The sequence below is a fragment of the Pipistrellus kuhlii genome, unplaced genomic scaffold, assembly GCF_014108245.1.
Source record: "Pipistrellus kuhlii isolate mPipKuh1 unplaced genomic scaffold, mPipKuh1.p scaffold_m20_p_7, whole genome shotgun sequence".
NCBI classification, from domain to species: Eukaryota; Metazoa; Chordata; class Mammalia; order Chiroptera; family Vespertilionidae; genus Pipistrellus; species Pipistrellus kuhlii.
This window is the reverse complement of record NW_023425573.1, coordinates 77897101-78041279: the sequence shown is the minus strand read 5'-3', so window position 1 is coordinate 78041279 and position 144179 is coordinate 77897101.

The following is a 144179-nucleotide window of genomic DNA, read 5'->3' as shown; positions in this document are numbered from 1 at the left end:
GAGAGAGAGAGAAACCTCCATGTGAAAGTGAAACACTGATTGGCTGTCTCCTGCACACACCCTACTGGGGATTGAGCCTGAAACCCAGGAATGTACCCTGGCCAGGATTTGAACTAGCTGCCTTTTGGTACATGAGATGACACCCAACAGACTGAGCCATGTTGGGCAGGGCTTTTTTTTTTGAATAGGAGAATCAAAAGGGCTCACTCATGCAGCTGCTTCTTTGTTAATGTAATATTGTATACTGGGTTCAAGTCCAGCTTGTGCATGAAGGATATATGTGAGTGCAAAAGGGCCTGAAGTTGTATGGAAATGTCCTGCAACAAATGTTCCCCCAGTCACAAGATTAGTTTTCTCTTGTGAAGTTTCCTCTAAAATAATTATTTCCTCATTTGTTTAGCATCTGATTTACTTAGTTCTAAATACATTTCACCCTCTAAAAAAGAACATATGGACATCACTGATTTCAAGAAAATGTCATTCTTTCAGGTGAATTTGGGAAGATTTGATTAGCAAAAACATATATTGCCCCATAATATTCCCTAGTTAGACAGAAACAGGTTCTGATTTAAAATTAAACATTGGTTGACCAGATATTTCTACCAATTTTACAAAAGCTTTACTATGAGGGAAGAGGCACTAAGTTGGATATGTTTACTATGAGGGAAGAGGCACTTAATTGGATATGTTTAAAAACAAAGTAGCTCCAGTATCTACAAAATCCTTAATATCATTCCTTTTATGCTAATTTTAATTACTCCTAAACTAGGAGGAAGGAGAAAGTTAAATGATCTATTATAATTCTTGGAGTAATCTTATGCTTGCCTCTATGTTTTGTTTTGTTTTTCTCTTTTTAAAGGCTATTGTGATTTTCTGTCATCTGTCTTAGGAGACGAGGCTTTCTATTATATAATAAAAGCAGACTCCTCTACAGCAGTTTCCCAGACAACCTTGTTTGGTAATCCTGGTGTTTTGCTCCCAGAAATATTAATTGGAGTAGGTCAGAATAGCCAAGATCACATCTTCTAATAGTTAAATTACATTTCTTTGTGAATAGGGTACCAGAGAAAGTTAGGAAATCTTTAGGTAGATTCCTTAATTATGTTCTAGTCTAAGAAAAATATGCAATTGCTGGTTCTCCTCTAGCTGAGACTGCCTATTCCCTGAATGGAGCTCCTAGAATTCCTGGAATACCATTGTCTGAATTTCTGAATTTCTATCCTCATTTTCCCTTAGGTCATTAGGAGGTGCTAGTGGAGGAGACAGAGAGGAGATTTGAGGAGAAGGAACAGGAAGGGGAGGGCAAGTCCAGACAAGGAAGCTTAGAGAGCAAAGGGCATGGTGGAGGAGATGTAGAAGGGAAAGAAATGGGTGTTGTCATGTAAATTTATTTTTAAAATATATTTTATTGATTTTTTTTTTTTTACAGAGAGGAAGGGAGAGGAATAGATAGCTAGAAACATCGATGAGAGAGAGAAACATCGACCAGCTGCCTCCTGCAAACCCCCTACCAGGGATGTGCTGGTAACAAAGATACCTGCCCTTGACTGGAATAGAACCTGGGACCCTCCAGTCCACAGGCTGATGCTCTATATACTGAGCCAAATCAGTTTTGGCATAAAATTTCTTATTAACTTATGGAGAAGAGAACTTATCAGTGCTTTTCCAAGAAGCTTCCAATTTCCAATCAAGATATGCTTCCCATTCATTCTGTTTAATTTTAGAACCAGTATTTTCTAGTTATGCATGTAAAATATGTAATTTAGGTGGCAGAAGAGTTCAAATTTGGTGATCTTAAGTTGATATATCTTCAATTAAATTTCCCCATTTCTTTAAGTACTTGCAAGTAAAGCTTCCTATGAATTGTATATCTGTATGAGTATTAATGTTGGCTTGAGGCTGGGAGTTTTTTTGTTTATTGTTTTTTTTTTCACCTTGGAGGCATGATTTTCCATATTAATTGTCATTTTATCTTGGAATTTGCAGTGTCTGAACACAATTTCTTAGGATACTGTGTAGTGGGTTAAGTGTGGCTTCTTATGGGTTAAATTCTAAAAGGCTGTCACCTCCAGTGTTATTTTAACCCTCTTACGTGTCTCAGTATTTCTGTCCAATTGTTTGCAGGCATCCTCAAACTTTTTAAAGTGGGGGCCAGATCACGGAGCCTCAGAGAGCTGGAGGGCCGGACTATATGAACTACTAATTCCTACTGTAACACCTCAGCTGCGCTCACTGCCCAAAAAACCTGGTGAGCCGGATCAGACTCCTCTGCGGGCCGCATGTGGCTCGCAGGCCATAGTTTGAAGACCCCTGGTACAGCTTTGAGTACTCTGAGCACTAGGTAACCAACCTTGAAGTGCATGTCCTAGAATGAGTCAACTATTTCGTTATAGTTAAGCTGGAATTTCCTATGGAGCTCAGCACAACATCCGGAATACCTTCTGATACCTCCACTAGTATTTTTAGTTGCCTGAGATTTGAGCTAGAGAAAGAGATAGAGACGTGCCCCTTATCTTTGTGGCAAAACAAGTTTAGGCTCTCATTTTTCCAGAAAAAGGTTTTGTTCAGACTCTCCAATTGAAAAGCCAAAGTAAAAAACCAGCCACCCATTTTTTCCTCCCTATCCTGCTTTAGCCTATGTTATCTCAGCCCTTAACATTATCTCTACCCCAAGGACTGGAAAAAATATACACAAAAACTTAAATAAATCCAGGGCCTCTTACCTTAAAGTGGGGCAGGTCCAGAATTCCAAGGGAAATTCACTGAGGTTAACCCAGGGGTGGGCAACCTTCGGCTCCGGAGCCGGAGCCGCATGCGGCTCTTTTGAACCTTTGCTGTGGCTCCCAGCAGGGCTGACAGCAGGGGGCAGGCGGGGAGCTGTATCACTCACCTCTAATACTAATTTTTGTTGTTGGTTAAGCATGGGAGACAGGTCCTTTTGTAAGATGTACACTGTAGGAAATTTGTGGCTATTATATAAAAGTTTTTTTAAATAAATTAATTAATTAAATTATTATTTACATTTTTAAATTTAATTTACTTAATTTAATTTACAGAATATTGGGGGGCCTGATGAATTATTTTTATGGCATGCATGGCTCACTAATTAATTTACAAAATATTGGGGGCCTGATGAATTGTTTTTTTTTTAAAAAGGTGACTTGTTGAGGCGGGCGCAGGGGCGGGGTGGGGAGGGAGCAGCCGCGCTCACTGGCGCTCTCTTTCGGTTTGCTCCGGAGGCGCGGACCCCCCTATGCTAAGGCGCTTCTCCTCCTCCACGCGCCCCAGTCCTGGTCCCGGCCCTGCGCAGGCTTGGGGATGCCCGCCAACATGCTCAGCATCCACAACATCCTGGCTGCGCAGCTGCGCTGCAAGGATACGGTGCTGCCGGTGGCTCCGGACCCCGCTGCCCCTGTCGTCTTCCCGGAGCTGCAAGGGGACTTGCTCTACAGCACCATCAGCAGTGCAGCCTCCTCCCCGACTACAGCCAAACAAGGGGTGAGGATATCTGAAAGGCTGTCCTGGACTATTTAAGTGCTGAAAAAATAAACACCAACCACCTGGTCTCAGTGGCTACTGATGGGGCACCGAGCATGAGAGGAGCACAGAAGGGCTTTGTGGCTCTACTGCAGAAGGCTCTGGGTAGAACGCTGCTCTCATTTCATTGCATCCTGCACCAAGAGGCATTGTGTGCTCAAACATTTCCCCCGGAATGCACAAAAGTGATGGATGTGGTCATTCAGATTGTTAATAAGATAATGGCAGAGGGTTTAAACCACTGCCAGTTCCATTTGCTATTGGATGAGGTGGAAAGCATATATTCTGACCTCCTGCTCCACAACAAGGTTCGGTGGCTGTCCAGAGGTGAGGTGCTAAAACGCTTTGTCGCATCTTTGGAAGAAGTAAAAACTTTTCTGGCCAGCAAAGAGTTCACCTTTCCTGAGCTAGAACAACCAGAGTGGCTGGAAAAATTACATTTTATGGTAGACATGACAGCACATCTAAGCACACTAAATACAACCCTTCAGGGGAAAGGAGGCACAGCCCTGCACATGCTGGAGGAGGTTTTGGCATTCGAGGGCAAGTTGACAGTGTTTGTCAAAGATTTACAGAGAGGTACACTGTCTCACTTTCCCTCTTAGAGAGAGTTCAAACAAAGTCATGATATGATAAATTTGTAATATTTGAAGTCTGCAATCACCACAATGCAAAGTTCGTTTGGGAAACGATTCTGTGAGTTCAGAGAGGAAAAAACCACGTTATCCTTCCCTGTCACTCCCCTGGCGAATGATCCATTCCTATTGAATATGACTGCATTTGCAGGTGTAAGTCAACCTGATCTTGAGATGGAACTGGCCGATATAGCCGACAAAGATATATGGGTGTCCAAGTTCAAATGCTTGGCCGCTACTCTTGAGGATGTTGCCTGTCAGAAGGCCATTCTGGCTCAGAATCATAAATGGAGTGATATTGAAAACCTTCCCAAACAGGACAAACTTGTATTTGAAACATGGAATGCCATCCCCAACACTTATATAAACATGAAAAAGTATGCATTTGGAGTCCTGTCGATCTTCGGCTCCACATATGTATGTGAGCAGGTCTTTTCCAACATGAACTATATTAAAAACAAACATCGATCACGCCTCACAGATGACAACTTGCAAGCCTGTGTGAAAATGAAGGTAACGTCTTACAGCCCTGATGTGCAGACACTGTGCACTGAGGTTTAGGAGCAAAAATCCCATTAACCAGATAAATTAAATATTTTAATTAGCTATTAATTTGCAAAAATATATTTTACATTGTTAAGTGGAAAAGTCCTTTTTTTCTTCAGATTGACAGCTAACTGCACGATCCGGTATATAGCATTAAGGTAAGAAACAATATATGCAGTGTTATATTTGTTTTAAATGTCGCAATGGTTTTGCAGCTCCCAGGTTTTTTTTTTCCTTCGAAAACGGGTCCAAGTGGCTCTTTATGTCTTAAAGGTTGCCGACCCCTGGGTTAACCTGTTGCAAAATGAGGAGCCTGAGGGCACAATGAGCCTTGTGGTTTCTAGCACAGTCTGCAAAGGTGGTCTTGCGGGGAGGCGGGGGGGGGGGGTGTCTTTGAAATCCTGCCAACTACACCAAGTAAATGTAAGAAATGCCCACACTTATAAGAATTTTTTTTAAAAATATATATATTATATATTTTTTACAGAGAGAGGGACAGAGATTTAGAAACATCGATGAGAAAGAATCATTGATCAGCTGCCTCTTGCAGCTGGGGATGTGCCCGCAACTAAGGTACATGCACTTGACTGGAATCAAACCTGGGACCTCTCAGTCCGCAGGCCGATGCTCTCTATTCACTGAGCCAAACCAGTTTTTGCTATAAGAATTTTTATGAGTTTATTTGAACCATACTGACAATTACCAGGAAGCTGAACATCAATGGGTTGAGAAAATGCTCCAAAAAACGGCAGTTTTGCACTTTATTTTATACATAAGAATCAAAGGGAAAGACAAGTAAGTTAGATGACATTCATTGGTGATAGACGAGGGAGGTGAGAGAAAGCAAGGTGGGGAGTGTCTGGGATTGGGTAAAAAGTAAAGCAAATAGATGCATACTTATTTTACCTATGTGGGAACTGGACCCTTAGCAGGTAACGATTAACATGACAATAACAAGAGAGACTCTGTGGTCTGCTGCTCTGGTGGAAATTGTGACCTGAGGGGTCTGCGGTACAATGTTACCCTGACATTCCAAAGGTGTGTTATTATAGATGCAAAAAGAACAATAGACAGGCTCAGTTAAGGGAAAGATTTACTTTTGCCAAGAAAGATTCCAGCCTAGGACATGACTACCCACAATGACACACTTTTAGCTAAAAAGTTTTAATTTAATCTGAGGTGGCTCAGAGGATTGGGATGTCGTCCTGTACACCAAAAAGGTGTGGGTTCCATTCCTGGTCAGGGCATACTAGAGGTAATCAATTAATGCTTCTCTCTTTCAATCTCTGTCTCTCTCTCCCCCTCTCTCTTTCTCTCTCTCTCTCAAAAAGAAAAAAGAAAAAAAAAGAAAAGAAAAAAGAAAAAAAAGAAAAAAATGCAACATATCTTCAAATGAAGATTCATTTTTAAAAGTATTAATTTTATATCATACTATATGGTTACTTTTTTAAAAAAAATATATTTTATTGATTTTTTACAGAGAGGAAGAGAGAAGGATAGAGAGTTAGAAACATCAATGAGAGAGAAACATTGATCAGCTGCCTGTTGCACACCCCCTCCTGGGGATGTGCCAGCAACCAAGGCACATGCCCTTGACTGGAATGGAACCTGGGACCTTTCAGTCCACAGGCTGACACTTTATCCACTGAGCCAAAATGGTTTTGGCCTATGTGGTTACTTTTGGTCTCTGGGTTTATAAGGCCCACCATGCAGGCCTTCCCTGAGCTTGTCAGGTTTAGTATGCGGCTGGCTGCTTTTTCATCCACAAGAACAAGAGACAGAACTAACCTAAGGAAATAATTACCTTTGCTAAAGGAAGCGGTAGGGTTGGGATGTGACTTATTCACTGATCAGACAATCCTATGTCATTAGTTTTGGTCACTGAGCTTGTCAGAAATATCATGTGACACCCCTGAGCTTGTCAGAACTTACTACATAGCTCCTATTTTGTTTACGAAAGTAACTATATCTAGACAGAAACTATTTAGGGTATTTTAAAATACTAGAGAGATTTAGCCAGTCAAATATAATCAGAATAAATGGTGATGAATTTGTATATGACTTGTTAGCATAGGTAACTAGATATTAGTAAGGGAGCAAAGAGAATCAGACATTGTTGACCTGATGGGCTGGAGGGCTGAATTGGACACTGAGCTGCTTTGCTTCTCCAAGAAGCTCCAGAGGATCACAGCACTGCCCCCTCCCTGCCCTGCTCTGGTACTGGAATGTCAAGGGGTAGCAGGGGAAGGTAAGCACATGCACAACAGAAGTAGAAAGGACACAGGGTGTCCAGCCAGAGTGGATTAGTGGTTGAATGTCAGCCTAGAACCAGGAGGTCATGGTTCGGTTCCTTTCCCAGTTAGGGCATATGCCTGAGTTATGGGCTCAATCCTCAATGTGGATCTTATAAGACGCAGCCAATCAATAATTCTCTCTTATCATTGATGTTTCTATCTCTCTGTCCCTTCCTCTCTGAAATCAATAAAAATATATTTTAAAAAGAAAAGGAAACAAAAAAGAGGTGACACAGGGTGAGATATTTGACCTAGAGGCCTGTCAGTCTAACCTGGAAAAGGGATCAAGCTAGAGGGTGAATTCATCAAAGCCTGAAAAAGCTTGGGAAATTGATTGGTTATTATTATTATTATTATTATTATTATTATTTTTAATCTCTTGGTCTTTCCCAAGCCCCAGATAAAACAAAGAAGTGCTCTCTCTCTTGCTTGGTGACTTGTGACTTTGTGGGTTCTCTCTCTATAGCCATGTGGACTAAACAGTCATGTGGCCAATGTTTGTGTGGATTCCAAATGCAGGCTCTAGGCAGGAGCCTGGTACAGCACAGCCAGGAATCACATATGGGTGTTAACATACAAACATTTAAACCTATAGAGAATTTTTGTGAGTTTTGTGAGTTTTTTTGTTTGTTTGTTTGTTTGTTTGTTTGTTTTTAACCAAACTGTGGACAAATGCTGGGAAGCAGAACTTCAACAAATTGATGTAATGCTCTGGAGAATGATAGGTTACATCTATATTTATACATTGCAATCAGAGGAAAGGGACTTAGGTGGGTTACATGAAATCCATTGGTGATAGATTAAAGAGGCTGGAGAAAGCAAAGTGAGGAAAGCCCTGGGATTAGATAAAAGGTAAAATGATAGACACATACTTAAGTGGGTGCAGGAACAATTAACACAATAACAAAGAAGGAATCTGTGGTCTCTGTCCTGGTGCCCAGCACATTAGATTGTGCCCCAAGGGGTCCAGAAAAAGGAAAGTTAAAATTTACTCAGACATTTCAAGGTGTTATAATAATATCAATATATAGAAATGTTTTAAATGTTTAAAAAATATATAGAAATGTTTAAAATGTTAAAAAGGTTTGAAAATGATTGAGTTAACTTTCTTGAAACTTAAAGTGAGATATTAAGGACACATTCCCCACTGCCCTGAAGCATGTGTGCCCCAGAGATAAGGATTTGAACTTTGGTTACTGACTCAGAGTGACTGGACAAGATAACCATTTGTGTGAGTGATGCACTCCCCCTAGATAACCACGTGTAGCCCCTCACCCTGTTGGAGATAAGCATGTGTGCACTGACGTCATTCATTGATAGCCACCTGAACTGCTGTGGGTACGAACAGGCTTTAAAAATAGGCCCTGGCCACGGGGCTCGCCTGTCGAGAGAGCCACAAAGGCATGTCCTTTTGTCAGTCCCGCAAGCGACTGCGCTCCATGCCAGAGGACAGAAGAGCAGCTATTACCGCCTGATCGAGACTCCACCGAGCTCTCCGGTGAGGAACACTGGCCCCCTGCATCCAGACCAGCCCAGCGGCTGGACCCCAGAGGACAGCACCGCTGGGATCCCCATTAAGCCTGTGCCTTCAGCATCAGGAACTTGTGTAAGAGAATGCTGTGTTATCTGCAACTGCCTATGTTCATGTGGTGTAATTCTTCCAGCAGTTAATTGAATTATTTTGCATATGCTTAAAACTGAAATAAAGCTTCTGCTCTTTTCAGTCCTAGGCCTGCCCTTGGTCCTGCTTACGTAGAGTAGCCTCTTCGCAAGTAACTACTTGAATGTCCCAACACCTGCCCGGTTATGTTTATTGAAAGGAACGCCTTAGATAAACACCCCAGGGATTTACTTGGCAAACAAGGGTATGTTATTTAGACGCAAAAAGACAGATAGGCTCAGTTAAAATAAAGGTTGATCTTGTTAGTGAAAGTACTGGCATAGGATGTAACTACCCACTATAGCTATTCTTAGTTTAAGTTTAATTTCAAAGCAAGACTGCCATGCAGGCCTCCCCTGAGCTCGTCAGGTTAGCATGCGGCCCTTTTCATCCGCTTGGGACACAAGCTAAGCCAGCTGGATGTTGAAAGGCTGGACCAGATAACCTTGAATATAGCACAGAATCTCTGGACATTGGCCCTATTTCTGGCCTTGATTTTTCATGGTGGGACAGACAGAGATGGAAATCCAGGTGCCATTTATTTTTACCCAAATTAATCTTATCACCAGGCCTCATCCTCCTGTGTGGGTCCCAAAAAATGCTGCTTCTTGTGACACTGCAAGAATCCCACTTCCACTGGCAACAGGACTTTTAAATCTATTTGAGCTTTTTCTTTAAGCTGTGGAGAATACTCTCTAATAGCCTCATGGCCCATTCCCATCTCCTTTGCTTCCTGATAGAAGTCTTCAAAGTGGAGCTGCCATGCTAACGTGCAGGAGTTCAAAAAGAACTGCTGGAGGCCTTCACCTTGGCGCTCGGGTGCCACACAGACTCTTAGTGATCAGAGCTCAGAGAAAAAGCCTCCTTGTTCACTTACCACTTAGGGTTTCCGTGCCTGCAGACTATAGGCATCTGATGAAACACTCAGACCTAAGGACTAGCAATCAGAACCCCAAGTAACTGGGGAAAGTGTTTTCTAATCAAGAGTTTTTGTTCAGAATTCCAGTTGTTGATTTTTTTTTTTTGGGGGGGGAGGTTAATGGGTTGCAGAGATCCTAAAAAAATCTTTTAAAAAATCCCATCCAAAACATAACCCTTAATAGGAAGAAATAGCTGTTTGTGAGAATTAAATGAACTGAGTAAATTTAGAGATGCTAAATACTGCATTTCCCATGTTACAATTCATATCACCCACCAGCATGAGTGATAGCCTTCTTGGTGCCTTGGATTAAGACAAAACACATGCAAGGAAGTTTAAATTATTTGAATTTTTTAAGCTTTAGATAGCAGAATGAATACATATGATTATCACCTTTCACAAGGTGTAGCCTGATCAAGAGATAGTGTTTTTCTGGGTCTTTAGAAGAGAGAGGAAGAGATAAAAGGGAGAATAAAGATGCCCTTGTCCAATCAGAAACAGAGCAGTGATACAGAAAATTTGAAATGCAGAGTGAGGGCCCAAAAGTAGTTAAAGAATCTTAGGATAAAAAATAAAAAAAAAGAGAGAATTAAGACAATTGACAGATGTTTAAGAAAGGAGCCTAATCTGAATTGCATACTTCAACTCAATTAAAAAAAGGACTAATTGAGACAATATGGAAGAATGGGAATAACAATAGCTATGTATTATAAACATAAAAGGTTTTTTAAAACATATGGATGCTCAGAATTCTTATGAAGTCAACTAAATCAGAATCTCTGTAGGTGGGGGAGTAGGCAATTGCATTTTAAAAAATGTTTTTATTGATAACTGTAGTAATGTCAAGGTTGAGAATCATAACCATGAAAAATTCATGAAATTCAGATCTTAAAGAAGCTTACAAAGCACAGTGAAAATAATGAAGTACCTGGAACCATGAAGTTGTGGGAGAAAGTGAGATACTTATATTTAGTATTTAATTAGTGGGACAGTTTAGTGTTACTGAAATGAGGTACACACCATTTTATGACAGTGATACAGAATTTTTGGACTGGAACTCTGACTTTTGTCTGCTGGAATCAGAATTGAAGAATAAATTCACGGACAGAAAGTGGTATAGCAAAGGTGATGATTTATTGCAGAACAAGTGCAGACTTCCACATGGGGAGAGGAAAAGGTCCAACAGAACTGACTCCCATGTGTGGAGGGAGAAATGGTCCCACTCAGTTCCTTTTCCCTGTGGCTTATAAAGGCTGCAGATCCTGGTGCCTTGATGTCCCCTCTGATTGGTCACTATGCCCCTAGACTAGTTACTATAGAAACTCCTAGGCTCAAAGGTTGAACCTCACAAGGGACATGTGAGGTACTCCCCTCAACCTTTCCTTATTGTTTTCCTATTTCCCACTGGGCTTTCTTCTTCTTCTTCTGAATGAATGAATGAATGAAGAGCTTTCTTCCCTTTATTTTTCAAATGTAGACCTTCTGCTGTTCCCAGCTCCCTCATCCCATGGAAATGCACCTGTTGCAGGTTTCTAGCTCCCTCATTCTGTGGAAATACACCTTCTGATGCTCTGAAGCCCTGTGCTTCTCCCATGGTCCCCCCAATTTCCAAAATTTCTAATATTTTCTAAACTTGTCCTATCTTACCCCCCAAATTCCTGTTTCAAAAGGGAGAGGAAGTGCCATTTCAAAATATTCTTTGAAGTTAGGCTATGACCCAGAATGAGGTGTACATAAAATTAATATATTCAAAGTCACTGGGATGCAGAACAACTATGTAATCATTTTACTATCGTTTCCTAGAAGTGGTAACTCAGTCTGGCTCTTACAGAAGAATTTTGTAAAGGTAAGAGGAGGTGTTTCAGAGAGTATAGTTGAAAAGATACTTGCCATCATACCAGGTTACTTCTGTATGGGGGCACCTCCATTTTGAGGCATCAAGCACACTAGGACAACCATAAGGATGTGAGGAATGAGGGGCAAACTAATAGAAATAGGACCACAGTTGTTTAATGACAATTCTCCTTACTATCTATAAAAGGTTTTCTTACAGACCCTGGGAAACTGGAGAATGTGCTGCAAGAAGAAAAACAGAGCTATAAAAAGCTAAGAGATGCCTTGGAGCCCAGACAAGCCCATTGCTAAGAAAATAAAATGCATTTGAAGAATAAGACAAAGAAAAGGATACACTGTGGTTTGGTGGAGGCACCTGGACCCTAACTGACTCCAGAAGCTTGCTTTAGGAATACTGACCATTCTCTGGTCCCGGGAACTGGAGCACCCTCCAGCCCTCATTCTGCCTCCTTTCTTCTTGCATGCATCTGTTCCCTGATCTCTGAACAATCAGCCAGCTAGTAGGAGGTGTTAGAACAGAATGTACAGGATGACCTGTTGCTCTCTCCATTATTGGAATCAAAGCTGATATACGATTCAACTTGGTCTATGCTTAATTTGGCTCAAGTAGTGACAGGTGGCCATACCCATTCAGTGTCCAGTTTCAGATGTTTGGAAACATTTGTTGATGACTTAACATTCTGTGTCATACTCTGTTACCTTAGGTAAATCATTTAATCTCTCAATGCCTTGATGATTTGGTAACAAAATAAAATGCCTACTCTTTCTGATGGCCTGAAGGCAATAGTTCCTACTACAAATAGTATGCTAAAATAATGAGAGAAGTTCTGATTTAGGCATAAACAGCCTCATTGTCAGCAAAAAAGGTGGGGAAATATGCACAAAATAATGACTGGTTTTCAAAGATTCGCTCCAGTCTCCATATCAGCAAAGGTGCTGAGAAATTGTAACTGAACTTTATTTTTTAATATGACCTCTTTTCTGTCCTGTCCTTTTGATTCAGATTGGCCTCATTCAGCACCCTGACTAACCTGCCTCATTTTCTCTCTCAAGGACCATTTTCTTAAGCATTAAGCCCTCAGGACGAACTGGGGATAACATCTGGGCTTCAGTTGTATTGAGCTGCAGGCCCAGAAAAGCTGGGAAACCAGATGATGGGTTGATATTCACTGATTAATAACCCTCTACCCTAGCAACAACCAGTCAGAAAAGACAGTGACCCAACTCCCTTAATCACCGTGACTAATGATTTTTCCCCAGAAATACTTAGCCCCTGGAAGACATTGGAGAGCCAAGTCTTTGAGCATTTCTCACCTTTCTGGGCATGGGCCACTTTCTAAAAACAAATCTTTATTTTCTTTGTCCCAATCTTCTGCTTCTGTCTTATTGGACTTAGATTCATGCAGGCAAACTGATCCTGTTAGTCCTCCAACAAAATTTCACACTCTTCCTTGGATCCCATTTGATGCCTACCAGTCTATGTCCAGCACCCTTAATGATATGAGAAACCTGGATTCCAGACTTTCTTAAGATGAATTTGAGAACTAGTCCTGCTGTTAGATATCAATAAAGGAAGGAAGCACAGGGAATCAGATATTACATAATAAACTAGAGAGATGAGTTGAATAATAAACCTGCTTCACAAAGAAGTTGCAGCATTCATAGGCTCCTCAGAGGATTGTTGTATCCTCCACCCTTGGAACATAATCATGGAAGTGGAAAAAATCCTTATTATTATCCATGATTACAAAGGAAAAACTGGAAACTCCTCTGATGGATATATACACAGTAGAAGCCAAAATAGTGCAGGAAGAAGGTCCTTCCACTTTGAGGGATAGGCAGTAGGAACTAAGATGGTGACCTTAACATCTGTCTGTCCAGCTTGGGAAAAGATCAGATAAGGGACACAGAACCCTGGAAGATCTAAGAAATTGATTGGTTATGGGGAGGGCCTAAAACAAGCCAACAAAGAATTAGGAAACTGATTGGTTAGTTTGTAAGAGCTCCTAGTCCTTCCCATGCCTGAGATACAGTAAACCCTCCATTTTGGAGACCTGGATTTCATGGGCTTTGAATTTAATGGACAAAATTTCTGGTCCATATGTTATGTCAAAATTAGCATCCTGTTGATAAAAAAGTTGTGGAACATTTACACCATGTCATATTTAAAAAAAAGGATCTCTAACCCTTTGAGTCAGCATGGAGGGACCTGGAAAGTATTATGTTAAGCAAAATAAGCCAGTCAGAGAAAGACAAGTATCAGATGACCAAGATGAACTGATGAACAAAATAGATGCAGAGACATAGAAGCCCCCCAGCTACCTCCCATTGCCAGCTCTGCCCCTTCCCAGGAGCCCCGTGGCTCAGGCCCTTCCCAGGTTGCTCCGGACCCTCACAAGGCCTACCTCAGAGTGATTTGGGTGCTGAGAAAGTTTTTGGAATACAGGCCACTGAGCACCTATTTATGCAAATTAACCCCCATCTTTGTTGGGTTAATTTGCATACTCATTCTGAATGGCTGTGAGTGTAGTGGAGGTACAGTCAATTTACATGTTTGCCTATTATTAGGTACTAGGGGCCCAGTGCACAAAATTTGTGCATTGGGGGTGGGAGATCCTTCAATCCAACCTGACCCCTCTCACATACTGGGAGCTCTCAGGAGATGCCCTACTGGTGGAGTAGGCCTAAGCTGCAATCTGGCCTCTCTTTGTGGGAGGCAACTGGGCTGATCAGGGTAAGGCACGAGGCCCATAACCCTGCTGCTGCAGCCACTGCCAGTCACCACAGCCACCAAGGTGTTTTCATCAACAGGGACTGCAGTCCCTTCACCAAGAAAAAATGACAACTTTCTTTAGGCATTTTCAAGATGTGTCTTTCATAAGATATGCATTTCTTTCTTTCTTTCTTTTCGGTTTTTTTTTTGTTTTTTTTTTTTATCCTTACCTGAGGATATGTTTCTATTTACTTTTAGAGAATGTGGAAGAGAAAGGGAAAGACAGAGAGAAACATCATAGTGAGAGGTACACTGATTAGTTGCCTCCTGCATGAGATCTGACCTGGGCCCTGGCCAGCGAGGAGCCTGCAACCTAAGTACATGCTCTTGATCAGAATAGAACCCAGACCCTGCTGTCAGCAGACTGAGACATTATCCACTGAATCAAACTGCTAGGGCAGGATATGACATTTCTTAGTCCTACAGCAGCGAACCTTTGTTTTTTTCTTCCAGAAGTGTGGTGGAAAAACCCTAAATCACCTTTTTGGATTCTTTTTACCCATGTTACTAAGAATATTACCAGTAGCATATGTAGGGGTGTCAAACTCAATCAGAGAAGGGGCCAAAATCTAAAATCCAGCCTAAATCGCGGGCCGAATGGTTTACTGAACAGTCATAAACTGTCATTGTGATGGAAATGCAGCGGAGTGCAGTGATGACAGCGCGGTGCGGGCCACATTGCAAGGCCTGGCGGGACGGATTTGGCCCTCGGGCCTTGTGTTTGACACATGTGGTATAGGAAGCTTAGCCAACGATTGGTCAGAAAAAGGTATTTCCTCTATAGTTCACACCAATCATGGGCTGGGCCCTGCCTAGTTTTAAAGCAGCTCCACCCCTGCCCAGGAGTGCCCAGGCCTAAAGCCTCTAGGGCAGGAGCTGATCCCCAGCTCCCTGTGATCTACTGCAGGGGGTCCACTCTTGCTCAGGCCAAAACCAGACCCCCAGTACCCTGCGACCCATTGCAGGGTGTCCGCTCCTATGGCCTGGAGAGGACCAGAGCCCCAGTTCCCTGTGATAGATCACTGGGGTTCCGCTCCTGCACCAGGCCTTACCTCACAGTGACCTGGGTGCCAGGATGTTCCTGGGACACAGGTGCTGGGCGCCTATGTATGCAAATTAACCACCATCTTTTTGGGATTGAATTGCATAGTCACTCTGATTGGCTCTGGGCGTAGCAAAGGTACGGTCGGTTTACATGCTTGTCTATTATTAGGTAAGATAATGATCCATCCATGCCTCAGGACCTATTTTATTAATCAGTTTATTGTGTTCATTAGATTCCATCTGTAAGTGGGATCATGTGATATTAATCCTTTTTTAGACTGGATTATTTTGCTTAGCATAGTAATTTCCAGGTTCATCCTTGCTGTCACAGAGTAAGAGATCCTTCTTTTTTTATTTTTATAGGTGCATAGTATTCGATTGTTCAAATGTACCCAATCTTTTTTCCATTCATCTATTAATGGACACTCAGCCTGTTTTCAGATCTTAACTATTATCAATAAGGTTGCTATGAACATAGAGATGCATATATTATTTCTGATTGTTGTGGGATTCTTAAGATATATTCCCAGAGGAGGGATCACTGGGCTAGGTCACTAGTCATAAGAGAAATATGGATTAAAACCACAATGAGGTATCACCTCACACTTGCCAGAGAAGAGAAGTCTTCATAACTTTGGGCTATAAAACCCAGTGGGGATTGTTAATCAGTGATAGAGAGGCTGCTGGAGACCCAAGCAGTTTTTCTTAAAGGGCTGGTACACAGGCTTATTCAGACTCCTTTTGAGCTCCAGCACTAGGGCAGCAGCTTGGGGCATGCAGGGATATACAGGGAAGAACTAAATGGTCTGGCATCAGGACAATGAGTCGGGAATAGCTTTTTCCCAGACAAAAATGCTGACAAAGGTCATTGTTCCTAGGCTGAGACCTACCCCATTGCAGAGCTGCCTTGCAGGCACCATATCTGAGTTTCCATCAGCTTGGCTCACACCATTCATTCTGCCCTGATGATCCACTGAGATCCCACCCCATCCAATTTGCAATCCCCACCCAAGCTGTTTGCAGTGGCTTTTCCATTTGAATGGCCTGTCCTGGCTCAGGCTTCAGACTTTCTTAAAATCTCTCTCAAAACAAACAAACAAACAAACAAAAAACAAACAAAAAACAACAACAACAACAAAACCGGCATCTGGCATCAGCATGACCTATTCCTCTCAAAAATAGACCTGCCTTGTTTCACAGCTTGGCCTCTTCTGGGCACTTCACTTCCAAGCCTAAAAAAAGTAGCAGCCATCTGCAGATCATTCAGTAGCTCTTGAAAAGTGGCCCAGGCTGGCACAGGTAGTGGCTTTGCACCTTCAAAGGGTCCCTAGACTCAGTGCACCTGATAGACAGCTTCAGACTATGCCAACTCCATATATACATGAGCAGCACACTCAAGGGGCACACTCAATGAGCACAAAAATCCCACTGAAGCAAGTCTTGCTCCATAGTCACAGTTGGTTCTCACAGCCAATTGGCCTGGAGATCAATTCCTCCCAGTGATGCCAACAGCAATCATGGATCAACTAAAAAAAGACTGTCTACACAGCCCACACAGGAGATCATCTAGAGTAACCACCTCAGTTATCTGGAAAGGCTGAGCCACTTATTATATAAGGCCATTCTACCAATTCCAGGAGACATAGCAGTTCTACCTAACATATAGAAACAAACACAGGGTAACAGCTAAAATGTGGAGACAAAGAAATATGTCGCAGATGAAAGAATAGGAGAAATCTCTAGAAAAAGACCTAAATGAAATGGAAGCAAGCAAACTACTAGTAACAGAACTCAAAACACTGTTTATAAGAATGCTCAAGGATTTTAATGAGAGCTTCAAGGAATTTAGTGAGAATTTCAAGGATCTTAGTGAGAATTTCAAGGAAAATATTGAAAACATCAAAGGCATGAAAAAGGACCAGTCAGAAAAAAGGATACACTAACTGGAAAGAAGAATAATTTACATGGAATCATCAGTAGAGTAAAGGATGCTCAGAATCAAATAAGTGCTTTGGAATATGAAGAAGCAAAAAACACCCAAACAAAAGAGCAAAAAAAGAATCCAAAATATGAATATAGTGAAAGAGCTTCTGAGACAACCTCAAGTATATCAACATTCACATCATGGGACTGTCAGAAGGAGAAGAGAGAGAACAATATACTATGAAACTATTTGAAATAATAATGACAGAAAACTTCCTTTATTTGGTGAAAGAAAAATAAGTGCAAAGATTCCTAAACAAGAGGTATCTAAAGAGGCCCATGTGAAGACACATCATAGTTAAAATTCCAAGAGTTAAAGACAGAGAGAATCTAAAAAGTAGCATGAGAAAAGCAGTTAGTTACCTACAAGGGAGTAACTGCCAACTGATTTCTGGCCAGAAGGGACTCTCAAATAATATTCAAAGTGGTGAATAGCAAGGACATACCACCAAGATTACTCTACCCAGCAAAGCTATCATTTAGAATTGAAGGTCAGATAAAGAGCTTTATAGACATAAAAAGCTAAAGGAGTTCATCACCGTCAAACCAGTATTACATGAAATGTCAAAAGGTATTCTTTAATAATAATAATAATAAGAAGAAGAAGAAGAAGAAGAAGAAGAAATAAAAAATATAAACAATTAAATGACAATTAATACATATCTATCAACTATTGAATCTAAAATTCAAAATAAATGTACAGGGAATCTAATGAACAAAATAAACTAATGAATAAAATAGAGCCAGAGGCATGGAAACATGGAACAGACTGACCAATCTCAGAGGGAAGGCAGGGAGGAGAAAAGATTAATCAAAGAGCGTATACACTTATGCATTATTCATGGACACAAACAAAGGTGAAGGCCTGTAGCAGAGTGAGTTCCAGATGGATGGGGGTAATGGGGGAAAAAAGGAAGACATCTGTAATACGTTCAACGATCAAGATTTTAAAAAATATGGGCCTGTAACAATTTCATCTATAACATGGAGATAATTTTAATAATACTCAATTCATAGGGTTTGGGGAGATTAATTGGTTAAACCTTAAAATAATTCCTGAAACATCATAACCTGAATAAAATTATGTTGAATTTGTATGAAATATCCTATTATATATAATAAGAGGCTAATATGTAAATTGTTCTTATGGGCAGAAGTTCAACCAACCAGGAGTTAGACATGCTGACCACAGCTGGCTGTATGGAACATGGCGGGTGTCAGTGACACAACACTGGTAGTGAGCAGCAGTGGAGGCATTGAGGGCCCTGATGGGCCCTGAGGAGAGTGGGATCTCGGTGGAATGGTGAGCAGGCATGCTGGCCAAGAAGGGTGTGAAGGAAGGCCCCTGTCAGCAGCAAGGGTAAGGGAGGCTCCAGCCAGCGGCCATGACAAGCAGCTGGGGGAAGGGAGTCCAGTGGTCGGCAGGTACTAGGGGACCTTACCCACACACAAATTTCTTGCACTTGGCCTCTAGTATATTATATAATTATATCAGGAACTATATTTGAGCACTACATATAAAATCTTATACTAAGTAAATTTATATACCAATCTCATCCATGGCTTACCTATGATGTAGATGCCATGACTGTGTCCATCATACAGTCAGTAACTGATCATGCTCGAAAAGGGTCCTAGCAATGTCTGGCTCTTAACCATTGACCTTCTAATTCCAGGTTGCTTCTACAATACATCTAGTTTTCTAATAATAAGGGAGTATGCATGTATGTTTGTTTCTGTTTTTATGTGTGATTGTGTGCTCCTCTTTGTATATGCCTGTGTTTTTTGTGTATAAAAGTCTATGTTCCTCTATAAATATTATAAAATTGCTTCCCAGTATTCTCTACCCAAAAAATAATTTTCAACACCAGCTCTACACTCTTGCCAAACAATGTATAGGTTATAATGAGGAAATTATATTTGTCATTTCAGAATTGACTGTGCAGAATGATAATGAAAATACCTGTGGAATAAAATTCAATTAAGCCTCAGTAACATAATTTTCAAATAAAAATAAACTCATGAGTAAAATAATTTAGTCAACTATGGATAGCGTTCCTTCAAAGGGAAATGTGAAGGGCTTCGGTGTTAGCATTCCAGGCCTTTTATGGCAATTTACGCAAACAGAGCAGTTCTCACAAGCTTTGAACACAGCACATTACTATAAAAATGTAAGAGCACTTTGAGCTTTTAGGTTACCCAAGGGAAATTACCAATTTGCTCATATACACTTTGTAAATGGACAAGAAAAGGGCAAAAATGTTGTGTATAATCTTACTTGCTGTCTCTCTGTTTGTCACACACACATACACACAAGTGCACACACAGTATTTTGGCTTTAACCATATCCCACAACTACCCATTTATCATGTTATTTCATTTTTCTCTCCCTGATTTCTTTTAGTTATCTGTCTTTTCTTAAGCCTTTCTCTTCTGAACAGTTCAAACCTGGTCCCTGCAGCAATGTGAGGTGGCAAACTATGTGCAGTGAGTTGGCTTAGATGCAGAGATGAGATGAGGTGAGATCTCCTCAGCCTGGAAGTGCCTGGGCAGGGACAGAGCGATGGGCTTCTGCCCCTTTCACCCCGTGTGCCAGACAAATATTATCACTCTGTAAAGAAGCCTGATGTGAACAATTCGGTGAAGGCTCATATATCCCATACTGACCTTCAAATGTCGCTGCTCCACACTCCTAACATTTATTGTAGTTTAACAATACTGACTGAATACCACATTTCATAATTTGACCATATATTTCAAATATTTATATGACCTTGTATTACAGTGAGGCAGCTCGTTAAAATAGAACCATGGTTAAATCAGCTAAGCTTGAGTTCAGGGAAGCAAATGTTAGCAGACTAAAGAGGTTCATTGCCAGCACACATCAAAGCTCAATAAGACACAAACAGGAGATTGCAGCCAAGAGTAAGGGTTGGTTTTTAGAAAGTGTCCCAAACCCAGACATAGGAGAGCTAATGCTCAGAGATCTGGCTCCCCAATGGTTTCCAGGGGACACATATTATTGGGGGAAAATAATTAATCATGGTCATTAAGAGAATTAGGGTTCTGGTCATGGTCCTGGTCTCTACTGATTGGTCGGCACAAGGGTAGTCCATCTCCTCCTGATGCCATCACTTCATCTGGTTTCCCAGCTTTTCTGGGCCTTCAGCTGAAACACACTGAGGCCTAATCAGCATCTTTAGTTTGACCAGAAACTCTTACTTTGGGGTCAACAGACCTGAATCTTTGTTCCTAAGATTATTTAATGCTGATCAGAACCTCACTACCCTGAAGGCTTAATGAGTAAGAGTATAGATGTGCAAGGGAGGAGGAGGCAGAGGAGTCTGGGTGCTGGAAGAGGCCAGTTTGATCCAAAAAGAAATAAAGGAGCAAAGGTCATATTAAAGAAATACATTTCTACTCAGTTACAATTTCTGAGTCCCTTCGTTCCTGGTTGACCCCATTGATGTGAGTTCAGGTATTGAGATTCTTGAATATTTACATACCTGCTTTTTTTTTTTTTTTACACACCTGCTTTTTTTGTTTTGAATTTTATTGCTCTTTTATATTTTCTATATTTATACTTTTTATTTTTCTGCTTTGAGTTTTTGAGCTAACTTTTTACAAAGAAAAAGGTGTGGTTATGATTAATTTTCTGATTTCTTGTATACATAATTATTGTTTAATTATTTTTTCTGTTAATATTAATATTGCTGAGTATAATATTCTAATTCACGCAATAATTTCCATATGAACTTTTAATATTATTATTGAATCATATGTTTACAATAACATCTTTTTAAATAAGTTTTTATAGCTTTTCTTTATCTTCAATTTTTTAAAAATATTTTTATTGATTTTTTACAGAGAGGAAGAGAGAGGGAGAGAGTTAGAAACATTGATGAGAGATCTGGCTCCCCAATGGTTTCCAGGGGACACATATTATTGGGGGGAAATAATTAATCATGGTCATTAAGAGAATTAGGGTTCTGGTCATGGTCCCGGTCTCTACTGATTGGTTAGCACAAGGGTATTGATCAGCTGCCTCCTGCATACACACACTCCCCCTCCCTGCACTGGGGATGTGCCCGCAACCAAGGTACATGCCCTTGACTGGAACCGAGCCTGGGACCTTTCAGTCTGCAGGCCGACGCTCTATCCACTGAGCCAAACTGGTTTTGGCTATCTTCAATTTTTAACAGTGATGTATCTGGATATATCTTTGCCCTTTTCTGCCATGTTTTGGAATAATCTAGAAATTGCTTACTTTTCAACGTTTTATTTTTCTGGTTTGTTTCTTGGATTACATTCCAAAATGTTAAATTGTCTAATTGATTCTGGTGCATAGGTGTGTGTATGGTGGAATATTCTATTTACTCTCTGAGGGTAGGCATTATCCTTATTTTGAAGTGCCTTTATTTGGCCTACTTACACATTTTTCTTACAGCCTAGTCCTTCCACTATTTTTTTTCTTTTGTCTTGTTTTATATTCTCTCAGCTGTTGGCTATTCTGGGTATTTTTGCTTGCCTTTTGTGTTGTTTTGTGTCTTCATTATAGGAACAGGTTTTAATTATAAAAGACTGCCCCTGGCAGTGGTAAAATGTGGGAGGTAAGGCATTTACATCTACTGAAGGTGGGAGTGCCAGAGGCTTGCCCTGCAATGCCCACTCTCCCCCGGGAGATTTACCTGATTCTGGGGAGGGACAGGACACCCCTGCTTGCCCATGTTAGCACTCTGGCTCTATACCTCCTCTGACTATGACCCAGACTGCGAGGAACAGAGGCCTCTTTCATAAGAGTCTTATTTTTCTTTCACTTCCAAAGCTTTTTATGATTCTGAAATGCCTCAACATTTACGTTTGCTAATGGCATGCCTTGTTGTCTTTCAGAAAAAATATACATCTTATTTTTATGTGTTGAAGAATGTTTTAACCAAAAAATTATAAACGTATGTTTTTTATCTATATTTTTCATTCAATTATATATTTTTTCTTTAGGTCTTTTGTGTGCTTATTAGTGCTTCCAGTATTCCCCCTCAGCAGTAGCTTCAAATGACAGTCACTCTAAAATTTGTGTTAATTCTTCAAGTCATTTCTTTTTTGAAGCTTCCATTCCCATACATGAAATGGGGATAATATAAGAACCTTCAGAGATTGGAATTTCTCATTAAAAGTTCCATGTATAATATCTAGTGATTCCTATAGCCGACACTCCATAGATGTCACTTTCTTATTGACTTCCCACTATTTTGTTAGCATGCACTACTCACTACAGAGAAGCTTGTAACCCTTCAAGGTTAGGATCATTGTACACATTTTTTGTAAACCCTATAGCATCTAATACAGGACATATTCTTAAGAAGAGGTAGTAGATAAAATGCTTGATTTTAAATACCAGACAAGATATTTCTGACTGCTTTATATAATTATGAATTTATTAGAGGCCTGGTGCATGAATTTGTGCATGGGTGTGGTCCCTTGGCCTGGCAGGTGATCAGGACAATTGGGGCCAATAAGGGCCAGCTGGCTGGGATAGGTGGGGTGGGAGGCACAGGAGGTTGGCAAACCACTGAGGTTGGCTTTGGGAGCACAATGAGCCCCAAGGGGCAGATCCTGTTTAGTGTCTTCCTGCTGGTGGCCAGTGCATTATAATAGTGACTGGTTGACCAATTGACTGGTTGTTTGGGGGACCAGTCATAATGGTTGCCTTAAGCATATACACACACATACACATAGACTAGAGGCATGGTGCACAAAATTTGTGTATTTGGCCTGTCCTGCACCCTCTCAGAATCCTAGAGCACTCGAAGCAGCCTGTGTCCTCTCACAGTGACACTGGCTGGTTAGCTTGGGCTTCCCTCTTTGGTGTGATCGATCATGGAGCTCCCACCCCCTCCACTGACAACTCTACTAAGTAGTGACCTGAGCCCCCTCTCTGGGGTGATCATGGGGTGATGGCAGGGCCCCCAACCAATAACAATGCACCCACCTTGGCTGGCCTAATGCCAGAGCAGGTCATAGCTTGGTTGTCTGGATGGTAGTCTGCTGTTAAGTCATTGGGTTGATTTGCATATTATGCTTTCATTATTATAGATTAGTTATGAAGAAGGAAGCCTAGAGTTAACACAAGCTTCAGGATCCATTCAAAACTTATGTTTTTCTACTTCTCTGTTCTGCATTTTACATTGTTGACTATTTATAGAACACTATAGGCCTGATGCACAAAATTCAGCAAGAGTAGGCATTCCTTCACCTTGCTGCCAGCACCAGCTTCCCTCACATCCCAGGCTTTGTCCAGAAGGTTATTCAGCTGTCCAGTCTAATTAGCATATTACACTTTTATTATTATTATGGATTATTTTCTTTGCCCCTAACTTATATTAAGAATGCTGCATATTCCTTTGTTGAAATCCTTTTAGAAGTAAAAGCCTATGTTCATTTAATCTTCGCTTAGTGCAAGAAAAATGTTTCCTCAAATCTGTAGCAACCTTGCCTTGTATTGCATCTGTTAGCCTTTAGTCATATGCTTATTCCTGAAACAAGTGCTGCCAATAGAATTACCTTGCAACTAATGGACTCTTCTTTGAGCTGTTTCCCAAATGGCACTGTTGCTACTTCCTGTGGTTTATTCATAATGCCCACTGCACTCTTAATGATGTTTCGTTATTACTGCTTGGATTACTTTTCTTCCATGTAATTTGAATTCCCTTTTTCTGTTTCATTCTTTGATGTACAACATACATTTAAAATAGTAGTTAATTAAACTTCAGAATGTTGAGGGAGTTTTTAGATATTTGCTAACCTGAAATACTTAAAAGCCCATAAATATAGGTGAAAATATTTTGATTAAAATTTTAAAAGTTGTGTAATTTTAAAGATCTCTTTTTATTATATACTAGATGCCTGGTGCATGAAAATTCATGCACTGGATGGGGCATTACTTCAGCTGGCCTGCCCCCTCTCACAGTTCAGGAGTCCTCAGGGGCAAAAGGTAACCCAGAGATTAGGGAAAGGTGATGCCTACGTCACACCTCTGCTGCTGCCATTGCTAATAGTGCAAGCCTTGCCCAGATCTGGTTACCTGAGCCTCAGGCAGCCCTGGGTGGCTGGACAGCTGCCATCTGAGGCTTGCCTGTGTCTTGGGCCCACCCTCGGTGGTTGGTAAGCCACCACCTGGGGCTTGTCTGGCTTTAGACCAGCCCTCGGCAGCTGGGGGGCTGAGGGAGCTGGGGGACTCCAGATGCAAGAGCACAGAGTGGCCAGACCTGCCTGGGGATGAGCCAGGCCATGCCACAAACTGCTGCCCCAGCAGGGCTGAGGGGACTGAGTGCTGCCATCCTGTGGCTGTGAGTGCAGCCATCTTTGAGTACATGACAGTCAATTAGCATATTCCCTCCTTATTGGCTGTGAGCACCATCATCTTTGTGAGGGCATGATGTTCAATTAGTATATTCCCTCTTTATTACATATGATCACCACTTGAAATGTTCAGCAGATGTATACTCTTCCAATAGGACAAAGTCAATAATACAGTATCTAGTTATAGACAATAAATTCTATTTTTAATTAATTTTTTCTTCAACTACAGTTTACATTCAATACTATTCTGTATTATGTGATTAAATAATTATATACTTTATAAAGTGCTGCCCCCTCATATTTTCAATACCCAACTGGCACCATACATACTTGTTACGGTATTATTGTTATTATTATTATTTTTTTAAGGGGAAGAAAAGAAGACCTAGTTTGGTCATATTTTTTAAAAATATATTTTATTAATTTTTTTTTACAGAGAGGAAGGGAGAGGGATAGAGAGCTAGAGACATTGATGACAGAGCGGCCAGTTGCTTCCTGCACATTACCTCCTACTGGGGATGTGCCCACAATCAATGTACATACCCTTGACCAAAATTGAACTTGGGACCTTTCAATTCGCAGACCAACGCTCTATCCATTGAGCCAAACCGGTTTTGGCTTGTTACAGTATTATTAAATATATTTTCTATGTTGTACTTTACTAGGTCATGAATTCTTAACTCTCCACTTCCTACAAAAATGTTAAAATTAAATACAACAACACCATATTGCTGTTAAATGCCTGAATATTTTTGAGAGAAGAAAACTGAGTTTCATCATAGTCCTGTAAGCACAGAAATATGTCTTGAGTTATCTGAAGTGAAGAAATATTAAGATCTTTTGGTATATGGTGATTAATCTAACATATCCATCAATTTATTGGGTTCTAAAAAATATATCTCAGTAAATAATATAACATGAGGTTCCCATATTTATCAAATCCTCAGACTTATATATTCTTAGTATTTCTTTCAAGAAGTAAAACTTTTCAATATTTTCTGTGTTATTTTTCAATAAAAATGTTGTTTGTTTTTATGGTTTTGTTTTGTTTTTAATTATACAACTTTAACTCATTCAAAACCTATCTCAGAGAGAAATGGTATAAGGAATTATTGGAAACTTCCTAAAAAAATAGATATAACTGAATATGTATTCCTCTTTACTGTGTCACTTTTTAAAACTTAGTACATTACAATATACATGTATTGAGTTTCTTTCTACTTTGAAGCCCTTAGATGATTCATTTCCCAGAATAGTCCAGTACTGTTCTGGGCACTGAAAATTTTAAATGAATAAAATGCTACGTCTTCCCTAGAGGATCTTGTAAACTACAGATGGAGAAAACATTTACAGAAACATGTATTATCAAAATAAAAATAACATCCTAGTACAATAGCAAAATGGTTGAGTATAGGATGTACACCCAGGTGTGGAATTGCTTGGATATAATATGAATATATCTTCACCCTCATTGATCTCAGAAAATTTAACATTACTTCATGGCCAGAAATATGAACAGAAATAAAAACTATTAAGTTCAGAAATTTCAAATAGACTTTCAATTCAAAATATTAGAAAATACTGTGAGAAACCTAAATATAACAGAAATGTAATTATACAGATAAAATAAATGATAGAAGAGAAAATTAATAAAATCATATAACAGAATTAAGTAGAATTTTTATATATCAATTTGCTGTTAGTTATCCTGGGCCCATTTATATTCCAAAAAATTGTTCCAAAGACATCCCTTCTCCCATGTCTACATGGCTAAGATCACTAACTTTTGAACCAAAGAGTCCGCTCTAAAAACTTAGGTTACTGCTTCATCTCTAGAATAGACGTTTTTCAAGTACTAAAGTCCTGTTATATAGTGAGGATGGAATTAGTTAATATAGACTGAGCACTTAGTGTTATTTGGCATGGGCTGACATAGAACGAGAACTAGCAAAGACAGAGCTGGCAGTGTGGTGTTAGTCTTTTGAGCATATTTTCTGGTTCAGATTTTCTGAGCTCAAATCATACCTTTGTGAGAAAAATACACATATATCTCTAAACCTCAATTTTCTTACCTACAAAACTGAGCTACATAATGACACCTATGATTAAAACCTAAATCAGACAACCCATAATTTCTTAAGAATAGTGAATGATACACAGTAAATGCTCAATATATTTTAGTTAATGTTGTTGTTGTAGTAACTGTTCTTTGGCGCTTCCAGCTCCCAATAACAGTTTCTCCCTGCTGCAGAAATAGCTGATTCTTCCAGATATAAGCTCAGATATTTTCCTGCTACTCAGAGTGAATGCACTGTTAGTGCTGTGCAAGCAGGGATTTGGGGTAAATACTTTTTTTTAAATGTCAAAAATGAAAATTGTATAATTCTTTTAAAATTGTTTTATTTTACTATATTTATGAGTTCTTAGTCCAGAGGCTTTGCCATGTTTGCCATGCTAACATCAAACTTACTAATACCCTGGTTAAATCCCTATAGCCATGACTAAAAAAATTACTCATCATTTTAATATCTGGTTCAGTCCTGTAATATTTTATGTAAAATTTCATTTTTATTAATTTTTAGTCTTTCTTTTCCCCGGTATTTCAATTCAATAAGGCAATAATTTCATCTTTTTGTTAATCAATAATTATTATTATCTTGAGGATTTTAGATTTATAGAGTAATTGCTAAGATAGTAGCGATAATTTATATATACTCAGACCCAGTTTCTATTTCTAAGTTTTACATAATACATTTTTGAAATTAACAAACCAGTGTTGATACATTATAACTACCTAAAGTTCATGCTGTTCAAATTTTCTGCTTTTATGGCTGCCAACCAAGGTGCATACCCTTGACTGGGAATCAAATCTGCAACACCCTCAGTCTGAGGGCCAACACTGTAACCATTGACCTAAGCTGCCCAGGGCCACACTGCCTTAATTATTACAGTATTGGTAAATTTGGAACTCATCTTGAGCCCATGAAAGTTTTTTCACTTCTGCTACAGTAATTTCTAGAATCTGTGTTTGATTCTTTTTTTTGGATATAAAATTAGATTTAATTACATTACACATTAACCATTATATGTTATCTACTTTTTCCCACTAGAGCTCTTAACATATAAATTATAGTAATTTTATAGTATTTCCTGTATGATAATTCCAACATTTTGTCATATTTGATTCTGATTCTAATATATGTTTTTTCCCTTCATATTCTGCTTTGGCATGTCCTATAACTTTATTGAAAGTTGACCATCTTCTATAGGGCAATAATAAAAGAGTAAAGATAGAAAGACTGGGATTTTAAGTTCATTGGATAGGAATTGGGCTGTTTTTAATGCTCTATAGCACTAGGTTACACAGACTTCAAACTTCTCAAGTGTTCTTTTTTTTTTACTTTCTTGTCGTCTTTGATTATCCTAAGAACTACTTCTTAAATAGAATCTGTGATGTAAAACAATCTTAGCTGAATCAATTCCTTTTATTGAAATTCTGTTGGGTGGTCAGATATATGCAGGGGACATGTTTCTTAACTCGCTGTTAAATCTCAGTGTTACAGGCCTGTTCTCTGGGCTGTGCCATTGACAAATGTTTCTCCCGTGACATGGGGCTGCAGTGAGATGCATGACTTTTCCCATTTGGGACACTCCTCTGGTAAAGTATTTTCCTCTGGAGCATAGGCAAGTTATGGGAAACATTCCAGGTGCGTGTCAAAGGGATTAATCTTTTCCTTTTCTAGCTTAGGCCACGGTGGCATCATTCCAGTGGCTTCACTGTGATTAGTTGGTGGATTCATGAAGTTAAATCCATGGCATTGCAGCCTCTTTAAGGCTGCAACCCCAGGAATTTCTCATTTTTAAATTAGTCTCTACTCAACCTCCAGCAACTGGTCAAAATTACTATTTCAGTGTTCCTGGTACATTAGAGCTCCAGTAGCTTCTGTCCCAAAAAAGAGATCTCACATTGACTCTCTGGACTCACTTGTCTCTAGAATTTGGGGAGGCAGACTTTTCTTTGAGTAAAGGTTTCTGATGAGTCCAAAAAGTCATAGATTTTTAGTTTTTACCTTTTTTGGTTGTGATGATGAAGGAGATGACTTACATTTTCTTACCATGGCAAGACTAAACTGAAAAGTTCTCAGTAATGTTTTACTTTAAAAAAAAAAAAACTGGCTGAAAAATATAGCCTTAATAAAAACTATTATAAACATACATTTGGGGAAGTACAACAAAGAAAGAAGACACACTTTAATGAAATAAGTATGAAATAGTTTAATTACTACAGAAGTGATGTATATAAGACTATTACTGACAACTTTGCAAAATTTGAAAATTTACATAAACGAATGACTTTTAAGTATAAATACACCTTTCACTACTAGGTTAAGTAAAGACAGAAACATGATGGCTCAAAAAAATATAACAGATACTAAGCTATCTTTCTACCCACATAAAGAAGATATATTGTTGATGGTTTTGTAAGTGATGATTGACAAGCATCAAGGACTAGATAATTTTCATGTAATATAAATTCTTCTAAACATGATGAAACTCTTTTCCCACATTTCAACTTTGAAATGCAAATTAGACAAGAATGCCATATCTATGAACATAAACATGTATATATTCGCTCGCAGTTTACCCATGTCACATACTATAAGCTCACTTATAAACATTAGTTCTGAAAAATCTTGTTCAATCCTTTAAAAATCATATCAATACTGGATTGGAAATTCTAACCTAATAAAGAAAAAACTCAAGTATATGAATATTATAAAAGAAGGTGATATTGTCATTATATTATACTAGAGCCCTGGTGCATGAATCCATGCACCAGTGTGGTCCCTCAGCCTGGCCTGCAGGGATCAGTGGACCTCCACCGCTGCAGCCTCACCTCACCTGCCAGCTCATCGGGCTCCAGCAATCCCACATAGCACAAAGTAGTGCATGAAGGGTAGGTGGCCAGGGAGGAACCCAAGCTGGGCTGGGTGCCACTCCCGCTCATCCTGGCCCTGCTGCGCCTGCCTCCACCACTCAGGCTCACAGGGGGAGTGTACATGGGAGAGTCTTGAGCTGCCAAAGCTGCACTGGCTAGGAGTGAGCCTGGCATCTGGCACTGGTCTAACAGCTGAGTGGCGCTGATGCTATGGGAGCACACTGATCACCAGAGGGCAGCCCTTGCATTGGGTCTACCCCCTGGTGGTTACTGTGCATCACAGCTACTGGCCAGTTGTCTGGTCACTTAGTCTTTTTTATATATAGACTAGTGGCTCAGTGCACGAAATGCATGCATGGAGAGGGTGTTCCTTCAGCTCAGCTTGCAACCTCCCCAATCTGGGACTCTTAGGGGGATGTCCAAATGTCAGTTTATTGGACCTAAACTGGTAGTCAGACATCCCTCTTGCAATCTGGGACCACTGGCTCCTAAACACTCAACTGTCTGCCTGCCTAATTGCCTCTAACTACCTCTGCTTGCCTGCCTGATTACTCTAACTGCCCTTCCCTGCTGGCCTGTTTGCCCGTAAACCTCTGCCAGCCTGATCTAACCCCTAACTGCTCTCCCCTGCCTGATCTCGCCCTTAACTTCCTCTACTTTGGCCCCCACCACCATGGCTTTGTCCAAAAAAAAGTTGGACATCCGGAAGATGTCCAGTCATCTGGTCTAATTAGCATATTACCCTTTTAGTAGTATAGATAGATTATATAGGATGGGTTTGCTTAAAAGGGGGGAGCCTTTTTCAGCAGAAGGAGATGCTCTTGGCAGACAAAAATACACAATCGCTATATCTAGACTGATATCCAGCCATATGCATTATACTGCCAAACTGGTCATTAAAAAATTGAACCGCTTTCTTACATCTTACACCTGTGGTCAGCAAACTGCGGTTTGTGAGCCACATCAGCTCTTTGGCCCCTTGAGTATGGTTCTTCCACAAAATACCATGGCCTGGGTGAGTCTATTTTGAAGAAGTGGCATCAGAAGTTTAAATTTAAAAAATTTGGCTTTCAAAAGAAATTTCAATTGTTGTGTTGTTGATATTTGGCTCTGTTGACTAATGAGTTTGCTGACCACTGCTTTATACCAAACATCTGTTGCCCTTAAAACCCCTCCTCAGCCCCCACCTTTGGTTTTGCCTTCCCAGTTCACTCAAATTAGGTTCTGATTGCCCAATTTCTATGGGAGTCAGAATCTCTGGGCCTATCTCTGGGCATGATCAGAGAGAAAGAGAGGCACGGCTGCTGGTGAAGCGTGGAGAGAAGGAGAGAGGCATGGGCTGATCCACAGCTGCCACGGAGGCTGTGGATCAGACCCTGCCTCTCTGTCCAGGCCTCTCCTCTCTTTGGTCCCAATCCACAGCTCCTTCAGCAGTCAGTGCTGGCTCACTGTGCCCACAGCAGTGGCAGTCAGTGCTAGGTTGCCATGGCAGCCCAGCACTGACTATAGGATTTACTCCCAGTGTTCAGTTGAGCCTTCAGTCATTATGGACCCTGGTTTTTATATATTATGATTATCATAAAACTACCAAAAGTAAGTTAATAGGTTGACCATATAATTAGGATATGCATCGAGGTATTTTACTCTAGATAAGAATTACCAGAGAAAAAATAATTATTTTTTATGTTAACAGAAATTATTAGAAAATATAGCTGCAAAGAAATTCTATTTTAAATCACAATCAAATTATAAAAAATACCTACTTGTAACAACAACTATTAAAGATCTACATGATACAAGCAATTAATCAAAAATCATAAAGCTGCCAAATCTTCAGTTGAAAGACTTATTTACATAATAGTGTTAAAAAATGAATTTTGATGACAAATACACAGAATGCATACAGTAAAGTTTACAGAAAATTTACCACTTCCTCTTCTCCCAATCAATATACATCAAATGAAAATTCAAATGTGGTTTTGCATGCAACTTTTCAAGCTGACCCTAAATATCACAGGGAAAAGAAAACATGAAGTTCCAACTATAACAATTTTGAAGATGGCTCATGTGGTAGAATTTGCAGGACCAGAGAAAGACTCATTATATGTCAATAGAAATTAAAGACATGTGATCTTGTCATAACAAACAAAAATATATATAATAAATATACTATCTCAAATATTTTTGGGAAAGACATTCTTTTTAATAAAAGTGTGGGACCATCATTACATATAATTGTTAAAATATAATTATTAGCCTATTTATAAAAATAAAATGTTAGTGGTGAATATTTATGTAAAATCTCATTCCATCCTAATCCTAAAAGCAAGTATTTAAAATAAATTGGAAGAATATACTTACATTTTTTGGAATTAAATGGTATTTTTGAGCCAAAATAGAATAAAGAACAATTGGTTTAAATGACTACATTAAATGACTGAAAAATTATATAGAAAAGACAATGAAGAAAAGAGGAAAACTTAATAATGAGAATATATATGTGACAAAGAATTAATATACTGGGTATATAAACGATTCTTTAAAAAACAAATCTATTAAAAATACTATGAAGCATTTATATATCACAGTAATGTAAAATGTTCATGTACATAAAATATAAATTGAAATAATGGAACCACATGAATATATATCATTTAATTTTCTATAATTTGGTTAACATAAAATTTTATTGGTACATTTGAATAATATACCTTGGATTTTAATTTTCCTCCTAATAGTTTTTATTGTATTTTTGAAATGTTATACAACTTGAAACTTTTATAATAAGCGAGAATGCATTACCTTCAGATTATCATGCCAAACAAAATATGTCAGACAAAAAAGGCCAAGAAGCATATAAGTTCATTCAAATGATATAAAACTGAAAATAACAAATGAGCAAATAAGAAAAGCAAACAAAAAACCCTCATAGACACAAACAAATTATGTTGATTCCCAGGGGGAAGAGAGGTATGGGGATAGTAAAGGGTTAAACTGGATCAAATATATGGTGATGGAAGAAGATTTGACTTTGAGCACAATGCATTACACACATGATGGATTATGAAACTATGCTATTGAAGCCTTTATAATTTCATTGGCCAATATCATCCAAATAAATGTAATTAAAATGAATAAACAAATATTAAAATAATCTCTGGCAATTGCAGTAAAAATAGCAATAAAGAGAAAACTATGGCATATGAAAACCTTCATATAAATTCTGATTTTGTTATCATTTAGCTGTATATTCTTGGGAAATGAAACGCATTCTGAAGTTTCTCATTTTTAAAATGGAGATAGTAATATCTACCTCATCAGTCTACTCTTCAAATTAATATGATATAATGCAGTTAACATACTAATTATTTAAAAATATAATTTCATTCTCTTCTAAATAAAATAGATACAAAATTTTGACTAACATTATGAGCTTAGGTCTAGGCTGTAAAGCTTTATTCAGCATTAACTTCCCTTTAATTTTTATTATTTTCCAGTGAGAATTCTTGAGTGTTCACAAACTAATCAAAGGTTAGAGACCTGTTAATCTTTTTAACTGTCTTTCATCTTCTTTCTTATAGAAGAGAAAACAAATTTGAAAAAGATCTATCAGCTTTTCATTTTCCACAGCTGTCTCTTCTCAAGATATTCAGGCTGGGTATTTATTGTTATTGTTGTTGGTTGTTTCACTGTTAGTTCATAATTTTTCACTACAGTTAGGTTATCTTCTTCCTGAAGAGAAAAGACACACAATTCCATACTTCTATGTGAAAAGAAAAGTACAAAGAAGAGATTAAATATTCCATTGTTCCACTCACCAAATTGACAATATTTGACCAAGTTGTATAGATATTTCTCAGAAAGAAAATGTTGATGCATATATTCATAGAAATATTTGCACATAAGTACACATATGTGTGTGCATATATATGAATACATTTATATTGTCCTTATTTGTCTTAATATTGTCTTATTTGGCAATATTAAATATACACTGATACTTAATATACTTGATAGTTTTTTATTGACAAAATTGTGAATCCAGAACACACAATCAATAAACTTACTGCAGTTGTTTGCAAATTATTCCATGAAGTTGATGTTAGTAATCAGAAGCCTTGGATAGTGACAGCTAGCAAGACGTGGAATCTAGAGGCAGACATTCTCACTCTCCAGCTTCTGCTCTTAACTACAGTGTTATACTCCCACTAATACATGACAAATTAGAAGCATTTTCAACGGGAATCAGTGAATAAGCCTTTAGTTCCACATTTATTGTTTATTAAGGAAGTTTTCCTATATTAAGGATATATTTTTAATAAATAACATGCCCACAATCATGTCATTAGCTTTATTTTTTCTTCTCCGTTTTTAGTTATAGACAATCAATTACTGGGCATTTTTGTGTTGAGTGATCTAGATTGATGATTTTTAAAAATTCATTTTCCAGGATAACTGTCTGTGTTTTGCTAAATACTGAGAGTGTTAAGATTGACTTGATAAGCTACTCGACTTTCATAGATCACATGTCAGATAAGTATCCAGGCTAACTCATCTAAAACTATATATGTGTAAACGTCAGGGTGCTTATCATTTAGTTCTTGAAATACTTTCTAAAAGTTTCACACTAACTTGATATTTTAACAAAATTAAATCTATAAAATCTACATTTATTTGCATTGTGCTCCTCTGCTTAAATGTTCTTCTTCCTCAGTATTCCAAATACATATAGTAATTAATAAAAATTGATAAACCTATGAATTTGTAAAAATGTGTAACTTAATTTTTTGTTCTTAAATCTTTCATCATATATATTAAAAGAACAGAATCACTTCTTTAAGTGAACACAGTGAGTTATCAAGTTCAGAAAATTTTAGATTAATATCTTATATTTATCTAATCTAACTTTACATTATCTGCCTTATTTATGTTTAAAGAGTTTAAAAATTGACAAATAACTAAAAATCAAGAAAATGATGAAGGAACAAGGAAGAGTATTAAACAAGAGATAGAAATTATGAAAAAGAACAGTAGAAATATTTTGAAATAGTAATTTACACAGTAAATTACATAAAAATTGCACCAGATACTTTTTGTTGTTGTTGTCAATATTCACTGGAGGATGTTTTTTACTTTGACTTTTAGAGAAATTGGAAGGGAGGGAGGGAGGAAAGGAGGAACATAAGTACCAAGATCCTGAACAAAAAACTAGTAAACCCATTGATGCAGCATATTGAAAGGATTATACATCTGGACCAACTGGGATTTATTACTCAAATTAAAGGGTGATTTGACAGAAAAAAAACCCCACATATATCACATTAATAAAATAAAGGAAAATAATGTATATTATTCTATATATCAAATGTGTTACATATATTTGTATACAATAATCCTATATAAATAAAAAGGGAATATGCTAATTAACGGTCATGCCTTCATAAAATGGTAGTGCACACAACCACAAGAGGGTGATCCCAGTCCCCTCAGCCCTGCTGGAGGCCTTGGGTCCTCCTATAACCCCACTGACTGCAGCTCAGGTAAGCAGGGCTGGCTGAGGCACAGCCAAGTCTCAGATGATGGCTGCTCAGCCACCCAGGGCCAGCCCAAGGTGCAGGCAAGCCTGGGTTGGCAGCTGCTTAGCCGCCCAGGGCCAGCCCGAGGATCAGGTAACCAGGGTCAGCCGGAGGATCTGCACTGCCTGCTGTGCAGCAGCAGAGGTGTGATGGGGGCGTCGCCTTCCCCTGATCACCGGGTCATCTCCCACCCCTGAGTGCTCCCAGACTGTGAGAGGGGGCAGACTGGGTTGAAGGATACCCCCTCCAGTACATGAATTTTCATGCACCGAGCCTCTAGTATAATTATATATAATAAAGAGGTAATACACAAAGTAGCCATCACACCCTCACACAAGATGGCCACCACCATGTGGTCAAAAGATGTCCACCACAAGATGGCCAACAGGGGAGGACAGTTGTGGGTGATCAGGCCAGCAAGGGAGGGAAGTTAGGGGCAACAAAGCCTGCAGGGGAGGGAAGTTGTGGCGACCAGGCCTGTAGGGAAGGGCAGTTAGGGGCAACCAGGCTGGCAGGGAAGGGCAGTTGGGGATAATAAGGACTGTAGGGGAAGGCATTTAGATGCTATCAGACCAGTAGGGGAGGGCAGTTAGGGGTGACTGGGCCAGCAGTTGGGGACAATTGGGCTGGCAGGGGAGTGGTTAGGGGCTGATCAGGCTGGCAGGCAGAACAATTAGCGGGTGATCAGGCATGCAGGTAGGCGAGCGGTTGGGAGCCACCAGTCCCAGATTGTGAGAGGGATATCCAAAAATAATTATAGAAATAAATAATATGAAATGGAATATAATTTTTATGAAATATGTGATTTCTAAACAAACTTGGAAAATATTATTTAAAAATATATACATAGGCATATGTGTGTTTAGATATTGATGTATTAATGAGAGTGTGAAGAGATGGCCACATTAATGCATTATGTTTTTAATATTACAGATTTTCAAATAAATTTGGCAATATATACTAAGGAATTTTAAAACTGTTACTTTCTTTGATTAGTGTTTGGAAAACTTATGCAATAATTGAACATATGGGGGCTTGTAATGTCCTTTATGTTAGTAATCAACATTTTTTTGATTTGGCTTCTCTCAGGCCAAATCTGACCCACTGCCTTTTAAAAATAATGTTTTATGGGAAGACATAAATATGTTTATGTGTTGTCAATAGAAATTTTTGTGCCACAACTGCAGAGTTAAAGATTATAAGAGAGACCATATGGCCAACAAAACCTAAAATTTTTAACATTTGGTCCTTGACCAAAAAGGTTTGCAGAACCCCTTTTTATTATTTTACACTACAATTTAAAACAAATATTTTAGAGCATTTTTAGGTTTACTCCAAAACTGAAGGAGAGGTACAGAGATTCAGATCCTATTTAAAATAATTACTTATTACAGAAAAAAATGGGAATAAATTATATATATATATATATATATATATATATATATATATATGTATATATACATACACACACACACACACACATACACACACACAATGCTACCAGTTTGGTAAATTATAGTTTTAAAATATTGAATGTTATTATAAAATTTAGTTTTAATAGAGATTTTATTATATTTATTACTTACTGCTTTAGTGCTATCTGTGTTGCTTTTTGCTGTCCTGTTTCTTCTATGTATTAAAGTCATTAAATTATTAAGTGTCTGCTCAAAAGCAGTCTCAGGAGTAGATTCTGGGATTCCAAAGATGAAAGGGCAGATTTAAATAATTCAGGAACAGGGAAGTCAGGGAAATCCAGAAGTTAATTCATAGTGGCAGTGGCTGAGAGGAAAGCACAGACATTTTGAAAATTATTCTATTGTCATAAATTTCAGTAGTTGTCAATTTTCAAAGTGTATTGACTCATGATTTTGATAGGTCCTAAATAATATTTGCTTTTGAACAGGACTAATTTTGACCTTTTCTCTTCAACCTACTGCTCTGATACTAGTCAGTTTTTATGAAAAAACCGACGCCACAACTTCTCTTCTTATTCTGCTTGTCTACTGCAGCTTCCAACAGCTATCTGCCCGGGGCGGGGAGAGAAAAGAAATGAAAACAACTCAGGGTGAAAGAGGTCCAAACTAGGGTTTGAAGGGAATCATATTTTGTGTTCTAGATCCTTCATGGTTAGAATTGGGGGTTGGGGGAGAGAGCTCAAACAAGCTTCATTTACTTTATTAAATTAGGTAATTAACCTTGATGGTTGGTGGCAGAAACAGAACAGGTAGTGTCAGTGTTGGGGAGGTCCATCTCAGTGAGTAAACTCATTTTGTCTTTACCTTCTGCATCTGTATGCACACGCAAATGTAGGCAGGAAATACAATGGGGGAAAGATGGGGGGAGGGGACTCAAGAGTAAAGATTTTTTAAAAGCAATTTTAAGCCCTGTGAAATATACCATTTGTTAAGTTATAAACTGCAGACATTATATTTATATGATTCGAACAATATTGTGTAGGCCCAAGAAAGCGTGTCCATGTCCCCAATTGGGGTGGGGTCTCTGCTGGGGCTTGGGGCTGGCCAGGGCGAGGGGCCATGGATGGTTTGCAGGCCCACCACACCCCCTATCGTTCTGGTCTCTGGTCATTCTGCCATTTTGGTCACTGGGCTTTATTATATAAGATTTGTCTAAATACGTATCTATTGGTCCACTAAGTCCTTGCTTCTTCTCACTGTGCTGTAAGTTCCATAGAGCAAAGCATTGACAATGCTGTTTCCCTGTTTCTCCTGGTCCTGGAATACTTCCTGGCATGTAATAAACTCCCAGTGTTAATTTGCTCATGGAGAGAAGACCTTAGGTTATCTACAACAACTTTCTTTTTTTATATAGATAAAGAAAAATATATCCTGAACTATTGAGCCCTGCTTGCAGTTTTCCCAATCATCTCTATAGATGGTTTCCAGTTTTCTAATTCAACTTTTTCTTTTGAAGTGCTATTCAGCAGCTTTACCTGGTGACCCTCTACTGAATGCATTGTGGTGTTACTTTGAATCAGCACGTCTTCACGTTTACTTGCATTTGTAGGAAAGCCACAGGGTTTACCATCTTGCCCTCTCCTTCATACCATATGCCATTGTTTTTCTTTTAGCTAACTTACATATTTTTTCTGCTGGATATAAGTCCTCTTAATGCAGTGCCTGCTATAAAGGCTTTTCTTTCATTATGGTGCTCACATTGCAACCAGAATCACACTTCTATAACATATCAATAAACATATCACCACAGGACCTATTTTTTAGAATATGCAATCTATAGTTTCTTTATTTAAAGACTAGAGGCCTGGTGCATGGATTTGTGCACCCTTGGGGTCCCTCAAACTGGCCTGTGGGGATAGGACTGAAACAGTCTCTCGGACATCCCTGAGGGGTCCTGGATTAACAGAGGGTAGTTCATCACAGCTCTGCAGCTCCTGTATTGAGCATCAGCCCACACTCCTCCTAGTGGTTAGTGCATGTCATAACTACCAGTCAGATGATTGCTTAGGCTTTAATATATAGATAATTAAAGCCAAGCTTCTCTGTGGCATGTAAAGTTATCCTCAAAAGTTCCCCAACCTAAAGTTCTAGTTTATTTCCTGTCTCATTCCTTCACATGGTGTGCCCAGTGCTTGATTCACAGTCCTCATTGCCAACCAAGTCACTGTCCAGTCCCCTGAGCACTCTGAACCCTCCTGTTCTATTGGATGAATCATTTCTTGAGACATACCCAGTTAAATAAGCTCTGATAAAGTTGATAAAATTTTATTTTTAAAATACTCTAATTGTCATTTTAAATATATTTTATTGATTTCTGAGAGGAAGAGAGAGATAGAAACATCAATAATGAGAGAGAACCATTGATCAGCTGCTGCCTGCACGCCCCACACTGGGGATCAAGCGCACAACCCAGGCATGTGCTCTTGACTTGAATCAAACCTGGAACTCTTCAGTCTGCAGCCTATGTTCTATACACCAAGCCAAATGAGCTAGTGCTGAGAAAATTTTCTTAATTTCTCATTTTTACTATCAATTTCTTATCTTTTATTACTTCAGTACTCTTTTGAAAAATAAATATCTTCTTATACCAGCTAGAAGCAGCTCATTTTTATAAATGGCTCTAAGTGAAAACATCTTCCTGACACATAGAATCATGGTATATAGTAATAGTAACATATACATTTTTTAATCTCTTGGGTATTTTATTATAAATTTCCCAGACTCCCTGTGTTCTAGTCTTCCAGGCCATGGTACCTCAATAATTCTTGATTTCTAACCACTCACTGGTTATGACCATTCCTTCCTTTGAAAACCTGTGTGAACCACACCAGCGTCCCCAGATAGTCAAAGCCAATGGGAGCACAGAGGCCTTATTGTCCATACATCAGAGTAGCCAAAGCTTCTCTGAGCATGTGCCTAATCAGAATGCCCAAGGCCATGATAACATACACAGCTGCAAGGCCACAGAGATCTCACTGTATGCATGCTGTGCCCTTCTGTAACCCAAATGGTTGATGTTACTGTTGGAAACTAGCCTTCTTTGTCTCTGAAGTAGTATATAGGTTACCAACATGGAGTCTGCTAAGGAGAGCAGATGGGGAGAGCTAGTATGATGAAGCAGAGGCAGTAGGCACAGATAATGTAGCTCCTATGCTTGCAGGAGAAAGGAAAGCTCAGACAGAGCTGAGAGATGACACTGCTACAATGTAAGGCTAAGAGCTCATAAAGGGATCGGATATAGCTACCACATTAACCAGCCAGTGGGCTGGGCAGGGGAGACAGAAGAAGCTGCTGAGCCCTACAGCTTAGGTATTTCTACAATGTGAGGTGGTAAGCTAGGGGGCAGCTTGTGGCTCCTCATATAATTGCTATGGGTACAGAGACTAACACAGTATTGCATTGTGGGAAAGATATTTATCAGCTGGTGTCTGGCTCCTGCCTATAAGGACTTTGCTGTCAAGAATTGTCTTGTCTGACAGCTATATGGTCACTGGCTTCTGCAATAAAGACTCATTCTCATATCCCACAACCTCTCATGGCTTCTCCACTGAGAAGTGTCCTAGGAGGTCCAGCCCCAGGCAGGGGGGCTCGGACCCGACACTTATAATTAGTAATAGAGGATAAATGTGGAACTTGGACTAAGTTTCCAACAGTTAGTACAGTGGGCAGGGTCCGAGAAGGAGTCAGCCTTGGTGGAGTCAGGAAGAATTGAGAACACGTGGACTCAGAACAACACAGAGCAGCAGTGCTGAGCTGTGCTCCTGTGTGCACTGACAAACCCAAAGCATCTGATTACCTCTTTTATGAATTTCCTCATGTTGCCTTACCTAACATCTCCCCCTCAATCTGTGATGACTTGTGAAGGTTTTGAATAACAGGGTCAGGCAATGGTGATGTTCCCGTAGCTTTGGGCTTAGCCATTAAAAACCCACTGGTTCAATCCTGAACTCCTTTGATCTCCATCTACCAAGTAAAAAGATGTTTGCTATGCTGGGAACAGCATGGAGAAGCAGGGCGGATTCCAGCCATCCAGCCCTAACAACCTAGGTACCTGGTCGGCAAACTCATTAGTCAACAGAGTCAAATATCAACAGTACAACAATGGAAATTTCTTTTGAGAGCCACATTTTTAAACTTAAACTTTTTCTAATGCCACTTCTTCAAAATAGACTCACCCAGGCCATGGCATTTTGTGGAAGAGCCACACTCAGGGTCCAAAGATCCACATGTGGCTTGCGAGCCACAGTTTGCCAACCACGGACCTAGGCCATGAGCCTGAGAGAAGTCTACCATGCTCCAAGAAGACCTAGCTGCCAGCTGCCAGCCACATAGTCTACCGAGTAGATGCCAAAAAAGAACCACCTCTTACACTCCTGAGCCCTACCAATATTGCTGACACATAGAATCATGACATATAAAAATATTAATAATTTTTAAAATCTCTCAGTTATTAGGTATTTTTTATACATTTCTAAGAACAATCGCATTTTATAGTAAACTAGGGGCCTGGTGCATGAAATTTGTGCACTGGGGAGGGGTCATCAGCCTCCTCTCACATACTGGAAGCCCTCAGGGGATGTCCTATGGATGGCTTAAGCCCACTTACCATTGGAAGCAGACCTAAGCAGCAGTATGGCCTCCCTTTGCTTAGGCAACCGGGCTAATCGGGGGAAGGCGACAACCCCATCACCCCACTGCTGCAGCCACTGCCAGCCACTGCAGCCACCAAGGTGTTTTCATCAACACGGACTCCATTCCCTTCATCATGAAAAAATGACCACTTTCTTTAAGCATTTTAAAGATGTGTCTTTCATAGGATATGACATTTCTTTCTTTTTTTTTTTTATCCTCATCTGAGGATATGTTTCCATTAATATTTTCCCCTCCCCTCCTATCACAAGCTCAGCCCCTCCGAAGCTTAAAGCCTCCACCCCAGGCTTTAGGCTTGGGAAGGGGACCCCTCACCTGCCACTTCTTATCATAGGCTCAGGCCCTTCCAAAGCCTAAAGCCTTTGCCCCAGGTTTAGGCTTGGGAAGGGATCCCCTCCCCCCTGCCCAGAACCTCTGGCTCAGGCTTTAGGCTTGGGAAGTGGTTCCCCCACCTACACCTCTGATCGTGGGCTCAGCCCCTTCAAGCCTAAAGCTTCTGCCTGATGGCCAGCTGAGAGTGACCTGGGTGCCAAGAAGGTTCCCCAGACCCAGGTATGTATGCAAATTAACTGCCATATCCTCTTTGATTGGCTGTGGGCATAGCACAGGTACAGTCAATTTACATTTTTGTCTATTATTAGGTAAAATAAAGTAGAAGTTAAAGCTTTGAGCAATTTTTTAAAACTATCCAAGTAGCTATTGCCAATTAAACTTACATTCTTCTCTCTGTCTCCAAACTCTGAGTACTCTCCATACTTTTTTGCAATTGCCTTGTCTGTTGGCCATATGGCCACTGGCTTCTGTTATAAAGACTCATTCTTATATCCCACAACCTGTCATGGCTTCTCCATCTAAGGCCAGGCATCCTAGGCATCCCAGCTCCACAGTAAGTATTTGTTTAAATTTATATAAATTATAAAAAATAGTGGAAATAAAAGAGCATTCTAGCCAAAACTTTTAGGCATAAACATAGATGCCAGGCTGAGAAAATGTAAATACAAGATGTCCAGTTAAATTTAAATTTCAGAAAAACAAAAATAAACTTAGTATAGGTGTGTCTAATGAAGTATTTGGTACTTTCTTATACTAAAAAATGATTATTTTTTTTGATTTAGACTTAAGTGTGTATCCAGAATTTTACCTTGCAAACCTAAACACAGAGAAAATGCTCAGTGTGACATTGGAAAAAAAGATTTTGAACACTGAAATTCAGTTACCTAATCTCTAAAATGAGGAAAAATTATTTTCCACATAGGAGAAGGAAAGAGATAGAGTAAGTGAAATAGCACTTGGAAGAATTCTCAACTTTATGACTGTCTTACCTTATGCTCAGGAAATTAAATAGTCTCACACTGATTCTCTGTCTTAACCTCTTTTATTCACATTAGAGTCTCAAAAATCTGCTTTATCCTCTTTTTCCCCCCCATTCCATGATTATCTATTCAGAAACAAATAATTATATGTATTAAGAGCTTTCCAAAAGCCTGTACTGTGTTTTCTAAAATTATATTCAATTATTCATATGTATAAATAGATATAGGCAGGGGTCCTCAAACTTTTTAAAGTGGTGGCCAGATCACGGTCCCTCAGAGAGCTGGAGGGCCGGATTATATGAACTACTAATTCCTACTGTAACACCTCGGCTGCGCTCACTGCCCAAAAAAACTGGCGGGCCAGATCAGACTCCTCTGCGGGCTGCATGTGGCCCGCGGGCCGTAGTTTGAAGACCCCTGATAGAGGATGCCCGAAAATGTGTACAAACATTTTGAGTAATTTTAAAGGCAGTGTTTATTAAAATAGATTTAATTTTCAAAATTGAGCTATCAGTTGTTAACTTTGTATACTTTTTGGGGGGATACTCTGTGTATATACCCAGGGTAAGGCAAAACTTGGTTTACAGTTGTTCGCATAAAAATAATATTGTACAATAATTAATTAATAGCAATATAAGAATAAGCTCTTTTTACAACTATAAAAATAATTTGCCTCATCCTTTTCATATGTATGTATATACATATATGCATGTAAATGTATATATGTATATATATGTATATATATTATATAATATATGCACTTAATTTCACATAATATTATTTGATCTGAATCTTTTAAACTATTACTTGGCATTATCAATATTGTGATATGCGAAAACAGAGGCTTATTGAAGCTAAGCTGCCTGATAAGATAAAAGTAGTAAACACATTTTGAGGGAAAAAAAATGAAAAAAAGATGATATTCTGAAACCTCTGCTAAACTCAACTAGATAACAAATGTCCATTTCACATTGCTGCATTTTATGTGGAAAAAAAATCACTTTTTTTTTCTATAGAATTCCTTTGAGTACACAACTTTAAAATTTTTGTTACAAAACAAAGTATTTTCCAATAGCATTCTATTCTCTGAGACATAATAGGTTAAAAGTCACAAGTTCATAATGTCACCTCAAAGAATTTGTCTCATATGCCTACAACAGGATGAAACATTTAGTGCTATTTTTCAATAAGAAAACCAACCTTTTGAACCAAATACGTTTCTTGGCCACATAGACTTTTGGTCAATACAAATATTTTTAGGGCATAAGTCAGGTCCTTCTTTGCTCACCCAGATTGACAGCTCTTCATCACGGGATTTAGGAGGCCCATCTACCAGCATTTAATAAACAACCAATGAGAGATATATGGCACAATTCAATAATACATGAAATCAGAGCTGTAGACTTGACAGTGCCTGGAAATATTGTCTAGCTCAGGCCCTTATTCTATAGATAATAAAATTGAAGCCCATAGAAGTTAAATAAACCAAGGTCACACAGTTTATTAGTGTCAAAGCAAATCAACTTAATGAGTACTTATTGATAATTGCTACATAATTAATTCAATGTTGGTAAAGGGTCTCGGTAGTGTGGTTTCTTCATATCTTTTTTTTAAGAAGCTTATAATCTATTCAAACCATACTTGCAGTAAAGTGTTATATAAAATGATCATGTTAGCATTTGATTATAAGCCAGAGGGATAGTTTCACATATTATCTATTTACTAGTGCTTTCAAATTCATAACTCCAGGGCACCTTTATTAGTTTCTGACCCATAAATCCTACTCTGAATTTGACATTTCCACTTTAATGTGTCATGGGTATTTCAAACGAAGTATGCTCAACATTCAACTCTTAATCCCACCTTTATATTTAGACTTTCCACTACAAACACACTTATGAGTTTTCTTTGCCTTCTTTTCCCAGAGCACTTAGATAGAAAGCATAATAAGTTTGATTTAACTAAGGTAGCATTTTCAACCCGGGGTATATGCTGATTTAAAAAAAAATTATTGAAATATGTTTTTCCTCCCAGGCCCAGGGAAGGAGGAGAAGCAGAGAAGAAAGAGCAAAGGGCGCCAAAGGAAGGGTAGAGGAATCCCACTCTATCAGGTGCTAGTGGTTTGCCTTCTTTTTCTAGACATTTTTAATTGTCTTTGCTCAGTTTAGTATTATTCTCATTCCAATGTCTCCTTCTTAGGCACTGTAAGAAACAAAACAGAACTCTCATTAGAAAAAAAGCAGCAGCACCACCAAAAACCTTTAAAACATGGTACTGCACTGAGTTGCCAGTGTGCTTGCATTTGGTATAGAGGAAGATCATGGCCTTCATTTGCCCAATGACGAAAAAATAACAAAACAAAAAACAAAAACAAAAAAAGAATGAAGAAGAAAATAAAATAGAAAATAAAATAAAAGAAAAATGGGCCCCCTGACTTTTTTTCTAACAAATTAATTATCTTGTTTGAAAACTCTGAGTGTGGAATTCAGGTGCTCAGCCTGGTGTAGTTTCAAAGCCAAATACGTATGTTTATTGAATTTTATATTTGATTTCTTCTTTACATAGGGCTTGCATTCAATTCACCCTCATAATGTCCCCTGTGAGAGAGGAAGAAAGTATCATCCCCTTAGATGGAGTAAATAATCCCAAATTACCCAGCCAGTAAGAGTAAGCTGCAGTCAGGAATCAATCCGCTTGTTTATCTCAAGGCTACTGTTGACAATGGCCTCCCTAAAATGGTAGAAATGTTGTTTCTAGGGTTATGAATAAATAGATACCAACTTCAGGTGAGTTCATGACCTTTTCTGCAAACTCTAAATTGGTAAAAAGTGTAAAGCTAGATGCAAGAGGAAAGGTTATTAAGGCAAGGTACTTAATCAAATAGGCAGAAAAACAAAAAAGAGAGAGAGATCTTGCAAACAGAAGCCATGAGCTTTATGAGAGAGCGTATATCTGGAGAAATGATTGTTTTGAAGAATTCTTAAAGTAAAAGGCTGCCCATTTTACTTGGGAAATTTTTTGCACCAGTAGAATCTGATATTGAAGCCATTCCTCTTGGTATTAAAACATCAGGAACAGTCAAAAGCACATGTGTCAAACCCAAGGCCCGGGCCAAATCCATCCCGCCAGGCCTTGCAATGTGGCCCGCACCGCGCTGTCATCACTGCACTCCGCTGCGTTTCCATCACAATGACAGTTTATGACTGTTCAGTAAACCATTCGGCCCGCGATTTAGGCTGGATTTTAGATTTTGGCCCCTTCTCTGATTGAGTTCGACACCCCTAGTCTAAAGGAACTGTTATCTAGTGCAATAAAATTTCATTTAATCAACATAAGGACATAAACATATATTAGTTGACAAAGTTACTTCTTGTGGCCACCTATGAACTAATCGAAAAGACATTTTAGGAATTATACAATCTTATACTCAAGAGATAACTCACATGCCATGTGAACTAGGATACTGCATAGGGATCCCAAATGTAAGATTTGTCACCAGAAACTTTGAGTCTAAGCTAAAACACTTTGACACTGGTATACTCAATAACTAAAAAAGAGGCCCTTTCTATTATAAATAATTGAATTTCCAGGATACTTTTCTGAATTAAATTATATTTATTATTCATTATCTTTTTCCATTGCTTCAAGTTTTTTCTTCTAAGGCAACAGATATATTAAAAAGTTTTAAAATTGTTTTAGTATCCTGAAACTTTTATAAATATATAACTGGTTTTTGGAAGTCTCCTGGCCTTAGCTTGAAAAATACTAAGTAAAGGGGATTAAGGCAAGTCAGGACTGTGCAATTAAAAAACAAGTCATAGAAGACTCTGGCACTATGCTGGTTGAAGGTATGGGTTTTGGTCCTCTTGCTCTGCCCACACAGACTTTGAAAAACTCTGCTGCCCCTTGATCCAGTCTCCTCATGATGCTGAGCCAAAGGGGTTATTCTGCTGGTGGGGGTAATGATCCCAATTATTGATGAAAAATTGGTTTTGTGCTCCATATAAAAGAAGGGAGGGCTATGAATATTGCTACTACATTCTACAGGGAAAGTGAAAAGAAATATATTGTAATTCAATAAACACAGGCCCTCTAAGGACTCAGAGCAATTAAAATTAAAAGTTAGAAGAGATCTTGTAGGTAAATAATTCCATAGAGTTGTGTACGGATTGGAGACAAGAACAACATGAAATGAATATTGGAAAAATAATAATAAATACAACTACATTCTTGTTGTCGTATAGATAATATTATGTTCAACTACACACACACACACACACACACACACACACACACACACACAAATAGAGCATCATAAGCAAGACCCAGAAAAAATAATAGACAACAGAAATAAACCCAGTGCATTCCAGATATTAGAAATATTGAATTAAGCAACATTTTATTTCTTAAAAAAAAATAAGACAACAGGTCCCAAATGCGTTTACTTTATGCTAATCTCCACATCCCAAAACAGAGATCCAATTACTGTTTTGCTTTCCAGAAATGGAATCTTAACCAGCCAATCAAGAATCACCTGGTCAGCAATAGTTAGGTAATCTGTCTTCAGACACCTAAAAGAAAGTTACCTTGCAATAACCAACCAGCTTTTGCTGCCTAGAATAAAGTCCTTATTTCCACCCCCCTTTACTCCTTCATTTGTATAACTCCTTAATCTTTTTTAACTCTGATAGATTAGAGGATGCCCTGTTTACATTAGATTTTGCAAAAATAAACTCTAATAAATTTGGAAACAGGATTAATCCTTACCTGAGGATTTTTTTCCATTCATTTGTAGAGAGATATATAGGGAGAAACATAGATGTGAGAGAGACATGTTGATTGGTTGCCTTCCACATGAGCCCCAACCAGGGCCGGGAATGAGCCTGCAACTGAAGTATGTGCCTTTGACTAAAACTGAATCCAGGACACTTCAGTCCATGGGCCGACGTTCTAACCACTGAGCCATTGGCTGGGATTCTAATACTTTTCATATGCCTTTATTTGTCTTTAAAACTCCATTTAATATGCTAAAGTCAAGCTTCAAAGTTTTGGGAAGAAATGGACATTAAAAATTTGACATCAAGTTTTAAAATATAAGTAAACATATAGTTTATGCTTTTAACATTTTTCAGTTTTTGTTTCTTTAAATACTTTTATTTTTATTGATTTAGAGAGAGAGGGGAAGTGAAAAAGAAAGTGATGCATCGATTTGTTGTTCCATTTATTTATGTGTTTATTGGTTGATTCTTGTATGTACCTTGACTGTGGATTGAACCCAACTTTGGCATATGGGATGATTCTCTAGACAACTGAGCTACCTGGCTGGCCAGGGCTTTCTTATGCTTTTCATCTCAGTTATAATGTATAAGAGTAGAAAAGGCAAACTGAAGTGAAAATTATGGCCTGAAAGATTAGAAGATAGTTTCTAGAATGAGGCAGACAATCATAATAATTTAGAAAAATATAGAGATAAGCTGCATAAAAAATATGGTGTTAAGGCATAACAAAGATATAATTCATAACTAAGAGGGGGGAGGGAAGAGATGGAAAAGGGAATATTTTAAGATAAAAAATAGCTGAGAAATTTAAAGAGCTTATAATAACATTAATTGACAAACTTAAGAAGCCCAGATAATATCAAGGAGATTAAAAAAATGCCTAAACATCAAAGACAAAAACTGCAGCATTTTCAACTTTAATGAAAATGAGAGATTCACACTATTTCTCATGGGTGGTAATGGAAGTCATGGCAGGGAAATTATGCCACTTACGGGGGGGTGCAAAATCTTCCAAAATCACAGCTATGTCACAAATAAAGTTAAAAATCCTTTAAAAACGCAGCAAAATAAAGACCTCACCAAGCAACTGAAACAGAGAGTTTGATGCCTGCGGAATAACACAAAGAGAAGTTCTTAGAATAATGAATCCAGGAGGAAGGGCAGAGTGTAAGAGGGAATGAAAATGAAACAGGTGTGTGGGTTATAGTGAAGTTAACTTTGACTGGATAAAACAATAATATACTATTGGGTTTTAAAAAATCAGTGAAATAGAATTAAAATATAATATAAAAAATAAGTAAAATAAACTATTAGAGTAATCTAAGATCTTGTATTTTTTGTAAGGATAGATATTTCGAATACATCAACTAAAGTACTTGAAAAGTAAATTACATTCACAGTGATATAGGGGGAAATATATAATAGGATACACCCAAAAATAATAAGACAGAAGTAAGAGAGGTTAAGAAAAGAAAACTTCAAACATATCAGTAATTTAAAAAATTGCAAAACACACACACACACACACAAACTTTCTACTGAAAAAGATAAATCTTAGAAAATTGGATGAAAATCAAATCCTAATAAAAAAGACTAGTAAACAATATAATATTGTAAAAAATAAAATTATGAAAATAGACAAAACCATGAAGTTTACCTATATAATATGAGACAAAATTGACTTTCAGGAAAATAAAAAGCAATACTAAAAGTGGTGATCACTTTATAATGGTAGCTGCCTCTACTCACCAGGATGTAAAGTTTAAATATGGACATATCTTATTTCATGACCTCAAAAATATCAAGCAATAATTAAATGATACTCAATGACAGATATATTCACAATGACAATGGCAAATATTATCATATTTTTCTTGTTCATTAGTAAGTCAAGTGGAACATACTTTCAATAAGAATAGAGAAATAATTGAATTAAAAAATATGAACAAATATATGAAAATTAGAGCTTAAAAACTGAATTAAAATTATGTCAGCTTCTTTGGTAATAATGCATGAATGATGAAAATAATAACATAGGTTTAAAGATTAAGTTTACATTATGTTTAGACATTATGATATTATAAGCTAACTGTGAAGTAATCACTATTATATTAAAATTGAAAAATATTTAATGTTTAATGAATTTACTGATTAATAATTAAAAATGCATATCAAAAGTTTAGCTAATGGTATATTTAGAGGAAAACATATGACCTTAAGTGAGTGTGTTAGAAACAATAAGATCAATACAAACACTAATAAAACATTTTTATCTTACTGAATTACAAAAATCAGCTAAATGCCCATGAAGGAGGATATTATAAAGATAACAGCAAATATGTTATTTATGGGGAATCTATAATAAAAAGTTAATACCTCATCAGATTAACATAGCTGATAGATTTATAACCTGATTTATAAAATTAGAAATGGGGGTCAGAGAAAGAGAAACAGAGATAGTGAGGGGAAAGGGAAATGGAAAGAGAGAAAGAAAATAAACATGTAATAGTAAACATGTAATATCAAGTATAAAAATTCCAATACCATGTTAGTTTCTACAGAATTAAATAAACATAGGAGGATATTAGATAGATAGATAGATAGATAGATAGATAGATAGATATAGATATAGATATAGATATAGATATAGATATAGATATAGATGATATAGATATATAAAAGCCTAAGCAACCAGACAATCAAACAACCAGTCAACTGGTTGCTATGATGTGCACTGACCACCCGGGGGCAGAAGCTCAATGCAGGAGCTGCCTACTGGTGGCCAGTGTGCTCCCACAGCCAACTTCCCCAGGCCAGCCAACCTCCAGTGGTCCCTAACCCTGGCCAGCTGGCCCTGATTCTCCCCGATTGGCCCCAGTTGCCCACCAGGCCGAGAGACACTACCCACGCATGAATTCATGCACCAGTATCTAGTAAACCATTTGTAAATATTTATGAAATAATACATTGTTAAAACAATATCATTTACCGAAATTGACACAGAAAGACAAATAGTGAATGGTAACAATAATTAAAGTTATTGATTTTATAATGAAAATCTCCCAATAAGTATTTTTCAGGCATAGATAACTTTACTAGTGAAATCATCAATCTGTCTAGTGATAAATTGCTCTAATCTTAAATTAATTATTGTTAGGAATAAAAAGTAAAATATATTCTTCAAGTGGTCTTATGAGGCTAAAAACTCATACTAAATAGGCCAAAGTCTGCATATAAAAAAGAAAAACATAAGCCAATCACATTTTTTAAAATATATTTTAAAATTCTATGCAAAATATTAGGAAACTATATACATTAATATACAACAAAAGGCTAAAATAATCTCCACATAGTGATTTTATATCAATAATTCAAAATTTGATAAAAATCTAGTAGATGAATTTTTTTTTTCTTTATTAACATACTAGGGGCCCGGTGCATAAAATTTGTGTATGGGAGCATGGAGTGGGTGGTTTTTCCCTCTCCTGGGTTGCAGGCTGGCTGATCTCCATTCTTCTTTTGGGAGTTCATTTGTGCCAGGCTGGTCCCCATTCTTCTCTCTCCAGTGTTGAGTGTCTCAGCCTTTATGACATGACAGCATGAGGGTGTGATGACCATTTGCATATTAGCTGTTAATTATATAAGATTTCTAGAAATAAATCTCAAAGGATACATTTTATATGGATCTTTCTTAACAATTTAACTTATGGATTTAAAACAATCCCAGTAAAAATTACAGTATAATTATAGACTATATTCCTATCCCCTGAACACATGATGAATATAAATGTACTAGACAAATAAAAGTTGTGATTCTTCAGTATTGCAGAAAACTAATCTCTTTCTGATTTAATGTATCAATAGTATTATTGTTTATGAGGAAGGGATATGTATCTTGTCAGTAGTTTATTTAATTTTTTTTTTAATCTGTACTATGTGCCATTTGCTGAGCACTGTGCTTTAAATTTTTCATCTATTATGGGTGTGATTTAGAATAAAATTATTTAATTTATCTGAATTTCTGTCATCATTTTAAAAATTGGCTTGCTTGCATGCTTGTGAGTAAATGCCGATAAAAGATGTTTACCACATAATGAATTGACTCAAATGGCATGGTTTTGAGAATGATAGCAAGTACAAATTATGCACGTTCTAGTATAACAGGCACAATTAGTGCTCCTAATAAGCAAAGATGATGATAGAGTGCTTGACATTAGAGGAAGTATCTGATCCCCTACCTCACCCACTAATGTGACTTAGGCAGCAACAGAGACAGTGACCCCTGGTTCTGCCTTTAATTGTGTGCAATGTGTGAAACCACTGGATTTATCTCTTGGATGATTCTTTTATGCAAAAAGCATTTAATGGGCCTCTCAAAGGCAGTCTGTTCAAACCATCAATGAACTAATATGAATGTATACATAAAAAGATCACTAAGGAAAACCTTGCAGAGGTGGAGCACAAAATGAGGAGCTTGTATTATGAGCAAGGCAGGAAGAAAAGTAAGAAAGCTGAAGGGTTAAGAGAGTGTGTCAACATAATATGTCACATAAATGCTAGTTCTGGCCTTGGTATTGCAGGTTCAGATATGGTATTTGAGGATTTGTATTATGTAATTAATGAAGTTAACACTGGTTAAACACTTACTCTCTAAGTTACAGTGCGTAGTGCTTACTATACATTATTTATTAATATTTAAATCCTCAAAATGGCACTGGCTGTTCATATTTTCCAAGTGTAGGAAGATCTGAGCTATCCATGATCACAAGGTTCAGTAACTAATAGATCTTGGATTTCAAGATCGTTGTGTTGCAAGGATGTGTTCAGGTGTCTGCCTGACAAGCAGGTAACACCTGGCATGAAAGGGAAGACACTTGGTCAGGGTTGGGAGTTTCTCTGTAGCCACGGCTACTGCTTTGCCAAGTGGTGCTAGTCAGAATGTCATACCACGCGGTTCAGCTGGATAATGGACCATTGGCTGCAGCACTCTTTTGCACAGGGCTGTTAAGAAGGCTAATTAGATAGCAGTCATAAAACGACTTTACCTCCTTGGAGAAGATGTTTTAATAAATCCCAGGACTTATTATTCAGATACTTTTGTAACTCAATAGAGATTAATTTTAAAGAAATACTCAGGCAAGCATTCTCAACTAAATGGACAATAAGAAGATAATGTTTGCTTACCTCTTACTAGAGGCTCAGTGCACAAAATTTGTACACTGGTAGGAAGGGATCTCTCAGCCTGGCCTGCACCCTCTTGTAGTCCAGGACCCCTTAAGGTAGGGGTGTCGAACTCAATCAAAGAAGGGGCCAAAATCTAAAATCCAGCCTAAATCGCGGACCAAATGGTTTACTGAACAGTCATAAATTGACAATGTTAACCAGAAATGTGAATTTAAAATGAGTGGAACAATCTTTTCCTTAACAGTGCTGTTAACCAACTCACATGCTATCAAGGATTTGGCCCGCAGGCCTTGTGTTTGACACATGTGCCTTAAGGGATGTATCAGTGTGCCAAGTATCAGGAGGCCACAGAAGAGCCCAAATTGGGGCCAGGTGCCACTCATGCTAATCCCGGCCCACTGTGCCTGCTGCTCTGGGGTCAGGAGAAGCTCCTGCTGAGGCGGCTGCACTCACCAGCCATGAGCCCAACTTTTGGCTGAGCAGCACTCCCCCTGTGGGAGTGCACTGACAACCAGGGGACGACTCCTATGTTAAGCATCTGCCTCCTGGTGCTCAGTGTACATCATAGCAACTGGTTGTTCCTGTCATTCTGCTGTAATGGTCACTTAGGCTTTTATTATATAGGCTAGAGGCCCAGTGCACAAATCTGTGCCCCAGTAGGATCCCTTGGCCTGGCCTGCAGGATTGGACCAAAATGGGCTCTCCAACATCCCCCACGTGGTTCCAAACTATGAGAGGGTGCAGGCCAGCCTGAGAGACCTCATCAGTGCATGATTGGGGCCAGGGAAGGATGCAGGAGGTTAGCCAGATGGGGACGGATGATAGGGCTACATTAATATACAACAATATGTTGCAGCCAGACCTGAGCAGCAAGATAACCTACCAGTTGGAGCATCTGCCCCTTGGTGGTCAGTTATCATCATAGTGACTGGACAAGTGGTCGATTATCTGCCCCCTGCTAGTCAGTGTATGTCATAGAGAGCAGTTAAGTGGCCTTATCATATCATTAGCATATTGTGCTTTGATTGGTTGACCAGCCAACAGGTCAAATAGTCACTTAACAAGTTAGGTTTTTATTATATAATGATGATTCCTATATCAACTCCTATCTTAATTTTCTAACAACACAGGAAAGACACAATATAGGCTCACTTGTGAATATTAAACTTACTTGCTTGATTTCTTACACCTGTTTGAATAGTAAGACTTCTTGAAAAATAAACTGCTAAATTACCAGATGTCCCACAAGGTCAGCAGCTTCTACCTACAGGGGAATAATTCTTAAAGGGAAAATGCTTTCTGCCATCTTTCAGCATCTTCTTCTACTGTAAAAATCTTGCCCATCTCTAAATTCTTATCCATCAAAATATTTTATGTCTACCCTAGACACCTCTGTGTTTTCTTTATTTTGAACTCAGGCACAGTGGGTGAGTTCCTTTAGATACTCTAGTTAGAGAAATTTCTGCACAATTATAGAAAATTGAGCTAAAAGACAATTAAAATAATTTTTGTTCATCTTTTTTTGTGTAGAGACATAGTCTGCCATCATGCTGTCCCTATTCACCATCCTACCTAATAAAATGTCAATATGCAAATTGACTGTACCTCCACTACACCCACAAGCCAAGCCCACCAGCCAATCAAGAGCCTATATGAAAATAAACCCAACCGAGATGGCTGCGGCCAGGGAGAGCAGGGGGGAGGCTACAAAGTTTAAATTGTAGAAGATAAATAAATCCCAGATACCAGGGCCTCTGCTTGGGTTGCCAGGGGGCATGGCTGGCCTGCAAACCACCACAGGCCTCTCACCCAGGCAGCCCCATGCCCCAAGAGAACCCCAACCCTGATCTAGGACACCCTTCAGGGCAAACCAGCTGGCCCCTACCCATTCACCAGACCTGTATCCCATCTAATAAAAGAGTAATATGCAGATTGACCATCACATCAACACACAAGATGGCTGCCCCATGTGATCAAAGATCCTGCCCCCATGTGGACATAAGATGTCACCACAAGATGGCCAGGAGGGGAGGGCTGTTGGAAGGGATAAGACCTGCAATGGAGGGTAGTTGGGGGTGATCAAGCCTTCAGGGGAGGGAAGTTAGGGATGACCGAGATGGCAGAAAAGGGAAGTTGGTGATGACCAGGGCTACAGAGAAGGGCAGTTGGGGGAGGGAGAGACCAGGCCTGCAGGAGAGGGCAGTTAGGGGCAAACAGGTTGTCAGGGGAACAGTTAGGTATCAATCAGGCTGGCAGGGCAGTGCTTCGGGGGTGATCAGGCTGGCAGGCAGAAGCAGTTAGGGATAATCAGGAAGGCAGACAGGTGAGCAGTTGAGAGCCAGCAGTTCTGGATTGTGAGAGGGATGTCCAACTGTGCATTTAGGGCTGATCCCAGTGAGATGAAGCCTAAATGGGCAGTTGGATATCCCTCAAGGGGTCCCAGATTGGAGAGGGTGCAGGCATGCACAAATTTCATACACTGGGCCTCTAGTCCTATCTAATAAAAGCCCAGCAACCATTACAGCATAAGGAACAGAACAACCAATACCCAGAACACCAGCTGGTAGCTATAATGATCACTGACCCAGACCTTACTGTCAGCACCCTGACAGCCCCAAATCTCATTCACCCACAACCCAAATCCTGACAGCAGGGAAGAGGGAGCCCCATTCATCACAGTATCCATCTTGGTCAACCTGCTGTTGACACCCTGACAACCCATATGCCCATTAACCCACACCCCAAACCCTGACAGCAAGGAGCAAGGGGCTAAATACCCACAGCCCAGACCCTCACAGCAAGGAGGTGGAGCCCCATTCCTCACATAATTGGCCTTTGTGCCTAATGACCCATATTTGTGCCTCAATCATAACTGTCATATAAATTTTGAAGTCTGCACATCAATTAAAAGTGTCGAATATTTATTTAAATAAGTCTACAAAAGTGACAATTGTGCAAATATTCAAATTTCTCAAAAAAATATTATTAATCATGAGGAAGTAAAGGGCTTCATTGACTTCAAGCATGTGAGTGCTCCTGAGGCTGTTTAGAGACTTTTTGCAATGTGAATGCATGGCCAATCTCATGCATTCACAACATTAGCTATTCATTTGCCAATTGATCAGAAGTTTTGGGTGTGTGTGTGTGTGTGTGTGTGTGTGTGTGTGTGTGTGTGTTTTTGTTTGTTTGTTTGTTTTTGGTTTTTTGGTTGAAGGCTCCTCACCAGCCTAGGGCCTGGTCCTGGCTCATGCAGGAGGCAACCAGTGGATGTGTTTCTCTCACATCAGTGTTTCTCTCTTCTACTTCCCCTAAAAGTTAATGAGAAAATATCCTTCGGTGAGGATTAACAAAACAAAACAAAATATAGCTAAATGCAGTATTGCCTTACAGAATTTCCGTCAAGTATGAAAGACCTAGGAACATGCTCAAAATTAACTTTGTCATGGATCGCTGTTGTAATAAAAACAAGAAAGAATAAATATGAGAAGAATACTTAACAGTTAAGGGAACAACAATTGTCTTGCAATTAGTTGTTTATAAGTGTGTGTTTTTCCCCAGAGAAAATTTAATTTATTATGCATGAAATTAAGGATCCCTGCAGTTCAGAGCTTGCAGACTTAAAATTTTGTGAATGGCTGGACTTTAATTTACCTTTTTTACCCCTAGTGTTAACATTTAATTTAACTTTTGAATAGGCAATACATACATATGGTTCATAATTAAAAATTATAAGATGGCATTACTTAGTGAAAAAAATTCTCTCCCACATCCATATCTCTAGGCCTCATTTTCCTTCCCCACAAATTAGGGGGAAAAGTTTCTTGTATATATTTCCAGAGATATTGTAAGATATATAAGATAATTTAATATTTGTAAGTATATCATAAAGAATGCTTTAAGATATATTTTAAAATACCTAACAATGCACACTCCACTTTTTATTTTTTACTCACTGCTCTTTGCTGCTTTGTTTGCTGAACAGCATATGTTGGAACTGTTTTCTTGTCAGTTTCAAAGGGAAAACCTTTTACCTTGTGCTGATGTACTTCACTTTCTTGGCCTGAATGCACTATTTTGGAATTTAGGGGTCATTTGACAGCCCCTTAGCCCTTCTGGCTTTATGGCAACTTGATATACTCAGATCTATTTACAGTCACCCTTTAGTGACATGGGCTTTCACACTTTTCATCAGCACTCCACAAGCTTCCATGAACCTGTGATATCATTTGCCCAGTTCACCTGCCAGAGACCAACATTGCTGTCTTTGGAAAAAACACATGGGAATTTTTTCCTTTTTCTTTCTCCCTAACTTTATTTTCCTCCCTTCCTTCCTTCTTCCTTCCTTCCTTCCTTCCTTCTTTCCTTCCTTCCTTCCTTCTTTCCTTCCTTCCCTCCTTCCTTCCTTCTTTCCTTCCTTTCTTCCTTCTGGCTGCCTCAGCCCATCACAGCCCAGGCTGCCTCATGAGTCCATGACGCTGTAACTCCCCACTGGTCATTCTGTAGGGTCACCTGGAAGGCTATTCTGCTGTCCAGTCTAATTAGTATATTATATATTTATCATATATAACTAGAGGCCCAGTGCACAAAATTTGTGCACAGGTAGAGTCCCTAGGTCTGGCTGATAATCAGGGCTGATTGGGGCTTTCTTTTCCCTGGCTGCCATCTGCCTGCTGGGGCCTTCATTCTGCAATGCCCCCTGGTGGTCAGCACATGTCATAGGGAGCAGTTGTACTCCCAGTTGGTTGAACTCCCAAGGGAACAATTTGCATCTTAGCCTTTTATTATATAGAATAATTGACATGTAATTATATAAGTTTAAGTAGTGCAAAGTGATGATTTGATACATTTATATATTGCTATATGAATAAAACATTTATTTTTGTGGGCGAATGACGACCACCAGTCAGCCAAATTGGAATTTAGGAAGCCTTTATTATGAACTCGAGTCCGGGCTCTCATCTCAACTGACATAGCAGCGAGCAACGAGAGCCCCGACTCACTCTAAGCACACTACTCTTATCCCCGTTTTAGGGATGCCTGGCAGATTATGATTGGCTAGAAGTTTTCAGCTTAAGCAGTCTCTGTTTGACCTGGTTTGGTCTGTTTGTCCTGCCTTGTGGCTACTGGAAACAGGACCTGCCTGCCTGGGGGCTGAGCCTTACAACAGAACTATGTTATGAATAAAAGTTATGTTTTCTTTGTTGTGTGTCTGGTTGCTCGTTCCTTCCTTGGCCTGGAGTTTTGCCTCGATAGGGCCTTGCTGGCCATCGGGAGCCCTGCTTTGACCGGGTCTTGCCGGCCACAACATGTATCACTTCACATAATCAACACTTCTTTTCTATGGTGAGAACATTAAAATCTACTCTCTTAAAACTGAACTATAAAATACAGTATTATTGATTGACTACTCACAATGTCATACAGAATACAGTCATCACCTAACTACACATTTGAATTCTTTGACCAACATTTCTTCAGCCCTTGGTAATCACCATTCTATCCCCTCTTTCTATGTCATTGGCTTTTCTAGATTTTGTATATAAATGATATCATACCACATTAACCTTTTTTGTGACTTTCTCATGGCTGTATAATCTTTCATCATACACACATGTATATATACACACATATGTACACACATAGATATATGGCTGAATAATTTCTTTCCTATGGCTGAATAATATTCCATTATATACAGACACCACACACACACACACACACACACATACACACACACACGCATATGATTTTAATTAAATTTTGTACACCCCCTATTAGGATAAAGCCCCAATCCCAGGCATGTGCTCTAACTTGGAATTGGAACTGCAACCTCTGAAAGCACAGGTTGATACCCAACCCACTGAATTGTACCAACCAGCACACACACATATATATGCACATTAGTAGCCCTGTGCCCTAATTCATGCACCAGTAGCTCACCAGTAGCTCGCTGCCACCCTCCAGTAGCTCTCCCTCCACTGCCCCACCCTCCTGTACTCCCTCAGTCCTCCAGTCCCCCCTTATAGCTTGCCCCCCTTCCCCCTCCTGTAGCTGTCTACCACCCACTTGTAGTTCACTGCCCTACCCTCTTGCTGATCTGTGATCCAGGTGTTACGCAGTCTATTGTTACACTTCACGGTGTAATGGCCATTTACATATTACATCTTTTTATATAGGATACATTCATATACACACATGCATCCTATATAATGAAAACCTAATATGCTAAGTGATAGTCCAGTCATCTGTTCAATCAATTAAATTATAATATGCTAATGTTGCTGAAACTGGTTTGGCTCAGCGGTAGAGCGTCGGCCTGCGGACTGAAAGGTCCCAGGTTCGATTCCGGTCAAGGGCATGTACGTTGGTTGCGGGCACATCCCCAGTAGGGGGTGTGCAAGAGGCAGCTGGTCCATGTTTCTCTCTCATCGACGTTTCTAGCTCTTTATCTCTTTCCCTTCCTCTCTGTAAAAAATCAATAAAAATATATTTAAAAAAATAATATGCTAATGTTACGTTAAGGTTGCTCAACTGCTTGCTATGATGTGTACTGACCACCAGGGGGAAGGCAGTGTACTGATCAATCAGTCACTATTACATGCACTGACCACCGGGGGGGCAGATGCTCCAACCAATAGGTTAGCTTGCTGCTGGGAACCAGCTGATTGGGACTAGTGAGACAGCCTAGACATGCCCTGAAGCCCTCCCACATCCCTCCCCAGCCCTGATTATACACCAATGGGGTCTCTTGGCTTGGCCTGAACCCTCTTGCAATCCAGGCTGAGGGATCTTCACCTCCCCGAGTGCATGAATTTCTGAACCCAGCCTCTAATATATATATTCCTGCACAGGGGAGGGAGTGTCCCTCAGCCCAGCCTGTATTCTCTCCAATTTGGGACATCCTTCTCACAATCCAGAACTGCTGGCTCCCAATCACTTGCCTGCCTGCCTGCCTGATTGCCCCTAACCACTTCTGCCTGCCAGCCTAAAGACCACCTAACCACTTTCCTGCCAGCCTGATCAACAACTAACTGGTCCCCTGCTGGCTCAATTGTCCCTAACTGCCCTTCCCTGCCTGCCTGGTCCCCCTCAACTGCCCTCCCTTGCTGGCCATCTTGTGGTGGCCATCTGTGTCTACATGGGGGTGGCCATCTTTGAATACATGGAGGCGGCCATCATATGTGCTGGAGTGATGGTCAATTTACGAATTGCTCTTTTATTAGATAGGATACCTGTGTGTGTGTGTGTGTGTGTGTGTGTGTGTGTGTGTGTGTGTGTATCACATCATCTTTATCCATTCACCTATTGATGAACACTAGGTTGTTTTCATAGCATGTCCATTATGAAGAATCTATATATTCAGCGATTTTATGACTGGAACGACCGAAACGACCAGAACTATTGGTTGACCAGTCACTATGAAGCACACTGATCTTCAAAGGGCAGACACTCAACTCAGTAGCTGCCCCCTGGTGGTTAGTGCACTCCCACAACCAACTTCCCATGGCCAGCCAACCACACCCAGTCCCTTCCTCTGACTTGCAAACCTCCTGTGGTCCCTCTCCCTTCCCTCCCCCCATCTAGCAGGCCCCGGCCAGCCTGGCCCTGACTGGGACTGGGCAAGATGACCCTGAAAGGCCCTGATTGCCAGCCATACCTGGGGACCCCACCTGTGCATGAGTTCATGCACCAGTCATCTAGTGTTGCAATAAACATGAAGTGAAGAATATATTTGATATCTTGTTTATATTTCCTTTATACGTAAACCCAGAAGTAGAGCTTTTAAATCATATGGCAGCTCTACTTTTAATATTTTAAGGAACCTCCATACTATTTTCCATAGTGGCTGCACCTGTTTACATTCCAACAAGCAGGACACAAAGCTGCCTTCCCTTTATATCCTTGTCAGCACCAGTCACCTTTTGTCTTTTTAACTGTAGCCATTCTAACAATTGTGAGGTGATATTTTATTGCCTTTTTAATTTACATGTCCCTGATGATGAGCGATGTTTCTTTTTATGTTCCTGTGGGTCATATGCATATAATCTTTGGGGGGGGGGCGGCGGGAAACTACTCAGATTTTCTGCCCATTTTAAATCAAATTGTCTGCTTTTTTGATACTGAGTTGTATGAGTTATTTACATATTTTAGATATTAATGCCTTATCAGATATAAGATTGGCAAATATTTTTCTCCCATTTCAAAGATCACCTTCTCATTTTAATAGTTTCTTTTTTTCATAGATGCTTTTTTGTTTGATGAGGTCACATTTGCTTATTTTTGCCTCTGTGTCCTTTATTTTTATGTGAAATCCACAAAATAATTGCCAATACTGGGGTAAAGAATTGTATTGCCTGTATTTTTAAAAATATATTTTATTGATTTTTTTACAGAGAGGAAGAGAGAGGGATAGAGAGTTAGAAACATCAACGAGAGAGAATCATTGATCAGCTGCTTCTTGCACACCCCTTACTGGGGATGTGCACACAACCAAGGTACATGCCCTTGACCAGAATCGAACCCAGGACCCAGTTCGCAGGCCAACACTCTATCCACTGTGCCAAACCGGTTTCAGTATTGCCTGCAATTTTTTCTAGTTTTATGGTTTCATGTGTTACATTTAAATAATTAATCTATTTAGAGTTAATTTTTGTGTAGAGTGTAAGTTCATGGTTTTGATTTATTCTTTTGCTGTAGCTGTCTTCTCAACATCATTTATTGAAGAGAGACATTGTTTTCCCATTGAATATTTTGGTTTCTTTGTCAAATATTAGTTGATTAGATATGTGGGGAATTATTTATGGGCTCTCTGTTCTTTTTTGATTGGTTAATGTGTCTATTTTATGCTTGTCCCACACTGTTTTAATGACTATGGCTTTGTAGTATAGATTGAAACCATGACATTTAATACATCTGGCTTTATCCTTTCTCAGGATTGCTTTGTTGGGTCTTTTGTGATTTTTGTATACAAATTTTAGGATTGTTCTATCTCTTTTTAAAAATATATATTTTATTGATTTTTTACAGAGGGGAAGGGAGAGGAATAGAGAGTTAGAAACTTTGATGAGAGAGAAACATCAAATCTGCTGCCTCCTGAACACCTCCCATTGGGGATGTGCCCGCAACCAAGGTACATGCCTTTGACGAGAATCGAACCTGGGATCCTTCCGTCCACAGACCAGTGCTCTATCCACTGAGCCAAACCGATCAGGGCTGCTCTTTCTATCTTTGTAAAAATAAAAGTCAGTGGGATCTTGACAAGGATTGCTTCAAATCTATAGATTGCTATGAATAGTGCAGATATTTTAATAACATAATTCTTGTGATTCATAAATATGGGATATCATTAAAATTTTTCAATTTCTTAATCAAAACCATGACATCTTAACTGTATACATCTGTCGCTTTATTGTGAAATGTATCCCCAACTATTTTATTGTTCTTAATGCTACTGTAAATGGGTGCTTGCTTTACTACTGGTTCAGATAGTCTAATGTTATTTTATGAAATTCAACTTATTTCTGTGTTGACTTTGTATCCTGCCTCTTTACTGATTTTTTTCATTCGTCCCAACAGATATTTGATTGTCTAAGATTCTCTTCACATAAAATTATATCATCTTTCAACATAACAATTTAATTTCTTCCTTTCCAATTTGTATGTCTTTTCTATTTTTACCTTGCCTGATTGCTCTAGCTAAGATATTCAGTTTTATGTTGAATAAGAGTGATAAGAGTGGGCACCCTTGACCTGTCCTTGATCTTAGAGGAAAAGCTTTCAATCTCTCATAGTAGTGTATAATGTTACCTGTGGATATGTAGTATGGTTGTTATTATTCTATTTCCAAGAAGTTGATGATTTTTATCATTAATAATGTTAAATTTTTGTCAAATGAGTTTTCTAAATCTGAGCTATGGATTGTATTTTGTCCTATAAATGTGCTATATCATATTTATTAATTTGAATAGCTCAAGGATAAATTTGACTTGATCATGGTGTATGATCATTTTAATATTGTTTGCAATCTGTTTGCTAATATTTCATTGATAATTTTTAAATTTATATTCATAATAAATATTGGTTTATAATTTTTTTCTTGTAATGTCCTTTATGGCTTTGATACTAGGAAAGTGAAGGCCTTGTAAAATGAGATTTTAAATATTCCCTTCTTTTCCCTTTCCTGAAAGAATTTAGAGGGTATGGTATTATAACTTATTTAAAAGTTCAGTAGGTGATGTAATAAGAATGGCAGCATAAGAGCATATGTTTTCCTCTCCCCTTGAGATTTCAACAAGCTAACCAACTATAAATCAATAAAGAAATCCCTTCTCAACACAGCTGCATGTCTGAGAGATCCACACACTGAAACAACTAAATGTGGGAAACTGACACCAAATTAACAAAAGGAAGGATAAAAAAATATATGATCTTATCAATAGATGCAGGAAAAGCATTTTATAAAATACAACACCCATTTATGATTAAAACAATCAATAAAATAGGAATAGAAAGAAAGTAACTCAGCATAATAAAGGCCATGTATGATAAACCTTAAGCTAATATACCCAATGGTGAAAATTGAAAGTTTTCCTCTAAGATCAGGAACAAAACAAAGATGTCCACTCTCACTATTCTTATTCAACACAGCGCTGGAAGTCCCAGCCAGAGCAACAAGGAAAGAAAAATAAATAAAAGGCATCCAAATAGGGAAGGGAGAAGTCAAACTGTCATTCTTTGAAGATGAAATGATTCTGTATATAGAAAACCCTAAAGACCCCTCCCCCCAAAAAAAATCACACACCAAAAAAAATATTAAAAACAATAAACAAATACAGTCGAGTTACAGGATACAAAATCAATGTGCAAAAATCTATTGCCTTCCTGTATATTAATAAAAATTCAGAAAAAGAAATGAAAGAAAAATAATTACTTTTGCATTAGCAACCAAAAGAATAAAATACTGAGGAATAAATTTAACAAAGAACATGAAAGACATATATATTGAAAATTACAAAGCATTATTAAAAGACATTGAAAAAGATATAACAAAATGGAAGAAATAGCCCATGTTCATGGATTAGAAGGATCAACATAGTTAAAATGGCCATATTACAAAGCAATATACAAGTTTAATGCAATCCTCATCAAAATTCCAATGTCATTTTTTTTAAAGAAATAGAAGGAGAAATCATTAGCTTTGTATGGAACTACAAAAGACCCCCAAAAGCCAAAGCAATCCTAAGAGAATAAATGTGGAGGTATCATACTACCTGACTTCAAATTATACTACAGAACTCATAACCAAAACACCATGATATTGGCAGAGAAACAGACACATAAATCAATGGAACAGAATAGAGAGCCCAGATATAAAATCTTATGTAATTTTCCACATAAGATCTAAAACACACAATGGAATAAAGACAGTCTCTTCACTGGAATACTACACACAGTTGAATGAAACTGGATTACAGTTGGTCCCCATGTACAAAAATTAATTAAAAATAAATCAAAGACCTAAATATAAGGCCCCAAGCAATAAGTTAGATAGCAGAAAATATAGGTACCAAACTTAGGGACCTTGGTCAGAGGAACATTTTATGAACTTGACTCAAAGGCTAAGGAAGTAAAGGCAAAAATATATGAATGGGACTACATCAAACTAAAACACTCTGCACACCAAAAGAAACTGACAACACAAAAAGTCAGCCAACCAGATGGAAGATGATATTTGCAGACCATAGCTTCAACAAATATTTAATTTCCAAATGTATATCCTACTTAATAAAAGAGTAATATGCAAATTAACTATCACTCTGCTACACCCACCAGACATGCCTACCAGCCAATCAGAACAAATATGCAAATAAACCCAACCAAGATGGCTACAGCCACATAGTACAGGAGGGAGGCTTGGGTTTCCCAGGCAACAGAAGAAGCCAAGCTTTCCGCCTGCCCTTACTGGCCTAGACCTCCACTCAAGGCTTACAAAGTTTCAATTATAGAAGATGCACAAACCCCAAAAGAAATGGCTACTGGCCACAGAGAGAGCAAAAGGTTTGGCTCCACTCCAGGCTACAAAGTTTCAATTGTAGAAGATAAATAAACCCCAGATATCAGGGCCTCCACTTGGGTCACCAGGGGGCATGGATGGCCTGCAAACCACCGCACCCCTCGCTCAGGCAGTCCCACACCCCAAGAGAACCCTCACCCTGATCCAGGACACCCTCAGGGCAAACCAGCTGGCCCCCACCTATTCACCAGGCCTCTATTCTATCTAATAAAAGAGTAATATGCAGATTGACTATTACTCCAACACCAAGATGGCTGCCCCCATGTGGTCAAAGATCCTGCCGCCATGTGGACACAAGATAGCCAACACAAGATGGCCAGCAGTTGAGGGCAGTTGGGAGGAATTATACCTGCAAGGGAGGATAGTTGGGGGTGATCAAACCTGCAAGGGAGGTAAGTTAGGGGTGACCAGGCCAGCCGAAAAGGGAAATTGATGATGGCTGGGCCTACAGGGAAGGGCAGTCTGGGAGCAAATAGGCTGGTAGGGGAGCAGTTAGACATCAATCAGGCTGGCATGAGAGTAGTTAGGGGATAATCTAGCAGGCAGGCAGAAGTGGTTAGGGGCAATCAGGAAGGCAGGTAGGGGAGCATTTGGGAGCCAGCAGTCTTGGATTGTGAGAGGGATTCCAGATCGGAGAGTGTGCATGCTGGGGTGAGGAACACTTTCCCCTCCCCCGTGCACAAATTTCATGCACTGGGTCTCTAGTAGAATTCATAAAAATCGTCACCAAACAAACAGCCCAATTAAAAAGTGGGCAGAGAACCTAAAAATACACCTCTCCCAATATATGAACAGCCAATAGATATATGTTCAAAAGCTGTTCAATCTCACTGGCAATTAAGGAAATGAAAATCAAATCTACAATGAGATACCACCTTACACCTGTTAGAGTGGGCATTATCAACAACACAAGCAAGAAAAAGTGTTGGAGAAGTTTTTGAAAAAAGGGAACCCTCATTCACTGCTGGTTGGAATGTAGATTAGTACAACCATTATGGAAAGCAATCTGGTGATTCCTCATAAAACTAAGAATAAAGCTATCATATGATACAGCAATCCCTCTCCTGGCATATACTCTGAGAACTCAAAATCATTCATTCATAAAGATATATTCACCCCTATGCTCACTGCAACATTATTCACAGTGGCCAAGATATGGAAACAACCAAAATGTCCCAAGATAGAAGACTGGATAAAGATGTGGCACATATACATAATGGAATACTACTCAGCCATAAGGAAGGATAAAATAGCACCATTTGCAATAACATAGATGGACCTTGAAAACATTATGCTAAGTGAAATAAGTCAGTCAGAAAAAAAAAAAACTAAGAACTATATGATTTTACTCACATGTGGGATATAAAACTGAAATTTGTGAACATACACTACAAACAGTAGTGTGGTGAATGACAGAGGGAAAGGGGTGGGGGTTGAAGAGGGTACTAATGATATAATATGACAGGAGATTTGACTTAGGTTGGTGGGCACACACTGCAACATAAAGACCTTATAATATAGAAACCCACACCGGAATTGTATCTTCATGTAGACAAATGTCACCCCAATCAAATATATATATAGTTTAAAGTTTAGTAGAATTCACCAGTGAAACCATATGTTCTCAAACTTTTCTGTGTTGAGAAATTTTTGATTGCTAATTCAATCTCCTTACTTGTTATTGATCTGTTCATATTTCTATATATTCATGATTCAGTTTGGATGTTATGTTTCTAGGAATTAATACATTTCTTCTAGGTTATGATATTTCTGGCATCTAATTATCCACTTATACTCATAGGTACTGTGTGATATAAATTGTGCTTTTCCCTCTTTCATTAAAGATTTTATTTATTTGAGTGTTCTTTTTCCCCCCTAAGTTAAAGCTTTGTCAATTTTATCTTTCAAAAATCAATACTTACTACTTATTCTTAGTATTCTGTTGTTTTAATTGTCCCCATTTCATTTATTTTCACTTTGATCTTTTTTTTATTTCCCTCTTTCTGCTACATTTGGCTTAATTTGTTCTTTTTCCTCTAGTTTCTTGAGGTGTATAGTGTATATGTATATATATTTTTTAATTCAACACCTTTCTTTATTGCTGTAAACTTCTATCTAAGGACTACTTTTGCACAATCTCATAGGTTTTGGTGTATATCTATATTTTGATTTGTTTGAAGATTATTTTTTTTAATTTTTTTCTCTGTGCCACAAGTGTGTTGTTTATTTTTTATGCCTGGAAATTTTACTGTTGTTAATTTCTTGTTTCTTATCATTGTAGTCTAAAAATATACTTGGTATGATTTCAATATTTTTAAATTTATTAAAACTTGTTTTGCTACCTATTATGTGATCAATCTTGGAAAAATTCTGTATGTACTTTAGTAGATTGTGTATTTTGCTGCTGAGGGATGAAATTTTCTAAATATATCTGTTAGGACCATTTCATATAAAGTATGGTGTGAGTCCAATATTTACTTCTAATTCTTTTCTGAATATTCTATTCATTGCTGGAAGTATGCTATTGAATTTTTCTATTGTTATTATGTTTATATCTATTTCTATTTCAGATGTGTTAATATTTTCTTAATTTGATTAGCTGTTTTAATGTTAGGTGAGTTTACAGTATATTTACTCACTGCTGATAAGTTGGCACCATTATTATCTCTTTTTACCATTTTCAGCTGAAAATCTCGTTGTCTGTATAAGTTCGGTTGCACCTACTTTCCTTTGTGTTCTAGTTGCCAAAATCTCTTTTTCTATCCCTTCATAAGAATCTACATTGTTCTTCTAGCTCAAATGAATCTCTTGTGGAAACCATATAGTTGGTTAAAAAAATAAAATAGTAAACCTAATCCATACTAGTGATCACCATAACCTTAAGAGAAATTGTTTCATGTGACAAAAATTTTTAAATGAAACTCTCTGTAGCCTGAAAATTATTTTGGAAGGAAACAAAGAGAAGTTTCCTTCAAAAATCGTAAGGATTGCAATTGAAAGTCAATATATTTGGCCTCTTGAACGAAAGTAAGTAATTTATGTCTTTGCCTCCCTGAAAAAGTTTATATAAAGTTACAAAAAGAAATTGACAGCCAGTTTGAAATTGAATTGCCATGGCCTAGAGCAAAGAATATCCTTAGATGATATTATTCTACAATGTCATTATAATTTTAGAAATTTTACAAACATATTGTACAATTATCCCAAGCAAACTTACAAACTAATTCTTTGAATGTTTGGCAGCAATTTAAAAAAGGCCATGAAATGCCGAAACCAGTTTGGCTCAGTGGATAGAGCGTCGGCCTGTGGACTCAAGGGTCCCAGCTTCCATTCCAGTTAAGGGCATGTACCTTGGTTGCCGGCACATCCCCAGAAGGGGGTGTGCAAGAGGTAGCTGATAGATGATTCTCTCTCATCGATGTTTCTAACTCTCTATCCCTCTCTATTCCTCTTTGTAAAAAATCAATAAAATATATTTAAAAAAAAAATAAAAAATAAATAAATAAATAAATAAATAAATAAATAAATAAATAAATAGGACAGGAAAGGATTTAATCCCTTTCAGAAGGAATTAAGGCACTGGGAAGGCACTTGAGCATTCTATATTGGCCCTCTTGCCGTTTTTTGCCAAGAGGGACCCTCTTCTCACAATCCAATTGCCCTCGGCTGTGGCCTGAGCTTTGTGTTCATGCTAAGCTTGAAGCCTTGTGGTGGCTCTTACCATGATTCTGTCTCTTGCCCAATCATATGAGCTGGGCCCTTCCTGGATATGAAACCTGAGTTCCCTGAGATCAGTACCAACAGGTGAGGGGATCCCCAGACAGGTGCTGGGTGTGGAGACCACAGGGGGCATAGACTACCAAAGAGACAGAGCTGAACCTCAGATCACTCTGCTTGGCCAGGAGGATGGCTGGTTAGCCAGAGATGGGTAAGATTCTTCAGGGAAGAAACAACCTACCACAGGTACAGTCACAGAGGGGCCATCAGGAGAGAACTTGGAGATCAACAGAGGAGGGGCACAGACCCTCAGCCCCCCTCCAATCTTGCAGGGGCCTGAATCCTACACCCCTCTTTCCCTTTAATTTTTTAAAAATTCATTCAGCCACTCAGTGTCTTTGTATTGAAGAATTTTAGTCCCTTTACCTTTTTTTTTTTTTAATTGATTTTCTACAGAGAGGGAGAGAGAGGGATAGAGAGAAACATCGATGAGAGAGAAACATCAACCAGCTGCCTCCTGCACACCCCCCACTGGGGATGTGCCTGCAACCAAGGTACATGCCCTTGACTGGAATCAAACTTGGGACTTTTCAGTGCTCTATCCACTGAGCCAAACTGGTTTTGGCTAGTCCCTTTACTTCTAAAGTAATTGTTGATAGTTATGTAAGTATTAATATCTTATTTGATTTCTGGCCATTTTGTAATCCCTCTTTTTATTTCATTCTTTTGCTGTCTACCTTTGTGAATTAATGATATTCCCTGGTTGTATGATTTGGTTCCCATGTTTTTAATTGTGTTTTTATTGTAGATTTTTGCTTTGTGCTCACCATGACACCTAAACAAATCAATCTGTAGTTTTGCAATTCATTGTCCTTTTTCTCTCTCTGTATACCTACATTAGTGAATTGATGATTTCCAATTGTGGTATCTTCTGATTCCCTTTTCTTTATCTTTTTAAATGTAGATACTATAAATTTTTGCTCAGTGTTTACCATATGATTATATAAAACATAACAATCTATTTTATTTTGATAGCAATTTCATTTAAAATATATATATAATTTATTTTCTGGAATCCAACCTGGGACCTTTCAGTCTGCAGGCTGATACTCTATCCACTGAGCCAAACCAGTTTCAGCAGCAACTTTATTTTGATAGCAAAATACATCTTTACTCTTACTTTTCCTTTTTATGTCTTTGACATCACAATTCAGTCATTTTAATATTGTGTTTCATTACCAAATTACAATATTGTCAACTGATGGTCATTGGACCAATTCAACAACAACAGGCATACCGGTTTGGGGTGTGGTGAAGGACAATTCACTCAGTGAAAACATCTGTGGTGTTCCCTAGCTGTGAGTACAGAACAGCTATGGAGCAGCTCCATTTTGATACAGCATGGCTGTGAGATGGCCCTGGGACCAGGCCAGGTTCTTCTCTGCTTGTTGCTGTTCTGTTTCACTATGCTTTGGGCTGCTTAGCTGCTTAGTTCTGTGCCAGTCTGCTCTGGCCAACCCTGGTCTGCTCTGCTCCAGTGAAACATCTTGGGTGTTTCATTGAGCAGGAAAAGGCATTCTTTGGTGGAAAGGAAAAGTGGGCTCCCAGAGTCAGAGAAGAGCTGGCTTATACAGATAGAGGTCCCCAACCCTGGTCCCTGATAGGTGTGTCTTCATGAAAATGAAAACTCCAAATTATCATAGTTGGGTTGGTTCAAAGACACTGTCATGATTGGTCAGAAGAGAGCCACTCTGGTGAAGAGCTCCTATTGGATAAGGAAAGCTGCAGTCCTATTGGTTGAAATAGGATTCCATGAAGTCTTTTATCAGGCTGCTCAGATGGCATGAGGACAGCTCAGGCAGGCGGTTCCTTGCAGAGAGCAGGCCTCCCCCTGAAGCACAGTTTGTGTGAGAAGCCCTGTGTGGAAATGGCTGAGAGGCTGTTTTTTAAATTCTAAGCCCAGTTAGCCACCAGGAGGCATTTTTAGCAGGTATCTTCATTCTCAGGATTCACAGAAGCTACAGTTATTTTTAATTTTCTTTTCCTTTAACCTTTATATTAGAGTTAAGTGGTTACTACATCATCTTATGAAATTTGAGTTTCCTAAATCTGACTATATATTTTAACAGTGTGTTACATATTTTCCTGTTACTTATAAGCATATTTTTATTTCACCTTAAATGTTTTCTACATTTCTTGTAAGGCATGACTAGCGGTGATGAACTCCCTAAACCTTTGTCAGGAGAAAGACATTTTTTAGTGTTGACACTATTACAGATGCCCCCCATACCTACATACACACACACACACACACACACACACACACACACACACACACTTTACCCAGCCCCCAGCCCACTTTCCAACCAGCAAACACCACGCCATTGTCCGTGTCTGTGCATATAGTCTCTTGGTCCACCCCCGGCATCCTCCCCTCTCACATCCGTCAATCTGTTCCAGGTGTCCATGCTTCTGCTTCTGTTTCTCCTTCACATCTGAAGTATACCTGGCTAGGGTACTCTGGGGTGGCAATAGTTTTATGTTGAACACTTTGAGTATCATTCCACACTCTACTGGCCTGCAAGGTTTCAGCTAAAATAAATTGCCAATAGACCAATGGGAGTTCTTTTGTGGATTATAATAACATTTTATCTTGCTGTTTTTAGGATTTTTAAAAATCTGTGATTTTTGACAGTTTCACATGATATGTCTCAAAGAGGAGTATTTGGGATTGAAATAATGACATGATCCATTAACTTTATGTACTTGGGTGTCCAAGTCTTTCTCCTAATCTTAGAAGTTCTCAGCCATTACTGTTTTAAGTACATTTTCTGCCACCTTCTCCTTCTCTTTTCTTCTAAAACTCTAGTGGCTTTGATATTTGTGTGTGTTTTTTAGGGTGCTCCATAGAGCATGTATGCTTTCTTCACGTTTTCTCAACCCTCCCATGCCCCCATCCCCTTTTTTTTTCTTTCCTCTTAAATGGTTAATTCAAAGTTTCTTTCTTTCTTTCTTTCTTTTTTTTTTTTTTAATAATTCAATGATTCTAACTTCTGTTTGGTCTATTTTATTGTTGATTCTCTCTACTGTATTTTTTTTTTATTTAAGTCACTGCATTCTTTGGTTTCAGAATATATTTTGGTTCTTTCCTATGATTTCTAGTTCATTGTTAAATATTTCATTTTGTTAAGTATTGTTTTCATACTTCATTAAATTACTTTTCTATATTGTTTAGAGTTCATTGAGTTTCCTCAGGGCAGCTATTTTGAATGATTTTATTTTCTTGAGTAAATTACAGAGGTCTGTGCATCTGTGGTTGGTACCGGGGATATTATTTTGATGTGGTCTCCTTGTTTCTTCATGTTCTTTGGAGGTTTGTATTACTATTTTCACATTTGAAGTTGCTTTTACCTCCTATCTTCACTAGTTACCCTCAGGTAAAAGATACTTGCTGTTACTTTTATCTGAGGCTTGCTCTGACCTTTTATAGACATTCTGCTCCATGCTCCATGCTCCTTGCTCTCTTGAGGCAGAATTCTTCTCTCACTCTTACAACTCACCAAGTCAGCTGCTTTTGTTTTCTGAAAAGTGTTGCTACATTTCAAGATTATGGTTCATTTATTGTATGTAGACAAGAAATAATATATGACCTATTTTTTGCATATATTTTCTTCCTCACTGCTTCCAGGGACAGGCTTCACAAGGTGCTGGCAGCAGTGTTCGGAGGTAGGTTTTGGTGTGTGAGGTACTGGGAATGCCTGCAAGGCAACTGAGAGTGTTAGCTTAGGCTGTCCCTGTGCCTGCTGAGAGGGCTTCCTGCTGGGGTCCTAAACACAGTCATCCCTTTAATGTCCTCTCCTGTTGTTACCTGCCTCTTTCCTAACATTCTCCCTTCGCTAGTTGTGAAGGTCTTAACTCAGTACTCTGAGCACTGCGGTGAAGAAATGGGTTCGCCCACAGCACTCTGCAAAGCCCTCCCTTTTCCCCGAAGCAGAGGTCACTGCAGGCCAGTCCCAGCCCCACACTGTGCCACTTTGAAGAAAGGATTGTGCTGTCAAAGTTCTTACCTTGTCCAATGCATCCAAACTTGTATTTTATTTTATTATTATTTTTGTTTGCTCCAACAGAGTACTGGAACTTCTTTTCTGAAAACTTGGACATCTACAAAGGCTGTCTCTTTGTAGGTGTCTGCTCAAGTCAGCATTCTCCAGGCACCTCCTGCCACAGAGGAGAGGGGTGGAGGCTGGTCCACAGGCTCCTGCTGAGCCCACAGCTTGCAGCATGGCCTGTCTGCCTTTACCCTAGGTGCAGGTGGCCACGCCCTGCCAGATTCTGATCTTGCAGTTCCTTCAGAAGCAGTTTCTGTGTTGGGATGGATGCGGAATTTTAGTTGTTGAAAGAAGTGGCAAAAAGAGGGACAACATATGCCACCATGATGCTAACCTTGATTTTCAATTTGACTATTTCTTTGTTTGTTATATTTACCCCTGATTGAAATTTCTTCAACTAGCACAGCTTTGTGGTTACTCTAAAATTAATTGACACATATTTTAATATGTTATTTATAATTAGGTCTCTCTATATTTTTTTTTTTTGATCAAGTGGGACTAGACATTTCAAAACTTGGTTGCCTAGTGAGATGTGTATCAGTAGCAGATTGCTACAGGGTGATTCATATTCTGACTAGAGAGCAATTTGAGAGTTCCAAAAACTTGGAGAATGATTATGTTGTTGAAAAGAATACATAAGACAAAAAATAAGATTATATATATATTTTTTAAATTTCCACTACTTGTAGTATATTCTATATGCCTAATTAGTCTGAGTTTTTTAAATATATACATCATTTAAAGTATAGCAAAGACATGAAGAATAAAAAACAAAACAAAACTGTGTCTCACTATCAGAATTACAAATAAAATATTATATTACTAACCCGGGTGTGGTACTTGTTGCACCAGTTGCAACTGCTTTCCTTTTCAGTGATTACAAGTATCCTGGATTTGATTTTTAATTACCATGTGCATGTACAATCTCTTATGATAAAGATACATGTCTTGTTTGGCATCTTTATCTAAGTCAGTGTTTCCCAAACTTTTGACATATGTGTACCCCTTCTATAATTTTCGTAACGCTGAGTACCCCTCGTACTCATGAGAATGTAGAATTAGGTGCAGCTAAGCACAGTGCAGTGCATATCTCCGCCAAACTCCAGTACAACTCGTACCCCCACCAAACTCTTCCCATACCCCTGGGGGTACACGTATCGCACTTTGGGAAGCACTGATAAGTGGTTCATTACTGTAGGTAGTTTTGTCAGCACTACAAATCAATAGATTTATGAAATTCTCAGTGTTATTTATTACTCCAGTGTTTGCTCTATTGTACACATAAATCACAATTTACCCATTCTTCTGCAGTGTGTGTGTGGATTTATACATGTGCAAACACATATGTTTCCATGTATATAAGTGCATTCAAACACTGTTATAGGATTATAAAAATTAAGATATGTGTCTCCTTTATAAATATGCCAGATATTCTGTAAGCATATCTTTAGGAGTGAAATTGCTATGAAGCAGGATATGTGAGTTATCAACTTTAATATAAAAATAAAATACTGTTTAAAAAATATAGATCATAAACATCTGTAATATATTAAGATAGACAGGTACTTCTATTGATCTATATCCTCTCCTTATCAAGGCCAAGTATTGCCTGTTATTCATCCCTTCCACCCTTTGAAAAATAAAAGAATAATAATGTGAAACAAGTTTCATTATTATTTTAATTTATATTCTCTAATCTCTGTGAGAATCAGCAAATTTTCATAAGTTTGTTAGTTTGAATTTAATTTTCTGTTAATTAACTATTCATAATCCTTTTCAGAAAATTTATCTTATTCTTACTTGTTTGCAGTTTTTGTTGTTTAATTTATTTTGGATATTAATTTTTCATGTAATGTATTTGTTGCAAATAACACTTTGTGGTGTAGCATGTCACCTTGGGTATTTTTTGATGTACAGGAATTTATACTTGCCAATAGACAAATGTATCATTCTTTCCTTGCATGGTTTGTACTTTCTGTTTGCTTATTAAATTGATAATTATTTTCCTATATTAAAAAAATCCTATTTTACTATATTCCCATCAAGGTGTTAATTTGTCTTTAACCCATTTTTATATCACATAATAGGTTTAATTTTGTTTATTTGAGAATCATTTTATGAATATTTCATATATTTTTTAAATTATCTAAAAAGCTATTTTGTTACTTAAATGTTCATGAGTGCATTTGTCCATCTCTAATCTATTGGTTTTATTTTGTTTTTTTGTAAATCAATGTCAAAGGCATGCTATCATAATAATAAGAGCCAGTTTTCTGCAAAAATGTAATAACTATTATTACTTTAAGATCTTCATTAGATATAATTTTATACTATATATTTCACCAATTTTAAGTGTAAAATTAAATGCATTTTAGTATGTGTAAAGCACCACTACAATCCAAATTTAGAACATTGCCATCACCCTATCAAGAAGCTTTGTACACAATAACAGTCACTTTCTACTTCCTACCCTCCATGGAGCCATAGGCAAACACTGATCTACTTTCCGTTCCTCAAGTCTTGCCTATTCTGGACATTTCATGAAAGTGGAATGTGTTCTTCTGTGAAAGTTCTCTCATTTAGCATAATGTTTACAGAGTTAATCCATGTTGTAGTATCATCAATTCTTCAGTACCTTCACTGCCACATATTAGTAATAGCCTATCTTTTGGATATATACCACATAGCCATTCATCCTGTGTGTAATTTTCATATTTTGGCTATTCTGCAAAATGTTGCAACCTCAACTAAAATTGGTTATTTATTTTTGATGTACAATTTAGAAACTATTAAGTTCCATGAAATATCCTAAATTTTTAAACTTAAATCCATATGTAGAAGCATTTGAGAATAATGAACATATATTCAATACCGTGTTGTTCATAAAAATATGTATTTGTGCATACAAATGCAAGATTTTCTCTTCAATTGGGTTCATGCACAGATTTTATTAACTTTATCCCTAGGTTATTTTACTTCATGGTTACTATACATGTATGATTCTTTTTTTAAAAAGTGAGTGAGGAAGGAAGGGAGTGAGACTGAGAGAAAGAGAGGCAGAGACAGAGACAGAGAGAGAGAGAGAGAGAAAGAGAGAGAGAGAGATGTGAGAGAGATACATCAATTGGCTGCCTCCCCTACCGAGTATCAAAACTGCAACCTAAGTGTGTGCCCTGGAATAATGTTCCAACCAACTGAGCCACACTGGCCAGGGCTACATGTATGCTTATTAAAAGTATATGCTCTATAAATTGATAAATAGATTTAATTAAATTATATGCCTTTATCTTATAACTAGCATATCTTCTGAACTTTATATTTTAAACTTGTCTTTATAGCATCTCTTTTTAATTGTGGGGAATCATATTGTATTCAGTTAATGACACATTTGTTTCTTTCTTCTAAACATTCTTCCTGTTATTTGTTAATAATGCTTGTTTGGTCAGAGTCTCTATTCTCTATTTTTAGAAGAAATGATGATTAACACGTTTTTCTCGTTTCTGAAATGAAAATAACAAGTTTGACTGTTCTACAGTTAGTCATGGTATGTATTTTGCAGAAAATTTATTGTGTAAAATAGTTTCCCACTACTTCTAGTTTCTAAGGGCTTTAATGCAAATGAGTCCTAAAATTGATTAAATAGCCTTTCAACATTTATTCTGATAATTTTAAGTATTTTTCCTTAAATTTATGACATTGTAAAGAAGACCAATAGCCTTTTCAATGTTCTTATGGCATACCTGAGAGCTTTATCATATAACATTATTATTTTGTACATTTCTGAATTTCCTACCTAATAAAATAGCAATATGCAAATTAACCATCACTCCGCTACACTAACAAGCCATGCCAACCAGCCATGCCTACCACTCAAATCAGAGCGAGTATGCAAATAAACCCAACCAAGATGGCTATGGCCACAGAGAACAAGAGGGGGGCTTGGGATTCCCAGGCTGCTCCTAGCCTGTAGGCCCATAGGCCCTGAGTGGCAGGGGTCCCAGAATGCCTCCTGGCCACTCAGGGCCTATGAGTGCAGGCACCAAGTAGTTGGGGATGGGACAGGAATGTTCCTGCCACACTTGCAGCCACTTGGGAGTGCTCCAGCACCAAGCAGCGGTTTGAGCCCATGCCTCCTGCCTGCGGTCTCAGGCCAGCAGAGGTGCGCAGACCCATGCAGAGATCCCCTCCTGGCCCAGCCTGGGTTCTCAGCCGCTGAGTCACACCAGCCAGGCAGATATGGAGAAATCTTAAATATTTATTTTTTTATATATATTTTATTGATGTTTTACAGAGAGGAAGGGAGAGGGATAGAGAACTAGAAACATCTATGAGAGAGAAACATTGATCAGCTGCCTTCTGCGCAGTCCCCACTGGGTATGTGTCCCCAACCAAGGTACATGGCCTTGCCTAGAATCGAACCTGGGACCCTTGAGTCTGCAAGCCATTGCTCCATCCACTGATCCAAACTAGTTAAGGCTGTCCAATATGTTAAAGAAAAATTTCTATCTAATAAAGAGGGAATATGCAGAGGAGGGCATTTGGGGTGATCAAGTCAGCAGGAGAGCAGTTAAGCACTGATAAGGCTGGCAGGGGAATGGCTAGGGGGTGATCATGCTGGCAGGAAGAAGCGGTTAGGGGCAATCAAGAAGGCAGGCAAGCAGTTGGGAGCCAGCAGTCTAGGATTTTGAGAGGGATGTCTGACTGCCTGTTTAGGCCCAGCAGTTGAACATCCCTCAAGGGTCCAAGATTGAAGAGGGTGCAGGTTGGGCTGAAGGACACATACCCCCATGCATGAATTTCATGCACTGGGCCTCTAGTTGTTTGATAATAGTTTAGAAACATTTGCATCTGTATTAATGAGTGAAATTATAATGTGAATATAGTACTTGACTGGTTTGGTTTAGAGATTATAGTGACTGTAGAAGAAGATTTAGGGAGAGTGCACCCCTTTTTTTCCACTTATCTTATGGTCCTATGTGACTAGTGAAGTTGTTATCAGTCAGCATTTAAAACTCACCAGTAGAATATTATGGTTTATTTATATTAATTATTTCCATTTAGCAAATTTTGTTAGTGTATGTTTTCAGGAAATTGTTCCTTTTAAGAGTTTTCAAACATATTGATATATTTTTTAGATTAAATGTATCTTGTCTTTATTTTTACTATTTAGTATAGTTAAATATATCTCCTTTTATACCTAACATTGTCTGAGTAAACACTTTTGTAAGTATGTTTTATTCTTTGCCTCTAACTCTTTCAATGCTGTCAGATGTTTGCTATTAAAAAAAATATACATTTTATTGATTTTTTGCGGAGAGAAAGGGAGAGGGAGAGAGAATTAGAAATATCCATGAGAAAAAAACATCAATCAGCTGCCTCCTGCACACCCCCTACTGGGGATGTGCCTACAACCAAGGTGTATGCCCTTGGATCCTTGAGTCCGCAGGCTGATGCTCTATCCACTGAGCCAAACAGGTTAGGACAGATGTTTGCTATTTTATTAGTCTCTTCAAAGAAATGTAGAAATTTATGGTTTTGTTTGCTACTTTCACTTTATAATTATTTTCTGAAAGTGAAGAGTAAATTATACATGACGTATCAAGTGGGGGCTCCTGAAGCTGCCCTTATTTAATATAAAATATTAAAAGCAGTGTTTTATCACAGAAGTAATTTTATCAATTAAAATCATCATCTATTTCTTAAAAGTACAGTGGTCTCTTAGTCTGTTTCCCATTATTGCCTTCAAAAAGTATAACTTGTGACGCCACATTGTGAGTTGTGACACTGATATTTGAAAAAGTTATTTTACAGCATCTGGTATTTGGTACAATGACCGACATGGTAACTGCATTTTATTTTCATCTCAATCATTAAAGATTTATAGCAGTTTGTATTTATGTGAGAAGGATGATAGCACACACTGTTGTTGTTTTTTGCCCCAGCGCAATATCAACTCTCCTCCTCTCTCTCTATCACAATATTGTCCACAAGGATATAATAGGAAACTGATTATCGGGAGTTGTCAAAATGAGCAATAAGACATCAAATTATCCCTGGACAGTGTTTTTCAGTGGTTAGAGCATCAACCACTGGACCCAAGGGTTGTGGGATCTCTTCCTGGTCAAGGGAGCACAGCCAGGTTGCAGGTTTAATCCAGTCAGGGCACAATTGGAAAGCAAATCGGTATGTTTCTCTCACATGGATGTTTCTCTCTCTCTCCCTCTCCCTCTCTCTCTCTCTCTCTCTCTTCCTCTTCCTTCCTCCCTTATTCCTTCCCTCCCTCCCTTCCACTCTCTCCCTAAAACTTAACAAATAAAAATATACTTAAGTGAAGATTAACAACAACAACAAAACACATATCAAGTCAAAATAATAGAAATTATCAATCAAAACTATAGTTAATACTATTTTTATCCATTAAATTAGAGAAAGTTTAAATAGATTATGGCAGTGATTTTCAACCTTTTTCATTCCATGGCACTTAAACTTATTACTAAAATTCTGTGGCACATCAAAGAATGATAATCTAAAAATATCTGGGGCACAGCAAAAGCATTCCTGAGAGTGACGTTCATAGATCTATGGGCCTATCACCAAAAAAATAAAAAAAAATAAAATTAAATTAAATTAAATTAAATTAAATAATAAAATATTTAATATTGCAACTTAAATAATTAGAAAAAGAACAACAAAAAAGCCCAGAGTATGTAGGAGGAAGGAAATAATAAAGATTAGAATAGAAATAAATGACATAGAGGCTAAAAAAATACAATAGATAGATGAAACAAAAAAAAATAGTTATTTAAAAAGATAAACAAGATTGATGAATCTTTACTTAGACTCATCAAGAAATAGAAAGCACCCAAATAAACAGAGTCAAAAGGATAAGTGGAGGAGTAACCACTGCCACCACAGAAATAGGAAGGATTGTAAGAAAATACTATGAACAACTACATGTCAATGAGCCAGACAATGTGGATAAAGTAATTAAATTACTGATGCAATAGAATAAGTAATCAAATTATTCCCAGCAAACAAAAGCCCTGGTCAGGATGGCTAGACATGGAAATTTTACCAAACCTTCAAAGAAAAATTAATACCTATCCTTCTCAAACTATTAAAAAAAAAAATCCAAGAGGAAGGAAAGTTTCCAAGTTCTTCTCATGAGGCCAGCATTATTCTAATTCCAAAATGGAATAAAGATACTAAAAAAAGAGAGAACTACAAGCCAATATCCATGATGAGCAAAAATTCTAAAATCCACAACAAAATATTAGCAAAGTGGATCCAGCACTATATTAAAAAGATCATACACCATTACCAAGTAGGATTTATTCCAGGGATGTAAGGTGGCACAATATTCTCAAATCAATAAACATGACACATCACATAAACAGAATGAAAGACAAAAATCACATTATCATATCTATAGACACAGAAAAGGCATTCAACAATATCCAACAAACATTTTTGGTAAAATCTCAAAGCAAAGTGGGAATAGAGAGGTCATAACATATAATAAAGGCCATATATGGCAAATCTAGAGCCAACATCATATTCAATGGGCAAAACCTAAAACCATTTCTCCTAAGTACAAAAACAATGCAGGAATATACACTTTCACCACTCTTATTTCAACACTAGAGGCCTGGTGCAAGAATTTTTGCACAGGTAGGGTCCCGAGGCAGGGTGGCGGGACACGATCAGCCCTCTAGGTGGATGGTGAGATGCCCTTGCAACCCCAGGATCTGGATTCATCCCACTGGCAGCCACTTTTATAACCTTTCTTCCTAGCAGAGCATCTAGGGAGGGGAAGTGGCCGCAGTGCCTGAGGCCCACTGCCAGGAGGCCTGTGGTGCCTGGCCCATTCTCTGGAGATTGGACCTGCAGGACTACTGAGGGAGTGAGTGGCTGCCAGCGGGCTGGTGGGCTGATGGGATGGGTTGGTCAGCTGAGCAGCGCTCCTGCTGTGGGAACACACTGACCACCAGGAGGCAGCTACTGCATTGAGCATCTGCCCCCTGGTGGTAAGTACACATCATGGAGATCGGTCATTCTGGTTGTTCCAGTTGTTTGATTGTTTAAAAAAAAGTATTATTTTTGTAAGTAAATTGACAAACTGATTGTAAAACTTGTGTGATGGAGCACAATTCAAGAATAAAGTATTTGAGATTACCTATCATATATTCAGATATATAATTTATTAAGATAATTGATATAGGCACAGAGATTGATAAATGGAACAAAAAGAGAAACTAGTCTCAAACCCGTAAATAATATGAAAATTTCAAATAATAGGCATGGCTGTATAGATCAGTAAGGAGAAGAATGGCTGTTCATTAAAAGGTTTAGTTTTTACATGGAAAATTAGTTGGATCATAATCTTAAATCACATATAACTAATTCTAGTGTATAAAAGACATAAATTTAAAGCCCAAATTTTAATATTTTTTTAAGTTAATGTAAGAAAATACCTAGTTTATCAGAGTAGAGAAACGTATCTTAAACAATATATCGCAACTCTGATCACAAAAGAAAATAATTGAGATTTAAGGTATCAATAAGACAAATCATCATAAAGTAATTAAAAATGTAAGCCTCAATTCTACAGAGAACATCTATCGATACAATAACTTGTTTTTTGGCTCAGAAATTTAAACTCACTAGAAAACGTGTATATAATTTAATTTAAGAACAAAGAGTAAGCAGGTGTTGCACAGAAGAGGAAATAAGAAAAGATGCTCATCCTGTTTAATAATCAGAGGAATAGAAATTAAAGTTATAACCTGATATAATTTAATATCTACCAGATTTGTAACAATTGCACAATCTAGCAACACCAAGCATTCAAGAGGATACATGTTAAAACAAATTTACATGGCCTATTCCTAGATGTGTGTTTTGCTACAGCCCTTTTAGAAAACGTTTGGCATTTTATTGTGCTATTGCATAGTAACATATATATTGAACTAACATTTTCACTCCTAATTATATATGCTAGAGAAACTCTTAAACATGGATGCAGGAACAAGGAAGTCCACAGTTCCTTCATGTTTGGATGCATTAGTGTGAGTGTGTATGCTGTTTGTATAATAAATAAAAAATGGAAAACAATAAATGTTCATGTTAAATGAGTAAAGTATTGTACATTCATTCCATGTAAAACCTTAAGAAGAAAGAAAAATAAACCACTGGCACAAGCAATGGCATATAAGAATCATAGAACTGAAGTCAAATTAGGCCATTATAGTAAAACTAACAAGCAATGAAAAACAATGTGTTCCTTAGGCTAACATACCTTCAAAAACAGAGTGAAGTAGAGCTTTTGTCTGAGAAGATGGCAGCCTCCTTAAAACTATCTCGCTGCCATTCTAGATCTCAGCACAGGGGGTGGCTTCAGGAGTTCATTGTCATGTTCCCTACCTTCAGTTTGCACTGACAATACAGACAGCGCTGAAACCCCTGGGCTCAGTGTGGTGCCACTCCTGGGCATGCTGAAGGGGGTGCGGAGCCAGGGCAGCTTCTCCACAGGCTGGACTGGGGCCCAGGAGAAACTTCTTAAATCTACTTCATTTCCATGTTTACAAAATAAACATACTAAGTCCTGACTGGGAGAACAAAATCTGTGTGTGCATTAGAACGTGCATTGAAAGAGACTGATTGTTACAGCATTAGAAATGGCCGTCAGCAACTACCTTGCATGAACTGGTGCACTGTCTTTCTATGGGCCAACATGGTAAAGGGATGGTTAGAGGGAGAGATAAAATGGCACCAAAAAAAGTCATAAAGATGGAGTTTATTTTTCTTTATTTTTTAAGAGATGAGTTGTTTTGATGTTTTGAAAATGTAAACAATGATACCTGGACTTATAATCCCTTGAGCTGCCAGACTATATACGAGATATACACTAAAAGGAGAAAAGGGGAATTATTTTTATCCTCTCTATAATCTCATTCCTGAGGAAAGTGACTGGCATTCTTTTATTTTTTTTCTTAAAGTAGTAAATGTATGTCAAATACTTCTGTGTGTACAGCAGCACGTTACACATTTATCAGACACTTCAATATATTTTTGAATAAATAAATGAATGGACAGAACTTAGTATGCAATGTAACCAATATTTGTCATTGGAACATTTCAATTTAGTTTAATTAGGGAAGTTTTATATATGAACACAAAAATGTATAATACAAAATTGTAGGATATTTGATATAAAATTTGTTTTTCAATGTATGGCTTCACAATAATTCTTTATGTGATTAGAAAATTTTATCATTTAAAGTATAACAAATGGCCCAAACCGGTTTGGCTCAGTGGTAGAGCATTGGTCTGCAGACTGAAAGGTCCCGGGTTCGATTCCGGTCAAGGGCATGTGCCTTGGTTGCGGGCACATCTCAGGTGGGGGGGGTGCAGGAGGCGACTGATCAATGACTCTCTCTCATCGATGTTTCTAACTCTCTATCCCTCTCTCTTCTTCTCTGTAAAAAATCAATAAAATATCTTTTAAAAATAAATAGATAAAAAGATTAAAGTCTAGCAGATGAATTAAAACTAAAAGCTAGAAAAAAATCAAATTCCAACACTGAGGAACAATTACTGTTATTATTTAAATTATTTTTGTATTTTCTTATGTTGTGGTCTTACAGTTATCCACATAATAAATAAATATTATGTCATCCTTCAATTTCAATGCCTCCAAGATTTTCTGGAGGCATATTTTTTTTTAAAAGAAAGAGGATACTTCCAGACATAGTAAAATGGACCAGGGTCTGAAAAATTGGTGTAGAAAGATATAGTGCACTTTGTGCATACCTAAAAAGTTGCGAACATTTGAAATAGAATGAATTCCCATCTATATTCCCCATTTTAATTTCCTATCTCTATTAGATTGTGGAAAAGAACTGATTAACTCAATAGTTCCCTGGCTGCCTATGGGTTTTGCAATGTCCAGGGCTACAAGTGTTTGTCTCAGAAAATTGATAGGCGGTTATGTGACCTTAGACACATTTGGGACCTTCAAGCTAGCAATCAGTTTTAGAGAATTTCTAACCTTGAGTTTCAGGGCTTGCCAAACGGTGAACATGACATTATGCTAAATTTAAATATGGTAACAACAATGAAGGCGGATAATGACAAAAAATGCTAACACCATCTTATTGCTTCGGGGTACAGAAATAAGAACACAGCGAAAGCAAGAAAGATATAAAAATAATATCTGACTTGAAAATGTGACAGTTTATAAATAAAGAGAAAAATACAGTTTCACAGTTTATTCCCTAAAGAGGTTGGCTAAGTTTATATATTTTGATGGTATTTTTCCCATTCTCCAAATAAATGTGAATTCTTTGTGGTCTGTTTTCTTACCCCAATAGTCTCTTAGTCTTTGCAATACAGCCAAAATGCTGACTATAAAAAGGGAGAAAAAAAACCCACCACAATTCACATAGTACACCAAGCTAATTTCATTTTGAGGGTGAACTGAATTGGAAAAATCTCATTTTCTTAGGAAAACTTTGTATCTCATAAAGTCTTTATGTGCCTAGAGGAGCAGCCTTTGCCCCAGGGAGACACTCATGCCTCGCCACGGAGACAGCAAGGGAAGAAGGAAGGAGAATAAAGAGGAAAACAACATCTCTACAAGCAAAATGCAAAGCCAGACATTTAATTTTATCATTTCCCCATTATTTTTTGGTTGATCAACGGTATTTCCTCAAGCAAATCTTCATTACTTTGCTTTTCTTGTACCTCTGACTATGCAAATTACAATCTGCTTTTTTTTTTTTTTTACTTTTAATTATACTTGCTCACTCTCCCCACCTGAAGATATTGGAGTGAAAAGAGAAAGAGCATTAAGCAGCTTCAGGGGGGGTTTACATGCATTGTAATGACCTTTCAATATGAATTCTTAGCAAAGGAATATGATTTTTTTTCATGTTCTATAGTAAACCATTCTTTGTTATAATGTCACTTGCAATCTGCAGTGACATTGAACTAGAGGTGTAGAAATGCTGTATTTTGCCATTGACAGACCCAGTCTGTGCTTTTCAAGCATATGTGTGACAACTCAATGTTCTTTCATCTGGGTCTTCTTTTCCTCAGTTATTAAATATTCAGCATGTGCATTGTGCACTGAAGCCTGAAATAATATAAGCTAGTGGGAAACCTGTGTGGGAGCTATATTTTCATTGTTAATATGAATCATGTATGCTGCATTCATTCATCTACTTTGCAAACTCAAATGGCAATAGGATAAACAACCCCCTCCTCACCAGTAGGTAAGGACAAACAGTTTCAGTTTCAAAATATTATCTTAGTTTTTAAACAATAAGATAGTGGGTGAAAGCTCATCTTCACAATTTCTCCTGCTGAAAAGAACGATTTTGCAGGTGGAAAAATTTAAATTGAATAAGTAAAAAAATTCTAAAAAAAACAAACAAAACAAAACCCAAAACAAAACACAGGTTGGAAGTGGAAGAGGTTAGGATATTCACAATTGCTCCTGCTGAAAAGAACAATTTTGCAGGGGGAAAAATTTAAGTTTAATAAATGGAAAAAAAATCTCAAAAAAAAACCACACAAAAAAAAACATACAGTAAAAGAGATAGGATTGAAACCCAAGACTTTCTCCTTTTCTCCCAGTTTTATTGAGATATAATGAACATAAAACTCATTACCTTCTTATTCTTCACATTGCCTTGGCAGAGTGAATAAATAGCATTGCATTCTGAAATACCAGTAACCACACTCAACCTTTACATTCTCAAGATCCAAACACAGGTACATCATGTAACTGCAAATAATAATGATCTCCCAAGCATAAAATAAAAACCACTAACACGTGTAACAAATTATATATATATATATATATATATATATATATATATATATATATATATATATAATTTCAAAAATAAAACCAAACATAATTTGTTAAGAAAGATGCTAATTCCACACAGAAAAAGTTGTTAATATATTTTATAAAATTTAGAAAGTTGAATAGTCACATAAAACTGATACATCAGAATGTGACTTTATTTAGAAATCATGCCTTTGTAGTTGTAAATAAGATGCCAGGTTAAGTGAGTCCAAAATTCAATGACAGTGTCCTTATAAGAAAGATGAAAGAATACTCAGTAATTAGGCAAGATAAAGTGGTGTGGCCATGGAGTGATGTTTTTACAAGTATAATAGGAATACCCAGGACTTCTGGCAACAAACAGAAACTAGGACAGAGGCAAGAGCAATTTCTCCTCTAGAGACTCCAGAATGAGCCAATGCTTCTGTTGCTATATTTTGGATTTCTGGTCTCCAGAACGGTGAGAAAACAAACTTCTGTGTCTTTTTTGTTGTTGTTGTTTCATTTTTGTTTGTTTTTGCTTTTTTGTTGTTGTTTGCCACTGAGTTTGTGATAATTTGCTGTAGAATCTGTGTGAATTAATTTAATGTATTAACGTGTCTGGGCTAAATAATGCCTGGATAGCTGGTAAAAGAGTATTTCCTGCCCTAACCAGTTTGCCTCAGTGCATAGAGCATAGGCCCTCAGACTGAAAAGTCCCAAGTTCAATTCTGTTTGCAAGTTCAATCCCTGTCCCTAGTAGGGACACACATGAAGGCAAATGATTTAATGTGCTCTCTCACATTGATTTATCTCTCTGTCTCTCCTCCTCCACTGTCTAAAAATTCAATGAAAAAAATATGCTCAGGTGAGGATTAGCAAAAAAAAAAAAAAAAAGGATTTCCATGTGTGTGGAAGGGATTATCATTTGACAGTAGAGTGAGACAGATTACTCCTATTAATGTCCCTGAGCATCACCCAATCCTTTGAGGGCATGACTAGAACAAAAAGGAAGAAAAAGTGCAAGTTTGCTTTTCTGCTTGAGCTGAAACACCCACCTTCTTCTGTCTTCAGTCATTGGCGCTCCTGGTTCTCAGACTTTCAAAATCACACCTGATTTATAATATTGCTCCCCATCTTCCCTGATTCTCAGGGCTTTAGACTCACTAAATTGTATCACCAACTTAACTTTCCTGGTCCTGCAGGTAGTAGATGGCAAACTGTGAAACTTCTTAACCTCTGTAACCATGTGTGTGTATGAGTGTGAATGTGAGTGTGTGTGTGTGTGTGTGTGTGTGTGTGTGTGTGTATGTGTGTGTTCTCCTGTTGGTGTTGTTAGTTCTGTTTCTCTGGAGAACCCTGACTAATATACAGATTTTGTTACTGGGAAGTGGGGTGCTTCACCGCTGTAAAAAATATCTAAAAATGTGAAGATGACTTTGGAATTGGGTAATGGGAAGTGGCTGGAAGAATTTTGAGAAGAATGATAGAGAAAGCCTAGATTGTCTTTAAAGAGACTGCTGGTAGTAAAATAGACATTAAATGTTATTCTGTAGAGGCCTCACAATGAAGTGGCCCAGGTGATAGAGAAGGCTTCTACACATATGTCAAAATAAATGAGATGTTAGTAGTAATATGAACATTAAAAGTGCTTCAGTTAAGATGTTAGAAGAAAATGAGACAATGTCACTGGTCACTGGAAAAAGGCCATTGTTATACAGTACCAGGAAACGTGGCTAAGTTTTTTTCTATTGTTGGGTGGAAAGTAGAATTGGTCCTTGATGAACTTGGATATTTAGCTGATGACATGTCCCAGAGAAAGATAGCCTAGTTGAGTTCTCCTTGTTCCTTATTTTATAAAATGTGAGGATAGAGATAAATTGAAAAGAAAACAATTAAACAAAAACAAACAAAACAAAACAAAGAAAGGAAGGAAGAAGTAAAGGATGGAGGGAGGAAGAGAAAAAGGGACCAGTATTTGGTTGTTTGGGAAATATTAGCCTTTCCAGAATTGGGGGTGGGGGGGATGGAGGGGAGGAGCTAGAATATGCTTTTGAAAAATAGATAATGAGGTTGAAAAACATTTGGTAGTAGAAATTAGTTACATGATAATAAATTTAATCTCAGCTAAATGCAGGCATAAATATCTAGGAATAATCTGTGGAGAACCTCCTTGTCTGATAGCATAAAACCATGGAGATATATATGGTACAAGAAGATTTTCAAGAGCTTCATTCCAGGAGAAACCCTGGAAGCTTGGACTGAAAGGCACAGTGATGAACCAGCACACTCACAGCATGTGTTATCCTTTCAGAAAAAATAATGATACCAAGAGCAGAGCTGCAGAGGCAGAGGCCGGAGCCAGATAGGATGTGGGGAGGCTAGAACACTAAGCATCAGATTATTTGTCTCTGGCCTTGAACTTCAAAAGAACTTGCCTTGCTAGATTTCAAATGAATTTGGCAATGACAACCTTTTTGTTTCTTCCAGCTTCTACCTATGTAAATGGTGTTGCCCATTCTACATTTGTCCTACAATTTCCTTTTAGAAACAAGCAATTTGTTTTCCAGTTTTACAGGATCACAGATGGAAAAACAATGTGCTTGGGGTGGGCCATCCCCATGGTCTCTTCCACACCAGAGTTGGATGATGGGAGTCAGGACTTAGATGAAATTTTGGTTTTAGAGTTGATGCTTGTATAACTTAAAACTTTTATTCACATTGTGGTCATCTCAAGATATTTTATACATGAACAAATGTGAATTTGAGTGGAAGCACATGGAGCCAACTGAAGAGGGTTAATGGTCCCCACGATCCCTCCAAATTCCTGTCTATTCTGAAACTATGAATGTGATCTTGAAAATTGAGTTGTTGCAGAAATAATTAAAGATAGAGATGAGGTAATACAAATTTAGGATAAGCTCTTATTTCAATGGGAATGTCTTAAAAAGTAAAAGAAAGGGACACAGAGAAACAAAGAATAAGCTGATGTGAAGATTGAGGCAGAAATTTTACTGATGTCCCTGTGACTGACTACTGACAGTGATTATTAGCAACCACCAGAATTTAGGAGCATGGAATCGTTTCATGTACTATCTCTCTAGAATGAGCTGACCCTGTTGATAGCTTCATTTCAATCTTCTGCCTTCAAAACTAAGAAAAGATAAATTTCTGTTATTTTAAGCCACCACATTTAAGATAATTTATGACAGCAGCTCCAAAAACATAACATCCTATATAATAAAAAGCTAATATGCAAATTGTCCCCTTGGGAGTTCAACCATCCAGGAGTTCGACCGCTCGCTATGACGTGTGCTGACCATGTGAATCAGTATGAAGGAAAGTCCTGGCAGACAGCCAGCAGCTGGGGGAAGGAAATTTTATTAGTTTCTCATTTAGAAAAATTAAAAAGATCCAACTCCTCAGGATAATCAGTTTTATTACATACCATAGAAATACAAACAGAGGTAGACATCTAAAATGAGACTGTAAATATACTTTTTTTCTGAAAATTCAGGGAATATCTCTGACCAGTTCATTCCACAGCCAATGCCATGCTATATCGTCTTGTAACTCACGTGGGTTGGATCTGAAAGAAGAAAACATCACTGCCTACAGGCATTTCTTCAAGAGGCCTGTTTGATGGAGTTTCTCAGAAGCTCTCAGGTTATCTGTGTTTTACTCTATGGAAAATTCACTTTCAATTTAAGCTGCAAGAAGGCAGAGACAGTTCCTTTCAAAGCATTTCTTTAAAAATCCCTGAGTTTGCCACAGCAGGCAGAGAATATTTATTAGAGGAGAAGAGAGGTGTAGGTATTCACATTACAGGGAGGAGGGTTAGAGGGTTAGAGCCACAGATAGCATTTGCTAAAGCGCCAAAGGGAAACCAGAGCCTTTTAGAAATCATTTAACTGAGTTTTGAGTGTCACAACTGTGCACTTAGTAAGCAAACACATTTAGTGGAACACAAGACTCATCAGTGGTTAAAATTATATATTTATAGAAACTATTTGTCTTGATATTTTACTTTTACCAAAATGCAAAACCATACATGGTAATTAACTTGTTTAACTTTATCACAGTTTTTTTTTAATATACATTTTTGATTGAGCTTATAAATTTCATTTTTTGTTATATATTGAATTTATAATGCAGCTTTTGCTATTTCTACTTCTTTTTTTTTAAAAATGTTGATATTATTGTAGGTGTCCTTCTTACTTCCCCACTGTGGCCACTCTTCCTCCTCCTCCCCCTTCCTTGGCCTTCACTGAACTATTGTTTATGTCCATGGGGCTTGCATCAGTCTTTAGCTAATCCCTTCACCTTCTTTATCCAGGCACCCTGTAAAATGGAAACAAAGAAAGCAAAGACTTTTTCTTAAAGATGATTTTCTCTCTCATTTTTATCTCATCCACACTGCAAATGATTGATTTGTGGTTTTTATACTCTCCTTTATTAATCTTTTTAAAAGCATATTGCTTATATGTTGTGGGATAGATGTAATTTTCCACACTCATAAATTGGTTTGCGTGAAAATTAAAATATTATTGAATTGACATATATAATTGGGAATAATAGTTTGGGAAATAACCTAAACTACTCTTGATGAACACACAGAATGAGTAATGAAAACCTAAATTTAAGAGTATTCTATACCGCCTGCTATGAGCACATATCAGTATATTTTGCAGAAATAATAGGAGCAACCAGTCTTTTGGCCAATAAGTAAATTGGATATCATTCAAGAGCACTTACATCACACTGGTACTTGGAAATAAAGAACATAAGAGCTGGAAATAACTTAATTCTCTGCCATCGTCTGTTGTATGGGCACCTGCAGCTTGAAAGAACTATAAGGTTCTCAGTGTCTTGGCTAAAAGAAATCTCCCTTTCTATTTAGGTTTTCTTAAAACATTTTACATTATGGGTTATCAAAAATCCCATGTTTGTCTCTCCCAAACAAGATACTGACTTCAAATAGAAACATATGAGGAGATTAACACACAACTTAATATTAAGGCATTTAAAAATGCAATAAAATATTCATTTTTAATGAAATTAAAATACCCAGTTTAATCAAATGAATATAAAATGTAATAACTTTCTAATGAAACCTAAGATAATATTTTATTTTTGAAAGTCACAGTTGATCCTAAAAGAACTAAAGCTACAAGTAACTAGGTAATTTTTTTTTCCTTTTTCTTTTTGTTTAATTGAAATGTGGATTAGGAAACTGGTACATCTACATAATGGAATACTATGTTGATGTAAAAAAGAAGGAATTCTTAACATTTGCAACAGCATGGAAGAACTGGAGAGCATTATTCTAAGTAAAATAAGCCAGTCAGTGAATGAAAAGTACCACATGATTTCACTCATTTGTGGAATATAAAGAACATTATAAACTGATGAATAAAAATGATACAGATGCAAAGAAGCATCCAACAGACTGTCAAACTACAGCGGAAAGGCTGGGGAGGGTTGGGGCGGGGAGGTAAGAGATTAACCAAAGGACTTGTATGCTTGAATATAAACACAGCCAATGGATGCAAGACACTGGGCGTGGGGCGTGGGGGCATGTGCTGCGGGGTAGGAGAGGCTGGGGGAAAGTCAATGGGTAAAAAAAGAGACATATGTACTACTATTTGTAATACTTTAAACAATTAAATAAAATTAAAAAAAGAAAGATGTCCTACCAAACATCACAACTTTACTTACAGTCTATGAATTTAAAGAGCATGGCATTAGAATTGGAGTTGATGAATAATTCAATAGAATTGAATAAATCAACAAAAGAACTCTCCTATTTGGAATCTTCATGTAAGAAAATAATGACAGCCCTGGCCAGTGAAGATCAGTAGGTCACATGTTATCTGTGCATTGAAATGTTGTGGGTTTGAGGTTTGATGCAGTCAGGGCATATGCCAGGTTTTGGGCTTGACCACCAGTAGAAGATGTGCAGCAGACAGCTGACCAATGATTTTCATCATTGATGTTTCTGTCTCTCCATCACCTGTCCTTTCTCTCTAACAATAAATAAAAATATATTTTTCATAAGGGGAATAATGTCTGACTGGTGTGGCTCAGTGGATTAGCCTTGGTCACAGTTCGATTCCCAGTCAAGGACACATGCCTGTGTTGCAGACTCAATCCTCAGTAAGGGGCATGCAGGAGGCAGCCGATCAATGATTCTCTCTCATCATTGTTGTTTCTATCCCTGTATCCTTTTCCATTCTACTTTCTGAAACCAATAAAAACATATTTAAAAAAAGGAATAGCAAAATTAATTAGGGCAAAAATTCAACAAATTATGGTGAAGCAAGATGTAATACACATAAAATATATATATTTTTAAATTCTAAGTATTGTTACCTGACATGCTATTCATAGCTGAGCCTGGACATGTGGACACATACACACTCACACACACACACACACACATACACACACACACACTTAAGCACATACTATTTCCGAGTGAATAAAAAGTGAAGAAAACAGATCTTTCAGCCCTGGATGATGAAGCTTAGTCCCATGCTCAGAAAGATAGCCTACCTCATTCTGCTCAGGGCACATGATCAGATAGTGGGAGCCCTTCCCCACAATTTCTTCTTTATTTTATTTTTTCACAGTCTTTATTTTTTTATTATTTTTATTAAATTATTATCTGTGTACATATCTTACCATTCCCCCCTCCTCAGAGTTTTGTGTCCATTGGTTGTACTTATATGCATGTATACAAGTCCTTCAGCTGATCTCTTATCACCCCCAGATTTCCCTACCCTCCCTACTGTAATTTGACAGTCTGCTTGTTGCTTTACTATCTATATCTATCTTTTGGTTCATCAGTTTATAATGTTCTTTATTATCCAGAAATGAGTGAGGTCATGTGGTGTTTCTCTTTCATTGACTGGCTTGTTTCACTCAGTATGATGTTCTCCAGTTTCATCCAGGTTGCTCCAAATGATGAGAATTCCTTCTTTTTTAAGGCAGCATAGTATTCCATTGTGTTGATGTACCATAGTTTTTGGATCCAATCATCTGCTGATGGGTACTTAGGCTGTTTCCAAATCCTAGCTATTGTAGATTGTGCTGCTATGAACATACGGGTGCATATATCCTTTCTGATTGGTGTTTCTAGTTTCTTGGGATATAATCCTAGGAGTGGCATTACTGGGTCAATGGGAGTTCCATTTTCAGTTTTTTGAGGAAACTCCATACTGTTATCCCACAGTGGTTGCACCAGCCTGCATTCCCACCAGCACTGCACAAGGGTTCCTTTTTCTCCACAACCTCACCAATGCTTTCGTTTGTTGATTTGTTGATGTTGGCCATTCTGACAGGTGTGAGATGGTACCGCATTGTTGTTTTGATTTGCATCTCTGGGATAATTAGTGAGAGAATGTTTTCATGTGCCTCTTGGCCTTCATTATGTCTTCTTTTGAAAATATTCTATTTTTTAATTGGATCATTCATCTTCTTTTTATTTAGTTGTATAAGCTGTCTGTAAATGTTGGAGATTAAACCTTTATCAGTGGTAACATTTGCAAATATGTTCTCCCATACAGTGGGCTTTCTTGTTGTTTTGTTTATGGTTTCTTTTGCTGTAAAAAAAAAGCTTTTTATTTTGATGTAGTCCAATTTGTTTATTTTCTTTTTAGATTCCATTGCCCTAGGGGTAGTATCAGTGAAGAAGTTCTTTTGGCATATGTCTGAGATTTTGCTGCCTGTGGATGCCTCTAGTATTTTTATAGTTTCCGGTCTTATATTTAAGTCCTGTATCCATTTTGAGTTTATTTTTCTGTATGGTGTAAATTGGTGATCTAGTTTCATTGTTTTGCATGTATCTGTCCAATTTTCCCAACACCATTTATTGAAGAGACTGTCTTGACTTTATTGTATATTCGTGCCTCCTTTGTCAAATATTAATTGAGCATAGTGATTTAGGTTGATATCTGGGTTCTCAATTCTATCCCATTGATCTATACATTTGTTCTTGTGCCAGTACCAGGCTGTTTTGAGAACAGTGGCTTTATAATACAGCTTGAAATCTGGTATTGAGATCCCTCTACTTTATTCTTCTTTCTCGGGATTGCTGTGGCTATTCAGGGTCTTTTGCTGTTCCAAATGGACTTTTGGGGACTTTTTTTTTTTAAGTCAGTGAAATATGCGGCTGGTATTTTAATGGGGAGTGAATTGAACCTATAGATTGCTTTGGGAAGTATGGACATTTTGATGATGTTGATTCTACCAATCCAGGAACATGGTATGTTCTTCCATTTCTTTACTTCTTCCTCTATCTCTTTTTTCAGTGTCGTGTAGTTTTCTGCACATAGGTCCTTTACTTCCTTAGTTAAGTTTATTCCTAGGTATCTTAATTTTTTTGGTGTGATGGTAAATGGAATTGCTTTTTTAGTCTCTGTTTCTGTAGTTTCACTGTTGGTGTATAGAAATGCCATAGATCTATTGGCATTAATTTTTTGTCCTGCTACATTGCCAAATTCATTTATTAAGTCAATTAGTTTTTTAATGGAGTCATTTGGGGTTTTTATGTACAATATCATGTCATCTGCAAATAAGGATAACTTTACTTCTTCTTTTCCAATTTGGATGCCTTTTATTTCCTCTTCTTCTCTAATTGCAATGGCTAGTACTTCCAGTACTATATCAAACAGGAGTGGTGAGAGTGGGCATCCCTGTCTTGTTCCTGTTCTTAGAGGGAATGGTTTTAGTTTTTGCCCATTGAGTATGATGTTGGCTGTGGGTTTATCATATATAGCTTTTATTATGTTGAGGTATGAACCTTGTACTCTCACCATGTTGAGAGTTTTTATCAGGAAAGGGTGATGGATTTTATAAAGTGCTTTTTCTGCATCAATTGATATGACTATATGATTTTTATCTTTCAATTTGTTTATGAGATGTATCACATTTATTGATATGCGGATATTGTACCATCCTTGCATTACTGGAATAAATCCTACTTGGTCATGGTGTATGATCTTTCTGATGGTCTACTGAGCCGATTTGCTAGAATTTTGTTGAGGATTTTGGCATCTATGTTCATGAGGGATATTGGCCTGTAATTCTCTTTCATTGAGTTGTCTTTATCTGGTTTTGGTATGAGGGTGATGCTGGCTTCATAGAAGGAGTTTGAAGTATTCCTTCCTCTTGAATTTTTTGGAATAGTCTGAGGAGGATAGGTTTTAGTTCTTCCTTGAATATTTGGTAAAACTCTCCTGTGAAACCATCTGGCCCTGGGCTTTTCTTTGCTGGAAGCTTTTTGATGACTGTTTCAATTTCTTCCCAAGTCACTGGTCTATTGAGATTTTTAGAATCTTCCTGATTGAGTTTTGGAAGGTTGTATTTTTCTAGGAATCTTTACATTTCCTCCAGGTTGTTCAGTTTGCTGGAAGAGTTGTTCATAGTATTTTGTAACAATCCTTTGTATTTCAGCGGGGTCTGTTGTTATTTCACCTCTTTCATTTCTAATTTTGTTTATTGAGTCCGTTCTCTTTGTTTCTTGGTTAGCCTGGCTAGAGATTCATCAATCGTGTTTATCCTTTCAAAGAACCAGCTCTTGGTTTTCTTGATCGTATGCATTATTTCTTTGGTCTCTATGTCGTTTATCTCTGCTCTGATTTTTATTATTTCCTTCCTTCTGCTTATACTGTGCTTTGTTGTTGTTGTTAATCTTTTTCTAACTCTTTGAGTTGTAGAGTTAGGTAATTTGTTACCATTTTTTCTTGTTTTTTTTTCAATAGGCTTGTAGGGATATGAACTTCCCTCTCAAAACTGTTTTTGCTGTGCCCCATAGATTTTGGATTGTTGTGTTTTCATTGTCATTTGTTTCCAGGATGTTTTTAATTTCTTCCTTGATTTCTCTGGTAACCCAGTCCTTGTTTAATAACATGCTGTTTAGTCTCCATGTGTTTGATTTCTTTGAATTATTTTTATTGTAGTTAATTTCCAGTTTTATGCCACTATGATCTGAAAAGATGCTTGATATAATTTCTATCTTCTTGAATTTAAAGAGAATTTGCCTGTGTCCCAACATGTGGTCTATCTTTGAGAATGACCCATGTGCACTTGAGAAGAATGTACATTCTGTGGCTTTGGGGTGGGATGTTCTGAAGATGTCAATTAATTCCATCTGGTCTAGTGAGTCATTTAGGATTGATATTTCTTTGCTGATTTTTTGTTTAGATGATTTATCCAAAGGTGACAGTGGGGTATTAAAATCTCCTACTATGATTGTATTGCTATTAATCTCTCCCTTAATGTTCTCCAGCATGTTTTTATTTTATTTTATTTTATTTTATTTTATTTTATTTTATTTTATTTTATTTTATTTTATTTTATTTTATGTATATGGGTGCTCCCGTATTGGGTGCATATATATTTTCCAGGGTTATTTCTTCTTGTTGTATTGCTCCTTTTAGTATTATGAAGTGGCCTTCATTATCTCTTGTTATGTCCTTCACTCTGAGATCTAATTTGTCAGATATAAGTATTGCTACCCCAGCTTTTTTTTTCATTTCCATTCTCCTGGAAAAACTTTTTCCATCCCTTCACCCTCCGTCTGTGTGCGTCTTTTTTTCTGATGTGGGTTTCTTATAGACAACAGATATATGGGTCCTGTTTTCTTATCCAATCTGTTATCCTATGTCTTTTGATTGGAACATTTAACCCATTTACATTTAAAGTTATTATTGATAGGTACTCATTTGACTCCATTTTTATTCTATATCCCTTTGTTCCTTCTTTGCTTCCTATTTCTTTATTTTGACAGTAGACCCTTTAGCATTTCTTGCATTGCTGATTTGGTGGAGATAAGTTACTTTAGTCTTTTTTTTTGTCTGTGAAGCTCCTGATTTCACCTTCAATTTTGATTGATAGCCTTGCTAGGTACAGTATTCTTGGATTCAGACCCTTCCTTTACATATTTCATCCCATTCCCTTCCGGCCTGATGAGTCTCTGATGAGAAATCAATCGCTAGTATGATGGGGGTTTCTTTATATGTAACTTTCTGTCTCTCTCTGGCTGCTTTGAAGATTCTTACTTTGTTATTGGTATTTGCCAATTTAATTATAATATGCCTTGGCGTCGGTCTCCTGGGATTCATTTTGCTTGGGAATTTGCAAGCATCTTGGATTTGTGTGGTTTTTTTCTTCTCTATCTCAGGAAAGTTTTCTGTCATTATTTCTTGAAATGTGTTTTCCATGTCTTCATCACTTTCCTTTCCATCTGGAACTTCTATTATTCAAATATTGTTTTGTTTTGTATTGTCCCAAAGCTCCCATAAGCTCTCCTCCTGCTTTTGAATTTATTTTTCTAGAAGCTGCTCTAATTGGGTATTTTTTTCCATCTTGTCTTCTAGCTTACTGATACTGTCCTCTGCTTCTTCTATTAATAGTCTACTCTTAATGCTTTCTATTGAGTTCTTCATAGTAGCGATGTCATTTTTCATTTCCTCTTGGTTCATCTTCATTTCCTCTTGATTCTTCTTCAAGTCATCTTGGTTGTTCTTCATTTCTTCTTGGTTGTTACTCATATTGTCAAATTTATGTTCCATTCTTTTTAGCCATCTTATGATCATTACTCTGAATTCTTGCTCTGGTAGGTTGCTTGCCTCTAACTTGTTTACTTTCTTTTCTGGTGATGCCTGCTTTTCTTTTATGTGTGGGCTATTTCTTTGCCTCCTCACAGTCTCTCTTTTCAGAATGTCTGGTTATGTAGTTTTCTTTCTCCTGCATTTATTTAAAGGCACAAAATACAACACTACTAGGTACAACACAAAAGGCACTGAACAGGAATGCATTTGCGATGTTAATAACCTCTAATAAAGGTGACCACTAGAGAAAGGCAAATTAGGGGATAGGAGAGAAAGAAGATAGGGAAAAAAAAGAGGGATAAATAGAAAAAAGAAGAAAAAAAGTAGTGTCAAAATGAAATTGGGAAACAGGAAAAAGAGAGAGAGAGAGAGAGAGAGAGAGAGAGAGAGAGAGAGAGAAGCAGACTAAGAGAGAAAGGGGAAACTATATATATATATATATATATATATATATATATATATATACACACATACACACACACACACACACACACATATATATATATGTATATGTATATGTATATATATATATATATATATATATATATATATATATATATATATATATTTATGGAGAAAATTCCCATAGAACAACCACTAATCCCAGCAAATACCAGCAACAATACCTGGAGATTAATACAAACTATAATATCCACTATAATTAAGCAAGGCTACGATAAACGAAAGTAAAAAAAACAAAGTAATTAAAAAGTACTAAGCAAAAATAACAACAAAAGAATAAGCATATCAATTTCACTAAAAAGCATAAAAATTTAATATAATCAACATTCATGCAAACAACAACAAAAGGATAGAGAGGAAGACAGTTTTTTGTTTTGTTTTTTTAAACTAGTTAATATAGCAAAGAGAGTGGTATTTATGCACTTGGAGTAGGGGGTTGAAAATTAGGTCTATAAATATGGTGAGAATTTTAGCAGGGGGAATACAGAAAGAATAGGGAAAAGCTAAAGGCAGAAAGGGATAAGATAAACAGGAGATGAAAAGGGTAAACGTTAGTAAGAGAGTGACTTTGTAAAGGCTGAATTGAGATAGGGTTGAACAATGCTATAGTGGAGATTAAAATAGAATGAAGACTAATTCCAATGTAAAATAAAGAGAAAATAAAATGGTACTCAAAAAAAAGAAGAAAAAAATAAGAAAAAGGAAACAAAAAATGCAAAATAGCAGTAGTAATAATAATGGTGATTGAAATTGAAAAGATAAAATCAAGTGAGGAAAAAAGAAAAAAATTTGTTTCTTAAGTAAAAGATGTAAAAAATGAAAATAAAATAGAAAAATTAGCATAAAAATGTTCAGTAGTGGTCATTCACTTTCTCTGTTATTCTATTTGGCACACCTGTTTCTTGGTCCAGACAGTATTGCAGTTCCCTGCATTCCACTGCACCTCAGTTTTGTAAGCTAGTCCTTAATTTTAAGTAGGCTATTTCTTAGTTATTTGTGTCCTTTTATTTTTGATTAATTAAAAGTAATAATAAAAAAAAGAAAAAGTAAAAAGGGGGGAGGGAAATCCGTTTGTAATTCAGCTCCTAGGTGGCAGTGTTTCTGGTTTGACTTCCCAGTCTTTTTGGCTGCTTTACCCTTCTTTCTCTATGGCCCTATTTTTTGTCAAGGCAGGCTGCCTGGGTGCCGGCTCCCAGATTGTCTCTTATCGCTCTGATTCCCTGTTTCCAGGAAGGCGATTTTCCCCTGCAGTCTCCCAGGATATGCCAAACTGAGCAGTCCTTCCCTAGTACTCAGAAGCAAGGGGGTGAAGGGGATCAGGCACAGAATGGGTCTGAGCCAAGGTGTCCAGATGTTCTGCTTTTGGTGGGACAGTCCCGATTCTTAACAATTTGTCCCTTGGCGTTTTAAAAAAGTCCTGATTTTGGGGAAGATCACACCAAACCCAGCACTCTGCAACCACTGCCTCTTTCAGCACAGCTCTGGCTGCAGAGCCACTTGGGCGCGCAGAGGCTACAGTTGCTGCCTGCACAGTGGTGACCCAGATCCCTCACTTTATCTCCACAAACTCTGACCTTTCCGTGGGGGTGATTGAAGAGCTCTCTTGAATCCACATGTTTGCGCCAATTGGGGCGTCACAGCTGTTCTATGTTTTCCTCTGGGTTTTTCAGGCCTCAGAGAAGATCCTCTTTTCTTGGTAAGATTGCATAGTTTTCCCTCTGAGCCCGTAGCTCCAGGACAGGTCTTGCTGCCACAGTGCTGGCTGCTTGGTCAGGAAATCCTGTCCAGTGGACTCTTACCTTCTTTTAGAGTTCTGCGACCCCTTAGCTTACCAATTAATACTCCCTGAGTGACTCTCAGACACTCCTTCTATCTGTTCTGGGACTAAGCTCAGAACAAGTCCGTCTGTTCGGCCGCCATCTTGTCCCAATTTCTTCTTTAGATATAAGCCATGAAGACGTTCTTGCTCATGTGTCTGAGGACATATGTGAGAAACATCCCCACATCTTGAATATCATAGACAAAGGTGGAGAGCACTTCAGTGCTTATCCAGAAAAATGAATGAATGTAGTATGCTATGTTCTCAAATGCACACTACTGCAGATTAATTATCATTAATGAAATAAAATATTGGGTCTTAATGAAATAGAATATTGGGTCTCACTATAAATAATCTCTCAAAATATAATTCCAAGAAAATAAAAGCAGGTTAACTAATGATAAAATAGGATATATTTATTAAAACAATATATTGTTTGCAAAATACAAACTTAGCAAAGAAAAGTATTTTTAGCAAAGCAAAGTATTTTGAGATGCATAAGAATAATTACCTCTCTAAATATTTTATTTTTTTTTGTTTCGATTGCAAATGAAATTTTTATTTTTTCCCATGACATTTAACTGTTAGTATATAGGAATGCAGTAGAATTTTCTATATTGATTTTGTGTCCCAAAACTTTACAAGTTGTTTATTGTTTATAATAATAATTCTTCTTTTTAAAATTACTTTATTGATTAAGGTATCACATATTTGTCCTCATCCCCCCTATTCCCATCCCAAGCCCGTCCCCACACAAGCCCCAAAACTTCTGTTGTCTGTGACCACTGGTTAGGCTCATACGCATGCATACACATTCTTGGTTGAGTGTTTAGGGTTTTCTAGTTAAAGAATTATGTCACCTGCAAAAAGTGACATTTTTCTTCTTCATTTCAAATTTGCATGCCTTTTTAAAATCTTGTCTGATTTCTCTAGCTAGAACATTTAGTATTCCAGTGGAGGAAGTGTGTGAGGGTGGGTAGCACTGCATTGTTCCTGATTTTAGAAGAAAAGCTTTTAATTTTTCACCACTGAGTATGATATTGACTAAGGGTTTGCCATGCATGAGGTAATTTCCTTCTACACCCATTTTATTGAGTGTTTTAATCATAAATGGACATTGTATCTTCTCAAATGCTTTTTCTGCATCTATGCAGGTCATATGATTTCCCCCCTTATTTTATTAATGTGGTGTATTACATTGATCAATTTGCATATCCTTGTGTCCCTGGAATGAACTCCACTTGATTGTGATGCATTGTTTTTTTAATGTATTGTTGTATTTGCTTTGCTAGTATTTTGTTTAGGATTTTTGCATCTGTATTCATCAGAAATATTGGACTCCAGTTTTCTTTTCTGTGTTATCCTTCTCAGGTTTTGGTGTCAAGATTATGTTGGCCTCATAAAATGTATTAGGGAATATTGTTTCTTCTTCAAAGTTTATGAACAGTTTTAGACGAATAGGCATCAAAATTTTTTGAATGTTTGATAGAATTTACTAGCGAAGGATCCCAGGTTCAATTCTGGTCAAGGGCACATGACAGGGTTGTGAGCTCAATCCTCAGAAGGGGGCATGCAGGAGGCAACCAATCAATGATTCCCTCTCATCATTAATGTTTCCATCTCTTCCTCTCCCTTCCTCTTCAAAATCAATAAAAATACTTTGAAAACCTCCATAATCATATCAATTGATGAAGAAAAAGCATTTGACCAAACTCAACACCCTTTCTTGATAAAAACTCTCAGCAAAGTGGGAATAGAGGAATCATACTTTAACATAATATGATAAATCTACAGACCATATCACACTCAATGGGCAAAAACTAAAACCATTTCCCCTAAGAGCAGAAATAAGACTTGGATGTTCACTCTCACTACCCCTGTTTTACATATTACTGGAAGTGCTAGCTAGAGTGATCAAATAAGAAGAAGAAATAAAAGACATCCAAACTAGAAAAGAAGTAACACTATTATTTGCAGATGTACATAAAAAATTCTAAAGTCTCCATAAAAAAACAAAATAAAACAAAAAACTACTAGATTTAATAAATTAATTTGGCAATGTAGCAGGATACAAAATTAATATCCAGAAATCTATGGATTTTTTAATATACCAACAATGAACTCACAGAAAGAGAAACTAAACAATAATTTCATTTACCATCACACACACACACACACACACAAAAGGATACCTAGGAATAAACTAAACTAAGTTTATTCTGACCTGTACTGAGAAAACTACAAAACATTTAAAAAATAGATAGAGGAAAATGTAAACAAATGGAATAGTATATCATGTTTATATATTGGTAGAATCAACATCATTAAAATGTTCATACTACTCAAAGTAATCTATAGATTTAATGTAATCTCCAATAAAATACCAATGGCATATTTTACAAACCTAGAAAAAAACTCCCCCAAAATTCATATGAAACAACAACAACAAAAAGGCCCCAATTAGCTGCATCAATCCTGAGAAAGAACAAAGTAGGAGGGATCACAATACCGGATATCAAGGTATGTTACAAAGACACTGTTCTCAAAACTGCCTGGCACTGACACAAGAATAGGCATATAGATCAATGGAACAGAATAGAGAACCCAGAAATAGACCCAAGCCATTATGCTCAATTAATATTTGACAAAGTAGGCAAGAGCATACAACAGAGTCAAGACAGTCCCTTCAATAAATGGTGTTGGAAAAACTGGACAGATACATGCAAATAAATAAACAAACAAACAAATAAATAAATAAATAAATAAATAAATACTAAACTCAAAATGGCTAAGGACTTAAACATAAGATGGGAAACCATAAAAATACTAGAGGAATCCACAGGCAGCAAAATATCAGACATATGTTGTAGCAATATCTTTACCACTATAGCTCCTAGGGCAATGGAAACTAAAGAGAAAATAAACAAATGGGACTACATCAAAATAAGGGGCTTCTGCACAGCAAAATAAATCATCAACAACACAGGAAGAAATCCCATTGCATGGGAGAACATATTTGCCAATGTTATCTCCATTAAGGGCCTAATCTCCAAAATTTATAAAGAACTCATACATCTCAACAAAAGGGAAATAAACAATCTAATAAAAAATGGGCAAAAGACTTAAATAGACACTTTACAAAAATGGACATACAGAAGATCAAGAGACATATGAAAACATGCTCAAAGTCAATAATCATCTGAGAGATGCAAATCAAAATGACAATGAGGTATCATCTCACACCTGTCAGAATGGTTATCATCAACAAGTTAACAAATGACAAGTGCTGTCTAGGATGTGGAGAAATAAACACGCTTGTGCACTGCTGGTGGGAAGGCAGACTGGAGTTTCCTCAAAAAATTAAAAATGAAACTCCCATTTGACCCAGTAATCCCACTTCTAGGAATATATCCCAAGAAATCAGAAAGGAGATATGTACCCCTATGTTCAAAGCAGCACAATTTACAATAGCTAAGATTTGGCAATAGTCTCAGTGCTCATCAGAAGGTGAGTGGAGCTGGGACCAGTTTGGCTCAGTGGATAGAGCGTCGGCTTGGGGACTGAAAGGTCCCGGGTTCGATTCCGGTCAGGGGCATGTACCTTGGTTGCGGGCATATCCTCAGTAGGGGGTGTGCAAGAGGCAGCTGATCGATGACTCTCTCTCATCGATGTTTCTAACTCTCTATCTCTTTCCCTTCCTCTCTGTACAAAATCAATAAAATATATTTTAAGAAAAAAAAAAAAGAAGATGAGTGGATTATAAAACAGTGGTACATCTACACAATGGAATACTATGCTGCTGTATAAACGAAAGAATTCTTATCATTTGCAAAAGTATGAACAGACCTGGAGAACATTATGCTAAGTGAAATAAGCCAGTTGGTGAAAGATAAATATCACATGATCTCACTCATTTGTGGAATATAATGAACAACATAAAGTGATGAACAAAAATAGAGTCAGATATAGGGAAGCATCAAACAGACTGTCAAACTTCAAAGGGAAGGAATGGGGGTGAAAGATCAATCAAAGGACTTGTATGCATGCATATAAGCATAACCAATCGATTGAGACATGAGGGGTTGGGGTGGCCAGGGAGAAGTCAATGGAGGAAAAATGACTCATGTAATACTATATGTAGTACTTTAAATAATAAAGAATTTTTTAAGAAAGAAAATCAAACAATCAATGTCTCGTAAACACAGAACACTGGTGGTTAACAGAGAAAAGGGGGATGAAATTATTAAGGTTAAAGTGGATCAAATATATAGTGATGAAAGATTATTTGAATTTTGATGATGGGCACACAATGCAATATACAGATAATCCTATCTAATAAAGAGGAAATATGCTAATTGACCCTCACACCATCACAAAGATGGAGGCATCCACAGTCAATAAGAAGGGAACATGCTAATTAATTACCCCACCCTCAAAGATGGCGGCACCCACAGCCACAAGATGGCAGCTGCCCAGCTGCCAAGGGCTGCCCAAGGCTCAAGTAACAAGGGCTGGCTGAAACTTGTGCTGCCAGCAGTGGCAGCATCAGAGGTGTGATGGGGTGTTGCCTTTCCCTGATCTCCAGGTCACCTCCCTCCCCTGAGAGCTCCCGGACTGTAAGAGGGGCAGGCCAGGATGGGGACCACCCTACCCACTTAAAGCCCATGTAATGTTATTAACCAATGTCACTTAATAAATTCAATAAAAATTTAGTGAGTAGTTAACACCAAATTTAATAAGTGGCTACTTTTAAAGATGAATGGGCTTCATTTAATAATAAAAGGCTTCAGTCCACTCTCTAAGTATTTTAATACCACATTTAAATTTTAAATGGAAAGAAAAATGTGTATGTCTACCTCTCTACCATCAGAGTCCCATCCCTTAACCTAAATGCAGTCATCTTAATAACTGCTTATATATCCTTTATAATGTGTGTTACATATATGCAACAGAACATTGAAACAGGAGTTTTACCACTATATGGATACCTCCTATATTCTACTTGCATTCTTAATGGTCTCATTAGTATTTTTTTCATCAATTGTAATTTGAACATGAACAACATCACATTGAGTGGGACCATTAGCTCCTTTCTTAGGCCATTACTGCACAACTCTCACTTCTTGTACTTGCCTTTTCTGTGGATGCCTTTGCTTAAGAAAACCAATTGGTGCCTTTGAGTTAAGCACCATATTGAAAGTGGGAAAATATATATATATATATATATATAGCATATGTGTATATATATATATATAGCATATGTGTATATATATAGCATATATATATGTATACATATATACACACACACACATATATGACAATGCATGAAATATGAGAGGAAATGGAACAAACTCTTTTCTTCCTTATTCCTTTAATTAAAAACGGATCCTTATATATAATAAAAATGATATTAAACAAAATGTTAATATTGCAAAACTAATTTTATATATAATTTATACTAATAAAAGGGTAATATGCTAATTAGACTTGATATACATGAACAAAGTCATGGTGACAGGGCCGAGGAAGAGGCAGTTAGGAGCAATCAGGCAGGCAGGGGAGAGTAGTTAAGGTCAATCATGCAGGCAGGCAGAGTGGTTAGGGGTGATCAGGCAGGCACATAGGTGAGCTGTTAGGAGCCAGTGGTCCTGGGTTGCAAGGGTGCAGGCCAGGCTGAAGATCCCCCCACCCCCTGTGCATGAATTTCTTGCACTGGACCTCTAATATAATTATATTTATATTTATCTATTTTACTTAACATATGATATCTATATTAAATTTTGTCTACACTAATATAAGAGAAGTATACAAATTGACCATGCCTTCATGATGCCCTACAGCCAATCTTGAGTGTGTATGCAAATTAACCCAACAAATATGGTGGTTAATTTGCATACACAGGTGCCAAATGGGACACTTGCATCATTGTCATGGCCATGACAAAGGCATTCTACACTGCCCCAACCATTCTGGACATCTGGGCAGCCTGGGAAGGTGGAAAGGCAATTTTGGGCCAGAGCAAATGCGGTGCTGGCATCCAGGGGAAAGAAGGCTCTTTTTTTTTTTCTTTTTAAATATATTTTATTGATTTTTTTACAGAGAGGAAGAGAGAGGGATAGAGAGTTAGAAACATCAACGAGAGAGAATCATCAATCAGCTGCCTCTTGCACACCCCCTATTTGGGATGTGCCCACAACTAAGGTACTAAGGTACATTCCATGCCCTTGACCGGAATGGAACCTGGGACCTTTCAGTCCCAGGTCTACTCTCTTCACTGAGCCAAACCAGTTTTCGCAGGAAAGTCCATTCTTGCATGAATCTTTGTGCATTGGGGCTTTAGTATTATATATATATATATATATATATATATATATATATATATATACACACACACACACACACACACACACACACATATATATATATATATATATAATTTCTCATCCTATATAATTAAAAAGCTAATATGCTAAGTATCTTGTCGTTCAATCATCTGGTCAACCAATCAAAGCATAATTAATATGCTAATGATATGCTATGGCCACACACTATGACGTTCAATCACCACCAGGGGTCAGACAGTCATCCAGGTGACCAGTCACTATGATGTGCACTGATCAACAGGGGACAGACACTCCAACCAGTAAGTTAGTTTGCTGCTGGGGTCAAGCCATTTGGAATTGAGCAGGATGGGCCAGACATGCCCTGGAGCCCTCCCGTGGTCTCTCCCTGGCTGGCCAACCTCTCGCATCCCTCCCTAGGCCCTGATCATGCACCAATGGGATCCCTGAGGGGATGTCCATCAGCCAGTTTTGGCAGAACAGCTAGTCACTATGATGCATATTGATAACCAGGGGGATAGACACTCAATGCAGGAACTGAGCCCTGGTAATCAATGCGCTCCCAGCCGGGCTCATGTCTGGTGAGTGTAGCGACAGTGGCGGGAGCCTCTCCAGCCTCCACAGCAGCGCTAAGGCTCCCTGCGGGGAACAGGCCTACACCATCAGTTGGACATCTCCCGAGGGCTTCCAGACAGCAATAGAGTGCAGGCCACGCTGAGGGACCCTTCCCACTGAGTGTATGAATTGTGTGCACCAGGCTTTTATTATATATTACACAATGATATGATTAGATCATATACTATAGTCCTGGTGCACAGATTTGAGCACATTGAAAGGAAATTAATTATAAGGTGGCCAGTGGGGCGGGATTGGGCAGGATGGACTGGACACACCCTGGAGCTTCCTCATTTTTTAATCCGTAATTCTTATTCCTTTGTATAAGTGTCCTATGGTTGATTTATACAATGCATTTTATGATGAATCATTTGCCTTTTAGTTGGTGATACATCAATCATACTTCCAGTCAATATTCAAAATATTTATTGATTTGATTGGCAACTTCAGCTAATTTCAAGGACATCTTTGATTTTTTTTTTCATTTTTAAATATATTTTTATTGTTGATAGCATTACAGCTATCTCCAATTTTCTATTCCTTTCTACTCTCCTCCCAGCCTTACCCACCCTCCCAGGTCTTCATTATCCTATTGCCCATGTCCATGGGCTATGCATATCCTATATAATAAAAGCCTAATATACACATTATCTCCTTGGGCAGTCATTCAAGTAGGAGTTTGATCGCTCGCTGTGACATGCACTGACCACCAGGGGCAGCACCAGGCCAAGGTTGGTACTATTAGGGTCCCTATTGTCTTGCTGATTGCCCCACAGATGGTGATCTGTGATGATAGCAGGGAGTGAAGCTGTCACCTGGCTCCCAGGCACTGAGGGAGTGGGTCAGGGGCCTTTACACTGACTGATCAATCCACAGTGACCAAGGGACAGTAGGCCCTAATCACCCAATCAGAGGCCAGGCCCTGGGCTGGGACAGGGAACTGGGGGTGGGTGTTGGTGGTCAACCTCCCACAGGGCCCAGATGGGGGGCTGTGACCTCTCGCTGGCTACCTGGGGTGGGGATGATGGAATGTAGTTGTGGAGAGAATGCACAGTATCTGCCAAGCAATCAGGCCAGCAGGGGAGGGCAGTTGTGGTCCATCAGGCCAGAAGGGGAGAACAGTTGTAGGTGATCAGGCTGACAGGAGAGGGCAGTTAGGAGTGATCAGGCCACCAGGGGAGGACAGTTGTGGGCTATCAAGATGGCAGTGAGGGCAATAGTGGGCAATCAAACCAGGGGAGGAGTTGGGAGCCAATCATGCTGTCAGGAGAGCAATTAGTGGATGATCAGGTTGGCCAGCAGAAGGAGTTATGGGCAATGAGGCAGACAGGAAGGTAAGTGGTTAGGAGCCAGAGGTCCCGTATTGTGAGTCAGACATCACCAGAGGGGTCCCATATTGGAAAGGGGGCAGGTTGGGCTGAGGGAAACCCCCCCATGCATGAATTTTGTGCACCAGGCCTCTAATATATATATATTTCTAGTTGTATTTCTGTTCCTTTTAATGCATTTTTTGAACAGATTATGTCTTTTTAAAAATTGGCCTATTTCACCTAATTTTTCAAATTTGTGGACATAAGTTGTTTATAGTAATTTTAATTACCCTTTTAATTTCCATAGTTTTATTTCCTGTTTTATTTTTATTTTATTATTAATCCTTTCATGAGGGTTTATTTCCCGCATTGATTTTTAGAGAGAATAGTAGGGAGAAAGGAAGAGAGAAAGAGAGAGGAAAAAGTCACATTATTTGGTTGCCTCCTGCATGAGCCCCAAGCACAAGCGGTGCCGAGACAAAACCCGCAGCCCACATATGTTCCCTTGGCTGAAGTGGAACCCATGACCCTCCACTGCACAAGCTGATGCCCTAACCACTGAGAAATACTGGACAGGGCTCCTCTTTTATTTTTGGATACTAGTAGTTTGTGTTCCTTCCCATTTTTTTTTTTCAGTTAACCTAGCTAGAGGTTTATCAATTTTATTGATGTTTTCAATGAACCAGGCTTTTTAATTTTTTTATCTCCTCATTTTCTGCTTTTATTTTTATTTATTTCTGCTATTATTTGTATTTTATCTTTTTTTCCTGCTTACTATGGATTTAATTGGTTTTATTTTTGTATTGAAGCTTTGATGACTGATTTTTGATTATTCTTTTCTAAGATATGTACTCAATGCTTTAAGTTTCCCTTTCAGTGCCACTTTTGATACATCCCACAGGTTATAATAAGTTGTTTTCTCTTTCATTTAGTTCAAAATATTTTACATTTTATCTTGACATATCTTCTTTGACCCAGGTGTTTTAAAAACATTTTTGTTTAATTTCTATGTATTATGGGATTTTCTGTTTTCTTTATGAATCTCTAGTTTAATTCCAGTGTTGTCTGAGAGAAGATATTGTATGATTTCTCTTTTTTAAATTTGAAATGTGTTTTATCCTGAAATGTAGTCTTTCTTGGTAAATAATTCATATAAGCTTGAGAAGAATATGTGCTTTGCTATCATATTATTGGATGAAGTAGTCTATAGATGTCAATTATATCCCATTGATTGATGATAATGTTGAGATTAACAATGTCCTTAGTGATTTTCTGTCTACTGGATCCATCCATTTTTTTATGCAAGGGTGTTGATTTTTTAACTATAACAGTGAATTTATCTAATTCTCCTTGCAGTTTTATTAGTTTTTCCCTCAAATAGTTTAATGATGTTGCTACCCTGTTTCCCTGAAAATAAGACAGTGTCTTATATTAATTTTTGCTCCCAAAGATGCGCTAGGTCTTATTTTCAGGTGATGTCTTATTTTTCCATGAAGAAGAATATGGTACACATTTATTTGTTAAATGAAAATAAAGAAAATTTATTATCTGTATACGGTACGGTAGTACAGTAGTTGTCAACACAAACCAGACAAACTGTGAATCCTACAGTATCAAGAATTTACTCATTTATTCAATGACAATCATGTCATCATCTTCTGGAACATCATCATAACAATCCAATTCCTGAATTTTCTGGTGAATTTCTTGTGACTCCATTTTTTTCAGAATCAGTGGACCAAATCTCTCAAGTATCAAGGTGGGGAAAGGGAGATCACTTAAAAGGACACAGGGAGGATCAAAGGGGGGGAATCAGAATGACACAGGAGAATCAGAGGGGGGATTACCATTTTAGTAACCCCTTTTGATCCTCCTGTGTCATTTTGATTGCCCCCTCTGATCCTCCTGTGTCATTTTAAGTGATCCCCTTCCCCCCACCCCTGTGCCACTGAAAACCTTCACCAGACATCCCTCCTACCCCTTTATCAGACATTTACCCCCTGGGGCCTGCCTGGGGACTGTCACTGGGCTTGCTGGGGCCTGGATCTGGGCTGGAGCAGGGTCTGCCACTGACTAGAACCTTCAGCCATCATGATGGCGGCCGCAAGCATCAGGTAGTGTCACCAGAGAGACCAGCACTCACCACCTTTGCTGTGTCTCATCTGCTCTAATCCTCCTGTTGTTCTACAGGCATCTGCGAAAGTCTCCTCCTCTCTCCCGCCCCGAGCTCAGAGCTCACTCAGACCTCCCCTCCGCCTCCGCCTCCACACAGCAGTGACGACATCAGCACTCCACTTAATGTCACTGGTTTCTAGACTCCAGTGGGGGGCGGGGGGGGGCTAGCGACCAGTTTATGGTAAATTAATTTTCATTCTGAGACAGAGCCTAGAGGGGGCCTTATTTTCGAGGGAATGCCTTATATTTCACTCAGAAGGAAACCTGTCAGCAGGTCTTATTTTCGGAGGATGTTTAATTTTCGAGGAAACATGGTAGACTCATGCATGTAAGGATTTTTATGTCTTCTTTGAGAATTGACTTTCTTTATGTAATTCCTTTTTATTTCTTACTTTGAATTACTCTCTAAAATTAATACATCTACTATTCTTTCTTTTCTTTAAAATTTTTTTCAGTTAATTGACATTCATTATTATATTATTTTTAAGTGTACAATATTATGATTAGAAATTATATAACTTACAAAGTACTCAACCTAATAAGTCTACACTCATCTGATACTATGCATGTCTATTATAATATTACTGACTACATTTCTTATCTTTATTCCTTCTAATTAGGATTAGCATGGTATAATTTTCCCCAAATAATTATTTTAATTTATTTGTACTTTCAGATTTAAAGTGGGTTTCTTTTAAATCTAAATTTTTTTTAATGATTATTTATTTGAGAGAAAGAGAGAAAGAAAAACATTGATTTCTTATTCTCCTTTCTTATGCATTCATTGATTAATTCTTGTATATTCCCTGACCGGGTATCAAACCCACAACTTTGGTGTATCTGAATGACACTCTAACCAACTGATTTACCCTGCCAGGGCCTTCCCTTATTATTATTATTTTTTATCTACTTTGATAATCTCTGTCTTTTAATGACTGCATTTAACCCATTGACATTCAAAAAATTATTGATATAGTTGCATTAATATATACTATATTTCTTATAATTTTCTATTTTTTCTCTTGTTCACTGTTTCTATTTTTGTCTTACATTATTATTCTACCCTTTGTGATTTTAATTGAACATGTTATATTATTCTATTTTTTCTCTTTTCTTAGCAAACCAGTTATGCTGCTTTTCTCCTCTGTTTTGACTATTTGCCCAAGATTTATAATACACATTTAAAACTATCCAAGTCCCTTCAAGTAAGACTATACCTCTTCATAGGTAGTATGAGTAACTTATAATAGCAAAATAGTTATAATTTCTTCCTCTTATCCCTGGTATCATGTTGTCATTTATTTCACTTACATATAAGCATACATAAGCATGTGATATGTGCATAAACATATATATAGTCAAACATATTGCTGGCATTATTAATTTGCACAAACTATTATCTGTAAGATGAGTTAAAAATAAGAAAAATAAAAAATTTTAAATTTGCTTTTACTCATTCATTCTTCAATAATATTCCTTGATTTATATAGCTCTTAGTTTCTGAACTATATTTTTCTGCTTTTTAAAGCATTTCTTTTAACATTTCTTACAATATAGATATACTGCCAACAAATTCTCTCAGTTTTTGTTTGTTTGAGAATAAATGCATCTTTCATCACTTTTGAAGGATTATTTCATACAGTACAGAATTCTAGACTAGAGTTTTGTGTATTTGTTTTCACTCAACACTTGGAGTTTTTCTTTAGTATTTATTGTGGGAACCTGGTTGAACTTCTGGAGGTAAATCTCACAATATTGCTCCTTCCCACTAGTATGTCTGGTTCCTCCTGGAGGTTAAACTCTTAGAGTTACCCACAGTAAGTGTCCAGCAATTTGTCAGTTAGGGTATGGCACTGGTTCCTGAGGTTGATTTCTGCTCTTGAGTCTCTGCTCAGGTAAGTCATGGCTCCTGTACTCACCTGTCTGTGAGTCAGGTCTCAGGGCAGAGATTTGCTGTGTGTCCTTCCCTCTCTTAAAGATCTATGAACGCTTGTTAGTTTTTCATTTTTCAGACATTTTTTACTTATTATTGGGATAGATGACAACTTCCAAGATTCTTGTGTGCAGAGATGGAAACTGTAAGTCCTCTTCAGCTTTGTTTTTAAGTCAACTTTCTTCAGCTTTGTTTTTAAGTGTAAGCACTGGCTTCTTTGCTGAAATCAAGAAACAAAGATGCATTATATGACTAATATATGTCAGGTTCTTTCTCCAAGTGCATATCTATATGTATGCCTATATCATCTATATCTATATATGAAATTTCACTTCCACTATATCATCCAACTCAGAGTCTTGGTATTTTCATATGCTCCACTAATAAAGGTGGTACAATGTTGCCCAAATAGTTCTTGCTTATAAAATAATTGCAATTGATTGATACTTGCCAAAACTAGTTAATTGTTAAAATTGCCTGTATAATATTTTAAGATGATTACTTGGTCCAAGGGAAAATGTGTTTAATTGGAGATTCTTGCAGATGAAATTATGAATTCTGTAATTTAATTTTTTCTTGTGTGTTTCAAACTATCACCCAAATTTGTATGAGAGCTGAAGACCTTTCTCTTTCTATAATTCAATAATTTTATCACTTATTGTTGACCCATCTCTGGTGGAAAAAAAAATAGAAAAAAAAACTAGATTAAATCTCAATGCAGGAAGAAAAAAGAAAGAAAAGTCAAATATGAAGGCAATTACAACTAAATAGAAAACTATCTTGATAAACAATCAGAAAGATAGACTAATTGAGATTGTTAGCATTGTGCCAAGCAAGCATAGCTTTTCCCTTACACTTGATGTAAAGCACATGTGTCAAACACAAGGCCCGCGGGCCAAATCCGTCCCGCCAGGCCTTGCAATGTGGCCCGCACCGCGCTGTCATCACTGCACTCCGCTGCGTTTCCATCACAATGACAGTTTATGACTGTTCAGTAAACCATTTGGCCCGCGATTTAGGCTGGATTTTAGATTTTGGCCCCTTCTCTGATTGAGTTCGACACTCCTAATAAAGCAATGATTTTATTGTTGTCCATGGCCAGCTAGTGGCAGAATAAAGTGACCTTTTTATGTCTTAAATTGTATTTTTTTATTCTGTATACCATACCCTCCATAATATATGTAGTTTTCAAATGCAGTTGTGGTGAATTTCAAGGGATCTGAGAAAGCTTTTAGTAAATTTGACATCATGTACAAAAAATAATAATAAACACATAGTACATAAATATTAACCCTGAATGGATTAAAAAGTTAAATGTCATAAAAATTTAGGTGAATGTCTTTTTAACTTCTGGGTAGAAAACAATTTCATAAGTGAAATATAAAAAAGTTGAGAAATTTGAATATCCCAAAAACATAATTTCTAGTTATTTTAAGGTACATAATGAAAATGAAAAGTTTAACTACAAATCTCCAGAAGAAATTTATATCAATATAACTGATTAATATTTAGACTATATAAGAAACTTACAAAATCAGTATTATAAAAGTAACCCAGAACAATATTAACATATTACAGAAAAGAAAATATAATTTTTCAGTAAATTTGTGATATTAACCTCACCAGAAATTTGGAGAAAAATTTAAGACTATGATAATCTATTATTTTACTAATTGCTCAACTGGCAAAAAGTAAAACATCTTAAAATTCCAAATGTTGAAAAAGTTTTGAATAGTATTACATCCTCTAATAATTGCTATTAGGAGTATTACTAATTGAGAAATTTGAAATTATTTTACAAAGTGTATGCCCACATACCCTAATATTAGGCAGGACCAATCTTAATTATATACCCAAGGCTTTCCAGACTTTACAAGGAAGTGTATGCAAGAATGCTTACAGCAGCAAAAACTGGGCATCACCCAAATATCAGTGGTGAGGATATAGATCAATGTTTTATTCTCAGAATAAATTATATTAAAATTAAACTAAATAAGCTATAACGTAATGCAAAATAATGCAAATAAGTCATTAAAAATACTTTGGAGAGAAAAAAATGATGAGTAGTAAAAAACTATAATTCTATCTAGAAAAGAGGAAATATGTTAATTGGCTATCACGCCCTCATAAAGATGATAGCACCCATAGCCAATAAGGAGGGAATATGCTAATTGACTATCATGCCCTCAAAATGGCAGTACCCACAGCCACAAGAAGGAGGCACTCAGTTAGTTCCCTCAGCCCCACTGGGGTGGCAGCCGTGCCTTATACCTGCCTTCAGATTCCCCCTGTCCACTCAGCCCCCCCCTGCCACCCAGGGCTGCCCAGAGGCACAGGCAAGCCTCAGATGGTGGCTGCCCAGCCACCGAGGACTGCCTAAGGCTCAGGTAACCAGGGCTGGCCAAGGCTTGAGATGCAGGCAGTGGCAGTGGCAGAAATGTGATGGGGATGTTGCTTTCCCTTGATTACCAGGTGGCCCCCACACCTGAGGGCTCCCAGACTATGAGAGAAGGCAGGCCAGGCTGACGGACTCCTTTTTCCAATGCATGAATTTTCATGCACCAGCCTCTAGTCCTACCTAATAAAAGAGTTATATGCAAATTAACCATCACTTTGCTACACTCACAAGCCATGCCCATCACCCACTCCCACCAGCCAATCAGAGTGAGTATGCAAATAAACCCAACCAAGATGACTACAGCCACAGATAGCAGGAGGGAGGCTTGGGTTTCCCAGGCAATGGAGGAAGCCAAGCTTTCTGCTGCCCTTGCCAGCCTAAGCCTCCATTCAAGGCTACAAAGTTTCAATTATAGAAGGTAAACAAACCCAAAAAGAAATGCGGCAGCCAAGGAGATGAAAAGAGTGGGAGGCTAGGGTTGCCCAGGCAATGGAGGAAGCATAAGTTTCCACACACCTTGGCAGGCCCAGGTCTCTGCTTAAGGTTACAAACTTTCAATTATAGAAGATACATAAATTCCAACATAAATTGCTGCAGGCCTCAGAGTGAGCAGGAGGCTTGGCTCTGCTCAAGGTTACAACGTTTCATTAGTAGAAGTTAAATAAATTCCAGAAACCAAGGCCTCCACTTGAGTCCCCAGGGGGCATGGCCAGCCTGCAAACCACCACAGGCCCCTCACCCAGGCTGCTCCGTGCCCCAAGGGAACCTCCACCCTGACCTGGGACACCCTTCAGGGCAAACCATCTGGTCCCCACCCACGCACCAGGCCTCTATCCTATCTAATAAAAGAGTAATATGCAGATTGACCATCACTCCAACACATAATATGGCTGCCCCCATGTGGTCAAAGATCCTGCCCCCATGTGGACACAAGATGGCCACCACAAGATGGTCAGCAGGGGAAGGCAGTTGGAATGAACCAGCCCTGCAAGGGAGGCCAGTTGGAGGTGATCAGCCCTGCAGGGGAGGGCAGTTAGGGGTGACCAGGCCAGCAGAGCAGGGAAGTTGGGGGCAAACAGGATGGCAGGGGAGCAGTTAGGCATCCATCAGGCTGGCAGGGGAGTGGTTAGGGTGATCAAGTTGGCAGGCAGAAGTGGTTAGGGGCAATCAGGAAGGCAGACAGGCGAGCAGTTGGGAGCCAGCAGTCTTGGATTGTAAGAGGAATGTCCGACTGCCCGTTTAGGCCCTATGGGATTGGGTCTAAATGGGCAGTTAGACATCCCTGGAGGTGTCTCAGATAGGACACCCTCCTGCTCCCATGCATGAATTTTGTGCACTGGGCCTCTAGTATAATATATTTTTTAAAGTATGTTGTGTAAACCAGTAACACTTTATTATATATTTCCTCATGATCTGACAACTAAGAAACAAAATACAATTTATTTTCTCTCACAAATATAACCTATATGCATTACTGAGGGTAGACCTGAAAATCTATGATAAAGACTCACATTTGAAACAGAGTGAAACAGGAGGCACATGATTATTATTGGTCCATGAAAATGCTATACTGTAATCCTCCCAGGAAGGTGTTGGGACAGCTCTCTGACCTCACACTGGAGAAGGCATTGTGTGGCCCTATAGGGGCCCTGTAGTGTGTAGCATGTTCAAGGCCAACTCTGAGCATGGGGATCCTAATCCAAGTGTCCAAGGATACTTTGCTATATACAGGTGCAAAAGCAAGGACCCAGCAAGCTATACACTGTGCAGGTGTGTCTTTCTATAACCCAAGAGACTGAGGTCACTATTTGGCAAGAAGCATCATTTGTCAAAGTTAAAGTGTATTGCCAACCAGCCAGTGAGAGGCTGCTCTTATGTGAGGTTTGGTTGGCTTCCTGTGTTTATAATGACCCCAGTATAGCTCTGATGCTGATGGCTGCATTGTAGGGAAGATGTATTACTGACCAGCCTGTGCTGGCTGTTTTTGCTTGGTATGGATCCTGTATTTCCTACTGTATTAGGAAGGACTGCTACGCTGGATTGTTTTGTCTGGCTCCTTGTTAGCAATGGCTACTTGGGCTGCAACAAATACTTTTTTATATACAACTCCTATCATCTTCTCCACCCGATACCTAGCATCCAAGGAGGTCCAGTCAATGGCGAGGAACTCAGACCCAACAGTTGGCATAGTGGAGCAGGATAAAGGAGTAAATACTCCCACAAGTGCTACAGTGAGCATTGTCTGGGAGGAACTTACTCCAACAGGACCTCAGTTTTCTACTCTGGGATACCTGTCTGTGTGCATTATTCTCCATGGCTTCTGGGTCCCACCGTCTGAGAGTTTTCTTCACTGTTTACACACATGGCCTGTTGAATTAGATCTTAAGGAGTGTGTGGGTATTGCGGGCTATGCATTATTTGTTGCTTCCTTTATGTCTATGTAAAGGTTTCTTACTGTTATTATTATAACCAGGTTCATGAATTTATTGGGAATGTAATCTCAATTTATAATGAACTACTTATTAATCTAGTTTCTTTAATCAGATTTTGTGGCAATAATCATGTTCAAATTTACTCCACAGCATAATTCTCAATAGATAGATAGATACATACATACATATATATACATACATACAATGATATATACATAAATAAATCGTTAAAAACATAGAGATATCTTTATATAACTTTTTTTTAAAATCTTTACACAAGACATTTTCCCATTGTTTTTAGGTACAATGGAAGGGACAAAGGGAGGAGATAGAGAGAAACATCGATGCAAGAGAGACACATTGAGTGATTTTTTTTTCCACCCCCACCCTGACCAGGGCCAGAAATAACCCAAAACTCAAGTATGCACCATTGATGTTGAACTGAACCACAACCCTTCAATGCATGGTCTTAAAACTCTACCCATTGAACACACAGGCCAGGGGCATCTTTATGTCTTTATATATAACTAGAGGACCGGTGCACAAAATTCGTGCATTGGGGGAGGGGGTGTCCCTCAGCCCAGCCTGTACTCTTTCCAATCTGGGTCATTCCTCTCACAATCCAGGACTGCTGGCTCCCAACCACTTGCCTACCTGCCTACCTGCCTGATTGCCCCGCCAACTGTTATTGCCTGCCAATCTGATCTCCCCTAATGATGTCCCTGCCAGCCTGATTGATGCCTAACTGCTCCCCTGCTGGCCCAATTATCCCTACCTTCCCTCCCCTGCCAGCTTGGTCTCCCCTAACATCCCTCCCCTTTTCCAGCCTTGTTGTCCCTAACTGTCCTCCCCTGCAGGTCTGGTTGCCCCCAACTGCCCTCCCCTGCCAGCCCGGACACCCCTAACTGCCCTCTCCTGATGGCCTGGTCACCCCTTACTTCTCCTCTCTGTTGGCCTGATCACCCGAAACTGCCCTCCCCTGCTGGCCATATTGTGGTGGCCATCTTGTGTTCACATGTGGGCAACCATCTTTGACCATATGGGATGGCCATCTTGTGTGTTGGAGTGATGATCAATTTGCATATTACTCTTTTATTAGATAGAATTTTTCACATTCTCTGTCTCCTCTATATCCTCTTTAGCAAAATCTGTCTGGAGCCTATCTGGCTTAGGTGATATTATCAAATGACTATTATTTGCAACATGTTTAGGTCTTTCTAATGAACTTTCTTGCTGAAAGGTTATTTTCACTCTTATTTTTCAGTTTTATATCTAGTAACATTTGCCTTTTACAAATAATTATGATCCCATATTTAACCCTTTACACACCATAAGTGTCTGTAGATGAGAGCAACAGACCTTGCCCACATGCCACACATTTATAAAAAAAAAATATTTTTCCTAAGTGGCAGCCCTGGACAACATTAACATAATTTTTCATGAGAATTTCAGCTCAAAATATTAAAGAACACCCAAAGTGGGAGTAATATTGATGTTTTTAAATTAAATTCAAAATATAGTGGCTTGTGGGGATGGTTTCTGTTTTGGATGAGTGTCAGTTAACTGGTTAGCACATGTGTCAAACACAAGGCCCGCGGGCCAAATCCGTCCCGCCAGGCCTTGCAATGTGGCCTGCACCGCGCTGTCATCACTACACTCCGCTGCGTTTCCATCACAATGACAGTTTATGACTGTTCAGTAAACCATTCGGCCCGCGATTTAGGCTGGATTTTAGATTTTGGCCCCTTCTCTGATTGAGTTCGACACCCCTAGGTTAAGGCTTTCCATTATTTTTTTATTTCTGCTCTTGAACCAACCACTTTTTAAAGCTCATGTCTTATTTCTCATATCTTATTAAATGCAACCAATTAAGTTACAAATTATCTAACTAAAAGTCTGGTTTCAAAACTCTTGTGCTAAAGCCAGTCTCAGTAGACACTGGCTTGCTTTCTCAGCAACTAAGTTTTCTGCAACTTTGTAACATGAAATTCCATCTTTCTTGCCTCTGATGTTGGTTTTCTTGCCACTCTACCATCAAGTTTCACAGTTAAGACTTTCTATGGTAAAACCCCACTTAAATTTCAATTTATATATTAGTTATTATTATGCTAGGTACTATAACATATGTAGCCTAAATATCTGTGACTTAGCAAAATGGTAATTTATTTAAGTGTTCCTTTAAAAAATATATTTATTGATTTTTAGAAAGGAGAAGAGAGACGGGGAGGGTCGGATATCAGTTTTTTGTTTTTGTTTTTTTTCCCCATTTATTTATGCATTCATTGGTTGCTTCTTGTATGTTCCCTGACTTGAGATTGAAGCCACAGCATTGGCATATGGGACAATGCTCTATCCTACTCAGCTACCTCAACGGGGATTTGGTTCTGCCTTAAGCTGTAATTTGGAAACGAGCCTCCTAATGACTTGTGACTCTGCTGTATTTAGCAGCTGACTTCCACATTTGCGGGAGGAGGGGGAGAGCAGTAAGAGTTGCATGTGGTTCTTTAGTCCATTTGTGAAAGAGGGGCAGCCAATTTTCCATTTATATTGATTACATGGAGCCCATGCACATTAATTCAAATTAAAGGCAGTTGGGAAATAGTCCACATCATAGAGGAAATATGCTTGATAAATGCTCAACTAGTCATTGTCACATATTTTCATTATAGATTTATTTTTATTTTTTCCCCATTAGACAATGAACCTCTGGGAATAGATCTATATCTTTCTCATCTTTATATTCCCATAAGTATCACTACTGAGACCTGAAAACCATTAAATAAATGTTTAATCAATGATCCTCGTTCTTTGTAAACATAATTACAGTAATGATAGAAACCACAATTGTAGCACTGCTTGAAAACACAAGTGTATAAGAAACTTCTACAGACTAAAACTGGTATTAAATACGCTGTATAATCTTTCTGACCCACACAATGAAACAATTAAATGAGAATAAATGAGAAGTGATATTTTCACTTTTTAAACATTTTTATTATAAAACTAGAGGCTCAGTGCACAAAATTTGTGCACTCAGCCCAGCCTGCACCTCTCCAATCTGTGTCCCCTCAGGGGATGTCCGACTGCCTATGGAAACAGGCCTAAACTGGCAGTAGGACATCCCTCTCACAACCTAGACTGCTAGCTCCTAACCACTTGCCTCCCTGCCACCCTGATTTTCTCTAACTGCTTCTGCTTGCCAGCCTGATTGCTCCCTAACCACTCCCCTGCCAACCTGATTGATACCTAACTGCTCCCCTGCTGGCCCAATCGCCCCCAACTGCCCTTCCCTGCAGGACTGATTTCCCCTAATTGCCTTCACCTGCCAGTCCAATTGCCCCGAACTACCCTCCCATGCAGGCCTGGTTACCTCCAACTTCCCTCTCCTGATGGCCTTATCTCACCCCCAACTTCCCTCCCCTAATCTTGTGACCAAATGGGGTGGCCATTCTTTTTTTTTTTTTAAGGAGTGCATTTATTTATTTATTTTTTAATATATATTTTATTGATTTTCCACAGAGAGAAAGGGAGAGGGATAGAGAGCTAGAAACATTGATGAGAGAGAAACATCGACCAGCTGCCTCCTGCACACCAGGGATGTGCCCGCAACCAATGTACATTCCCTTGACCGGAATCAAACCTGGGACCTTTCACTCCTCAGACTGATGCTCTATCCCACATGTGTCAAACACAAGGCCTGCGGGCCAAATCCGTCCCGCCAGGCCTTGCAATGTGGCCCGCACCACGCTGTCATCACTGCACTCCGCTGCGTTTCCATCACAATGACAGTTTATGACTGTTCAGTAAACCATTCGGCCCGCGATTTAGGCTGGATTTTAGATTTTGGCCCCTTCTCTAATTGAGTTCGACACCCCTACTCTATCCACTGAGCCAAAGCAGTTTTGGCAGCGGTGGCCATCTTGTGATGATGTGGGAGTGGTCATCTTGTGTGAACATGGGAGAGGCCATCTTGTGGAAGCCATCTTGTGACAACATGGGGAAGGCCATCTCGTGATGATGCGAGGGTGAGACGCCATCTAGGCTTTTATTAGTATAGATAAAACACAAACACAGAAAAGCACCTTGTGCATCTATCACACAGATTAAGAAATCTGACAGCTACTTCTTAAGATCCTCTATGTGTTCTATCCAGTTTATTAATCCCTCCCCACAAACTAGCTACTATGTAATTTCTATTGTAATGATTTTGCTGTTTCTTTAGCTAAAGTACCTATCAGTTCATACCTAGTCATCTTTTAGTTTAGTCTTGTCATCTTTAACTTAAAATATATGTTTATTCCACAATTCTCTTCTATCTTTTCCTTATCTTATAACTTACCTATTGAAGAACTAAGGTCATATAATCTGTAAAGTTTCTCAGGTATGGATTTTGCTGATTGCTTATCCATGTTGTGGTTCAGCTATTTCTGTATTTTGTTGTTCTTATAAAGCTCTATTTTGATGCTTTATCCATTTCAGGCTCAATCTCCTTGGCAAGACTATAAAATGTGTGCACTCTTATCATGAGATACACAATATTTGATTGTCTTTTTTTAATTTTTTTAAATTACTAACTGATGATTCCCACACAGTCCATTAAAATTATCCAGGATTACAAACTGAGTATGTTCTCATTCTAACACTGTTTGCCATTCATTATAGAAACATTTTTATAAGGAGACACTTTTCCCTCTCTAGTTCCCTGTGATACATTGTGGGGAGAGATCAACCAAAGGACCTGTATGCATGCATATAAGCATAACCAATGGCCACAGACACCAGTGAGGTGAGGGCATGAATGGAGTGGTGGGGGGGGGGGGCAAAAGGGAAATAAGGACACATATGTAATACCTTAATCAATAAAGAAAATAAAATTTAAAAACTCAGAATACATGCTTGAGTATTTTTCAAAATGTTTTTTTTTGACCTCTAATACTCCCTGAAAATGAGAAATTACTTTTAGGTGTATAAAGAACTCATGGTTTAAAACATACTTAAAAGTTTCAATTAATTGAAATTATTATCTTACTAGAGGCCCGGTGCATGAAAATTCATGCACTGGAGGGAGGGATCCCTCAGCCTGACCTGCCTCCTCTCACAGTTCAGGAGCCCTCACTGGAGGAGGCAAACTGGTGATCAGGGAAAGGTGATGCCCCATCACATCTCTGCTGCTGCCACTGCTGGCAGCACAAGCCTTGGGTGGCCCTGGGTGGCTGGGCAGCTGTCATCTGAGGCTTGCCTGCACATTGGGCTGGCCATGGGTGGCTATATGGCTGAGGGGACTGGGGGAATCCAGAGGTAGGCATGTGGAGCAGCTGAGCCTATATAAGGGAGGGCTGGGCCTTGCTGCATGCCTCCTGCCTTAGTGGGGCTGAGGGGACTAGGTGCCACCATCTTGTAGCTTTGGGCACTGCCATCTTTGAGGGTGTGGCAGTTAATTATCATATTTCCTCTTTATTGTATAGGATTTGTAACTCAAGTTGTCTTATCATTGGACAGTAGGACCTGAAAAAATTGGTTTTCTGTACTTGGAAATTACTCCAGTAATGTTAACTGGTGGTAGTTGGCGTTAATTCAATGCCAACAGTGAAGAAGGAAGCTTTATTCAATTCAAAACAGCTTAATTGTGATAGAGCACAGCTGCGAAAACAGCACAATTAGAAAGCTCTGCCATGGTCTGTCAGCTCCATGAAAGTCTGCTTTCCACTAATCTGCACCACTCTGCTCTAGGGGACATCTTCCATATTCCAGCTCAGCTGGGGACACACACGCCAGTCTTCCTTGCAAAGGGAAAGTATGTTCTCAAAGCCACAGGGGAGCTGGCTTATATAGATGAAATTCCCAGACTCTGGTTCCTGATTGGTCTCTCCTCAAATAAGAACTCCAAATCCTTGCTGTTTGATTGGTTCAAAAGGCACTGTCCTGATTGGTCAGAATAGAGCCTTTCTGATTGGCCAGAGCTACACAGATCCAATTAGATGTGGAAAGCCTTCGTCCTATTGGTTGAAATAGGATTCTAGGCACTCATTTATAAGGGTGACTCAGCTGGCAGAAACAGTGCAAGCAGGTAGTCCAGTGCAGAGGCAGGTAATTCAGCACCTGCTCTTCCATGAAGTGTAGTTCTCTTGAGAGGCCCCTCTGCAGAAATGGTTAGGCTCTATTATTTGTTTTTAATTGGAGATCTCTTACCACCAGGAGCCCTTCTCAGTGGGTGTCTTTATATTTCACTAGGGGCCTGGTGCACAAAGTTTTTGCATGGGAGGGGGGATATGTTTCTCAGTCCAACCTGTACCCTTTCCAATCTGGGACCCCTTGAGGGCAGTGGAACATCCCTCTCACAATCCAGGACTGCTGGCTCCCAACTGCTTGCATACCTGCCTTCCTGATTGCCCCTAACTGCTTCTGCCTGCCAGCCTGATCACCCCCTAACCACTCCCTTGACAGCCTGATTGATGCCTAACTGCTCCTGTGCAAGCCTGATTGCACCCAATTGTCCTCCCCTGCAGGCCTGGTCACCCCTAACTGCCCTCCTCTGCTGGCCTGGTCACCCTAAACTCCTTCCCTTGCAAACCTGTTCCCTCCCCTGATGGCTATCTGTGGCGACCATTTTGTGTCCACATGGGAGCAGCTATCTTGTGTGTTGGAGTGATGGTCAATTTGCATATTACTCTTTTAGTAGATAGGATAGAGGCCTGGTGCACGAGTAGGGGCTGGTTGGTTTGCCCTGAAGAGTGACCCAGATCAGGATAGGGGTTCTCTTGGGGCATGGAGTGGCCTGGGTGAGGGGGGCCTGTGGAGGTTTGCAGGCCAGCCACTCCCCCTGGCGACCCAAGCAGAGGTCCTGGTATCTGGGATTCATTTATCTTCTATAATAGAAACTTTGTAGCCTTGAGCCAAGGCCAAGGCAGACCAGGAAGCTTGGCTTCCTCCATTGCTGGAGAAACCTTAGCCTCCTACTTGCTCCTCAACCACAGCCATCTTGGTGGGTTAATTTGCATACTCTCTCCTTATTGGCTGGTGGGTGTGTCTTGTGGGTGTAACAGGCATCTTCAAACTACGGCCCGAGGGCCACATGCGGCCCGCAGAGGAGTCTGATCCGGCCCACCAGGTTTTTTGGGCAGTGAGCGCAGCCGAGGTGTTACAGTAGGAATTAGTAGTTCATATAGTCCGGCCCTCCAGCTCTCTGAGGGACCGTGATCTGGCCCCCACTTTAAAAAGTTTGAGGACGCCTGGGTAGCAGATGAAAGGTCAACTTGCATATTACTCTTTTATTATATAGACGTTTTACAGTAGTCTTTGATAGCTTTATTTTTATTTGGTATGATGAAATATATTTTAGGCTCCTCTTGCATATAGTTTCCCTGAACATTTGTGTAGGCAAAACTCTTCCACATCCTGTTTGATTTGAATGGAATTGGCATTTATTGGCACTAGGAATGATTATTGTTATTGAGATAGCCTTTACATGTAATAGTATGAGTTTTCAATGATGAGAGTCATGATCAGCTCACACGCATTTGCACACACACACACAAATACACACACTTTAAAATAAAATGTCTCTGACTGAGACCTCCCATGCAAGTATAGAGACCACAAATTTTTAAATTAATTTCTATATTGTATTTTCAATTTTCATATTCATTTCATTTTCAAGGATGTGGAGTATGAGTATGGCAAAATCATTACTCATTTGTTTTAGTTAATATTACTAACAAAACAGCCTTAGAAAAATATTATTAATTCTATCACCACATATATTACTGATTATAGGTAGAATATGCTCTTCCCACTCCCACTCTAGTTTATATATTTTTACTATATTTACATTCTTTTATCATATAGCAATTGATATGATATACTGTCCTTTATAAGCTCACTTAATCTTTGATCTGCAGGTAATTATATAATTAATGCTCACCTATTCTTATGCCAATCTTTTTCTAATTTGGGGTATTTTATGTATCACATTATCTAATACAATTTTTAGGGAGGACTCAGAAATATATATTCCCTGAGTTCTTGCTTATAAGACTTTGTCTTTGTAATTTTAACTTACAATTTCATTTTTTTTAGATTCTAAAAAAATTGTCTCACAATTACCTTATTTCTTCATGTTAAATAGGTAAAGTGTAATTAGATGGTACACATTCCTATCTCCAATCTGGGAAGCCCATATTGTACATGAAAAGAAATTGAGATTCAATTGTTATGATTCAATAAACAGCACACAGCTGGATCTTTAATTAAGGCACTAAAAACAGAAGTAATTTTAAGGGAGGTCACACTGATCTTTAATTAATGAGCATGGGAATATTGGGCAAATTACAAACTTTGATCATTAATTTCTTATCCACTCTATTTGTAGCCAGCAAGGTCTATTTTACATTCTAGATCTATTGTTTTTTAAAATTTAATATTTGGCAAGTAGTACACCATCTGAGCTACAAGTTTATGCTCTGTAAAATGGGGATAATAATATCTATCCAATCCCTAATTTTAAAGACTAGGGTTCCAGCACATAGAAGACTCTCAGTGACTGATCACGTTGCTCTTTATGTATAACAATCCACTTCAATAATCTAACTTAAGTCATAGGTTAATAGTCTAGCAATTGTCTCAATTCTGAAAAAAAGTTTCTGTTTGTTAATCACCTTATTTTTTTTAACAAAAAGAATCCTATATCCAACTCTATAGTATATATATATATGTGTTCATAGAAATATAGACATCTGGAATGTTATTTACTCCTCTGAACAGCTGGAAGGAATATGAATGATGCCATCCCACACTGCCCTAATGGCCATGGCTTCCCCACATGTGTTTGCAAATTAACTGCACACCTGATTGCATTGTCTTGTCAAACTATGATTTCTTCCTTTTCTGCATTTTCTATTTCATAAGCATTTAAAAAAAAAAATCTCCATTTCCACATACCTTTTAGTTGATATTTTCATTGGGATCGGAGTGATTTGGAGAGATGGAATTTTCATTAAAGTTTTATAATTTTATTCTAATTAAAACAATAGGATACTCAGGTTATCATGATATATGGGCAATTATGGGACATTCTGCATTAAACTATTGAAATGCTTGTCCATCTTTGATTAGTTAAATGTGGATAATTATTTTCAACCTCATTGACTAATATAAGAAAGGAAAGGACCGAAACAAAGGAAGTCCTTATTATAAGTTGAACAATGGTTTTAAAATTGAAGAAAAGAGAAAAGTCTCAACCTCTGAACAAAATACCTGTTGATCTTATGTGGTGGGGAGAGGGCATACAGGCAAATGGCAGCATGACTAATTATAAGGTATGGAGGAAACTATATTTCCTTTTACTCAACTCCTCTCAATTCAAGAGTCCCGAAGCATCATAAGCCAACACATCCTCATTCATCTTGCTTCTGTCCTGCTAAAAATTTTTCCATTACATGGAAGAAAATAAATATTCATTAAACAGAAATTGGCTCATTCATGGCAGAACATTTGCAAAACTAGCTATAGTCAATAAGCCTAGAATTGTTTTTCCCAATATTATACTTCCCTGTGCTAATAAAAGTCTTCCAATCAATTGAGCTCATACAACCAATACTGCCTGTCAACCTAAAGGTCTGTTTTATATGAAATATTAAGAAAATGGTGAAGATGAAAAAATAAATAGATGAATTTCCTTCCCCCTACTCCTAGTTATTTCATGCATATTCATAATGATTGCTTGTTAAGAACTTACATTTCTTCAGCTTTTATAAGTAGAATGAAATTAATAAGGTATGTTGATCAAAGCAGCTGTTCAGACACCATAATTATAACTCTCAACTGTTTGCTAGGTGCCAATCTAGGTATTCAAGAATGAATTGGAAAGAAGTTTTTGTCACAGAGTAAATATCCTATCTAATAAAGAGGAAATATGCTAAGTTACTGTCACACCCTCACAAGATGGCGGCACTCACAGCCACAAGATGGTAGTGCTCAGTCCCCTCAGCCCTGCCTCATCCAGCCAGAGTCTTCCAGTCCTCTCAGCCCTGCTCCATCCAGCCTCAGTCCCCCCAGTCCTCTCAGCCCTCAGAGGAATGCAGTTAGGGTCAGTTGGGTCAGCAGGGGATGGCTGTTGGGAACAATCATGTAGACAGGGGAACAGTTAGGGGGTGATCAGGCTGATAGGCAGAATGGTTAGGAGCAATCAGGCAGGCAGGAAGTCAGGTGTGTAGTTAGGAGCCAACAGTCTCTTATTGTGAGAGGGATGTCCACCATCATAAACCAGCAGTTGGACATCCCTCGAGGTATCCCAGATTGGAGAGGGTGCAGGTTGGAATGTGGGACATCCTCCCCTTCACAAATTTCATTCACTTGGCCTCTAGTTATAGTATAACACAATAGTTTCAAGATACTAAAACTTTTGAGATAGAAGTTTTTTTGTTTTGTTTTGTTTTGTTTTGTTTTGTTTTGTTTTGTTTTTCTTCAAAGGAATTCTGTTAGAATTTCCAAGGACTTTAAACTTAATATTATATCTCAATTCCACAAAAAATGATGAAATATAGAAAAACAGATTTGATGACTCTAGTAAATGAAACTAAATTCTGGGCTTAAATAGACCATCAGTATTTCAAACATTTTACTGAAGGAAATAAAACTTGTACATTGTTGTGTTTACTTGATTTTAAGGTATAATCCATTGCAAGAATCCCAATGTTCCTCAGGCAAATAGCATTACCCAAAAGGGTAGAGTTGCTGACGTAAGAATCAGCATAAGCCCCAAGGATGGCTGCCATCCTATGTCCTTGTAGCTTTATATTTGGAACTCCAATGAGCTCTTTGTGCTCTTCACCCAATGTATATTCTTAGCCACAACATACTTTCCCCTTCATCATGTGATCCTTGAGTCTGTTTCAATTTTAGTACAACTGACTATCTCTTTAAGATGCTTTTATCAGTCCCCGTAGTTAATTTTATAAATATCAGATGGTTGGGATACACCTGTAATTTCCCCACAATACAGAAAAATTCAAACAAATAATTTAAAATATGTGGCAACAGAGAGATAAAAATCAGACTTTATTAGAATAAAGTATTTTATAATACATTGCATGTATTTTATACTACCTATGGATCATAATATACATGTTATAATATTCTAAATATATGGTCTGTATAGTCTATTTATGATTACATAAAGAACCAAATTAAAGAACCTCTTCAAGCATATATAATACATAGATGACTAACAAGCATTTGCAGGTGAATTTCAGAACCTTGAGTGAGCAGACAAACTAGATATGAATCCTTAGCTAATATTATATCCTATCTATATAAACTGGAAACATTTTTTAAAATGTGAAATGGTGACTCAATGAGTTATGCAATTGAATAGAAGAACTTGGTTAAAGTATTTCCACTAAAATTAATAAATATTATGTGCTTTAAGGTTACAAACAAATTATAGATGTTGTCTTACACAATTTTTAAAATTAATTTCAGAGAGAGGAAGGGACATAGAGAGAGGGATAGAAACATGAATAATGAGAGAGAATCATTGATTGGATGTCTCCTACACACTTCCTATTGAGGACTAATCCCACAGTCCTGGCATATGCCCTTACTGGGAATTGAACTGTGACCTCCTGGTTCATGGGTCGATGCTCAACAACTCAGCCACAACAGCTAGGCTTACTTACACAATTTTATTAAGCAAAGTTTCTTTTATAATTTTTAATTACCAGTTCTCACAAGCATAAAATTTACTTCAGAGAGGAATTTGAAAATAAAACTTGTTCCCCCAGCATTTCAATAAGATTCAATTTGATTTTTAATTTGTAAAGGTATCACTCTAGTATATGACATCAAAATTAAAGATTAGGCTTACTTTCAAATTATTTTGTTATTATCTAATTTATTTAAAATCTTTTGAATCCATGAAGTCATACATTCTTAGCCCAAAACAATGCATGTTTTGTTGGAGTTAAAATATTAAAAAAAAAAAAACCTACTCTAAAAACTTATCTAAAATTTTCAAATTAGCAGTTCTATTTTTAATTTTTTTGAAACTCCATACTGTTTTCCACAGTGACTACACCAATCTGCATTCCCACCAGCAGTATACTAGGGTTCCTTTTTCTCCACATCCTTACCAACACTTGTTTTTTGTTTATTGATACTAGCCATTTTGGCCTTCTGGCAGGTGTGATGTGATACATATTTGAAATCTTAATTTACATCTCTGTGATGATAGTGAACTTGAGCATTTTTTCCCACCAGTTGGCCTTCTGTATGTCCTCTTTGGAGAAGTGTCTACTCAGTTCTATTGCCCAATTTTAATTGGATTGCTTGTCTTCCTACTGTTGAGCTGTATAAGTTCTTTATGTATTTTGGAAATTAATCCCTTACCTAATATGTCATTGGTGAATATTAACTCAAAGATCCCACTTCTGGGAATAAGGATCCTAAAACATGAATCAGAAAGAATATATGCCCCCCCATGTTCATAGAAGTGTTATTTACAATAGTCAAGATTTGTAAAAAGCCGAAGTGCCTATTAGCAGATGAGTGGATAAAACAAAACAAAACTGTGGGACATTTACACAGTGGAATACTGCAAGGCTGTAACCAAGTTGTAATCAACTTACCCTTTGAGACAGTGTGGAGGGACCAGGAAAGTATTATGTGAAGTAAAGTAATTCAGACAAAGAAAGACAATACTGTAATTTCACTATATGTGGAATCTAATGAACAAAATAAACTAACAAAATGGAATTAGAAGCATGGATACATGGAACAGACTGGCAGGAGCACAGAAGATTTTGAGTAGCGAAGCAACATGGCTGGGTAACTAGATAAAGTCAGTGAAGGGATTAGCTGAGAATATTTGCATATCCCATGGACCCAGACAACTGTGTAGTGAAGACCAAAGAGGGTGGGTGGAGGTGGGCAAAGGCGAGGGAAAATGGAGGATGTCTGCAATAACATCAACATTAAAAGTTTTTAATAAAAAAGAAGCATTAAAATAAAATATTTAAATTGGCAAATACCCCAACTATTTTGTCTGTTTTCTTAGACAAGTATCTTCATGTTGTTTTATGTCAATAGCAATTATAATTAAACAGGTTCGCCTTATTTGTTAGTGTTTGTCAATGGTGATTATAATTGAAAAGTTATACAACTTATTAATGTTAAATGGTGCATGAATGCATTTCCTAAAATGTATTGAAAGAAAATAAGGAAGGTTGTTCATTCAAAACACAGTTGCATCAATTTGCTTCACTAACTAAAATGTATCTTTATCCTATTAATTGACCAAATCATCAATATGATTTCCATTATGGAATATTTATTTTTGTATTGTGGTAAATTCAATCTTATTATTTTTATTTAGAAGTTCTTTATATTGATAATAATAATAAACAAGTATTGTCAACTAATTCAATCAATATTTCTTTCATTCTATTATGTGCTAAAAACCTTTCTGGGTATTGTGGTAGTGAAAACCATAGAAACTATCCATCTCATATAAATTAGATTCTAGAGAAGGAAATAAAAGTAAAATTAGTGAGATGATATGGAGGGAAGGAAGAAAGGGGGATACCAGGTGTGGGGGAAAGACATGTAACATTTTAGAAGGATGGTCAGGAGATGCCTCACTGTGAAAGTGATGTTTGAGAGATAGTCTTAGAGACTCAAAGAAGTAATCCATGATGATATCTAGATGATGTCTTTATATCCTGGGCAAACAGAACAATAAGTGGAAAGGTTCCAGTGGAGTAAGCCTGGTCTTTCTGAAGACCAGTGAGGCTAGCTGGTGTGCTACACTGAAGTAATTGAGCTGGAGAACATTGGTTAACTTAGGCAACGGAGGGTGAAAGAGGCCTTGCTGATCCCACTCAGGATGTTAGTTTTTATTTCAACAAAAGAGAAGGGAGCACTGAAGATTTTGAGTAGAGAATAAGCATGGCTGGGTTATATTTTAACAAAATAAATATGAATTTTGTTTTGAAAACAGACTGATGACTGGTATAAATAGAAGGTGAGATAAGAGCAAATAGGTCCACACAACAAACAAGATATAGATATTGGTGGCTTGGGCCACAATAGCAGTGGAGAGATGAGAAGTAATTATAGTCTATACATATTGGAAGGTAAACATGACACAATTTTTTAGTTGTTTGAAAGTGGACTGTGATAGATAGTAAAGTCAAATTAATACAAGCTTTTTGTCTTGAGCATAGAGTTGCAATTTAATATGACTATGATTGAAAGGATATTTTGGGGGTTTGGGAGATAGTGTGACCTCAGTTTAGATATGTTATGTGGATATTTTGAGTGAAATTTTGGATATTGGCTCTGGAGATCAAGGGACAAGCATACATTGGAGACAAACAATTGAAAAATATGAGCATGTATACTGTATATTGAACAATGTATATTGTTCATATACATAAGCCATAAAGAGTTGAGTGTAGGTAGAAGAGGGGGAAGATACAAGGTTAATTCTTGAGTCTTGAATTCCAACATTTAATTATCAGAGATGAATAAGACACTGAAAAGTATAGCCAGATAATACTAGAGGGGTCTGGAGGACCCAAACATTTTCATATCTCAAGCACACTGACAGAGGTAAACACAACTTAGTAATGTGAAGACATGGGTGCCTTGACAGGAACAGCTTCAGTGAAGTGATGGAGATGACTGTCTGACTGAGGAGGATTCAATAGCTATGGCAGGAGTAAAATTGGAGTCAGTACATGAACATGTCCTTGTAGAAACTTTGCTGATAGGGTAGGGGTGAAAGGAATAGTAGGTGACAAGAGTAAGACAAACAGAGAGTTATTTTTAATAGATAGAAACAATAAAAACATGTCACTAAAATTATTAACATTGCTATTTTGATGTGTTTTGTAAATAAAATGATCTTGATTTTCTTGTTTCTCCTTTAATAATACCAATAATTAGCTGTGACAGTGATAAATTATTTCTGACCTCTTCTCTCATCATTTCATTTACATAAAATAATTTATGTTTCTTGAATTTCAGAGTCCCAAGATATATGCTACTGGAATTTTAATTAACAATTAAATTTTAGCATACTAAAAAATGTTTTATGATGAATAGGTGTTAAACATTAATGTGAATCTTCCAGTTGGATATGAGTATTAAGCTCGTGCTTTTTCAAGTGAGTTATAATCAAATATTCTTCTTATAAATTTAAAATGGTGAGGTTATTTTTAAGGCTGGTGTGCATACATTCACATTAAAGTGGCATGGCTGGGTTAATGGAAGAAATTAATGAAAGCAAAATTTAAGATGGGTCACAGGAGGAAAAATAATTTAATGAAAACCAGTGAATGGTGCATGATTTCCCTTGAGAAACCTAGAAGGGTCTATATTTAAGGCCAATCATGCAGACTGTGCATGAAGAATTTATTGGAGGCTCCAAGATTGTTGTTGGCCCCAAGAAGCTGGCATACTGATTAGATGTAAATTTAGATATTTCTCTTTGAAATGCTAGTTTTGTAATTTGTAATGAGATGGTAACTGTTTTGTGTATGTATTTGTTACATTTTATAAAAAAAAAATAGTACTTTCTTGAATTGGTTTCATTACACATTTTATTTTATAGGGTGAACCATATAAAATTTTCAGTGTTGAAAGCCAAAAATGGCTGACTATTCATAATGTATTATTATCATTAGAGCTCCTATGTTGGTTCCTCCTTCCTTATCTATAATAATAAAAGTGTAATATGCTAATTTGAGCAGATGTCCTTTCTCCCTTACAAAGCCGCAGCAAGTGGGGGCTGCAGCAGAGGTGGCAGAGGCCCAGGACATGGCACATGGATTTTGTTCATCAGGCCTCTAGTCTCCAATCCGAGTTGCATAGAACAAGAGCAACACCAATACTGTAGGCTAAATAGGTACTTATCATGTGTGTTTTTTTAACCCTTGATTTGGTCTTCAGTTTCGTGTTGTTTCATGATTGGGCCTCTCTTTTGAGGTGTGATTGAATCCATCTCATAAAGATCTTTCTGGCTTTGTTATAATGGAGGTTGTTAGCACTGCTCTTTTCTTAAAAACCAAATGTTCCGTTTATAGGAAGTTATTTTAAATTTCATGTTCTCAAATTCAAAAATAGATGGAATTAACTCTAAAATGCTTTATGCGTCCCCTAATGTTACTTTAAGTATTAATGTATATTTAACTAGAGGCCCAGTGCACAGATTAATGCACAAGTAGGATTCCTTGGCCTGACCTACAGGGATCAGGCCAAAACTGGCTCTCTGACATCCCCCTAAGAGTCCTGCATTGTGAGAGGGTGGTTCTCAGGTGATGCACTCCAGAATTGTGCTCCCTCCTCTCTAGTTCTAAGTGTGTCACTCAAGAACACCAGCTGTCAAATCACTGCAGCTCAGCAGCAACTCTGTTGAGAGCCTGCTCTCAGGTGGGCAGTGCACATCAGAGCTAGTCAGCCGGTCAGCTGGTCGGCTAATTGGCCAGTCACTTAGGCTTTTATATATATAGATTTATATTTTCCTTCTTAAAAATTAAATATATCAGCCTATTCTAGAAGTAAAATTTCCAAATGCAGATATGTGTTTTAAGTAGCTACTTTGTTCTTCATTGTGGGTCAATCATTGTAGAAAATCAAGATAGAATGAACCTGAGCAAAAAGATGTATTTCTATCTTACAACTCTGTGAAATCCTTTTTCTGTCTTTCATCTTTAAAAAAAAACAAAACAAAACATTTTATTGATTTTTTACAGAGAGGAAGAGAGAGGGATAGAGAGTTAGAAACATTGATGAAAGAGAATCACCAATCAGCTGCCTCTTGCACAACCCCCACTGGGGATGTGCTTGCAACCAAGGCATGTGCCTTTGACCAGAATCAAATCCGGGACCCTACAGTCTGCAGGTTGACTCTCTATCCACTGAGCCAAACCGGTTTCGGCCTGTCATTCATCTTTTTATCTTTACTTTATCTCTTCTTTTGAAGGGCATACTGACTTTTTTTAAGAAAATAAACAGTCAATTTTGCCCCCTTAAGACATTTATGTGATCATATATTTGTATAGATATTTTAAAACTATTTCAATTATTTGCAATCCTAATTCTCTGTCAGATTTTCCATTAAAGGTAATTGCTAAAGTAATGTCTTATGTACCTTTTTCATAGGGTGCATGTTTTCACCATTGATTTATCTCACATGATTTCATGTCCTCTATGCACTAGGCAGGCTTCTGCCATTTGCTGAGACTACAGAGAAAGGCAGAACCCAACCCGTGTTCTGTGGAAACTTGTGTTCAATGGGGAGCATATGTAAAAAATAAAAAAATAAATAAAATCATGAGTGAACATTCTGTTTCAAATTTGCTTCTGTCAATGAATCTGAATATTATAGAATTTCTATTAAAATTTTTCCTCTAGACCTGATAATCAGGAACCTTAAAAAGCCTTTTCAAAATTAAATTATAAATACAAATTTTTCATTGAAATAGGATATTTTAATGAATCAATGCAATATTCTAGTGTCAGGCAAAACTATTTTTACCTAAGCCCTACTGAATAATAAGCTTATGAGAAACAGTTAATTTTCCATGAATGTCTTGTTTATCTATATCTCTATTCTGTGACAGGGAGAGACAAAATTTCTGTATAGTTGGCATGACCATGGGATTCTAAGAATCTATATTTGCCCCAGTCTCTCTACCTTATCCTTAGGTTTATTCTGTTTCTTTCTGTAATAGCAATGATTGTCAAAGGTGAGTCCTCTGCCTAATGTCATGGGCTCAAGGTTAACCTGTGTTTCTAGACAATAAATTGTACTTTGAGGTTCATATATCATAACTGTAACCTGAAAGTATTGGTAACAACATTGGAATGAGGATTAAAGTAATTAACACAGTTCAAGCACCCCATGGGGTTTTTGATCAAGTGATAGGATCCAGACTGGAGGTTCAATCTATTGTTGAATTGGACAACTCTGAGATGAGGTTAGCTTTGGAATTCATCTTACTTCAAAGGTTCACTGAAAGATGAATATGTCTATATTGTATAGGCTGTTCCTATATTTTTTTATTTTGAAATAATTACAGATGTATGGGAAGTTGCAAATATAATACATAGAGTCCAGTTTTTCCTTCCCCTAGATTCCCCAATTGTTAAACATAAAAACCAAGAAACTGATATTGGAGCAATACTGTTAATTAGACTACAGACTTGACTCAGTGTTCACAATTATTTATATGTATACACTTGCATGTGTGCATGTGTTTGTATGTGAATGTTTATTACTGTGGCAATTTTCCCCATTAACATATTTTTGAAATTACAACTAATATCAAGATACAGAACTGCTTCATCACCATTAATGCACTCTTCACAATATCTCTTTATATCTGAACCACCCCAACCAGTCCCAACCTTACTCCCCTTTGGACACCAATATATTCCCCACATAGTTTTGGGATTTTATTAGTATTGCACAACCCTGGGCAGTGTGGCTCAGTGGATTGGATTGTCCCATGCACAAGGTTGCTGATTCGATTTCTGGTCAGAGCACATGCACTGGTTGTGGGCTTGATGTCCAACAGGGGGTGTGCAAGAGGCAGCTGATTGATTTTTCTCACTCACATTCCCTTCATTTCTGTCTCTAATCAACAACAACAACAACAAACATTTAAAAACGAGTGTTATGCAAATAAACATTTTGTATATCTCATATTTATTTGTTCCCTTATATTACCTTTGTTTTTCACTTTTCCTGTAATCCTGCACCGCCCTTTACCATCTAAGGTCACTTTCCACTAGTGTCTAGTGCATATTTAAAAAGCAAATTTCTATATTTTACTTAAAAACTTCTGAAGTATATTGTGGGCATTGGGAAGCTGCTGATCAATTCATAGTTTCTGAGGTGACATTATTTAGTCTAAATTTGAAGACAAGATGCCCTTCTATTTAATAGATAGTCAATGCCCACTAGTTTCATTTTCCATTGCTGGCTAACAAGTTACCACAAGCAGCAAACATCCCCTGTGAGTTTAAAGTCTAAGCACAGTATGGTTCCTTGGGTCCTCTATTAGAATCTCACATGCTGAAATCAAGACAGAGGAATAAATTTAACCAAGAATGTAAATATCTGTAATCAGAAATTACAAGACATTAAAAAAATTTAAAAAGACACAAAAAAGTGAAAGCATATAACATGGTAAGAAAAAGGAAGAATTAACATTATTAAAATATCCATACTACCCCCATACAATGTATAGATTCAAGGTAATTCCTTGTGGGTTTGTCCATCTTCAAAGCCTGCAATGGTCAATGGAATTCATCATGTATTTTGGATTTCTCTGATTTCCTCTTTTGTTTTACATTTTAACTGCTCATGTATTTCATTAGGTCCACCTAAATAATCTCTTTTTGCCATAATCTAGGGAGTTAACTAGGAAATGGTGATGATAGGAGCCTGCATGCTACCTCCCTTACCTCCACGTTTTGTTTATTAAATGTGTGTTTGTGAGTGTGAGTGTGAGTGTGAGTGTGTGTGTGTGTGTGTGTGTGTGTGTGGTTCTTGGATTACAGAGAGACCATTTTGTTCAAGGATTATCACATTTCAAACTACAAATCATAATCCCTTATTTGTCTCATACTTAACAAAATAAAACAATTCTAACAGAAGCTTAGAAGCTTTTATGTTATTTTCAAACCATAAGAGAATGTTTTATTTTATTGTTTAAGTGTCTTTTTTGCTAACCTGTGTGAGATATTAATTTCTGGAGAAATATGCACCTCACTAATAATGGTTCTAATAGTAGAATTATCTCTGTTTTTTTTCAAATTGCATTAATCTTACTTTCAACAATATATTGTTGGTAGGAATGTGCCTAAAATTAGATTGGAAGTCCTTTGAGATTTTAAAGGAAATTACCTATAATAATAAAAGCATAACATGCTAATTAGACCAGATGTCCTTCCGGGCAACCTTCCAGATGAAGCTGGGGCTGTGAGGGAAGCCCGGGTCCTGGGTGCCAGAGGGAAGTCAGTGCTGGCAGCCCAGGAAAGGAAGGCCTATTCTTGCATGAATTTCATGCATCTAGTTCTTTTTTAAAATTGTTGAGATTAAATGAGTTAGGCCATTTTTGTTGCCATATAACTAAATAGCAAACCACAGCTAAGGAATCTCTCCCAAAAACGAGTATACAAAGAGTTGTGCCTTTTTCACACCTCTAGTTTTACAGTAGGAGAGACTAAACATTAAATGAACAAGAAATATTTGCTTGAAAATTGCATTTTTTTTTAAACTGAGTAAGGTTCAAACACAGCACAGCTGGTATTTACTGCCATCCAATATTCAAGAACATTGATAAGTAGTGGCATGCAAGCAGGTATTATAAAGGGACCATATTCACACAAGTAGGTCGTTTTTCTATGACAAATTTGTTTGAAGAATTTATTGTATTATTTCTGATGGCCTTATTTTTGGAAGAGCACTTCACCAGGAAATATAATGCACACCAGTGCTCTACACAACTATGAACAACCCCAGAAAACTTCTCTCTATGGATGGAAGCCAAAATTACATTTTCTGAAGCTAAGTAGAAACATTCTTCTCTATGAGCAAATTTTAATGAAACAATTCAGAGGAAAAACATAATCTTACTTCAAAAATTGTTTTTAGTGAAAAATATAATAAAATCCCGCCTACAGGCACAATCATAGCTTCTGTGTTTGCTTCCTCACTGTCTGCTGAATCAAATTGAGGAAGATCTACACTCTGAAGATGGCCATGAGACCAAGATCAATTTAATATAATCCACTGGCCACTGATTAAAGTGTAACTCATAGGTTCTCTCAAACAGTATAATAACATAAAGTTTGGATTGTGGCCAGAAAATGTTATTTAAGCTTCACTTTTTGCCTTTCGTAATTTTCAAAGTACATTTTCTATTTATTACTTCAACCCTGATTTAATTCTCCAAGCCACAGGGAATCTAGTTAGAACCACAGAGCACAGAGCCCTAAGGTAGTTTAGAAAACACCTACTCTGAGCCATTTATTGTAAAGTTGAGAAATGGGAGGTTCCAGAGGGCCAGGGATGAACCATAGATAGCAGTAGGCAACCAGGACAGGAGCATGGTCAGTGTGCAGTCAGCAAATGGTCCCCTCACGGTTATCACATGGCTGGAAGTAAGGCCAGGACCTGCTTCTCACTTCCTGCAAAAGCATTGTAGAGTTATAATTTAATTTTTAAATGATACATATTGATCATAAAAGAGAAAAACAAAATAAAATGTAAAGAAAAGAAAAGGAAAAGAAATAAAATAAAAATCAGTAAATTATTATTTCAGAAATAACCATTTCCTACATTTCAGAAACATTATGCCAGATATCTATGTAAAAGCAATATAGAAAAATAAAGTGAGTGTGTGAAATGAGAGAGGTAGAGATAAATAACTTACATTTTAAATAAAAAGAATAAATATTAAAAAAAACAGGGTTCTGGTTTATTGGCTTTTCAAATAAAATATCATTTAATCTATTCAAATTTAACTCAAGAAAAGGAAAACTGAAGTACTGAAATTTGACATGTCGTTATTTGATGATGTAGCCATGTATTGTAAAAGTATTTTATAATATTAAAAGAGGTAGGGATATTTTCTAAATTACTGTTAATTTGAAAGAGCATGCTTTGTCTACCTAGAGTACCTATGTTAGTTAAAGCAAACAAATTAGCTGGATATAATTCTTCCATCTTCTATCATCATATGTCTGGGTTTTTGTTAAACTATTCTTTTTATATTGTTAAAAATTCAGACTGCCAACCTTCAGAAGGAAGCTAGGGGAGGGTGGGCGAAAGGGGGAGAAATCAACCAAAGGACTTGTGTGCATGCATATAAGCCTAATCAATGGACATGAACACCAGGGGGTGAGGACATGAGGGGGGGGGATTAATGGAGGGATGAGAACAAATATGTAATACCTTCATCAATAAAGACATTTTTTTAAAATTGTCAATTTTTTGTTGTTTCATAAGCCTGCATTTTATAAATAATTATGTAGCATAGCAATATCAGTTATTCAATTAATGTAAGCAAACACTCACTACCAAACATTTTTAACAGTGCTCTTCATTTTCAACTTATTAATTTTGACTCATTTTATAGTTTGATTAAGTTTTTAATATTTTTGCAAGTAAGAATCTGCTTGGTATAGTTCCTTGGAATTTTAAACAATTATAAGAATTTTTTTTGTAACCTTTATGTTACAGTGACAACTTGCTTGGGCATAATATTAGAGAATCTCTTACTTCTCAGAACTTGATAGAAATTGCTCCATTGTACTATGTTTTAATCCAATCATTAAAGTATGGTTGACATACAAAAAGCTGTGCATATTTAGTCTATGCAATCTGATGAGTTTGCAGATCCGTATACACTTTCAAACCATCACCACAATTCAAGTCATAAACACAGGGCACTGCTGTTTGGGTGCCCAATGGCATCATGGTTTCCCTCAGATTGCTTCTACTGCTGGAATTCCCGTAAGTTTTGGATGTCAGTGAATCAGTTTTTCCTGGAACCAGTAGACAGAATATCTCATCTAGTAATTATACTCTCATTCCTCTGTATTTTGTATCTTTTTCTAATTTTATACTTTACTATTTTTTTATTTCTATTATGTCTTATCACATACTGTCCACTGTATTTATTCTGGTGTTACTTTTTCCCTATGATCGTAAATTCAGGACTGTACTTCATTTTGATTATCCACATCCCCTTCTTCCACCAGGTCTCTTGCTACCATTCTCCCTCAATTAAAATGCTAAGTTGCTGCCCTAACTGGTTTGGCTCAGTGGATAGAGCTTTGGCCTGCAGACTCAAGGGTCTCAGGTTCGATACTGGTTAAAATGCTAAGTCGCAGAGAGTAAATTGTAACATCATTGTATGATTTCTCCTCCTGTTTCATGTTTCCTGAGGAACTCCACCATATCTAATGAGAGTGTCTCCACTTCTCCTGGCTTATAAACTACTCAAATCTTGCCTATCTCTTAGTGAGTTGTCTTTGAAAAAGTAGTGCTTACTTGTAGGGAAATGTGTAGTTTAGGATTGTAGCCATGTAATTAGTGTAGGAATTTTAAAATAATTTCATTAATTTATTTTTTTCAGAATATTTAGTGTAAAAGAATGGAAATGAAAAAATCTTATTTCAACAATATCTGGGTAGAAATCATAGAGATGATTTTTTAAAATATATATTTTTACTTTATGCAAGTCAATTAGATTCATTTGATTATGTTGTGACTATTGTCTTGAAAGACAAAGGTTTATTACCCATATAACATCTCCATGATCATCTGTGTTCATTTTGAAACACGAGCAAATGAAATGACCCCTCTCTGAAACTCTTATGATGGCAACAGATACCACAAAATGTCTCTTAAAGCTGCTGCTTACAAAAGGAGTGTGTCTTTTCTGATCATAATTGTGGACTCAAAGAAAGGCCCACAATGCAGAGTGATGTTTTCTGTATGTCAATTGACAGCTCAAATCCACCTTTACAAAGAGTAGTTGGGATTTGTAATGAAATCTAAAAATGTCCATCTTCTTGATTACAAATATTCACTTTCCCATAAGACAATTCTTCTCACCCCTTTGGCCCAGGGAGAACATATAGCAGTATCATCCAATCACAGGGCCAGGCTCAGAGTGAGGATCTCATGATCTTGGTCAGATATGGTTTTTAGTTTAATGTCCCTACTTATCCAACAGAGAATGATAGAAGAAAGGTGGCCTAATTATATTTGCCACACTCATTATAAAAATAAAGAAAATGGACATCACAGATATATGGTATTTATGGAATCTTGACAAGATGATACAGAAAAATTACTTTAGATGGATCATGTGTCTTATTAGGCCTCAGTTTTTCTCTCTAGCCCATTGTGCTTCATGGCTTTTGGCTTTGCTCTCTCCAAGGATTTCCCTTGTCTGTTATCCTTTTAGACTCATCTTACGGGAGCATTGAAGAGCAGGTGAATAGATGCTTTCTCAGATTCCTTTACTCTACCACATAGTTGGTGGCTTAATCTTCAACTGATGTCTTAAAAATAGTTACTGTATTTTTTTTTAATTCACACTTGTGGTTCATTGAGCATAGCAAATCTCTAAAAAAAAAAAAACAGTTGGTTTTTTGGTCTACTTTATTTCTTCTAATCAGTTCTCTGTGAAAACTATTGTACTGATAATTATTTTTTCTAGATAAGCCTATCATTCAAAGTTTAATTACAAGTATATGGACTATATCAAGATTATGTGGGGCAGCCATATTTTAATGTGTTTTTTAGTATGAGTGATGTTTTCATATATTAATCACTTTAGACATTGCTGTGATTGCAATAATCTTAATTTAGTCTATTACATGAAGTTAGGTTTTAACAATACTTTGTTACTTAAGGCATTCTTATTTTACCAACTGTAAATGAAAATCAGTAGCATTTTCCAATTCTACAAGTCCAGAATCTGTGTTCCTTCTCATTTCTGCTTATGTGTTAGGTTTGTTTTTTTATTTCTCAAAAAATAATATCAAATGCAGTCGAGAGCATCTAAGTCATGCCAATAATTTACCCAGCTTTTTTTCCCCAAAAGCCACACATTTGTTTAATACATTAAGTGGTTTTCAAAATATTGCTAATGATGTCCAAATATTTTGTCACCATAAAATGTTAGTCATCTTTCTTCCAGTGTCTAATGACAGTTTTGAGTATATATTTTCTGGCTTTGAAGCAAGAGCCAATAATGTATTTTATTCTTGTTGCAGTGGAACCCACTTTGAGTACTAATAATTGTATTGGTTTCATTATTTTGTGCCAAAGTTAAAAAACAAAACAAAAACAAAAGCTCAGTGTCATGTAACAATAAATGTCTTTCTTTCTCATATCACATCAACTACATATTTTCTTCCTTCTATGATATATACTGATAGAGCTATCCTAATCTGGAATAGATTAATATGGTAAGGGAAGAAATATGCCATTCTATTTGACTACACAATGGAATTTGAAGTGTCTACTTAGAATTGGTATATGTTACTTCTATCTGTTTTTATTGACCAAGGCAAAGTGCATGTCAAAATATTATTTAATCAAGGTGAAGAAATACAATTTTCCTATGGGGAATTCAAATAATATATGTACCAAAGATATTAAGACAATAAAAACAAAACAGGCATTATCTGTGAGCAGAGTCCAAATGATTCAGTGCACTACCTTAGACACAAAGAACACAAATCATATAAACAGAGTGGACTTGGGTACCAGTTTTAAACATTTCTGTGACTCATGTTTCGTAGGAAGGAAGCACATTAGGAAACATTTGAAACAAGACAGTCTATGAGCTTGTTATTAGTGCTATCCGTAAAGTTAAAAAAAAATGATAAAAGTAAATGTAGAAATATATCAAACAAATATGAACAAATCAATTCCCAGAACAGGAATGAAGATGCTCATAGTAGATTTTTAAAAATATTTTTTTATTGATTTCAGAGAGGAAGTTAAAAGAGAGAGATATAGAGGCATCAATGATGAGAGAGAACCATTGATTGTCTGCCTCCTGCATGCCCCCTACTGGGGATCCAGCCCGCAACTCAAGCATGAGTCCTTGACCAGAATTGAACCCGAGACCGACACTCTAAACTAGGGGTGTCGAACTCAATCAGAGAAGGGGCCAAAATCTAAAATCCAGCCTAAATCGCGGGCCGAATGGTTTACTGAACAGTCATAAACTGTCATTGTGATGGAAACGCAGCGGAGTGCAGTGATGACAGCGCGGTGCGGGCCACATTGCAAGGCCTGGCGGGACGGATTTGGCCCGCGGGCCTTGTGTTTGACACATGTGCTCTAAACACTGAGACAAACAAGCTAGGGCAGAATTTTTTAAAGTATTGAAACAGGTCAATTTTATATTGATAAAAGCTAGAATCTACAAAGGATATGTACTCATAAATATTTTTATGTTAAATAACATTGTATCAAAATTTGTTTAAAAAATGGTTAAAATGCAAAGAGAAGTCAACAAGATTGCCACACAGTAAATTGTTTACTATTAATATATAACTTTTATTTTATGACAAATCAAGTAGACAAGATTTAAATATGGTCACAGTGCATTTCCATACTATTATTTATATTAAAATAATAAAACCAAAATTTTATATCTTATCAACAATAAAATCACATTTTCAAGTCCCTGTAGAATTTTTACTGCAAGCTATCCTCCAAACAATTACTTATGAATTTTAAAATGTCAGAATAAAATAGGTTTTATTTTATGGCCATATCTAACTTTAAACTACACTGAGTGGCCAGATAATTATGACCACCTGATATTTGTAGTCAAATTAGCCATATGCTGCATTAAATGGGATATGGAAGCTGAAGGCCTGTTATAACACCTTTGCTGTCTGCAGTTACCAAGATAAAACATCTCCAATTCACACAGGAACACAAGGATTGAACAGTCAAGCATTGAAAAAAAGTCATGTGGTCCAATGAATCACATTTCCAGTTGCATCATGCAGATGGCAGAGTGAGAATTTCATAGAAACATCATGAAAGCATGCACCCCACATGCATGAGTACAACCCTTCAAGCTGGTGGGGCAGTGTTATGGTTTGGGGCACGTTTTCCTGGCATGATTTGGACCCTTTAATTTATGTGGAACAAAGTCTGAATAGCACAACATACCTAAGTATCATTGCTGATCAAGTTCATCCTATCATGTTGATGGTGTATTCCAATGGAGATGGCTTCTTCCAATAAGACAATGCCCATGCCATGATGCTAATATTTTGCAGGAATGGTTTCAAGAACCTGAGGGAGACTTTATCTTACTTAGGTGGCTCCCATAACCACCAGATCTCAATCCAATTGAGCATTTGTGGGATGAAGTTAGAAGGGCCATCAGACAGCTGGTTCCACAACCATCACATCTCACAGACTGGACAGTGCTATTCATCAGGCATTGTGTCAGATTCCTCACATCATCTTTCAACATCTCGTGGAGTCAATGCCAAGAAGAATCACCACAGTATTGAAGGCAAAAGGTGGCCCAACAAAGAATTGATGGGGTAGTCATAATAATCTGGCCATTCAGTGTAGATCTAAATACAAACACTTCTTTCTATATCCATTCCTTATTCCTTTGTCTGAGCCATCACCAATTCTCACCAAGATTCTGATATACATCTATACATGTACCCCATTTCTATTCTTGCCTTCTAAGATAGTTCATAATTTAAACACAGCAGATAGATAATTATAGGATAATTTACCTTTTAGCACAAACCACGGTTATTTCTCCCCATTCCATAGAACAAAAGCTATCGACATCACTATGGTTCCAAGTGCTTATAAGAGCTATCCCCATTTCCTCTCTCATCTTTTCTCCTAAGATAACCCTGTTTGCTCCCTCCCTTCCTTCTCCAGCACTGGGCCTTCTGGATGCTCCTTAAAATACTGGTCTGCTCTGTTGTTGGTTTTGCCTCACTCTTTTGCTTCTTTTAACAGTTTTAGTTCATTTTCAACATCTCAATGAAGCTTACCATAACTACAAGCAGTGCCTACCACACCCCTAATCTCTGTTTTATTTCTTCTTCTTCTTTTTTTTGTATAGTACTCATCACTATCTAACTTTTTTCACTACTTATTATTTTATTGTCTGCTGCTTCCTACTATAATGCATGCTATATATGGATGCAGATATTTACTTTTTTAAAGAGTTACAGAAAAATGGAAATATTCAATAATATACTTGTTATTAAAGAACAAAAATGATGCATAATATAT